Below are 144,179 nucleotides of genomic sequence, written 5' to 3' on the forward strand. Positions count from 1 at the left end.
AAAGTAAATAAGGGGGGGAGAAAAGAAGGGATACCCCAATATGTCAATCGGTGCGATCGCGACAATGGACCAGATTAATCGCGAAATCCGTATACATATTTAAGAGCCCATCTCGTGCCCTGGAAATAAGGTTTACATACGAATCAATAAATCCATATATTAATATATAAATAAAATTTATATTAATAAAATAAAGTGTCACAGCAAAATGTAAATACATCCAATGTACCAAAATAGTTAATGATTATATAAACAATAATTAATGAGAAACAAGACAAAACATTAATTATTGTTTATATAATCATTAACTATTTTGGTACATTGGATGTATTTACATTTTGCTGTGACACTTTATTTTATTAATATATGGATTTATTGATTCGTATGTAAACCTTGTTTCCAGGGCACGAGATGGGCTCTTAAATATGTATACGGATTTCGCGATTAATCTGGTCCATTGTCGCGATCGCACCGATAGACATATTGGGGTATCCCTTCTTTTCTCCCCCCCTTATTTACTTTTTCCCCCCCTTGGTTTCTATCTATACCCCCTTTTTCGTTTCCCACGTTTATCTTATCATGCGACTCATACAATCTGAGTATCGCATGTTACTTTGATGCATGGCTCCCAATCAGCTGCCTTTGGCACTTTGGCATTGGAGAGGAGCATATGGACGCCCAAGGGCATCTTTGCTGGGTTGGATTTTATCTGATCTGGCAGGCTGCCCATTGGTTAGCGGTGGTCCCTGCGTGCGAGACAGGGAATGCTACATCCTGGGGCAATACGAGTGTGCTGGCTGGAGCATTGCTTTAGCTGTGCTCTGGCTATCCCCTCTTCAACGTTTCCCTGAATGCCGGTATCTATACCGACGCATTATGGGAAACGTAGTCTCCAGATTCCCCCTAAGGCTCTCTCGCGCATGCGCACTACCGCTGTTTACGTCCGCATCGAGCCGGTGACGTCAGACGCCGGCTCGATGGACGGCGGCGTTATATATTGGGACATCAGATACCCGGCTCAAACGTGGGGGAGCCGTGCTAGGAGGAAGTCCATACCTATTAGCTGGTTAGTAATTTTAATATTGGATCGCTGAAAACGATTTTCCTTTCTCTTTTCATACTTCAACCAACGCTAAATATACTTCTTTTTCTCAGACACCCTGTAAACAGGCTGCAAAGCCCGCCTGGGTGAGCTATCCTTTTGGGCTTGTCCTAACCTGAAGGGGGACTTTTTACATACCTTGGTGGCTGTAATACAAAACCTTGGATTAAAAATTAAGGAATTTCTACTCTATCGTCAGTGAATGTAAGTGGATGATTTTAAATTAATAATAACTGGGCTCCACTAAATAATAAAAAATATATTTATTTAAAGCAAAATGCATAACTTAAAATGATTGCTATACCAGATAAAACACATTAAAATGGCTATAGGATATTCCTATATTTTGATTATAGTATAAAATAAAATAATAAAATAGCTCTTGTTTATAAATAGTATGCTGACATATTGTATAATCTTTTTGTCCCAATTAGCCGCCGTCTATGCCCTCTCCAGCTATATTGCCTGGCTGCTGTACTTGCTGCCCTGCACTCCCCTATCCATCTGGTAGTTATTTAATCCTTCCTGGGTTACGAATGGGTCGGTAAAGTGGGGGTGAGCATATTTCCATCTTTTTGAGCCTTACTCGTGTCTTTTAAACACTATATATGCTGATTATATGTATTAATGGTATAAAAAGAAATGTACTTTGTGAAATTAATTTATGTTTTCTTTTTGAATTTGTTATGTTGGTAGTTGGCTTATCCTCTGATGAAGCATTAAGCGAAACATGTCGGGATAAATCAATCGCAACTACCTCAACTTTACCTTTTATTGGACCACAAAGCTGTATATAACCTCAGTATGATTATATAGATTACTGCCCTGTTTTTATGAATTTTGTATAAATAAATTTTGTATGGAAAAACCTTTTATTATGAATATAATTTTGATTTTTTGCACCGTTAATGTCCCATTTCTTAGGTTTGGTTTACCTAAAAAAAACCTTGCTTGATATTTTATTGGGATTTTATGTGATAGACCAACACAAAGTGACACATAATTGTGAAGTGGAAGGAACATGATAAATGGTTTTCAACATGTTTTACAAATAAATATGTGAAAAGTGTGGCTCACATTTGTATTCAGCCCGCTTTTACTCTAATACCCCTAACTAAAATCTAGTGAAACCAATTGCCTTCAGAATGTGAAAAGTGTGGCGTGCATTTTGTATTTAGCCCACCCTGAGTCAGTACTTTGTAGAACAACTGCAATTACAGCTTCAAGTCTTTTGGGGGGTGTCTCTACCAGCTTTGTACATCTAGAGTGTGAAATTTTTGCCCATTCTTCTTTACAAAAGTCTTGCCACAGATTCTCAATTGGTTTTAGGTCTAGACTTTGACTGGGCCATTCTAACACATCAATATGCTTTGATCTAAACTATTCCATTATAGCTTTGGCTGTATGTTTAGTTTCATTGTCCTGCTGGAAGGTGATCCTCTGAAAGGTGATCCTCTGCCCCAGTCTCTTGCTGAAGAAAAGCATCCCCACATCATGATTCTGCCACCACCATGTTTCACGTTTCACATTGAACTTTTTGGCATAAAAGCAAAATGCAATTTTGGTCTCATCTGACCAGAGCACCTTCTTCCCACGTGTTTGCTGTGTCCCCCACATGGCTTCTTACAAACTGCACACTGAACTTGTTATTGCTTTCTTTCAACAATGGCTTTCTTCCTGCCACTCTTCCATAAAGTCCAGATTTGTGGAGTGCGTGATTAATAGTTGTCCTGTGTCCAAATGATCTCACCTGAGCTATGGATCTCTGCAGCTTCTCCAGAGTTATTTTGGGCCTCTTGGCTGATTCTTTGATTAATGTCCCCCTTGCCCGGCCTAACAGTTTAGGTGGTAAGGCCATGTCTTGGTAGGTTTGCAGTTGTGCCATACTCTTTCCATTTTTGGATGATGGATTGAACAGATGTTCAAAGCTTGCAATATTTTTTTATAACCTACCCCTGCTTTAATCTTCTCCACAACTTTATCCCTGACCTGTCTGGTGTGTCTCTTGGCTTTCATGATGCTGGTTATTCACTAAGGTTCTCTAAAAAACCTCTGAGGGATTCACAGAAAAGCTATATTTAAACTGAGACTAAACCACACACAGGTAGACTCTATTTACTGAATAGGTGACTTCTGAAGGCAATTGGTTTCACTAGATTTTAGTTAGGGGTATCAGAGTAAAAGCGGGCTGAATACAAATGCGAGCCACACTTTTCACATATTTATTTGTAAAAAGTTTGGGAAACCATTTATCATTTTCCTTCCACTTCACAATTATGTCCCACACATAAAATCACATAAAATACATTATTTTTGGTTGTAACATGACATAATGTGGAAAAAAGTGGTATGAATACTTTTTCAAGGCACTGTATATATTTAAAAGAAAAGATGGACTTGTGTAAATGTAATTATTATATATAGATGATTTTTACTCTGTTTTCATGTATTTATTTATTTATAATTTATATGCACTTTATTGAAGGAGAGGGCTGCACCTTTTTTGTGATTATACAGTATTTGCTAGATAGAATGACCAATTATGGTGCAGTATATTAGCCACTGTACATAAAAGAACGAGGGGAGTATAATGAATTGTTGCCAAGCTGTGCTCCCTCTAAGCCCTTGTACACACGGTCGGAGATTCCGACAACCAAATCCGTCAGATTCTGTCCGTCGGATTTTGTCCGACGGATCTTGTCCAAAACTGTTGCATACACACGGTCGGACGAAGTTGTCGGAAAAACCGATCGCTCAGAACGTGATGACGTTATTTTGTTACAACGGGACTATGTTCAGGCTAGTAGCCAATAGCTTTGATGTAGGAATTTGATCTGAGCATGCGTGGCACTTTGTCCGATCGGAATTCTCTACACATGATCGGAGTATGTCCGATCGGAGCATTTTGTCGGAAAATATTTCCGGCAAGTTGGAAAATTTGGTCCGACGTATATTCCGGCGGAAACAGTGCGATGCAGACCACACACAGGCAGAATATCCGACAAAACGCTCCATCGGACACATTCCATCGGAATCTCTGACCGTGTGTACAAGGGCTTAGTGCTGAGATACACAAGCACTCAGTATGACCACACCTGAAGTTGAGAAGCAAACTAATGTCATACTTGTACTTTACATTGTATTGCAAATATGGTTTTGGGTATAATTTGTATATATCATATAACCCAGTGTACTTATAGTTCACGTTGTTTAGTAAATACTTGTTATGTACCTAGTAGGAGACTGAAATGATGAGGTCGACCTCTAGCCAGGCCCCACTGGAAGTGGATTAGAGGGTACTGAGGAACAAGAGGAGCATGAGTCCCAGCAGATATTGATTTGAGAACTTACAGCAGGAGATGCAGTCCCAAGGACATTGGCCGACCAGCGGGTCAGGAACAGTAGCTGTGTTCTTTAGTCTAACCCAGGTTAAAGTGGCACACTGCTTGTGCTGCAGATTCAGGATGCGTGGCTTGTCAGAGCTCTCAGCAGACTTGAGCCAGATGCACTCAACAGTGCACAGAGCTTGTACAGCAGACAGCCAGGCAGGCACTCGAGCAGGACAGTAAGCCAGGATGAGAGACAGTAGTGTGGTCACAGGAATAGCCATGGTCATCAACAGGCAGGCAGCGAGGTGCCAAATCATGAGCAGAGCCAAAGTCAGGAACAAAGCCAGGTCAGAAACTGGCAACAAGTCTGGAACACAATCCAAGACACAATACAAGCCGGGTCAGCAACAAGGGAATCATACAGGATAAACACAGGACACAGGGGACAGCTGAAGATCAGTCAGCATGGAATATAGGCTTGTGCATTCTTTAAATAGCCAATCTGGTGCCCACATGAATTGTGCTTGTGCGTGTGTGTGAGCAAGTGAGCATTCTTGTGAGCATACAAACACCGGGTCACAATTCTATGGGAAATACCATGCACATATCTGCGCACCAGACGTTTCTCAGGGATTCCCTGACAAATGACTGATTAGTGCGCAATTTACTGTATTGATAATATGTAACCCTATCAATAAATGTATATTGCAGTTTAAACTATCTCTTTTGTTTAAAAATCCTCAGATCTAGCTGTGCATATGTAAATACTCATATAGTGATTGGAGTGTATTCACATATACACTTAATCTAGTTAACACACTGGGGTTTATTTACTAAAGGCAAATCCACTGTGCACTACAAGTGGACTGAAAGTGCACTTGGAAGTGCAGTTGCTGTAGATCTGAGGGGGACATGCAAGGAAAAAAAAAAAGCATTTTGCTTGCACATGATTGGATGATAGAAATTAGCAGAGCTTTCCCTCATTTCAGAGTTTCCCCTCAGATCTACAGTGACCGCACTGCCAACTGCACTTGCAGTGCACGTGTAGTGCACAGTGGATTTAGTAAATCAACCCCTTTGTGCCACTATTTTATAGTGAAGGAACTGTCTTAGCCAAAGGCCCCCTTATTGGTCCTTCTAAACTTGCTGTCCATAGTTCAAAGGTCACGCAGTGCATTATAGTTAAAAAATTTCTCCTGTGTGAATCTGCACATAAATTCACAAGGATTGCAAATCTCAAATTCTCAGGGTTTTCTCAGATGGTGAACCCGAACCTCATTCCTAGTTAATATGTGACTGTACTATATTTAGTAAATGATATACCTCATTAAAATCAAATATTTATATGCAACTTGTTTTATCTTTCATACAGTGTGGATACCAAAGTGTCCAATAATGCTCAGTGGATAAGATAAAATTAGAGTTTATTAATTAAGGTTGCACAATAAACATAATTGTTATAATGATAAGTAAGCTGATGTAATAAACATTGATTTGTATAAGGATTAACATTAAAATTAATTTTGATATAAAGATTTAGAAGAATCTTTTTATTATGAATTATGTTACCCACCTATATCAATCTTTAATTATAAAATTTAGCACTAAATCTTAATTGTACATGCAACTACTTTTAGTCTGTTTTTTTTTTTTAATAACTGGCATTCTGAAAATATCCCATATTGCTATACTTTTATGAACAAATGTATAACAAATATAATAATTCATTAATTTCCGGAAGAGATTATAAATTTGATCAAAACAGGATTTACGGTATATAACAAAAATTATGATGTACTGTGTTTAAGACATGTATGATTTCTTTTGATGTTATACTAGTCAAAAACCATGTGCAGAAGACTCCAAGACTTCCAAGTGCACTTACAGTGCAAAGTGGATTTTCCTTTAGTAAATAACCCCCTTAGTGATGCAACAAGCCATCTGATTGGTAGATACAGTACCAAAGTGGTGGTGGTGCTCTAGTCAGGATACTTGATTGTGTATTGTTCCCAAATGCCTTCCCCAAATTATTAAAAACATTTAGGAATATTATTATTATTATTCAGGATTTATATAGCGCCAACAGTTTGCGCAGCGCTTTACAATATGAGGGCAGACAGTACACTTACAATACAAATCAATACAGGAGGGATCAGAGGGCCCTGCTCGTTAGAGCTTACAATCTAGAAGGGAGGGTCAAGTTGAAACAAAAGGTAATAACTGTGGGGGATGAGCTGATGGAGAAAATGAAAATACAGTTAGGTGGGGGTAGGGTAGGCTTCTCTGAAGAGAAGTGTTTTCAGGGATCGTCTAAAAGCTAATAAAGTAGGAGATAAGCGGACAGATTGGGGTAGGGCATTCCATAGGATTGGGGAGGCTTTGGAAAAGTCCTGGAGGCGAGTATGGGAGGAGGTGATGAGGGAGCTAGAGAGCAGGAGGTCTTGAGAGGAACGAAGAGGACGAGTAGGTTGGTATTTAGAGACTAAGCTAGTGATGTAGCTGGGGGCAGAGTTGTGGATGGCTTTGTATGTAATTGTTAGTATTTTGAATTTAATTCTTTGGCTGAGCGGAAGCCAGTGGAGGGATTGACAGAGAGGAGTAGCAGACACCGAGCGATTGGTAAGGTGGATGAGTCTGGCAGCGGCATTCATAATGGATTGAAGAGGTGATAGACTATGTAGAGGTAAGCCAATGAGAAGGGAGTTTCAGTAGTCGAGGTGAGAGATGACCAGCGAGTGAATTAAGAGCTTTGTTGTCTCATTGGTTAGAAAGGGGCGTATTTTGGAGATGTTGCGGAGGTTGAGGCGGCAGGATTTGGACAGTGATTGGATGTGTTGCTTGAAGGAGAGTTCAGAGTCCAGGACTACACCTAGAACCTTGGCATGTGGGGATGGGCTTATGGTTGTGCCATCAATTTTGACAGTGAGATCAGGGGAAGGGGCATATGGGGGAGGAAAAATTATAAGTTCGGTTTTGGATAGATTGATTTTGAGGAAGTGGTGTGACATCCAGACTGATAGATCTGATAGTAAATGAGTGATACGTGAGGAGACAGAGGGAGTGAGCTGAGGGGTAGAGAAATAGATCTGGGTGTCGTCAGCATAGAGGTGGTATTGGAAGCCGTGGGAGGCTATCAGTTGACCCAGGGAGGAGGTATAGATTGAAAATAGGAGTGGTCCAAGAACAGACCCTTGGGGGACCCCAACAGAGAAAGGAAGAGGAGAGGAGGAAGTAGAGTTGTAAGAAACGCTAAAGGTGCGGTTGGATAAGTAGGAAGAGAACCATCGTAGAGTAAGGTCACGGAGACCAAAGGTGTGGAGTTTTTTGAGAAGGAGGGGGTGGTCAACCGTATCAAAGGCAGCAGAGAGGTCCAGGAGGAGGAGTACAGAATAATGTCGTTTGGTTTTGGCCGTTAGTAGATCGTTTGTTAGTTTTAGGAGAGCAGTTTCTGTGGAGTGTTGAGGACGAAATCCAGACTGAAGGGGATCAAGAAGGCTATTATCAGCGAGGTGGTCACTCAGTCGGTTGTAGACCAGACGTTCGAGTAGTTTGGATAAAAAGGGGAGCAAGGAGATGGGGCGTAGGTTGTTAGAATTGGATGGGTCCAGTGAGGGTTTTTTAAGTATGGGTTTGACAAGTGCATGTTTTAGAGAGTTGGGGAAGATGCCAGAAGAGAGGGAGAGATTAAAGATGTGAGTTAGAGAGTGTAGCATAGAGTCAGACGGTGAACGCAGCATTTGTGAGGGAACAGGATCTAGAGGGCAGGTGGTAAGGTGGACATTACCAAGTAGTTTAGCAACTTCGTCTATAGTGGTGGGGTTGAAGGAGGGAAGTAATGATTGTGCCTGTGGGCATGATGTGTAAAGGAATATGTTTGGTAAAAATTGCTTAGCTCGAAGACAGTACGCAGTCCTGATGCTAAGGATTTTGTTTACACAGACTAGATAGAGACAATGCAAGTTTTGAGAGACAATCACCACAAATGTTGTACAGTGGCTGGACAGTATGTAAGCAGCATTTTAATGTCACAGTCTAGAGAGAGAGAGAGAGAGAGAGAAAGAAGGTTTTATTTTATAAATAAACATTGGGGGAGTATTGTTTCAGAAACACTAGCTACAGATATTGTACAGTGAGTGGACAGTATGTAGGCAGCTTGGCAAGGCTGCAAAGAAGTATAGACAAAACTGTTTTTATCTTGAAATAAACAACATTAGTGTACATTACTACAGAGACAACAGCCCATTAGGGATGTGCAAATGGTTCAGCCCGAGCATAGGTTCGGGCTGAACTTTGGTTATTCGGATATTCTGCGAATACCGGACAAAATTCTGTTTTCAGGGCAAATTCGAAAGCCACAGGTACACAGTTAAAGTCTATAGGACATTAACATGAAAAATCAAAAGTTTTCATTTTAAAGGCTTATATGCAAGTTATTGTCATAAAAAGTGTTTGGGGACCTGGGTCCTGCCCCAGGAGACATGTATCAATGCAAAAAAAAGTTTTAATAATGGAAGTTTTTTCGAGAGCAGTGATTTTAATAATGCTTAAAGTGAAACAATAAAAGGGAAATATTCCTCTAAATTTCGTACCTAGGGGGTGTCTATAGTATGCCTGTAAAGTGGCACATTTTTCCCGTGTTTTGAACAGTCCTTGCACAAAATTACATTTCTAAAGGAAAAAAAAATTTTTAAAAGTACTCGAGGCTATAATGAATTGTCGGTCCCAGCAATACAGATAAAAAAAGTCATTGAAAAAATGTCATGGGATCCCCCCCAGTCCATTACCAGGTCCTTTGGGTCTGGTATGAATATTATGGGGATCCCATGAACCAAAATTTTAAAAAATTTAGGTCCCCCAAATTCCATACCAGGTCTGGTATGGATATTAAGGGGAACCCCATGCCAAAATTAAAAAAAAAATGGCATGGGGGTCCCCCTCAAAATTCATACCAAACCCTTCAGATCTGGTATGGATTTTAAGGGGAACCCTGTGCCAAAATGTAAAAAAAATGATGTAGGGCCCCCAAAAATCCATACCAGACCCTTATCTGAGCATGCAACCTTGCAGGCCACAGGAAGATAGGGGGGGACGAGAGAGTGCACTCCCTTCCTTAACTGTACCAAGCCACATGCCCTCTACATGGGGAGGGTGCTTTGAGGTGGCCCCCAAAGCACCTTGTCCTCATGTTGATGGGGACAAGGGCCTCATCCCCACAACCTTTGCCCAGTGGTTGTGGGGGTCTGCAGGTGGGGGCTTATCGGAATCTGGAAGCCCCCTTTAACAAGGGGACACCCAGATCCCAGTCTCCCCTCTGTGTGAAATGGTAATGGGGTACAAATTTACTCCTACCATTTCACAAAAAAGTGTCAAAATGATACAAAAGACAAGACACAGCTTGGGACAAGTCCTTTATTTAAAAAAAAAAAATGTCCCACGAAGTCCATTCATCTTCTATAACGATATTACCTTAGAAGACATCCTCACATCGTATCACTGCTGTCCCCAAGGGCTGTTTCCAATATGGTCTTTAAGTTTCTCGCCTTTATGTTCCCTTATATTATACCTACCACCTTATTTAGTCCCTTCTCTTCCCTCCCCTCCCGTCCCCCACCCGGTAAGTCCTTAATTCCCATATATATATATATATATATATATATATATATATATATATATATTATATATATATATATATATATATATATATATATATATATCCGAGGAGGACATGCAAGAAAAATGAAAAACAGCATTTTAGCTTGTACATGATTGGATGATAAAATCAGCAGAGCTTCCTCTCATTTCAGAGCTACCCCTCAGATTTACAGCGACTGCACTTCCAAGTGCACTTGTAGTGCAATGTGGATTTGCCTTTCATTAATAACCCCCCTAGTGTGCATAGAATCTGTCCAATATACCAGTTTTTTTGTTTTCCCTAGTAAAAATGTGCTCTAATTTGTATTTCTCAATTATAAATCTGGCTGCTTATTCTCTCCTCAATACCAGCATCGTAAATGTGCTTACAAACTTGGAGTGAGTCTGTATAATATTTTGTCTTGTTTCTGCTGTCTCTGATATAATTAATTATAATTTTGATTTACAATGTGTAATTACTGGTAATTACATTTTATCTATACAATCACTTTTTTTATCATGTACATCTTAACTTAGATCACTTAAGTTGCTGGTGACAGTCTAGTCAGTCAGTTCACTGTCACATTTGAATGCCCCAACCCCCCCCACAGGAAAAAAAATTAAAAACACTCTGCAGCCCAAAAAATATACACCATCACCCAGTTTACTAATAGTCACAAATTCACCCCACCTCATTGAAGGCCCTCTCTGATGCAGGATGGGCAGACTAGTATCTAAAGTGTACGTAGCTTCAGTTACACCCGGTGGCATAGCCTGGGCCAAAAGTTAACGAATGGAAAGAGTAAACAGTGTGCACCCAAAAAAAATGTGTACACTCACCCCTAGATTAATATAATGCAAATTCTTCTAACTTAAATTCACCCTTGCTTGTTTAAAGCCCTCCCTGAAATGCAGCAAGCTAATGGCTAAAACTCATGATAGGTCAACTTCAGACAGCAGGGAAGCCTGTACTTCCAATAGTTCATGAATGTAAGCAAATTGCCTTTTTTTGACAAGTGTAGGGATGTCCTTGCAATGAGAAAAGAAAAGTAAATTTTGAAAGAATTGAACAATAAATTAAAGGGCAGCTTAGCCTTATTTGTGAACAAGTGATACAATAAAAGTAACTTTTTTTGGGGTAGCCAGCCTAAAACCTCGTACACATGAATGAATGAATGAATGAAATACTTGTATAGCGCACAATGCGAACTGAATCGCCTCATGATCGGATTGTTGGCCAACGGAGCGTCACACTTTTGTCCGAAGGGTGTGTGCCAGGAACTTGTCTTGCAGACTAACCCCACACGATTGTCAGCCAACAAACATGAACGTGGTGACGTACTATGTGGAATTTCAGCTATTGAGTGCCACCCTTTGGGCACCTTCTGCTAATGTCGTGTTTAGTGAGCATTGATTCCGAGCATGCGTGTTTGTACTTTGGACTTTTGTGTGACAGATTTGTGTACAGACGATATGAAATTCTGACTACAGACCTTTGTCTGCCAAAAATTTACTAGCCTGCCATACAACATTTGTTGGCCGAAAGTTGGGCAACAACTGTCTGATGGAGCATACTAACAGTCGGATTTTAGGCAGACAGTCTGTCACCACACAATTCTCTGCCGAAAATCCAATCATGTGTACGAGGCTTAAGCCCACTGATTTACCCCTGCAGCTGTGCCTCCACTGTGGTGGAAAAAAACATCGCTCTTGGATGGTGGCAGAGACCCCTATCCCATTCTCCCCATGAAATGGGGAGGGGTGAAACTTACCCCTTGAATCTCCCCAACATTTTTGCCTCCTCAGTGCCAGCACCACCAACCCTCCTCCACTGTGCCAACAGAAGCACAACTCTACTCCTCCAAAATATACTTACTAAGGGAGACATTTCTACTATTTTATACATTCTAGCCCTTGAATAGTGTGTATACCTCATTTGGTGTATAGATGCACTTTAAAGTGGTTGTATACCCACATTTTTAACTTTACTTTCAATAGTTTTTTATTTATAGTAACAGGTAATAAACAATTACATCAGCCAGTAGATGTAAGCAAAATTCAAATTTCAGAATGACAGCTTTACAACATACAATAAGCATCATAGTGAGTACATGAGGGAATGTAGCAAGTCTGGATGCATGTAACTGGCTGAGATAACCACTAAGTCTATGAATATGACAGCCAGAGATAATATGGACCCGGCCCTAGCATGCCTGCTCTAGTGGATCACCTTATAAGGAAAAAAGAGAGCCGGCCATGCACCAACAGCTGGAGAACGAGCGAGGGGGCGAGAGCAGGGTCCCCCCTCCGCCCCTGGAGGGATCTTGCTGCGGAGGAGAAGACCCCGACTCCCCCCACTCCCCACGCGCCACCAGCCGCCTAAAAATTAGGAGGTCAGGAAACCAATGCCATCCTAAATGTATCTCATAAACCCGAGGAAGAATACTGGAGGAAGGCTGGTTGCAAACTTAAAAAGGGTCCTCCGGCACTTATGAACAATAAAGTAGTCGCCCACCTTCAGGTAATAGGGGGGACGAGGCGTATTTACCAGAAAGACTAAAAATATACGTAACAAACTGAAATGGGCAAAGTCTGCCCTACCCAGGTACCTCGGTTCTCAGGAGAAGAGGATCTCCAAAATCAGAGAGAGAAAGAAGCAAAAACAAGAAAAAGGAAGAAAGGAAAAAGAGAAGGAGAGACAGATAAGGGACAGGGAAAGGGACTACAGGGGAAGCAGCAAGAGGGAATATCCAGGACCTCCGGAATGGAAGATTAGGCCGGGGGAATCCCCGGGGCCAGGGAGATATGGCAATATTTCGCCCAGGGTTCCCAAATGCATTCAAAGGTTCGGGTTTTGTCTAAGGTGATGCTGACCATTTTTTCCTGAGCCATTATCCAGGATATTTTGTGCCTCACCGCTGCCATGGGAACACTAGGTTTCTTCCAGTGGGCTGCGATAGTAATCTTGGTCCCCAATAGGATAAAGAAAATCAAAGCTTGGGTGTATTTGTCTATCTTGTCGATTTTTAGGTTGAGAATCGCTATCTCCGGAGTCTGTGGGACCTGGACTGATGTTATCTTACGGATCAGCTGGAACACCTTGTTCCACAGACCCCGGATTTTCGGGCACGGCCACCATATATGCAGCATGGAGCCCCAATGATCACATTTCCTAAAGCACATCGGTGAGGCATTGGGATAGTACCTGGCCAGGGTGACAGGGACTCTATACCACCTAGTCAAGACCTTAAGGTTCGCCTCTATCAGGGAAACATTGCAGATCCGTTTAAAGGAACGTTGAAAGTTCGCAAACCACACTCTCTGATCCCAGGAAATATCCAAATCAGCCTCCCAGGCCAAAGCATAGGAAGGCTTGGAGGGCGCATTAGCCAATGAGGCATAAATAATTGAAATCCCTCCCCTCTGGTCCGTAGCCTCAGAACACCAAGCTTCATAAGGGGTAGCTCGTGGGGGAATAGTCTTCTTGGGCCAGAGTGAGTGGAGAAAGTGTAACAGTTGTGAGAGTCTAAAGCGTTCAGACGGTGGCATTTGGAGTTTACTGGTACAGTATGCTGCTGTAACGGGGCCCGCCGGGGTAAAGAAGTCGCCAATTCTAAAAAGGCCTTTGTTTAGCCACCAACTAAATGCTAGAATATTCATTCCCGGGGGGAAGGCGGGGTTGTGGAACATGTGTGTGAGAGGGCGGAGGGCAGAGACAAGAGCCGATTGTTTATGTAGTTTGTCACATAGGGCAATAGAGTGTGAGAGTGTGGGGGATAGAATAGGGGGTTGGAGTTTGGGCGAGGACCAAATGATGTAATCGATAGTATGTCGGGGGATCGCCTGTTGTTCAATCTCAACCCAATCAGGTTTCGGGCCTTTGGAGTAAACTGTTGCTAATTGTGCGAGTTGCGCCGATTGATAATACCACCAGAGGTTCGGCAAGGCCAAACCTCCTTGGGATCTTGATCTGTATAAAATGTGTTTCGAGCAGCGCCTGCCTTTAGGATACCAAACGAATTGGAGAATTCTGGTTTGCAGCGGTTGTAATTGAGCTTTTCTTAATGGAATAGGGAGAGATCTGAACAGGTAAAGGAGACGTGGAAGAAGGGTCATCTTAATTGCATTAATACGACCCACCCAGGATATATGTAGCTTTTCCCAGCTCAATAGGTCTGATGTGAGCCTCCGGAAGACTGCCGGGTAATTGTGGGCGTATAGGGAGTCTATTGAGGGGGATATGTGCACCCCGAGATATGGGAGGGAAGATTGACACCAAGTAAATGGAAAGTGGTTCTGTAAGCTTTCGAGGCGTTCTGCGGGGACTGTAACATTAAGTGCTAGAGATTTTGCAGGATTAACGCATAGACCCGAGACCCTACCGAAAGCGTCTAGTACAGAGAATACGTTAGGAGTGGAGATCAGAGGGGAGGTGACATATAATAATAAATCGTCTGCGAATAGCGCACATTTGTGTTCTTGGCCTCCACATCTAACTCCCGAAATATCAGGGTGATTCCTAATGGTAATGGCTAAGGTTTCGATCGCTATAACAAATAGGAGAGGAGATAGGGGGCAACCTTGTCTAGTACCTCTCTCTATAACGAGGGGGTCTGAAAAGCATCCCTGAAGCTTGACTTGAGCCGACGGGGACGAATATAGAGCTCGCAGTGATTGTAAAAAATTTGGGCCAAATCCCCATCGCTGCAGTACATTGAATAAATAGGACCAAGATATGGTATCAAAGGCTTTTTGTAGGTCAACTGAAAGAAGAAATCCCTCCTGGTTGGGACCCCCATCCCAGCGCGACTTAAGTAGCGATATAATATCCACTGTTCTCCTAACTTGGTCCGGTCCCTGTCTCCCCGGAACAAAGCCCACCTGGTCTTTGTGGATATATTGGGCAATAAAGGAAGACAGCCTGTTAGAAAGAATTTTCGTAAAGATCTTGATGTCGTTATTGATTAGAGAAATAGGACGAAAATTTGATACTAGTGTAGAATCCTTGCCCGGTTTTGGGATAACGGAAATGAAAGCCAGTTTCAGGGCCTTGTCCAAGGGAGACCCAGACCTGAGCGAATTGAAGAATTTGGCCATGAAAGGTGCTAGAGTTGTCGCAAATTTCTTGTAGTATCCTACTGAAAAGCCATCTGGGCCCGGGGCCGAGTTCTGTTTTAGGTGTGAAATAACTCCTAGGACTTCCGCTTCAGAAATTGGATCCTCTAGGAGATCCGAATGTTCCGAAGAGAGCCTCGGAAGAGGGATAGAGTCCAAAAATTCATCTAACTGGGAAGAGGTGTCCTGACTATTCTCCTTGTATAGGGAACTATAAAATTTGTGAAACGTTTCCATGATACTGAGAGGGTTATTGGATAGATCACCCGAGAGGACACGAATTTTGGGGAAAGCGTGGAGACGCGGTCTCGGGGATAACTTTAGTGCCAGTTTGGGTCCTATTCTGTCTGTTTGGGAGTAGAAGCGGGAACCCGACCATCTTAGTTGTTTCTCCGCAACAGTGGTAAGGGCTAAGTTTAATGCAGTTCTAGCAGTTTCGCAAGCAAGTAGCGACGCCCTAGTAGGATTGCGTTTGTGTGCCTTACTATAGGAATGAAATTCCCTGGTGAGTCTGTCTATATCGTTCTGCCGCCCCTTCTTAAGCTGTGTAGAAAGTTGGATGATCTTACCCCTGATCACTGCCTTGTGGGCCGCCCATAATGATTCTGGGGAAATCGAACCCGTGTTATTCAGTACGAAATACTCTTGGATATCTCTTTGAATGGAGACACAATTAGCCATGTCACTTAAAAGGGCCTCGTTTAGCCGCCAAGTAAACCGACGTCCCGAGTCAAAAGTTCTTAATAGATGAACTATGACCATAGAGTGATCCGAAATGGGAGAGTCTCTAATCAGTGCTTTAGAAGCGGTTGGAATGTCACGTGATTGAAGGAAGATGTGATCGATTCTCGTGTAAAGTTGGTGTGGGGCTGAATAGTGGGTGTAGTCTTTTGTTCTAGGGTTTAGTTCCCTCCAGATGTCCACCAATCCCAGGGAAAACAATGAGGAGGCAATTTTAGTGCTCTGTCTCGGGGGTCTCCGCGAGTTGGGGGCTCCCCTAGATGATTTATCAAGCGAGTGGTCAAAGGGAAGGTTAGTATCCCCTCCCATCACTACCCTCCCTTCCAACATAGGGCCAAGAATGGACAACATGGAGGAAAAGAAACCCGCCTGGTTCTTATTTGGAGCGTAATAGGAAATAAAGGAATACACCGAGCACTCAATAGTGCCCTTTACCAAGATGTACCTACCCTCTTTATCACTGAATGTGGAAGCGTGAGAAAAACCTACGTTTTTGCCAAAGCAGATAGCAACACCCTTCGTCTTATTACTAGCTTTAGAGAGGAAAAATTGGGGAAAGTGCCCGGATAGAAAAGAAGGGTTGTAAGATGTTGGGAAGTGAGTTTCCTGTAATAGCAAGACATCTAAGCGTTGGGAGTGGTAAAGGTTAAAAGCTTTCCGGCGTTTGACCGGAGAGTTTAGGCCCTGTACATTGTGTGTAACAATCTTTAGATTGTTGTTGGGTTTGGGATCAGGGGCCACGGACCAGAGTTAGAAAGAACTGCTTTGTGTGGACGGATCTTACCCTGAATCCCCGTGGAAAGAGGCTGAGGATGGACGACCCAACCACTTGATTCCGGAAACAGACTGACGGGGGAGGATCCTGGAGACTGGAAGACCTGTAGGGGGAGTGAAAAGCGGGGAAAGAGAAAGCAAGAAGAAAAGAAATCGAGGTACCTGAGAAGAGAATAGAAAACATTATAGCTACCAAATGCAATTTATGACATAACATGTTACAGAAACAAAGTACATTATAAAGAAGCAACCTAAGCAAGACCGAAGTCTTCCGACTGGGTGTGGAGGTTGCATCCCAACCCATGTCATTTACACAGATCATCATCAGATAATAATAAAAAAAACGGGGTGGGGAGAGAAAATAAAAAGGGGAGAAAAAACCAAAATATAGGAAGAGAAATCCCAAAAATAGGGATCCTCTCAAAGTAGGTCTCAAAGAGGGGAAAAAGGCCACTCTAAGAGAGATGGGAGACGCGGAGCAGCCGCTCCGACCCGTCCGCTACTAAAATGAAAAACCCTTGAGCTAAATGCGAGATTGGCAGGCTTGGAGGGGTAATTAAACCTAACTACTAAAGACTATAAAGAAAAGCAAAATACAAGTAACAAAGCAAAAATGACAAACCCCAAGTGTCAAATAACCCAGCAGAGTTAAACTCCAAGGTGAGCTACTAATCAGTAATTAATAACACTGGAAAGGATTGTCTTTGGATCTGTCATAGCGCTCTCAGCCCCAAAAGGGCCCCGGATTCCCCCTCCGCCCCCCCAGGAAGAAATAAGGGGGGGGCGGAGAGGGGTCCCAAGGAACAAGCCCCACAGCAGCCAGGAACTAAAATAACAAACAAAAAGCTGCATTGCCTGTAAGGTAAAGAGTAAATCAGATATGAGGTCTCAGACCGGGTGCGGAATGTCACCCATTATGCGGCTCTACCCAGCAAATAGGAAAAATCGAAAAAAAAAAAAAGGCTGGTAGGCCGGAAAAAATGAAAAAGGACCCGAGGATGAAATGTTCTCAGGGAGGGTGTCCATCCTTCGAGCGTTTAGCCTGTTGTTTCTGCCAGAGAGGTTTGGGAGGGCTAGTTGGTGGAGGTCTCTTCGTGGAAAGCGAGAGTTTCGGATCCAGCGGGATGACCGGGGAGGTAGAGATGAGGCCCAGGCGCAGCAAGACGCGTTCGCCATCAACAAAGGAAGCGAAACTGTGTGACTTATTCTGGTATGAGAAAGAGAGTCGAAATGGAAAGGCCCATCTGTATGGAATGGATTTCTGGGACAGGACCTGCAGGAGAGGCTTCAAGGACCTCCTCCTCTGAATGGTGTAGGGTGAGAGGTCAGCGAACACTTGTACTGGATGTCCTTGAAAAGAAAGCGTGTCGGATTCCCTGGCCTTGCGCATTACATCTTCTTTTACTTTAAAAAAATGTGGTTTGACAACAATGTCTTTAGGCAGACCATCTTGTCGGGGGGGTTGCAGTGCCCTGTGTGCACGATCAAGTTCCAGTCTGTGCTCCTGGATCTCAGGGAGGAGGCTCTTAATAAAAGATTTAATCACTGAGTCTGTGTCTTTAAATGATTCAGGAATTCCTCTGAGCCTGAAATTATATCTGCGATTTCTGTTTTCCAGGTCATCAATTTTGGAGTACGCTGTCTCAAGTTGGTCATTCAGATCCTGTATCCTATCGGTATTTTGTTGGGCCATGGCGATCGTTTGGTCAGTTTTTTGCTCAATCGCTTCAATTCTGGCGCCCAAGTGCTGCAGGTCAGCCTGTATGATAGATGTTATTTGTGAAGTGTTTTGGGCTAGGCCTCTGGAAAGCATGGAAGAGAATGTTTCCATTAGGGATGCAAAGTCTGAGGGGACCCCTGGCGTAAGATGGGCCCTAGAAGGGTCTGGGGATGCAGAGATATCCTCCATTGGAGTGAGTGGGGAGCCATTGAGAGTTCTGCCCAATAGAGATTCCGTTGAGGAGGGAGACAATGTGGGCAGATGCAGGGTACTCACAGTCTGTCGATGGTACACCTCTCGTTGTGGAGTGAAGGAGGGCGGATCAGCGATGGATTCGTCCGGATCCTGCTGCAGGCCTCGTGCTGCTTGAGCGGTCACCATCTTAGGGCAGGCCGCAGGCTGTGGAGCGGAGGCCAGTTGATTCGTCAGGCAGCGTCTGGCTGAATTCCCGTTCATGCGGGTATATCGAGCGGAGCCTCGGGATGCTGCGGGGGTGCTCGGCGGTGACAATCTCCGGCTAAAGATAGCTGTGGCGGAGTCGGCGGGTCGGAGCGGAGCGGAGCCCTCAGGACATGCGACCGTCCATGGAGCCGCCGCGCATGCGCCTCCCACATTTTTAACTTTTACCTACAGGAAAGCCTAAAAATAAGGCTTACCTGTAGGTAAAAAAATATCTCCTAAACCTGTACGGTTTAGGAGATATTCCCCTCGGTATGCGCCGCTGACTTCAGCGGCGCATGCGCACAAGGGGTTTCTCGCCGTCAAAATCCGGCAGCAGCTGAGCGGCCGGACTGAAATCTCCCGCGCGCATGCGCGGGAGTGATGATATCGCGGCTCCGGCCACTCACAGCGCCGGAGGCGCAATACCCGGAAGAAACGCCGAGGGAGCATGTCAGCTCCCTCGGCGTGGATCGGGCCAGATGTCGGGGCCTCGTTCTAAGGTAAGTATTTCATAATGAGCTAGTATGCGGTGCATACTAGCTCATTATGCCTTTTGCTTTGCAGGTTTAAAAAAAATAAAAAAAGTGGTGCGCATGCGCGAGGCTTCCAAGATGGCCGCGATCATCTAAAGCTCCGCTGCCTCGCGGAACGACGGAACCCCTACCGCACGACACGGCTACCCTTCCGCTTCCCGAGCTATAGGGGCGGACTCCCGAAGTGTTGGGGCACATTTCTGAATGACCGGTGGACTGGCTAAACGCAATCTGGGCCCGCTGTTCGCTTCATTGGACGTGAGGGAGAAATCCAAGATGGCCACCGCAGCACAGCTCCTGTCTCAGGATCACAGATCCGCAGGCACAGTGGATTTCAGGTCAGATACAGACTTTCCTCCTCTCCACGCCACCCCAGGCAACCCCAGGGGTCTCCCCAAGGAAGCCACACCGTCCCCGGCCTCCACGGTCTCTCTGCTGGAACGCACCATCCAGGAATTCTCCCCCTCCCCAGCGGGGACCTACAGGGTTACCCAGGCCGCCATGGCCCCCCACGAGGCTGCTCATGCAGACCCAGTCTCCCACATGGATGCCCTGTTTGGCAAATTCTCTGAACTATTAGAGAGGGGCCTCTCCCAAACTGCCTTGCAAATCACGGGGGAATTGAAAGCTGATTTTATTAACCTAGGCTCCCGGATCGAAACGATCGAACATAAAATGGAGGATACCATAGCCAGATCCATCCAAAACTCCAGGCACATTTACTCAGTACAGGAGCAATTGGACATAGCCATGGCCCGTATAGATGACCTCGAAAATAGGTCACGCAGATATAACGTCAGAATTCGCGGGCTTCCAGAATCAATAACTGATGTGTCCAAGGCGGTGCAAGACCTCATTCAACAGCTAATCCCTGACATCCCAGCTACTAAGCTTGAACTTGACCGGGTCCATAGAACCCTCGGCCCCCCTAGGAAGGATGGCACCCCGCGAGATGTTCTGGCCAAGCCACATCACTTCTCGGTGAAAGAAGAAGTTATGAAGAGAGCCAGATCCCTGCAACACGTCAATTACCAGGGCCACCAGGTTCAGATCTTTGCGGACCTCTCCCCCTCCACTATACAGAGACGGAGAGCTCTAAAACCCCTCTTGCTTGCAATGTCACAAAAAGACATAAAATACAAATGGGCATTCCCATTTGCGGTCAGGTTCACGGACAAAGGGAAGTCTTTTGCCTTCTCCACTTTCCCCGAGGGGGAAAAGCTCCTCACCAGGCTGAAAATCATTTCTCAAGAAGCTGACATGGACACTTCTAACCCTAGCCAAGGATCCAACAAACGACCCACTCCTAACAGCCCACAATCCCCGTTGTGGACCTCCGGAAGAGCCAGGAAGGTCAAGGATAATGCACCCACCTGAGCAACTTCCAGTCCCATTTTCAGACTCTCCATTCTGTGACTGACCGTCCGAGGTCCTGGAGAGGGCCGGAGGACTGCTCCCCAAACATTGAAAGTTTGGCCCTCCAACCCTTTTTGCCCTCCCCTTGCCTAGGACTTGTGCTACCCTTGTGCTACCCTTCTCCCCATTGCCTCCAATATTCCGGGACGCTATGCAGTACTTCGTCCATCTACTGGACTGCCCGTAACCCCTCATATTTTTTTACATCCCCTCGAAATGGGCCCTAAGGTTGCTTTGAGGATTTCCCAGGGGGCTGCATTCCACAGCACCCCCCCTGGATATACCATCCTACCTTATGCCTAAAGAACAGCATTCATTGTTTAGCCCCAGTGTCTTCTAGACATTATGTTTAGCCGTGCCTCAAGAAAAATTCCTTTTTTTGTATATTGCTGCTTATATGTTATTGCTATTTAAAGTTGATTTCACAGCTCGGGTAGTTACCCGACTAGGGGTCCCCAGTTCCGCGAGGGACCACATGTGTAACTCTCCCTCCCTCGGCCTATCCCAGGCGTCTGAGGGTCGGGACTTCTGACCTTATGGGTCGGTTGTCTTCATTGTTTTTTCTTGGGATTTCGGGGGGTGTCTCCTGCCCTGATCTCCTCTTTCTCTTCTCAGGAACCCTTTCTTTCCTTGCCCTTTCTCCCCCTCTCTCCCCCCTTGATGGTAAGCTACACCCGTTGAATGTTTACATGACACTATTTTTTTTCTCCTCAGGTTGGGCTGAGCCAACCCAGTCGACATGGTATCCTGGGAGACAACCTTGGGCCACCGATCCCAATGCCCTTACCAAGAACCCCGCTATGGATTGGGTAAGTGAGGTCGCTTTCAGATGCTGGGCTCCCCCTCTGCTCCATGGCTGATCCACAGGCTGCTAGGCTTAAGATAGCCTCCCATAACATTCAGGGTCTTAATTCCCCCATCAAACGGAGAAAAGCCCTTGATTACTACAAATCCCTGAAACTAGATATAATTCTACTTCAGGAAACCCACCTTCCGATCCGGTATAGTCCCAAGTTCCTACATGCCCACTTCCCTCAGTTCTTCTTAGCCAACGCGGAATCCAAGACCAGGGGGGTAGCCATTTTGATTGCCAAAACATGCAAATTCAATAAAAGTTTTGAAAAAGCGGATCCGGAGGGCAGGTATTTACTTGTAAAGGGCACTGTGGGGGACCAACTTTACTCCTTGGTCTCCTACTACGCCTCGAACACGGGTCAGGCCAAATTCTTCGAATCCCTGCTGCGCACCTTAGCACCTCTTTTAGAGGGAACGGTTATTGTCGGAGGGGACTCTAACGTCGCCTTTGATCAAGGACTTGATAAATCCTCCCCCTCACGTTCCCGCTTAACCAGGCCCACGAAGGCAAGCTTACGGATCGCCAAATTGTTGCACGCTCATGGGTTATCCGATGTCTGGCGGGAATTAAACCCCACAAAGAGAGACTACACTCACTTCTCAGCGCCTCACCAATCATATGCACGCATAGACCACATACTTGTCCCCTCCTCGCTCCTTCCCAGGATGCTCAAAGCCTCCATCACTGACACAGTGATCTCGGATCACTCACTGGTAATTGTGACGGCCCTGGGGGGTTCGAGTGGGAGACACCCTAGGCATTGGAGGTTAAATGAATCCCTCCTTTCGGAGCCATCACGAGTTATGGATCTCGACAAAGCATTGCAGGAATATTTCTCTATTAATGCGACTCCTGATGTCTCCCCCGAAACCCTGTGGGCGGCGCACAAAGCATATATTAGGGGAAAATTCATGCAATTAGGTTCTCAAATAAAACGGGAAAGGCAATCAACCATCCTGGAGCTAGAAGAGGAATACTCTAAACTCAGAGCTCTTCACAAAAAGGACCCCCTCCGCACCCCCACCTCCATACTAGACAAGACTCGCTTAGAACTCAATCTCGCCCTCACCACGAAAGCTGAAAAATCGGTTAGGTGGTCTGGCCACAAATTTTACTCACAGGCGGACAAAATAGGCACACTCCTGGCTAATAGACTCTCCCCTAGAACCAAGCTGAGCACCCTCCCTCGGATCAGAAGCGCAGGACTCCCGCCCACGTCTAATCCGGTCACAGTTCTGAATGCCTTTCAGAACTTTTACACCTCTCTCTACAGTAGCTCCCCACCTCCCAAAGATAACCTCCTTCCAAAGTTTTTGGAGGGACTTCCCATCCCGGCCTTATCGGACGTTCACAAACAAGTTATGGAAGCCCCCTTCCAGGCAGAGGAGATACTGGAAGTCATAAAGGCTCTTAAAAAAAGCTCCGCCCCTGGACCCGACGGTCTTTCGATCCCTTACTATAAAGCCTTTGCCAACACGCTAGCCCCTCACCTGGCCAATCTCGGTAATCATAAAGCTAATGGAGACCCCCTGGATCCCCACCTTAACACGGCGTATATCACGGTCATCCCCAAACCTGGCAAGAACTTGGAAGATGTCAGCAACTACAGACCGATTTCCCTTATTAATAATGATCTCAAAATTCTCACGAAAGTTATGGCCAATAGGTTAGCCTCCTTTATCGGACGCTACGTCCACAAGGACCAAGTTGGTTTTATCCCCGGCAGACAGGGACCTGATCAAATTCGGAGGGCGATTGATATTATCTCCATTTTGCAGTCTAATTGGGAAGGGGGACCCGGACAATCTGGCTTCCTCCTTTCCTTAGATATTCAGAAGGCTTTCGACTCGGTCTCATGGCAGTACATCTTCCAGCTCTTTGACAGGTGGGGATTTGGGGCTCGCTTCCTGGGCTTATTACGGGCCTTATACTCCCAGCCGAGGGCCCAAATTCGAATGCAGGGATACCTCTCTGAGCCAATTCCCATCACCAGGGGGACCAGACAGGGGTGCCCCCTGTCCCCCCTCATATTTGCAATAGCCATTGAAACACTGGCGATCGCAGTCCGCCACAATATGGACATTGGAGGTGTCCAATGCGGTAGTCAAACGCACAAATGTGGACTCTTCGCGGACGACATACTGTTGTTCCTCACTTCCCCCCTCACAACCCTGCCCAACTTATCCCGGGTATTGGACGACTTTGCCAAGGTCTCAGGCTTGAGGGTTAATTACTCCAAGTCTGTGGCGTTGAATATTTCTCTCCCCACCCACCAAGTCCTCTCACTCAAACAATCCTTTCCGTTCCAATGGAGTGACACTGCCATCCAATACTTGGGTATCTCCCTCACACCTAAAATAGAGATGTTGTATGCCCACAATTACCCCAAATTATACAGACAGCTGGAAACTGATCTCTCCTCATGGTCTAAACACGAACTATCCTGGCTTGGCCGGATTAACTCCATAAAAATGACCCTTCTCCCCAAAATCCTCTACTATTTTCGAGCCCTGCCAATACCAGTTCGGAAGGACCACCTTTGCTCTCTGCAAAGCAAAATACTGAAATATATCTGGGGTAATAAGGGATACCGTCTACCGCAAAACACGCTCTTCCTGCACAGACGCAGGGGGGGGTTGGGTCTGCCTAACCTCCACAAATACTACCTTGCAGCTCGCCTAGCCCAACTCTCCTCGATCTACTCCAAATATGAGAAACCGGATTGGCAGTCCATAGAACGCTGTTCGGTTCCCTCCTTTACACTAGATTTTCTATTATGGTGCCCGCCCAAAGCCAGGCCGCCCATCATGTCCCCATCCCTATCTCACTCCTGCGCCCTATGGGACGGTCTTCGCAAAGAGCCTTCCCTAGTCTCCACTTTAAGACCCCTTGCTCACATGTTCCGTAATCATGACTTCCCCCCTGGTCTGAACATTGAGGCCTTCAGATGGTGGTTGGACAAGGGACTATACCGGATAGGTCACTTTTTCAATTCCAGGGGTCCGATTTCCCTAGCTTATTGTATCGAACACTTAGAGCTACCAGATACAGAGAGGTTCCGCTTCCAACAAATATCTCACTTCCTGAACTCACTTTGGAAAAACAAACCCCTTCCTCCTTCCTTTACTGAATATGAAGCCTGGTGTGGTAGGATCGGGGAGCAGAGGGGTGGTATTTCAGTGATCTACGCGGCTCTCACTTCCCCAACGGGCAAATCCCCCTATATGACGGCTTGGGAATCTGATCTCCAGACCTCTGGCAGTCTCGAAACCTGGCAGCTGGCCCTAGCCAGATCCTTTCGTGGGATCCAGAACACCTCACTAATGGAGGCTAGCATCAAATTGATAACCAGGTGGTACCTCACTCCAGTAAGGCTAGCCAAAATATATCCCACGGCTAACCCCTTATGTTTCAGGGGGTGCCAACTTCGTGGCTCCATGATCCACATCTGGTGGGAATGCCCTAGACTTCGTTCGTTCTGGACTAAAATCTTCAACTTGATTTACTTAGTCACAGGCTGCCGGGTTCCGAGAACTCCAGAGGTTGCGTTACTCAATACCCCGGTTCCTTTGATGTCTGGTAACATTCAGAAACTAACTTATTTTATCCTATTAGGAGCCAAAATTGCGATTGCCTCCGCATGGAAGCAACCCAAGCCCTCCTTCCTCGCAGTTAAGAGGAAGATATCGTGGATAATGTCCCAAGAAAAACTGTCAGGTATTCTGTCAGACACCACACCTAAATTCCGAAAGGTGTGGGACCCTTGGGCCCGTTACATGGGAATCTCTCTGCTGCCTGGGGTACCCCCAGGCTCTCCCCTAGTGACCAGACCTCACCCCTGAAGCGCCCTCTCGTACATTGAATGCGAAACATTCCCCCGCTATAACCTTCCACCCTTTCAGGACATAGCTTACCTCCCCTTACCCCTCTGTTCTCCTCTTCTCCTCCTCTTTTCTATTCTCTGTCCTTCTAGTCGTTCTATGTTTTTGGTTTGCTCAACAGAGCTGTAATTGACAGGTTCACCATACAGTCCAATTTAATGTTGCGGTACCCACTGCAGACGGTCCTCCAACTGTTTTATCCCTCTGAGAGGGGGGGGGCCTGGGAGGATACTCCCCCATCCTGGCACAGCAAGTTCCCTATTAGGGGTGTCGGGATGGGGGCTCCTGGGAGCTACCCCTAATAGTTCTACTTGGTGGGCTCTCCCGGTGGGGTCACCCTCCGTTTACCTCTTTTTCATGTAGCCCCTCGATGAGGAAGGGCATGCCGACTGTACCCTTTTGATATTGTCTGTCTTTCACTAATGTCTCCTGTTTTCATTACTTACATTGTGACAGCAGGCCCTCCCTGCTGCAGTTAGTTTATGTACTGTTATACGTATGTAAGTGCCTTTACTATAAAATAAAATATTTTGAAAGTAAAAAAAAATAAAAAAAAATGTGCGGGTTTACTACCGCTTTAAATAAACCAACATTATGAGAATAGCACATTTACTTTTTGCATATATTTTATCCCCTCCTCTTCATCTTCCAGTTTTACAGGAACCTCCTTCTGCAACTCTTCATTCACATAGGGGCAGGAAGACTGTGGGGGGTAAAGGTCCTGTTCAGTTTTCTCCTCTTCCTCTGTGTAGGAGCCACGGCCTTGTAATTGCTCCAGGTCCTCCTCTTCACCACTACTGGCTTTTCAGCCACAGGTGGTGTGTTTTTGACCTGCTGTGGTTAAGAATGTAAAAAGACAAAAATAAACAATGTTCCCATGTAATGCTAGATTCAGGTTAGATGGAAAATGAGCTAAGAATGACAGCTGCTACATGGAGTAAGAAGCAGAGGAAAAAAAGCTAATTTGAACCCCACTCTCACAAAATGTTTAAAAAATTTTACTTACAGGGAAGGTGGCACTACATGCATACCCCACTTTTAAGTACACAATGGGGTTTATTTACTAAAGCTGGAAAGTGCAAAATCAGGCTCCCTTCTGAATAGAAACCAATGAGCTTCTAACCCCAGATTGTTCAATTAATCTTTTGTAATGAAACCTGGAATCTCATTGGTTTCTATGCAGAAGTGAGCCTGATTTTGCACTTTCCAGCTTTAGTAAATAAACCCCAGTGTGTACTTAAAAGTGGGGTATGCCTGTAATCAACATAGCAGAAGAAAACCCTGATCCCTCCACTTGAGATGACTTCAATAGTACTTCAACTGCAATTGCAGCACTGTTTAATGTCTGTTGAACTGCCTCCACATCTAGTCACAGAGGCATGGGACAGCAAAAAGGATTATAAATAAAACATATTTAAAGAGACACGCACAACCTTAATTTCAAGGGCTATAATGGCCACAGTGTTTATTAAGGGGTAATACAAAATTAAATCCATAAACCTTCAGCAATAAATTTTAGCCTTATCGTTACATAACAATCATAACTCATTTTATTTATTAGTAGTATCCCTCCAGAACTAATCTGGATGAAAACCCCCACTAACAAATGCCATAAAGAATGCTTTCAAAGAAGGGCGTGTGGATGGGATCAGCAGCGTTGCTCCATCCTCCAAACGGCTCTCCTTGGGCAGCATTCAGAGAGGGAAAAAACACAGCTTTATACTCTAATTGCGGCACAGGTCCAGTTTATCCGATGTTACAAATTATCCAAAATAATGAATGCGGTATCTAAACAAATGGAACCTAACAATTTAATAATAATAAATAACAATAATAATAATAATAATAATAATTGTAATAATAATAATAAAAACGTATTATTAATTTGTATTATTAATTTGTTCCATTCGAGTTGTTTAGATGCAGCATTCGTTATTTTGGATAATTCATAAGTTCGTATAATTCGTATTCATATATATGGACAAAATAAAAAGGAAATCCCAATACCTATAATTTAATAGTTAGTTATTATTTCACATTTTCAGATTTCCTTTCTTATTTTTGGATTTTTGAACTTTCGTATTTTTGAATGTTTGAATTTTTGAATTTACACATGTATGAATTTTCTAATTTACTAGTTTACAAATTTACAAACTTACGAATTTACAAATTTATGAATTTACGAATTTACAAATTTAGGAATGTACGAATTTTTTAATTTACTAATTTACAAATTTATGAATTTACTAAATTTACAAATTTATGAATTTACTAAATTTATGAATTTTTTTAATTTACGAATTTATGTATTTACGAAGAGCAATCATAATTGAATAACGAATAACCCGAAAAATGAAAATGAATACATTTTTAGGCAGTGCACATGTCTATTATGCTGTGTGTAAGAAACAACTTGTTAAAATTGTGAAAAATTAAAATATTTAATTTCTTAATTTTCCCAAAAATTGTGACATAACATTAAAACTTTAAAAAAAATCACCATGCCTCTTGTTAAATACCTCGGGACTGTCTATTTTCCAAAAGGGGTCTTTTGGGGGTATTTGTATTGCATTTTAGGGCCTTGATAAATTAGATAGGTAGTCATTACAGCAGGATTGATTGATTTTATATATATATATATATATATATATATATATATATATATATATATATATATACCATAGTTTGTAGACTCTATAACTCTCACACACACAAAGTAATTTTACTGATTTGCCAGTGAAAAATTTTACTGATTTTTACCAGTGGTGCAAAAAAATTATACACATTTAATTTGGGCAAAGTGTTGCATGACTGAGTAATTATTACTCAAAGTGTGACAATGCTGAAAAGCTAAAAAATTATGTGAACTGGAAGGGCGTGAAAGGGCCCAGTGTGACAGTGGTTAGAAGCAAATGAAACACAGATAAAAATGTAATTCATATTTTTAAATAAATCAAGTGTGTTCTGGAAGCCAAGATAACAATCCAAAGCTTTCTAGCCTCATGTTGTAGTTTTAAATAAGCTATTACAATAGAGCACAGGTGACTCTAAAATGTGGGTGGAAAAAAAGAGATGTGTGTGCGTATATACACCAGGAACATGACCCCCTTCCTGACCCCTACAAATAAATACACAAAATATGCAAGAAATAATTTCTGTTTGTGAAATATTACTAATGTTTCCAAATTAAAGTAAGTATAACAATTTATTTTATTATAAAACTTAAAGTGGTTCTAAAGGCAGAAGGTTTTTTTTTTTTAACTTAATGCATTCTATGCATTAAGATAAAAATCCTTCAGTTTGCAGGAGCCCCCCTAATACTTACATGAGCCCCCTCTTGATCTAGCAATGTCCACAAGTGCCTTGGCCATCCGGTACTCTTCCTTCTTATTCGCACAGACGACAAAACAGTGATGCCATTGGCTCCCACTGCTGTCAATCAAAGTCAGTTAGTGAATGAGGAGAGCCAAACCGCAGCTCCATGTCTGAATGGATACACAAGCTGCAACTTGGCTCTGGTGCCCCCATAGCAAGCTTCTTGCTGAGAGGGAACTCAACGGGGGGGGGGGGGGGGGGCAGGAGTGCTGTTGTGACAATCGAGAAGAAGAGGATCTGAGCTGCTCTGTGTAAAACCCTTACACAGAGCAGGTAAGTATATCATGTTTGTTATTTTTATAGGAAAAAAAAACAAGACTTTAGTATCACTTTAAAGTGGATGTAAACCCAATGTCTTCCTTTCTAAACTACTCCCATAGGGGATATCTATAAGGCCCTTATGTCTGTTATAAGAACAGAAAAACTTCAGATTCTGTGGGTGGGTCTGTTGTCTGGAGCTCGGTGGATGGAGTCGTTATGTCAGTAGACTCCCTGCCCACCTCTACACTCCCCTTGTCAATATGCATTTTTCCTGTGTATTTCTTACACTGAACTATTTAGCAATCTCTGTTGTCTAGTACAATGAAAAAATAATATGTTCTTAATAAAATGTTGATTTTTATCTTTATTCTATGATTTTTATTTTATACATGGTGCCTAAAAAGTCCAGAAGCCCCATCTTTTGTCTTTTTTGTAAAATATTAATTGGGACATGGCACTTGCTGTACTTCTGTGTCTCCACAGGACCACTCTGTGTGAGATGCATTTTTTGATTATCATTTGTTGTAAGACTTATGGATATGTGTACCAAAAGTAAAAGAGTAATTTCTTTTTTATTTATTTTGAACCCCCTTGTCACAGTGGATTGCCACTATTTAGCTTGCAGTTTTTTTTGGAAGCCGCAGGCACGCTCTGACCCGCCATTAAGAATCTGGTGTTCCTACCTGGAGCTGCTCTGATAGATTAGCTACAGTCTTCCTAAGTTTCATAAATACAGCGGCACATTCATTTAGGTGTCCGTGAGGTAGCACAGCAATGACACATTCATGAGAGAGATAGATAGATAGATAGATAGATAGATAGATAGATAGATAGATAGATAGATAGATAGATAGATAGATAGATAGATAGATAGATAGATAGATAGATACTGTAGATAGATAGATAGATAATTATTTTTATTGTTTGCCTCTTTTACAACTTATGAACTTTCTAAAACTTTTTGTAATTAGTTTTCTATAAAAATGTTTTATTATTATAGACATTATAGATTGAAACTTCAGTTTTTTCCAATCATTCAGTGTATATACGAGTTTCCTAGATTTAAAATGGTAAGGATGGTTTACAGGCAGAAATGTTACTTTTAATCAACCCTGAACCATTTTCAGGTGTTTATACAATTAGGTGACTGACTATAGATATAGATATGCTCATGCCCATTGTTTTCAAGCTCTCAAACTCTTGCAGTTTACAAAAAAAAGCAGTCTTGTGTTCCACTCTGGAAAAAATCCTTCTTGACCTGACAAGGGCAGTTAAATTTATCTGCGTCAAATTATTCCTGCATCATTTTTTAGTAGGGACAATGGGGACACAGATAATATTAAAACACTAATATGGGTCTTATCCCTTCTCCATCACATCCAAAACAACAAAAAAATGTTGGCTTTGGAAAAAAGAAAAAACCTTAGGCAGTTTGTGGAGACTGGAATGTCAAAAGTCTGTGAAAAAAGCAAATAGATTAAAAAGCATTGTAGTAAAAAAATAAAATTCACTCATCAACAAGAACTTTGGTTATCCTGGATAATCGATCAAATAACTGTATTTTAAAAATAACTATCTGAGTAGGGATGAGCTTCGTGTTCGAGTCGAACATACGTTTGACTCGAACATCGGCTGTTCGCCCGTTCGGCGAATTCCGAACGTTATGGGCCGTTCACGCCAAATTCGTGATGGCGCAGTGCATTGCTGGCTCATGATTGGCCAAGCATGCACTGTGACCACGCATACTTGGCCAATCACAGCGCCGGCAGCAAGGAGAGCCATGATTGGCCACAGGCAGGATGCCTGTGGCCAATCATAGCTCAGGCTGTGTAGTACACGCCCCACACTATATAAGGCCGCCAGCGTGGCGGCCTTGTGTAGTGTGTTGGTGTCTGAAGCAGTTAGTGGGTGTTCTGTGTACCTTCAACACAGTATACACCGATCGTTATCGGCCGATTTTTCGATCTTGCTCTTCTGTAGTGGTTGTTGTCTGCGTGCCCTGACCGCAGTATACACCGCTATATTCACCTCAACTATATAGCTAGCGATATATCTATCTTTTATAATAGAGCTTGCAGTCAGTGTTAGGAGCTTGTGCGTGCTGTCTGCGTGCTCTGTACCCAGTACACACCGCTATATCCACCTACATAGCTCTTCTCTATTTGAGCCATCTGCCATCTGCAGGAGTTATTGGAAGTTGTGCGTGCCTCCAGCACAGCACAGTATACATCTGTATTTACCCTTTTTTGCTGGTGTTCTATAATAAAGGCATCTGCAGGAGTTAGTGGGTGTTGTGTGCCTCCAGCACAATATACACCTGTATCTAACCTTTATTGCTGTTCTCTAATAGAGCCATCTGCAGGGCTTAGTGGGTGTTGTGTGCCTCCAGCACAATATACACTACCCAACTGCTGTTTTACCCAACTCCCTTCAGGCCATTACCATGTCTGGAAGGCCAGCAAGGAGAGGCAGACAGGGGCGAGCCGATAAAAGAGGGCAAGCAGGCTCTGTGTCTAGAGACAACAGTGCTGGTCGTGAACGCGGTGCATTGTCATCAGCACGTGGCCATGGGACATGCTTGTCCTTCTTTTCGGCAGCTGGACATGTTGAACCACAACATGCCAACGACTTGGTAGAGTGGATGACCAAGCCCTCTTCATCCTCCTCATCCTCTCTCACCCAGTCTCAGGGTACTAGCAAAGCAGCTGCCAACGCATCGTCTTCCCTCCTCTCAATGTCATCATCAGTGACTCCTTCCCTAGACCCACCATGTCCTCCTGAGGAGTCTCCTGAACTCTTTGAGCACAGTGTTGGGTACATGCTCCAGGAGGAGGCCCAGTGTTTTGTAGGCTCTGATGATGACACTCAGCTAGAGGAAGGCAGTAGCGTGAATGCAGAGAGAGGGGATGCTCAAGAAGGACAGCAATCTGGCAGTCATGTTCCACAAGCTGCAGCATATTGCCAGGTTTGCTACAGCGATGAAGAGGGAGGGGATGATGAGGGCACTGACTCCACGTGGGTGCCTTGTAGGAGAGAGGAGGAGGAGGCACATGTTCAACGAGGCAGGATGCCCTCCAGGGGCCAGCTTAGGGGCAGCACACTGACTGAATCACACCACAGAGCTCCGCCTGTGCAGGGCGCTGCCTCTGCGCGTTATTCTAAAAGTTCTTTGGTGTGGGCCTTTTTTGAGACAAGTGCATCAGATTGCACCGCTGCTATTTGCAACATATGTCTCAAGCCTATCTCGCGTGGCCAAAACATCAGCCGCTTGGGCACCGCATGCTTGACCAGACATATGTTGACCTGCCATGCAGCTCGTTGGCAAGCGTACCTCAAAGACCCACACCAAAGAACAAAGCGGACCTCTCCTTGCTCCTCATCAGCTGGCATCTCCAACCCCACTAGACCTTCAGTCCTCTCTGAAACCTGCTCTGAGAGGAATGAAGGTGTAGAATTAGGTGTGTCACAGCCAAGTGCTTCCGGGCACTCTGCTAGCAGTACACCCACCGATTATAGCAGGCAAATGTCCCTGCCCCAGCTGCTGGACTGGCGGAAGAAGTTCACTAGCAGCCATCCACATGCCCAGCGGTTGAATGCTAGCTTGGCTAAATTGCTCGCACTTCAGCTGCTGCCTTTTCAGTTGGTAGATTCGGCCCCGTTCCGTGAGTTTGTACAATGTGCGGTTCCTCAGTGGCAGGTCCCTAAAAGCCACTTTTTCTCATGGAAGGCGATTCCGGCTCTCTACCGGCATGTGGAAGGCAATGTCCTTGCCTCGCTGGACAGGGCGGTCAGCGGTACGGTGCATATTACCGCTGACTCATGGTCCAGCAGGCATGGACAGGAACGTTACCTGTCTTTCACGGCCCATTGGGTCACTCTTCTGGCAGCTGGGAAGGATGCAGGACAAGGTGCAGTAGTGTTGGAGGTTGTTCCGCCACCACGCCTCCAAAATGCTACTATTGGTTGTGACACACCTCTCTCCTCCACCCCCTCCTCTTCTTCTTCCCTCTTCCTGTGCTCTGTCCTCAGAACCAGCGGTGCTCCGTAGGCGTTCGAGGGGCCACGCAAGTACGCAGGCAAAACTATGCCATGTCGTGCTTGCGCTGGTTTGTTTGGGGGACAGGAACCACACTGGGGGCGGATGTTTTGTCAGCTCTGCAGGGGCAGGCCGAGAGGTGGTTGACGCCACGCCAGCTTAAGCCAGGAATGGTGGTTTGCGACAATGGCACAACCTCCTCTCCGCCCTCCGACAGGGACAACTGACCTATGTGCCCTGTGTAGCTCACGTCCTTAACCTGGTGGTGCAGCGGTTCTTGGGCAGGTACCCGGGCTTACAGGATGTCCTGAAACAGGCCAGGAAAGTCTGTGTGCATTTCCGCCAATCATTTAATGCCTGTGCTCGGCTGGCTGAGCTCCAAAAGGAGTTGAACCTGCCCAAGAACTGCCTTATATGTGACATGCTCACCAGGTGGAACTCAACATTGGCCATGCTGCAGCGGCTGCACACGCAGCAGAGGGCCATCAATGAGTACCTGTGCGACTACGGCACCAGGACAGGGTCAGGGGAGCTCGGTTTTTTTCTCACCACGCCAGTGGGGCATGATCAGGGATGCATGCACTGTCCTGTCACTGTTTGAGGAGGCCACAAGGATGGTGAGCAGTGACAGTGCATGCATCAGTGACACTGTATCTCTTGTCCACCTCTTGGAGCATACGCTGCGTGGAATAATGGACAGGGCACTTGAGGCAGAACAGAGGCAGGAAGACGAGGACTTCCTTGCCTCTCAAGGCCCCCTTTATCCAGACAGTGTTCCTGCTGTGCCACCCATCACACAGGAAGAGGATGAGGAGGATGAGGAGGAGGAGGAGGATGATTGTGTCAGCATGGAGGTGGAGGCTGGCACTCAGCATCAGCAGCAGCAGCAGTCTTGTAGGGATGATTTACAGTCCCAAGAAACCCGTGGACTTGTACGTGGCTGGGAGGAGGTAGCTGCGGATCATGTTGTCCTTAGTGACCCAGAGGACTCCGGACCAAATGCCTCAGCTAACCTACGCTGCATGGCCTCCCTGATCCTGCGAAGCCTGCGGAAGGATCCTCGTATTCTTCGGATCAAGGAGAGGGACCATTACTGGCTGGCCACTCTCCTTGATCCACGGTACAAGGGTAAGGTTGCCGACCTTATCTTGTCATCGCAGAGGGAGCAGAGGATGAGACATCTCCGGGAGGCCTTGCAGAAAGGTCTGTGCAACGCGTTCCCAGAGACTGGGAGGTTACAAACTCCTGGTGCTGGACAACGTGTTGCTGAGGCATCGGTCAGAAGGAGCGGTGGAGAAGGTGGCGTCTGACTGATGCTTTCAGACAATTTTTTAGTCCGCAGCCCCAAGGTATGATCGGTTCCAGCAACCATCGCCAGCGTCTCAGTTACATGGTGCAGGAATACCTAGGGGCAAGGTCAGACTTGGACACCTTTCCCCCCGAAAATCCTCTGGCTTACTGGGTCTTGAGGATGGATCACTGGCCAGAGCTTGCACAGTATGCAATTGAGCTACTGGCCTGTTCTGCATCCAGCGTTCTTTTGGAACGACCTTCAGTGCTGCTGGTGGCTTTGTTACCGATCACAGGGTTTAACAGGGGCATTTAATTAAAAATGTTGATGCAATGCTTTGCAGCAGGGCTAATTCCTGCAATAAAACTAGAGTATATGGGAGAGGTTGCAGTGTGGTGGCACCAGCACCAGTGCCATCAGCCCAATTTTTCTGCCCCTGTTTAACAGGGGCGTTTAATTAAAATTTTTGATGCAATGCTTTGCAGCAGGGATAATTCCTGCAATAAAACTAGAGTATATGGGAGAGGTTGCAGTGTCGTGGCACCAGCACCAGTGCCTAAGGCCCAATTTTTCTGCCCCTGTTTAACAGGGGCATTTAATTACAATTTTTGATGCAATGTTTTGCAGCAGGGCTAATTCCTGCAATAAAACTAGAGTATATGGGAGAGGTTGCAGTGTCGTGGCACCAGTACCAGTGCCTAAGGCCCAATTTTTCTGCCCCTGTTTAACAGGGGCATTTATTTACAATTTTTGATGCAATGCTTTGCAGCAGGGCTAATTCCTGCAATAAAACTAGAGTAAATTGGGAGAGGTTGCAGTGTGGTGGCACCAGCACCAGTGCCTAAGGCCCAATTTTTCTGCCCCTGTTTAACAGGGACATGTAATTACAATTCTTGATATAATATTTCACAGGAGGGCCCGTTCCTGTGCCCACCCAGAGTAACTGTGAGGACTTGTAGTGTTGTGGCACCAGCACCAAAACCACCAAATGTCAATTTTTCTACCACTGTTCAACAATGGCATGTAATTATAATTCTTGATATAATCGTTCACAGCAGGGCGCTCCAGCGCCCACCAAGAGTCACTTTGAGGGCTTACAATGTTGTGGCAAAACCAACACCTTGTTCCGCCATTTCTGCAGAGCATATAGGGCAGGCCCCTACTTTCAAACATCCAACTTACAAACATCTCCTACTTGCAAACAGAAGGAGACAACAGCAAGTGAGATGAAAAAAGATGGACGACAAAATAAATTATACAGGGGTGATAACCCTTCCTTATGTTTTCCAAAAAGCTTAAAAATAGTTTTTTGACTGGAGCTACACTTTAAAAATGTACCAGTTGAAAATTACAAACAGATTCAACTTAACACAACAAACCTACACAGTCCCTGTCTTGTTTGCACCGCCTGTATACTGCTGTTCTGAGTATATAGGGCCTGGGGGCCACACGCATTTCCTTTTTTTAATATGGGTACGGGGTTCCCCTTAATATGCGTACAAGACCCAAAGGGGCTGGTAATGGGCAGGGAGGGCTACCCATGACATTTTTCTCAATGATTTTCAACCATATTGCAGGAACCAGATATAACATTAAAACCGCAAGCAGTTTTAAATGATGTTATTTCCGTTTAATGTCATTTTGTGCAGGGACTGTTCTAAACACGGGAAACACGTGGCACTTCATAGGCATACTACAGACACCCCCCAGGCACCATATTTAAAGGAATATTTCACTTTTTTTCACTTTAATCGTCATTAAAATCAGTGCTCCCGCCAAAACGGCCATTTTTAAAAACATTTTAGGCATTGACCCATGTCCCCTGGGGCAGGAGCCAGGTCCCCAAACCCTTTTTAGGACAGCATCTTGCATATTAGCCGATAAAATTAGCACTTTTAATTTCGAACGTTCGAGTCCCATAGACTTCAATGGGGTTCTAACGTTGGTACGAATTTGGGGTCCGTTCGAAAGTTCTGGTGCGAACCAAACCGGGGGGGGGGGGTGTTTGGCTCATTCCTATATCTGAGTATTGTTTATGCATTTGAAAAAACACATAGGTCCATCCAGTTTAACCACTTCCCGACCAGCGCACGACGATGTACGTCAACAGAATGGCACGGGCAGGCATATTGGAGTACATGTACGTCCAATATTCGTTGCCGCCGTGCCATCGGGAGTGCGCCGCCGGCGGCGCGCTCCCGCGCTGGTCGGGACCCCCGTGAGTCCGGTCGCGGGACCCGCGGACTCGATCGCCGCGGGCATCCCTGCGATCGTCTCACAGAGCGGCCGAATGGAGGAAATGCTGTATAAACAACATTTTTCCATTCTGCCTAGCAACTAGTGACGCTGATCTCTGCTCCATGTGATTGGAGCAGAGATCAGTGTACACTAAATGAAAGCCCAACTCCCCCACAGTTAGTAACACACCCCTAGGAACACTTAACCCCTACACTGCCACCCACTGGTTAACCCTTTCACTGCCAGTGTCATTTACACAGGAATCACTGCATTTATATAGCAGTGATTACTGTATAAATGACAATGGTCCCAAAAATGTGTCAAAAATGTCCGATGGGTCCCTCACAATGTCGCAGTCACAATAAAAATCGCAGATCGCCGCCATTACTAGTAAAAAAAAAAATAATAAAAAATTATTAATAAAAATGCTATAAAACTATCCCTATTTTGTAAACGCTATAACTTTTGCGCAAACCAATCAATAATCGCTTATTGCGATTTTTTTTACCAAAAATATGTAGAAGAATACGTATCGGCCTAAACTGAGGGAAAAAAATGTTTTTTTATATATTTTTGGGGGATATTTATTATTACAAAAAGTAAAAGATAATGTGTTTTTTTCAAAATTATCGCTCTATTTTTGTTTATAGCGCAAAAAATAAAAACCGCAGGGGTGATCAAATACCACCAAAAGAAAGCTCTATTTGTGGGAAAAAAAGGAAGTTAATTTTGTTTGGGAGCCACGTCGCACGACCGCGCAATTGTCAGTTAAAGCGACGCAGTGCCGAATCGCAAAAAGTGGTCTGGTCTTTGACCAGCAAATTGGTCCGGTCTGAAAGTGGTTAAAGTGAGTGTGTTTGTGCGTGTAATTAATATTCTCAAACAATTCATATAGCCCTGTATAGTCTTCTTCCTGAAGAAGACATGTAAAAGGTTTTGCTGTCACTTGAAAAAATACTTACAAAGCCAACAGGCTTGCTTAAACCCTTATTAGGAATGTCAAGAAAATCATACTTGGCTGCTTTAAGGCTTTACGGCTTAGAATTTAATACAAACATTTTTGTGCTCAGCTTTCATAAACAAGTACTCTTAGGGCTGCAATTTCTAAAACACCTTAACATTAAACGTTCTACATTTTATTTAGCAGGTGCATTGAATTATTTCCCTGTTCCAAGTCAAAAGGGGCATCTTTTGATATGGGTCTTGGACAGGCAGGGGAAATGTATCTGTATATTTGATCCAGAGATTTCAGAAAAGGTAATTTAACCTAAATAATTATAGAGCTTAAACAGTATTTGTGGTATGTAACCTTGTAAGTCCAGTTCTCATTTGAATATCCATGTAGGCCATTGAGCTCAATTTTTATATTTACAAAATTTTTAATAGCTATCAGAACACCCCCAAGTCTATTTCCTGTGTGTTGGCTGTATTTTTTGCACCTGAAAATAGGCAAATAAATTATGTATTCCTAAAAGACATTGTTGATAATTCTGAAAAAAAAATCAAATAAATGTAGTTTTGAATGAAGTCACGCTGTGTTATTTTTTTTTGTGTTCCATGATTTTCTTTCTGTTTTCCCTTGCTCCATAGAGATGTAGAATTCTAAATGACCTCCTGTCTAATTCACTTATGCTGCAGACCATCCTGATTTATTTGCAAGACACATAATAGCAAGAATTCTTAGATCTCACATATAATAAACTCTCAAAACAACTAGGAGGTATTTTATAATTCAATATACTCAAGTGAAAGTGCTTTACATCACTTTTATTGTCTCAAGACAAATAAAATATGCAACAACAAAAGTAAGACTTTAAAAGAGAGATTTGTCATTTGAGACTTAAGTTTTCACAGGCCTGCTGAAAATGTCAGGTGTAATATCTATCATATATATTTTAGGTCACCTAATATGAAAAGATCAACAAGTGAAGTTTACGTGTACATGGGAGCAAACATATGGTACTTTTTATTTTGAGATTATAAATGTTTGCAGCTAAACTACAGTTATATAAGGTTGTAGTTGAAAAAAACAGTAAGTGGTCATATATCTGTAGGACTAATATGACTGTCCCCTTAAAGGTTTAATTGACATCATAATTCATGTTAGCTATTTTCCACAGATTCACTCTTAGAAATGTGTATTATATTGTATTATTTAATGCAGTTCAGCTGATTATAGCACAGTATCTTGTCTAATAATTAGTGTAATGTCATGTTGATAGTTATAAAGCAGACATCCATGATTCACAAGCAGAATGCCTGCTACATATAGTAGCTTTCGATTGACAAGTAGGTCATAATTAACAGAGGAAGGAATACTTTGCATGTGAATCAAAAATAAAATGAATGCCTTTAGGAATTCAACATTGGAGTCCTAAGTAGGGGAGCTGTCACATATCTGGTAAAACAGCCTGATACGATGAGGAAGGGCTCTCTTACACCTCCGACTCAGGACTCCTGATGGAGTAGACAGGCAGGGCAGGAGTGCCGAGTGGCAAGAGTGCCTGATGGTCTTGCTGGCCATAAGGCTGGACAGGGCTTCTGGGTCAAGTGATGGATGGTCCACAGAGAATCACAGCAAGCCAAGATGGTGGGTAGCAGTTGAGCAAGTGAACCGCAGATCAGCCTTGCAAGGAGAATTGAAGCTGTTGCAAAGGGTGAGTCAACTCAATATTGAACCTGGCAGACTAAAGCCTCAAACACACGATGCAACTGTTGGCATGGAAACCACTTTGTTAAGGCATAAATATTTTACCAATAATGTCTAGTTATCATCATTGTATTTTTGGATACAAATATGTTCATCAATGCTATACCTGGGTTCTGTCTGGTCAGTCAAATACTGCAGGCTGTGTAATGCCACAGCCTGAGGACATATAGTTCATCCATTGCTGCTCCTGACCTCTTGTAATGGATGTGATCATAAGTGAAATGCCTATTTCTGGTACTCTTATAGATATAAGTGCTTATCTTTCACTATCAGCTATCAACCTTAATCATACTAATTTAATCATAATTAAGATGTCTGCCAGCTTCTCCCTTCATGTGGAACGAAACTGCAAGGGTTAAAAAGAGCAACGTCAAAAAGAAGATTGCGCCTGTTTTCAGCACCATGAGCCTACACCCAAGAGGAAGGGGGCTGAAAACAAGACCCTATTTTAGCTACGATAGTTTGCTTTTCCCTTTTTTTAGACATGACCCAGCTAAAAAGCTTATACTCCGTCACAATAATGAATAGGTATAATTTGTGGTTTGTACACGCTGTCTTTCATCTAATTTTTGATTTGATAGTAAGATATCCGGCAAATTGTATATCAGCCAGAGTTCAGAAAATAAAAAGGAGAAGTATCTGAATACTGAACTGCGTGTGTGTCAGTGTTGGACTTCAAGTGTGCACACTTTTATATTGAGGATTAATTTGGCCAGGGGGACAGAAACAAAGGTACCAAGCTGTTCTAGTTCGGATCCAAAACACTCTCATATTCCAGGACCTTGTTCAGCTCCATTTTAAATGTAGTCCACAGGTTAGCATTTTTTTGCTTTACATAGTTGATGTCTGCCCTGGGGTTCTCCAAAGCTGCCTTCCTCAGTATTATGTTGGAGTAGTCTCTCATCTTGATCTTTCAGAGAGAAGGACAGCTCCCGGTACAGATCAATGAATTGGGGTAGAAATTTAGGGGAAGTAAATGTATCCATTATGATAAATCATATGATGCCTGAAAGACAGAACACAAGACAAACCATAATGTCTAGCTTAACCCATAAGCTGGTCCCAATATAGGCCTCAATCTAAGCAGTATAGGCCTCTACCCACCTATGCCCCAATTTCCAATTGTATCTTTGTTTTAAGCCTCCTTTCTTGCTTTGGCGATCGTTTGTCTTCCACTTCAAGATCATTCCTATGGCTGTTACATTGACCGTGTGTTCTGGCTTTATATACACTGTGCATGCATCAAACTACGCTCTCAGTGAGTCATGATGCTGAGGCATGACCATCTCTCTTCTGCATGTGAAACACATGGTGTAACATTCGGGAGGAACAACATGGCATATTCGGCAGATTACAGCCAGACATGCTGTGGTGGTGCTCATAGGAAGCCCAACGCAACCCTCATGAGCAAGGGTGAGATGGTGTGCATCCTAGAGAAGCATGATTATGACTGAAAGCTGTGCAATTACAAAAGGCCCAACAGCCGAAGGGACCTAATTTAGGAGAAGGTCATCACCTTTTTACAGTGCGAATTTCCAGTGGAACGATCAAAGGACCAAATCCAAAAATGATGGTCTGATCTCAAACAACGTGAACAAGACCAGATGGGGTACGTACATCAGATCTTAAAAAAAGAAAGAAATATTTGTATCGAAACTATATGTATATATGTGAAAATTAGCTGCTTGTATATGTTCTTTACACAACTAGCTCTAGAGAATTCTATATAAGCTTTTCTTAAATCTTTGTATGACTTGGAATTCCAAAGATGAAGGTAAATATAAAGCATATATGAACATTCTTACTTGGTCATGTTTTTGGATATTCCTTTTTTTGGAACTTATTGTTTTTTCTTCTTTTAACAGGGAGGCACCAAAAAAGGAGGCTCCAGTCAAGCCACCATAAGGGAAGAAGGGATGCTACCCTCACTGGGGCCCCAACAGGAGAGGCAACAAGGCCATCTTCCCCCCAAAAATTTAAGTGCCAACTTCAAACACATGCATTTAGCCACCAACAGGGGTGTTTCTAGGTGAGCCAAAGGCCATGGGCTTATAGCAGAACTTACGGGGTAAAGAACACTTTCTGGTTTCTTTTTTTTTTATGTTCTTTCTTTATTTAATTTTTCAAAATATTTTATTACAAACAGGCCATAAAAAGGAAACAATAATATCACATGTTTAATAAATAGCAGATGTCCTTAAGAAAAATTATTTCTCACCCCTTCAGATCCCTCATCCGCATCAGACCTACCATCCTGATTCTTTAGTATGCATACTTCCAATTTTTCACCCTTTCCTCCCTCCCCCCAAACCACCCCCTCCCAGCCCTCCCACCCACACCCCAATATGTGTGGGCGGGAAGGGAGCCCCACCCCCATCATCCCTCCTAGAGCCTGTATACTTCACTATATTTCTTCGTTAACTTAAATGTCTTCCATCTCTCCCACTTCCTCTAGGATACCCTACTTCCACCACCTTCATCTACTCTAAGTCCTTCCATTCTGTATATCTCCTCTATTTTTTCTAGCCACTCCCTTACTTTAGGGGCTTCTACTTCCCTCCACTTTTTTGGAATCAGGCTTTTGGCTGCATTCAGCAAATTAATTATGAGGGAGTTTCTATATTCTTTTATTGGAGTGTCTATACCATGGAAAAGGCAGGTCCAGGGATTCTGGGGTATCTGGACTTTAGTTATTACCTTCATGTATCTTGTTATTTCTGTCCAGTAGTTTTTAATCTTTGGGCAATTCCACCATATGTGTGCCATGTTCCCCAATTGTCCACAGCCTCTCCAACATTCCCCAGATTGGCCTATTTGGTATTTTGCTACTATATCAAAAGTCCTATACCATCTTGCTAAGCATTTGGAATTTGTTTCTATCATCCTAATATTTATTGTAGACCTATGTACCTATGTATTCTCTAAATTCTGTTTCTCACCTCGTGGGCCTATTTCTTTTTCCCATTTTTTTTTTATATATATAGGCACCTCCAACTCACCCTCTCGTCTCAGTATCTTGTATATATGTGAGATCCCTGACAGAGCAGCTTTCCCCTCACATATCAGCTCAAATGCTGTCAGTTTTTATATCCATCTCTCAGTGGTCGAGGTAACATGAGACAAAATGTCTAAGCTGGAGGTACCGCCATTCATTTAAGTCTATCAAATATTTTTCTTTCTTTAGTGTTTCTAATGTTTTAATCCCCCCCCCCCCCCCCCCCCTTTTATTATATGTCTCAATTGGGTATTTTCTTTTTTTATTCACTTCCCTCCCAAAGTGCTTTTTCCTGGTGGAAAGAGATCGTTCTCTTTTAAATATATTAATGGGGAGGTATATTTCCACTTATTGTGTTTGTGTAAACACATTCTTTGTGAGTGAAAGTGTTCCCCAATGATCTATATTGTGGCGATATTCTTCCCTAAGTTTGTGCCTGCCATTCTGTGCTCTATTTCTACCCATTTTTTTTTCTCTCTAATTTTGTCCATTCTACTACCCGTGTTAATACTACTGCTTCGTAATATTTTTTAAAGTCTGGTACACTTAGTCCTCCCTGCTCTTTTTCCTGCTGCAGGATCCTTAAAGGTATTCTTGGTTTCTTATTCTGCCAGATGAATTTTGTGGTTAAAGTCTTAAAAATGGCATAATAAGTATGCCGAGGGGATATAAATTGGGTGCATCTGGAATTTATACAATATTTTGGGCAGTATAATCATTTTTAAGGCGTTTATCCTTCCCATCCAGGATAGGGGCTTAATTACAATCCTCCTTATTTTTTATGTAAATTTTATCCCTAAATACTTAATTTCTATCTTTCAGAGGAAGGGAAATTCCTTCTTGATACTCTGCTCTTCTTTTTGATTGACATTTACATTTAATATTTCAGATTTCTCAGGGTTAATTTTGAAATTGGACAGCTCCCCATATTTCTTAATAGCCTTTACAAAATTTGGCATGGAGATTCGGGAGTTAGAGACATAGAACAGCACATCATCCGCAAATGCTGCTAGCTTGTGTGTCTCTTCCCCGACTCCTACCCCCCCATGTAGAGGTTTCTTCTTATTGTCTCCAAGAGTGGTTCCAATGCCAACACGAATAATAAAGAAGACAACGGGCACCCCTGCCTGGTCCCATTGTACATCCTAAAAGGGGTGGATAATATTCCATTAATTCTTACAGCTGCCATTGGGTTGCTATAGAGTGCTTCTATCCAACTCATGATTCTGGGGCCAAAACCCATTCCTGCCAGAGTACCCATCATGAATCCCCAGTCTACTCGGTCGAAAGCCTTTTTGGCATCAATTGGTAAGAGTAGACTGGGGATTCCACTCTCCCGCATTTTCTGGAGCAGTAATATCATTCTTACTCCGTTATCTTTACCTTCTCTCACCACCATGAATCCCACTTGATCCGGGTGAACTGTACTTTGAAATTAACTTTTTTATCCTGGTGGCCAAGCAAACAGCTTAGTATCTAGGTTTAATAATGAAATCGATCTGTATTTTGAACATATTGTATTCTCTTTTCCTTCTTTCAAAACAGTAGTAATTGTAGCTATCGATGCTACCTTACTCAATCTGAATTTAGTTCCCAACTTATTATAAGCGCTAAGTTTTGGGGCTAATATTTCTCAGAATTTTTTTAAAATATTCAATAATGAAGCCGTCATGCCCAGGACTCTTCCCTCCCACAGCCTCGTTTATTACCTGTTCTACTTCTTGTACTGTTATTGGGTTCTCCAATTCCTGCACTAACTCCTCTGATATTCTGGGGACTTTTGCTTGAAGTATATATTCTTTCATTTTTTCTTTCTTATTAATCTCTTGTTGTCCTGTCCGTGCACTAGGGATGAGCTTCGAGTTCAAGTCGAACTCATGTTCTACTCAAACATTGCCTGTTCGCCTGTTCAGCGAAAAGTGAACAATTTGGGCTGTTCGCAGCAAATTCGAAAAGCCGGAACACCCTATACAAGTCTATGGGAGAACGGAAACCTGCGTTACATCAGAGGGGGCGGGGTCACCCACACGTCACTGGGGAACCCCTGGCTTCCCTCTCCAGCTTCAGAGGGGCGGGGTCAGGTGACGGGTGGCCCCGCCCTCCTAATATAAGAAACGTCAGCGCTGGGATCCTGCAGTGTCTCCGGAGTGGAGACAGAAGACGGATGTATGGACAGCACTGGACTGAGAGATCCCCTGTCGCTGGATATGATCATCCATCGCTGGACCCCAGAGATCCGTCGCTGGATAGCAAGAGTGGATTAGCACCGCTGGAATCTTTTTTTTATTTTTTTTATTTTTAATAAAGGAATTTTTCAAAAGTGTGTTTGTCTTATTTAACCATTTTTATACTTTCTTTTTGAAATGGTAGGGGTACTTTTGTACCCCCTTACCATTTCAAACAGGGGGGGCGGGATCTGGGGGTCCCCTTGTTAAAGGGGGCTTCCAGATTCTGATAAGCCCCCCGCCCGCAGACCCTCACAACCAATGGCCAGGGTTGTGAGGATGAGGCCCTTGTCCTCATCAACATGGGGACAAGGTGCTTTGAGGGGTCACAGACCCCCAAAGCATCCTCCCAATGTTGAGGGTATGTGGCCTGGTACGGTTCAGGAGGGAGGGGGGGGGCGCACTCTCGTCCCCCCCTCTTTTCCTGCGGCCTGCCAGGTTGCATGCTCGGATAAAGGGTCTGGAATGGATTTTTAGGGGGACCCCCACATCAATTTTTTTTTTACATTTGACACGGGGTTCCCCTTAATATCCATGTCAGACCTGAAGGGCCTGGTAATTCAATTTAGGGGAACCCCCACGCTTTTTTTTCATTTATTTTTTTATCAATGAATGAATGAATTGTCGGCTAATACAGAGAACACTCATTGAATGTTCTCTGTATTACGGGGAGCCGACAATTTAGCCGCAAGTGATTTTAAAAGACTTTTTTTCCTGCACAAATTACACTTTGTGCAGGGACAGTTCTAAGCACCAGAAACATGCACCCCTTCACAGGCATACTATAGATACCCCCCAGCTACGAAATTTAAAGGAATATTACACTTTTATTGTTTCACTTTAATCATTATTAAAATCACTGCTCCTGAAAAAACGGCCGTTTTTAAAACTTTTTTTTGCATTGATCCATGTCCCCTGGGGCAGGACCCGGGTCCCCAAACACTTTTTAGGACAGTAACTTGCATATTACCCTTTAAAATGAGCACTTTAGATTGTGAACGTTCGAGTCCCATAGGGTTCTAAAGTTCACACGAAGTTTAGGTCTGTTCGCAGGTTCTGGTGCGAACCGAACAGGGGGGGTGTTCGGATAATCCCTACCGTGCACCCTTTACTGAATATAACTGATCAAAATATTCCCTGAAAACTCCTGCTATATCTTTAGTTTTATATACTGGCTCTCCGTTACTATTTAGTATTTTCTCAATATAGTTTATAGATCTTATTTTCCTCAATATCCTATATAAGCACTTACTGTTTTTATTCCCCCATTGATATCTCTGTTTTGCAATCCTGTTATATGTCACCCACATTTCTTGTTCCATTAATTCCTTTAACTCCTCTCTTTTAGTTATTAATTTATGCTGTAGGTCAAATTCTTGTCCTTCTGTCTTGCTATACTCTTCTTTATGGGAATGTTCCAATCTGTAAATTTCCTCCCTTAATAATCTACTCTTGTTGAATCTTTCTTTCTTTCTCTTTGCTCCTAATGAGATATACATTCCTCTAATATAGGCCTTATGGGCCTCCTAAAGAGTATTTCTGCAGTCTCTCCACTTGCATTAATGGGGAAAAATAGCTCCAACTCCTTTCTTATTATTTATTCCCCCTCTTCATCTAATAATTCCTTATTCAGTTTCCAGGAGAAAGGTGGTTTCTGCAGCCCTGGAACCTTGATTTTCATTATCCCTGGAGCGTGATCTGACAGTGTTCTAATTTCTATGTTTTTGAATATCACACAATCCAGTTCCCTATGTTCCACCAACCAGTAATTGATCCTGGTGTATGTCCCATGGTAAAATCCTGTCTCTTCGGGTGCTGCATTCTCCAAACATCAATCAGCTGGAACTGATGCAGCTGATCCTTTATTGTTCTCAGTTGTATGTTCCCTATCCCCTGTGCAAGGGACGTACTGTCCAGTTCCGGGTTCATACAAAATTTTAAATCTCCAGCGATAATCACCAGCCCACTCTTAAACTCCCATAGTTTTTCTATTAGGCTATATATATTAACTAGAGTATACTTTATCCCCTGTAACTTTCCCTTTAGGAAGAGGAACCTTCCCTCCGGATCCCAGAGCCTGTCCTCCAGAGTAAAGTGAACCTCCCTTCCTATACCAATAGCCACCCCTTTGATTTAGATGACATCAAATCACCATAGTACAATTCTGGGTACCTCAAGGAATATAATCTAATCTTACTTTCATAGGCACTTTCTGGTTTCTGACTCGCTCATCAGTGCCCATTAATGCAGCCTTGCCAATGTAGAAATGGGTAGAGAAAATGCCCCGGGGTTCCAAGTCACAAAGAGTGACACCTGCTGGGATGGTAATCATATATCCTGTATCCCATAGGAGACAATAGGGGTGGAGGGAAACTACAGGACTTTTTGAATGTTGGCACTTGTCAAGTGTTTGCCCTCTGGAAAATGCCATCACCTTCCCTTCCCTTTTCTATGCATTTTTCACAGTAAAAAAAAACGAGTGCAGCATGGTGGAGTCCACTAGTGAGAAAGCAAATATTGACATCAGACCAAGTGCAAGGTTGGTCAACTAATGTAGCAAAATAGATATTAAAACAGATGTGACTTGGGGTGGCTTAATGAATAGTGTATTGTTTATTTTTCCAGGAAAGTGAGTGTGTCACCCAAGATGCTTCTTTGGGATCTGACTCCTGGACCCAGCACAGACTTTGCCATTGTGGTCATCAAATCCCCTGACGCGAGTCACAGTGAGGGCCAAAGCAAACTGCAAGAGGAAGAAAGCTTTCGGGAACCTCTTGTTTGCACAAGTAAGTATTCTTGGAATCTTGCTTCAAATGTGTACACATGTCAAGTGTTTAGATGTCCAAACCAAACACCCACTCACGCATTACCAAAGTATGTAGTGCCTTAACATTAGCATGGAGAAGGAAAAGGTGGGAGGAGCGGGAAGTGTTGCTAGGCACCTGAGTTTGGGAGACCCAGGCATCAGTGCCAAGATTATAGAATAGTTGCAGTGTGTACTTTCCTAGTAGTGTAGGTGTCTGAAGTGCAAGCAGATTGCAAGCGACTGGGTAGGTAAATATTTCCTGAATTTGACTAGTAACTTGACCATAACTCACTATGTATGTATGTATGTACATAGTGTCTATGCAGCGCCTCAGCCATTTGACCATCTTTCCCTTATTACTTTTACTCTTCTTACTAGGTCATGATCTTCCACAATGTACTATTGGCAGACTAAGTATAGATATTTTGCATTGTTTGAGGGACCTGGAGCAAATTAACAAGGCTGCCACTACTTTACAGCGAGGAATAAGAGATTTTGCAGACATGCTTGCCAAATTCGAATTTCCTTTTGTCTGGTCTGAAGTTTATTGTGCCACTTGTTGGCTCCTGTTTGCCCTTTTAATAATTACCATGTTTTTATAACTTTTAAATGTGAAAGTTTAGTGACAGAACTCAGTGTTTCTACACTCGACTCCTCTAGGTGCACCACCAGGTCCTGTTTTCTAGATTTTTCTCAGTCTAAAAACAACTGTGCGAATTAATATGTCAATGGACGTGTTTTAAAGGTACAACCCCTTCCTCATAACTAAAGTAGCTCAGAGGAAGGGGTTGCACCCCCAAAACACATCCATTGATACCCTGTGATGGGAGATAGCATATGTTGGCACACTGGGGGTTATTTACTAAAGGCAAATCCACTTTGCACTGCAAGTACACTTCAAAGTGTACTGAAAGTGCACTTGGAAGTAAATTTGCTGTAGATCCGAGAGGGATATGCAAGGAAAATAAAAAACAGCATTTTAGCTTGCATATGATTGGAGCAGAGCTTCCACTCATTTCAGATCTACTCCTTAGATTTAGAGCGACTGCACTTCCAAGTGCACTAGCAGTGCAAAGTGGATTTACCTAAATAACTCCCACTGTGTGTTTTGTTTATAGAAAAATAGATGTTTGTAACCACACATATTTTAGGCATGGGATCATAAGAGACATTTAATTGTTATGCCTCTACGTGTACATGGTTTACAATTTTGGCTTTTAGAGGGGTGAAATCACCCCATCTGAGGAAGGCAACATCCACACAGTCTTGAGATACTAATGTCTCATTTGGCTTTTACTTTACCAAACTCAAACTTTGGAAGTTACTGGGTTTGGGATGTGTATCAAATGTTTTAGAACATGCCGGTTTACCCACAAAACAGGAGAAATAATGCAAAACATACATGTTATATACCAAGATGTTGGTTTATTTTAAAACCTTAAAATGCACATGTGAATGTACTTTGAGTAAACCGTTTTTTACTAAACAATACGTGCCCATTTATTTTATTTCTCAATACCAGTGTATTTTGTAAGTTGTTGTAGTTACAGTGACAGTGTGCTCTTAAATGTGGACAACTCCTGAAATTTTTAGGCCTCGACAAAATAAAGGAGTTGTAAAGGCATAATGTTTTTGAACTTCATGCATCAGATCCATTAAGAACAAAAACTGTGTGTGTGTAGCAGACCCACAGGTACACCATTATAGTTAGGTAAGAAAAGATATTGTCACCTCATGTAACAATTAAGGTATATTTGCACTATTGGAGCAAGTGGCCAAAATAAAGCTCATTTGGGAACATATTAAACATATAAGAAACACAGACAACAGTAGTTCAAATGAAAAAAAAAATAGAAATCAGCTACAATTTGCTGCCAAGACACTGCCCCTAAACCCACAAAATATTCCAGGTATTTCTGCCGTAAATCTTGGGCAATTTGTTAGGCCAATCCAGCATGGGCATTTTCAATAGCCATCAGCATGCCCTGGCTTTGGCCAATTACGGCTCTCCGTTTTTTCCACGCTGTGATTGACCAAAGCATGCGGGTTATAGTGCATGCTTGGCCAATCATCAGCCAGCAATGCACTGCGATGCCGCAGTGAATTATGGGCCGTGACGCGATACATGAATTTGGCCCGAACGGGCCATAATTTTCAGAATTTGTCGATGTTCGAGTCGAACATGGGCTTGACTCAAACACGAAGCTCATCCTTATTGCTCACATATGCCATGGGTATATGTGCAAATACACCACAAAATACATTCTGCTGCTTCTCCTTAGCATGGGGATATCACATGTGTGAGACTTTTTGGCCTAGCCGTGTACAGGTTCCGAAAATCAATCACCACCTTCGGGATTTTAAAAGGCGTAAATTGTGCTCATTTCACTTACTCACTACCTAGCACAGCTTCGGAGGCCCTGAAATGCCAAGATAGCACAAATCCCCCCCCCCAAAATGACCCCTTTTTGGAAAGTAGAAACCCCAAGATACTTGCTGAGAGGAGTGATGAGTCCATGGAATATTTTATGTTTTGCCACAAGTTTCTAATTTTTTTACACAAAGTTGTCACTAAATGACATATTGCTCACACATGCCATGGGTATATGTGGAATTACACCCCAAAATACAGCCTTCTGCTTCTCCTGAGTATGGAGATACCACAGAGAGACTTTTTGCATGAAATGGCAAGATAGCACAACCCCCCCCCCAAATGACCCTATTCTGACAGTTATAGTTTACATTAAAAAAATATTTTTTTTCTAGAAAATTATTTTGAACCCCCAAACATTATATATATTTTTTTAAAGTAGAGGCCATGTATAATAAAATTGTGGGTGTTAAAATTATTTTTGTCACACGGTATTTGTGCAGCGATTTTTCAAAGACAATTTTTGGAAAAAACAAACACTTTTTAAATTATAATGCAAAAAAACACAATATATTTCTCCAATTTTTTGGTAAAATATAAAAGATAGATACCAAACATGACATTTTTTATAACTGTGCATGCCCGTGCAGGGGCAACACACTACGTACATTTTTAAAAGCCTTTGCAGGCTACCACTTTCGATTTTCAGATTTACTGCTAGAATGACTGAAGTTCGCAGTGAAAACTCACATGCATGGTGCAATTGATGCTTACATATAGCACAAGCCTGATTCTTGCGTTCCCCTTTGTGTGCATGGGGAAAAGGGATACTTTATTATTTCTTTTTAGTAATAATTTTGCTTTTTATTAGATTTTTATACTGTCCCTTTCATTTTTTTTTTTTAAATATCCCAATAGCAATAGGTAGGGACAGATTCTCTTCTTTGAAAAATGTGGGGTCTATTAGACTTTAGCTCTCTCCTCTACTCTTAAAGCATCTGACCACACCAAGATCGGTGTGATAAAATACTTTCCATATTTAAAAACTGCACTGTTTATATCCGGCGAAACCAAATTGATGAAATACTTGTAGCTTCCAGTTTCTTAGGCCATAGTGATTATTGGAGCCATTCTGGTCTCCGATTAGCTCTATAGTCAGCTGACAGAACCATCGGCTGCATTCTCCAGTTCCCTAGTGGGAAAGGAGAGCCCAAGAAAACTGTGCAAGGTGGCGGGAGGAGGGATTTCTCCTCCCATTGCTTGTAAAAGTAGTCTTGAGGCTAATTAGCTGCTAGCATTTATTTTACATGAATTCCGACTGAGGTTATGTGTCATGGCTTTGTCAGCCTACCTCTCCTCATGTGTTCAGACTAAGAGGCCAGTCATTCTCACCTGGCTGTTATAACCTCTCCTCTAAGCATGTCTCCACCCCAGGCCCTATCAGGGAACCCCATATTAACCTGTGCACTGCAAGCCAGCGGTGATGATCATGCATTGTATATTCATTGTGTGTTTGGCTTCCTGTTTCCTGCTTGCCGTGTGCTCTTCGTTTGTCTCTGTTACCGACCTTAGCGCGTTCTCGACTATTCCTGTCTGCTTGTGACCTTGACCTATTGGCATGTCCCTGACTATCCCTGTTTGCCAATGACCCTGAACCTTTGATGTGCCCTCTATTGTTCCTGTCTGCTAGTTGCCCTGACCTCTGCCTTATCCCTTACTTTCCTTGTTGTTCCAGTCTGCTGCTTCCTTCTCCTCTAGTCTACCATGAGCATGAGCTGTGAGACCCTGGGGGCCACGACCTGGAGCCAGACTGCAGTGCAGTTCATCCTCACCACTAGAGGCTCTGGTGAACACCTGCTGACTGTTAGAATCTGTGCCCTGGGGAATCTATGCTCTAGCTTCCAGTGGGATCCGTGTTAGTGATCCAGTAGACCGGATCCTGAACCTCCCAGGGTTCTGGGCGACATGACCTGACATGATGCCTAAACTTACAGACTTACAAATGACTCAGAACAAACTAATTTTAATATTACTCAAAATTATAACCTGAGTAAATCCAAGCCTTTAAATTATTATTTAATTTATTAAGGTAAAAAAATCAGTTTAAATCTGCCTGGCCCTATGTGAAAAAGTAATTGCCCCTTCCATGCTGAATCGTGAATGAACTGTGATTAACCACAATTTTTTGGAAAGCTGAGTTAAATTTCACTTGCCATACCCAGGCCTGAACACTGCCAGACCTGTTGAATCAAGAAATCACATAAATATAAGCTGTATGACAAAGTGAAGCATGCACAGATCACAAAAAGCCACACATCATGCCACAATCTAAAACAATTCAAGAACAGATTAGAAACAAAGTCATGTACATGTATTGGTCTAGGAAGGGTTTCAAAGTCATTTCTAAAACTTTGGAACTCCAGCGAACCATGGGGAGAGCCATTATCCACAAATGGAGATAACTTGGAACAGTGGTAAACCTTCCTAGGAGTAGCCGACCTACAAAAATTGGAGGTCATAAAAGAACCCAGAACACCAGCTAAAGAACTGCAGGCCTCACTTGCATCAGGTAAGATCAGTGTAAATGATTCAACAATTAGAAATACTGGGCAAAAAGGCATTTGTGGGAGAATTCCAAGGCCAAAGCCACTGCTGACCAAAAAGAACACAAAGGCTCATCTCACATTTACCAAAAAACATCTTGATTAAGGATGAGCCGAACACCCCCCTGTTCGGTTCGCACCACAACCTGCGAACAGACCTAAACTTTGTGTGAACTTTAGAACCCTATTAAAGTCTATGGGACTCGAACGTTCAAAATTCAAAATCTAAAGTGCTCATTTTAAAGGCTAATATGCAAGTTACTGTCCTAAAAAGTGTTTGGGGACCTGGGTCCTGCCCCAGGGGACATGGATCAATGCAAAAAAAAGTTTTAAAAACGGACGTTTTTTCAGGAGCAGTGATTTTAATAATGATAAAAGTGAAACAATAAAAGTTTAATATTCCTTTAAATTTCGTACCTGGGGGGGTGTCTATAGTATGCCTGTGAAGAGGCGCATGTTTCCCGTGCTTAGAACAGTCCCTGCACAGGCAAATATTCTGTGGACTGATGAGACAAAAATGTTACCTGTTACATCTGGCATAAAACTAATACAGCATTTCATAAGAAGAACATGACTAACAGTCAGACATGGTGATGGTAGTGTAATGGTCTGGGGCTGCTTTGCAGCTTCAGGACATGGACGACTTACCATAATTCATGAAACTATGAATTCTGAGCTCTACCAGAAAATCCTAAAGGAGAATGTCCGGCCATCAGTTTGTAACCTCAAGCTCAAGTGTGCTTGTGTTATGCAACAGGACAATGATCTGAAACACAACAGCAAGTCCACCTCCAAGTGGTTCAAACAAAGCAAAATTTAGGTTTTGGAGTGGCCCAGTCAATGCCCGGACTTAAATCCAATTGAGATGCTATATCATGAACTTACACAGGCCGTTCATGCTGGAAAACCCTCCATATGTATAAGATTCTCGTTTTTATTGTAATAATAACAATATTTCAATAATTTGTATTGATGGGGAAAGTTCCAAGAAAGTCTGTTCAGTTCTCGTGTAAAAACTCAAAAAATGATTTAATAATAAAAATAGTAAAATAATACAAGAACAATATAGAATGTCATTAATAATGTATAATATTCTTAAGATGAAGATTGAATCAGATGTGTGCCTGTGTGTAGATGTAGCTGTCCTTGTGCTGTGTGTGTCTACAGCAGAATCTCACCATCTGACCTCTGTTACTAGCTTTTTACTCCTAAAATCAGCACCCACCTTCTCCTAAAATCTGCCCCCTCCTTCCTAAAAAAGGTTTGTTTTGTCTTTGTTTTGTTTTTAATATAGTTCCACAGAAAAACACAGTCTTTTAATGAAACAGTTTCCCTCCCACCTCACTCGCAAGGGTGGGGGTTAACATCCCTGAAGTGTGGGCTAAGAGGAGCTATATGTAAAACCATTTTAAACATATACAATATAACATCTAAATCAATTACTACATATCTATCTATCTATCTATCTATCTATCTATCTATCTATCTATCTATCTATCTATCCTGTATTATATTATATTATATTCCTTGAAAACCTAATGTTCTTATATAATATTTCTTGATTGGAATATTAATAAGAAACGTATATTCTTAACTAACATTTGAAACATTTGCCTCTTAATGTAAAACCTTCCTTCTCATCTGTGATGGGGTGGAGGTGAGAGATCAGCTCACACTTAATTATTAACACATGTTCACTCTACATAGAACTGCTTTTGAAGTTTATAACAATGTATATTTTCACAAGTATAAAAATCTTATATAATTTCACTTTTTCTATACATAGAAGATATATATATATATATATATATATATATATATATATATATATATATATATATATATATATATATATATATATATATATATATATCAATGCAATTATTCTAAAAAAATCTCATCGATTCATTCATTTGTTAATTGATGAATGTTACAATTCTAACAATGTGGCTGAATTAAAACAATTCTGCAAAGAAGAGTGGGCCAAAATTGCTCCACAGCAATGTGAAAGACTCATTGGCAATTCACAACGCTTGATTGCAGTTTTTGCCACCAAGGGTTATTAGGTTTAGGGGGCAATTACTTTTTCACATAAAACCAGGCAGGTTTGGACAACTTTTTCACTTTAATAAATGAAACCATCATTTAAAAACTGCATTTTGTATTTACTCGGGTTATCTTTGTGTAATAACAAAATGTATTTGATCATCTGAGTCATTTAAGTGTGAGAAATATGCAAAAAAAATAAAAAAATCAGAAAGGAGCAAATACTTTTTTACAGCATTGTATTGTAATGTTCTTTTTTTTCATGCAGACTGTGGGCTGAACGAAAAAAGAGAACAGATTCCTCCATTTACATTGATCAATGTGGATGAAGAAATCTCTGCCAGAAAAAATGTGTGGTATGCCCACCATTAAGCCTCGTACACATGATCAGACTTTCCGACAACAAAACCATGACATTTTGTTTGAAGGGTGTTGGCTCCAACTTGCATACACACGGTCACACAAATGTTGGCCAACAATTACGAACGTAGTGACGTACAAGACGTACAATGAGCCGATAAAAAGGAAGTTCAATAGTAATGCGCCACCCTTTGGGCTCCTTCTGCTAATCTTGTGTTTATCAAGTGTTAGTAGAAGTTTGGTGAGTGATGATTTAAGCTTTTCATCCTCGTGCTTTTCAGTTCGTTTCTGCTTTTCAGGTTGTGCTTGTCTGTTCATTTCTGTTTTTCAGTGCATGCTAGTCTGGTCGTTTGTTTTTCAGTGTGTTCTATTTATAGTTTGCTTCTGATTTTCAGTGCATGCTTGTCCGTTCGTTTCTGATTTTCAGGTCATGCTTGTCAGGTCCTTTCTGATTTTCAGTGTGTTCTGTCAGTTTATTCTGAGCAGCCGTTTGTTTACTAGCCATGTGTCTTTCTCATCGGAGAGATTGTGCTATTGTTGGGCTTGGAGTTATTGCTTTGATCCAAGTCCAGTCCATGAACGGGGGAGGAGGAGTTCTTGGACCAAGAATTGGTTGCTTAATCGTGACCAATTCTGTCATATGCCTTTGCTGTGGGAGCTCAAGGAGAATAATCCTGATGATTTCAGGAATTATCTCTGGATGATGGACCCTGTCTGTCACCATCTATTGGCTTTACTGTCCACTTATATTATTAAGCAGGACACATGCATGTGGCAAGCCATCTCTCCCAAGCAGAGGCTCGTTGCAACATTGTGGTACTTGGCGAGGGGTAGAAGTCTCCAGGACCTCAAGTTCATCACTGTGATCTCCCCCCATGCTCTGGGAATCATTATTCCAGAGATCTGTTCTGCCATCATTCAAATCCTGTAGAAGGACTATATTTTGTTAACTTTTATCCTTTAACATCACATTCTAAGTATTTAATGTTTGCTAATGTATTGTATTAATTTCCTCATTCCATAATTACCATGATTGTAATAAGCTGTGAATGTCCTCTTTGTTCTAATGCATGCTGTAAGCTTTTAATGCAAATTTTTTGTTCTTCATGCATATTTGCCTTCACTAACCTCCCCAGCATGCTATCCTGGGTCCATGCACACCTAGCCTAGTAACTTGACAATGTTTTTTGTCAGATACATTTTAGTGCTTACCCTAAACACCCTCTAAAATGTGTCCAAATGTTATTGTTGGCCTTAAATTCAGGTAGAGTGCAAGAGGCTATTTTTCTGGGGCCCAAACACATTTGCAACCCCCCCCCCCTAACTACTAAGTCAACTGATACCAATATTCTATCTACTGGCTTTGCCAAACCCATACACACTATACCTACCTCTTTTGTGGTCATACTTATGGATGTTATTCACCAAAGCATGTAGTGTAAGTGCCTGCCTGAATATTTTCAAATGGTACTGTTTAAAGTTTTGTTCTCCTATTATCTTGATAATTATCTAGGCAATTGCAGAATGTAAAAATGTGCTTCAATGTGGACAGTGTGTATTCATATTTTTGGATTATGCCACTTCTTACCTGTCCATAGGGATGAGCTGAACATCCCTCCTGTTCTGTTCGCACCAGAACATGCGAACAGGCAAAAAATTTGTTTGAACTCGCGAAAAGTCTATGGGACACAAATATGAATAATCAAAAGTGCTAATTGTAAAGGCTTATATGCATTGTATTGTCATAAAAAGTGTTTGGGGACCTGGGTCTTGTCCCAGGGGACATGTATCAATGCAAAAAAAAGTTTTAAACACTGCTTTTTTTGGGGAGCAGGGATTTTAATAATGCTTAAAGTGAAACAATAAAAATGTAATATTCCTTTAAATTTCGTACCTGGGGGGTGTCTATAGTATGCCTGTAAAGGGGCGCATGTTTCCCATATTTAGAACAGTCTGACAGCAAAATTACCTTTTCGAAAGTAAAAAAAACTCATTTAAAACTGTTAGAGGCTACAATGAATTGTCGGTCCGCAATACACATAAAAGTTCATTGATAAAAACGGCATGGGGATTTCCCCACAGGGGAACCCTGAACCAAATTATTTTTTTGTAAATTTGTGTTTATTAACAGTTTTCAACACATGTAATACAAAACATATGACCCATAACCCCCCTCCCCCCTCTGCCCCCCCCCCCCCAAAGACCCTTGTGCAGCCCTCCAATCAATACCAGATCACATACCATGTTCACCAACTGTACCCCGCAGAAAGCATACTTCCCATCAGTAATGGTAATTCTGAACCCCGGAGGAAAAGTAAGGAGCCAATAGAGCTTATATCAGCACCCTGCCCCGTACATCAGAAGGCCATTAGGGGGTCCTCCCCCAACCTAGCAAATTAATTCAAGGTATCCTTGGTAGCCAACCAGCACTGCCACACTTTCTTAAATTTCTTTGGACATCCCCTACTTAGGTATGTAGCCTTGTAGAACGGTAGTGCTTTATTAATCAAGCTTTTCCAATATGACACCATAGGCGGTTCGGGCTTTTTCCAACATAACAGAATAGCTTTACGTGCATAAAACAAAGATAGGGAGATCATAGTCCTCTGTGCCTTTCGAGGCGCCAACTCCTCTACCAGCCCAAGCAAACATGCCGCGACTGTAACAGGAATCAGCACCGAAAGTACTGTTTGTACGGTGTGCGTCACTCCCTTCCAGAAGTCCTCAATCTGCCAGGACTGCCAAAATATATGATCAAAGTCAGCGCGGTCAGCTGTACAGCGCCAGCACCCCGCTGATCCCGTACCATACATTCTAGCTAGTCTTGGGGTATAGTACACCCTGTGTAGAATTTTTAATTGAATAAGTCTGTCTCTGACTGATACCAGGGTTTGAAATGAGTAATCCCACATGTCGTCCCAATCCTCCCCCCTGAAGTCCGTCACTAAGGCACTCCAAGTGTCTCTGCATTTTTGGACCGGTTTTGGTCTGCCAACGAACAGCTCTTTATAGACTGCGGATAGAGGCTTCAGCAAGTCCTCTGTCCGCAGCATATTCTCCAGGGAAGACACTTCCAGTTCCAAAGCATCAGAACCGAACTGAGAGAGAAAGGCATGTCGCAACTGGAGGTAGCGAAATAAGTACCAATTTGGAAGGTTGTATTTAACTTTTAGTTGGTCAAATGTAAATAGCTTCATCCCCCCACCACATGCTTCAGTTTTTTAATGCCAACTCTGGCCCATATCACTGGGTCGGGAATCTCACCAAAATGCGGCAGTCTAGGATTAAACCAGAGAGGGGTGTCTGGTGACCAACTCCTCACTGAGTGCTTCATCAAGACCTGTGCCTTTTCCCAAGCTCTTACCGTTGCTCACATTGAGGCCGTCAGAGCCGGTGAAGCCCGTGGACCCCTGTATACCAAGTAGGATAGGCTCTCATACGATCCCAGAAGGGCTGCCACTAGTACCATTGCCGAATCCCCGTCATCCCTTGTTAACCAGCGCCCAGCGACCACCATCTGCCCAACTATGATATATTTAAAAATATCCGGTAATGCCAAGCCACCTTGACCCCAGGGCTCCTGCAAAACATGAAGACTTATTCTGGGATGTGCGGCGGCCCATAAAAAGGAACTAAACAGACTATTTACTCTCCGAAAAAAAGAGCAGGGAATCCAACTTGGCGAGTTTCGCAGAAAATATAGGAAAATCGGCAAGATTTTCATTTTAAGTAAGTTAACCCTACCAATTAGGGACAGTGGCAGATGTTTCCATGCATCCAGTTGCACCTTAACCCTGGCCAACAATGGAAGGAGATTTAGGGACAGATAATCACCTACTCTTGGGGACACTCGCACACCCAGATACTTAAATTCCTGCACCCATGCAATGAGAATGCTGGTGGTTGCCAGAGCATGGGCCTCCGGGTCAATAGCCATCACATTAGACTTCTACCAACTTAAAACCAGTATCCACTTTTAATCCAACTCAATCTAAGGGGCCTTATATAGAAACTTTCTATCAAGTGGTCTATAAAGAACTTATAGCGTTATGCAACACCACTAACAATAAAAAACAGGAAATATAGACAAATTAGAACAACAGGCCCTCGCAGATCTCACTACTAACAAGGACATTGTAGTCAAGCAAGCTGACAAAGGAGGTAGTTTAGTCATACAGGATATGGGCGACTATCTGGGTGAAGCCAATCGTCTGTTATCCAACACGACAACATACCAAAAACTCCCAACTGACCCCTTTCCAACTTATCAGTGTGATCTGATCACCATGATTGAGAAAGCCCAAAAAGATGGGGTGCTGAATTCTAAAGAAAAGGGTTTTCTCCTTCCCAAAGTCTGCAGCACTCCATACTTTTACCATCTTCCCAAGGTTCACAAGTCTCTCATCAATCCTCCAGGAAGACCAATAGTGGCTAGTATCAATAGTTTTACCAGTGGTCTATCGACCACATTTTACAGCCCCTGGTGGTTCAACTTCCCTCGTATATTAAAGACTCTAGCCACGTGATAGAAATCATGGGAAACTATAAATGGTCCGATGACTATATGTGGGCTTCTTTGGATGTTAATTCTCTTTATACTTCCATACCTCATGAAGTTGGACTCACCGCAGTACAACATTTTTTGAGCACTAATGAAGACATGAACTCTAAACAGACCGAATTCTTACTATTGAGTATAGAGTTCTGTCTTAGGCCGCGTACACACGCGGGGACTGTTCGCCCAACTTTGTCCGCTGAACAGTGTTTCGGCGGACAGTCCGCCCGTGTGTGGGCTTTCAGCGGACAGTTTCAGCGAACAGTCTGCTGAACAAAGTTTTTTCGGAAATTCCGAAAAACTGTCTGCTGAAACTTGGTTTCAGCGAACAGTCCCCTCGTGTGTAGGCTTGTTCGTCAAACTAAGTTCCGCGCATGCTCAGAAAGGATTTACACGCCGAAAGTTGTAATGCAGTGTATGGGACGTCGTATTTTCCGTCCCGGCGTACGTGCCGTTCACGTCATCGCGCACGGTTTCAGCAAACTGTTCGTTCGTCGTGTGTGGGCAAGTCCGTCCATGCTAATTTTGAGCGGACTGTTCGCTGAAACTGTTTGACGGACAAAGTTGAGCGAACAGTCCCCGCGTGTGTACGCGGCCTTAGACACAGTTATTTTACCTTTCTAGACCAATTCTACCTTCAGCTCCAAGGCACAGCCATGGGAGCCAGCTTTGCCCCGGTATATGCCAAGCTCACCATGGGCTTCTGGGAAGAACAAAAAATCTGGAGAAACAATCCCTTTGCCAAGCATATTGTGTTTTATGGTCGATATATAGATGACATTCTGCGCATATGGAGCGGCGAAGTTGAGATTTTCTCCTCCTTCGTTAGTTTTTGTAACAATAACCCCATGGGCTTATCTTTCACATCAGTCATTGACCACAACCAATTGGTCTTTTTGGATCTTGTTCTATCTCACGATGAACAGAAGGTCACCACCAGCAATCACATCAAACCCACGTCCGGCAACTCTTATCTTCATTATAAGAGTTGACACCACCCGGTTCGGAAGAAAAACATCCCCAGTGGCCAATTTTAGAGGCTGCGCAGAAACTGTACCTCAACAAATGACTATATACAACAAGGCAAACAGATGGCAAAAAAGTTTATAGAAAAAAGCTATCCAGAAGACCTAATCACACAGGCCTTCACAAGACACATAACCAAGCACTTACCCACCAAAAAGTACCCCAAAAATTCTATAAACGAGTTTTCTACGGTCAGGTTCATTTCCACTTTCAATACACAGTATAAACACATTTCCAAAATAATTTTTAAACATTATGACATCTTAAAGCTTGATCCAATTTTAGCACCATCCCTTCCGCCCAAACCCCAAATTACCTTTAGACGATCCCGCTCCGAGCAAACTCACTAAATCCAATAGAAATCATAATAAAATATTCTCTGACATTAGGATGTATTTTGACAATAGACATGGGATCTTCCAATGTCGCAAAAGAGGCTGCTTAACCTGTCAATCCATCCCAAATGGCCAATTCACCATCACTACACCTAAAGGTAAAACTTTTGAGATAAAACAATTCATTACGTGCTCTGCTGAATACGTGATTTATGTCTTACGTTGTCCCTGCGGCCTCCTTTATGTAGGTCGCACTATACGGGCTTTACGTATCAGAGTGGGGGAACATCGCCGCCTGATCAAAAAGGGTTGCATCTAACACTGCATCCCGCGCCATTTTCGCCAGTTCCATGATAAAGATTTTAAAAAAATGGAGGTTCTCGCAATTGAGTCCATCCCAAAGGGAACCCTAACGGACAATGAAAGGTTTTCCCTCCTTTGCCGAAGGGAACATTTTGGATATATCTGATAGGTTCCTTTTCGCCGGACGGCCTCAATGAAGAAATTGATGTTTTAAGCATAACCGTTTCATATATGTCACTCAGACACCGATATCATTTACTGTCTGTAGTATTTCCAATAATAGACAGATTTGATAAACAGAGAGCCGTCACCATGGGGCAGTTTTTAAACATCAGCCCCAATCACTACATGCAGATGGGGCTCTCTATTGATCGATTTATTTATTTATTCACATACAATTTATTTAAATAAATTAAAATATTTTTATTAATTTTTTTAATTTTCATTTAATTTATTATTTTTTGATACACAACATATACTTTTTATATATTTTCATATACTTTTCATTTCCCATTTTTTACAATTTTTTTAGAATAATTTTTTTACATTTTATATATACATTTTTTTTTCCTATATATATATTCTATTTGACCCATACAAATATCCATTTATCCCTTTGTTTTTTCCCAGTTAACCGCTTTTCACATGTTCTCACATTGACACACATTAATGCTCAAACACCTCCTGCCCAAATGTGCTAAGCGACACACAAAGGGTTAACCCAGCCCACCTTACTTTCCCCGCCCCTTCACACAACCCGATGCCTCTTATTCCTCGCATTGTCGAATGCCGCCCCAGCTTTGAAAAAGCGAATGCGCGCAAAACATGTAAGCAGGCCAGTCGGCATGGCAACCCTCCTCACTACGGAGCTCTTCACGTGACACCTAGCCACTCGGACAGGCGGCACGACACGTCAGACTTGTGCGTTGCGCTCCAGGTCTCCAGTCACGCCAGGCGGACACCACCTTGCGTCCAACTTCGGTCCATACCACTCAGCGTGCACCGCACCTCTGTCCCAGAGTCTGAACCAACACACAGAGCAGGATAGAACACCTCCCCTCCACCCCACAGGCTCAGAGCGGCGGCGCCGCAGTCTATCTACTAACAGTGAGTGAATTCAGGAATATAGTTCCATTTATCTGCACTTTATCAACTTTTGCTTTTCCCCTCTCTGGGTGGGGATTGTTCACAATTACCAAGTCCCCATGTTCCAGCTGATTGGTGGCAGTGCAGCTTCTCCATTACCTTAAAGTCACAAACAAAAGACTCCAGGGGTGATTCATCACAAAAAATCTGTCAGTTTATATTCTTTTTTTTTTTTTTTTTTTTTTTTTTTTTTATAGTTTCCTTTACTTTCAATAGTTTTTTATTTATAGTAACAGGTAATAAACAATAACATCAGCCAGTAGATGTAAGCAAAATTCAAATTTCAGAATGACAGCTTTACAACATACAATAAGCATCATAGTGAGTACATGAGGGAATGTAGCAAGTCTGGATGCATGTAACTGGCTGAGATAACCACTAAGTCTATGAATATGACAGCCAGAGATAATATGGACCCGGCCCTAGCATGCCTGCTCTAGTGGATCACCTTATAAGGAAAAAAGAGAGCCGGCCATGCACCAACAGCTGGAGAACGAGCGAGGGGGCGAGAGCAGGGTCCCCCCTCCGCCCCTGGAGGGATCTTGCTGCGGAGGAGAAGACCCCGACTCCCCCCACTCCCCACGCGCCACCAGCCGCCTAAAAATTAGGAGGTCAGGAAACCAATGCCATCCTAAATGTATCTCATAAACCCGAGGAAGAATACTGGAGGAAGGCTGGTTGCAAACTTAAAAAGGGTCCTCCGGCACTTATGAACAATAAAGTAGTCGCCCACCTTCAGGTAATAGGGGGGACGAGGCATATTTACCAGAAAGACTAAAAATATACGTAACAAACTGAAATGGGCAAACTCTGCCCTACCCAGGTACCTCGGTTCTCAAGAGAAGAGGATCTCCAAAATCAGAGAGAGAAAGAAGCAAAAACAAGAAAAAGGAAGAAAGGAAAAAGAGAAGGAGAGACAGATAAGGGACAGGGAAAGGGACTACAGGGGAAGCAGCAAGAGGGAATATCCAGGACCTCCGGAATGGAAGATTAGGCCGGGGGAATCCCCGGGGCCAGGGAGATATGGCAATATTTCGCCCAGGGTTCCCAAATGCATTCAAAGGTTCGGGTTTTGTCTAAGGTGATGCTGACCATTTTTTCCTGAGCCATTATCCAGGATATTTTGTGCCTCACCGCTGCCATGGGAACACTAGGTTTCTTCCAGTGGGCTGCGATAGTAATCTTGGTCCCCAATAGGATAAAGAAAATCAAAGCTTGGGTGTATTTGTCTATCTTGTCGATTTTTAGGTTGAGAATCGCTATCTCCGGAGTCTGTGGGACCTGGACTGATGTTATCTTACGGATCAGCTGGAACACCTTGTTCCACAGACCCCGGATTTTCGGGCACGACCACCATATATGCAGCATGGAGCCCCAATGATCACATTTCCTAAAGCACATCGGTGAGGCATTGGGATAGTACCTGGCAAGGGTGACGGGGACTCTATACCACCTAGTCAAGACCTTAAGGTTCGCCTCTATCAGGGAAACATTGCAGATCCGTTTAAAGGAACGTTGAAAGTTCGCAAACCACACTCTCTGATCCCAGGAAATATCCAAATCAGCCTCCCAGGCCAAAGCATAGGAAGGCTTGGAGGGCGCATTAGCCAATGAGGCATAAATAATTGAAATCCCTCCCCTCTGGTCCGTAGCCTCAGAACACCAAGCTTCATAAGGGGTAGCTCGTGGGGGAATAGTCTTCTTGGGCCAGAGTGAGTGGAGAAAGTGTAACAGTTGTGAGAGTCTAAAGCGTTCAGATGGTGGCATTTGGAGTTTACTGGTACAGTATGCTGCTGTAACGGGGCCCGCCGGGGTAAAGAAGTCGCCAATTCTAAAAAGGCCTTTGTTTAGCCACCAACTAAATGCTAGAATATTCATTCCCGGGGGGAAGGTGGGGTTGTGGAACATGTGTGTGAGAGGGCGGAGGGCAGAGACAAGAGCCGATTGTTTATGTAGTTGGTCACATAGGGCAATAGAGTGTGAGAGTGTGGGGGATAGAATAGGGGGTCGGAGTTTGGGCGAGGACCAAATGATGTAATCGATAGTATGTCGGGGGATCGCCTGTCGTTCAATCTCAACCCAATCAGGTTTCGGGCCTTTGGAGTAAACTGTTGCTAATTGTGCGAGTTGCGCCGATTGATAATACCACCAGAGGTTCGGCAAGGCCAAACCTCCTTGGGATCTTGATCTGTATAAAATGTGTTTCGAGCAGCGCCTGCCTTTAGGATACCAAACGAATTGGAGAATTCTGGTTTACAGCGGTTGTAATTGAGCTTTTCTTAATGGAATAGGGAGAGATCTGAACAGGTAAAGGAGACGTGGAAGAAGGGTCATCTTAATTGCATTAACACGACCCACCCAGGATATATGTAGCTTTTCCCAGCTCAATAGGTCTGATGTGAGCCTCCGGAAGACTGCCGGGTAATTGTGGGTGTATAGGGAGTCTATTGAGGGGGATATGTGCACCCCGAGATATGGGAGGGAAGATTGACACCAAGTAAATGGAAAGTGGTTCTGTAAGCTTTCGAGGCGTTCTGCGGGGACTGTAACATTAAGTGCTAGAGATTTTGCAGGATTAACGCATAGACCCGAGACCCTACCGAAAGCGTCTAGTACAGAGAATACGTTAGGAGTGGAGATCAGAGGGGAGGTGACATATAATAATAAATCGTCTGCGAATAGCGCACATTTGTGTTCTTGGCCTCCACATCTAACTCCCGAAATATCAGGGTGATTCCTAATGGTAATGGCTAAGGTTTCGATCGCTATAACAAATAGGAGAGGAGATAGGGGGCAACCTTGTCTAGTACCTCTCTCTATAACGAGGGGGTCTGAAAAGCATCCCTGAAGCTTGACTTGAGCCGACGGGGACGAATATAGAGCTCGCAGTGATTGTAAAAAATTTGGGCCAAATCCCCATCGCTGCAGTACATTGAATAAATAGGACCAAGATATGGTATCAAAGGCTTTTTGTAGGTCAACTGAAAGAAGAAATCCCTCCTGGTTGGGACCCCCATCCCAGCGCGACTTAAGTAGCGATATAATATCCACTGTTCTCCTAACTTGGTCCGGTCCCTGTCTCCCCGGAACAAAGCCCACCTGGTCTTTGTGGATATATTGGGCAATAAAGGAAGACAGCCTGTTAGAAAGAATTTTCGTAAAGATCTTGATGTCGTTATTGATTAGAGAAATAGGACGAAAATTTGATACTAGTGTAGAATCCTTGCCCGATTTTGGGATAACGGAAATGAAAGCCAGGTTCAGGGCCTTGTCCAAGGGAGACCCAGACCTGAGCGAATTGAAGAATTTGGCCATGAAAGGTGCTAGAGTTGTCGCAAATTTCTTGTAGTATCCTACTGAAAAGCCATCTGGGCCCGGGGCCGAGTTCTGTTTTAGGTGTGAAATAACTCCTAGGACTTCCGCTTCAGAAATTGGATCCTCTAGGAGATCCGAATGTTCCGAAGAGAGCCTCGGAAGAGGGATAGAGTCCAAAAATTCATCTAACTGGGAAGAGGTGTCCTGACTATTCTCCTTGTATAGGGAACTATAAAATTTGTGAAACGTTTCCATGATACTGAGAGGGTTATTGGATAGATCACCCGAGAGGACACGAATTTTGGGGAAAGCGTGGAGACGCGGTCTCGGGGATAACTTTAGTGCCAGTTTGGGTCCTATTCTGTCTGTTTGGGAGTAGAAGCGGGAACCCGACCATCTTAGTTGTTTCTCCGCAACAGTGGTAAGGGCTAAGTTTAATGCAGTTCTAGCAGTTTCGCAAGCAAGTAGCGACGCCCTAGTAGGATTGCGTTTGTGTGCCTTACTATAGGAATGAAATTCCCTGGTGAGTCTGTCTATATCGTTCTGCCGCCCCTTCTTAAGCTGTGTAGAAAGTTGGATGATCTTACCCCTGATCACTGCCTTGTGGGCCGCCCATAATGATTCTGGGGAAATCGAACCCGTGTTATTCAGTACGAAATACTCTTGGATATCTCTTTGAATGGAGACACAATTAGCCATGTCACTTAAAAGGGCCTCGTTTAGCCGCCAAGTAAACCGACGTCCCGAGTCAAAAGTTCTTAATAGATGAACTATGACCATAGAGTGATCCGAAATGGGAGAGTCTCTAATCAGTGCTTTAGAAGCGGTTGGAATGTCACGTGATTGAAGGAAGATGTGATCGATTCTCGTGTAAAGTTGGTGTGGGGCTGAATAGTGGGTGTAGTCTTTTGTTCTAGGGTTTAGTTCCCTCCAGATGTCCACCAATCCCAGGGAAAACAATGAGGAGGCAATTTTAGTGCTCTGTCTCGGGGGTCTCCGCGAGTTGGGGGCTCCCCTAGATGATTTATCAAGCGAGTGGTCAAAGGGAAGGTTAGTATCCCCTCCCATCACTACCCTCCCTTCCAACATAGGGCCAAGAATGGACAACATGGAGGAAAAGAAACCCGCCTGGTTCTTATTTGGAGCGTAATAGGAAATAAAGGAATACACCGAGCCCTCAATAGTGCCCTTTACCAAGATGTACCTACCCTCTTTATCACTGAATGTGGAAGCGTGAGAAAAACCTACGTTTTTGCCAAAGCAGATAGCAACACCCTTCGTCTTATTACTAGCTTTAGAGAGGAAAAATTGGGGAAAGTGCCCGGATAGAAAAGAAGGGTTGTAAGATGTTGGGAAGTGAGTTTCCTGTAATAGCAAGACATCTAAGCGTTGGGAGTGGTAAAGGTTAAAAGCTTTCCGGCGTTTGACCGGAGAGTTTAGGCCCTGTACATTGTGTGTAACAATCTTTAGATTGTTGTTGGGTTTGGGATCAGGGGCCACGGACCAGAGTTAGAAAGAACTGCTTTGTGTGGACGGATCTTACCCTGAATCCCCGTGGAAAGAGGCTGAGGATGGACGACCCAACCACTTGATTCCGGAAACAGACTGACGGGGGAGGATCCTGGAGACTGGAAGACCTGTAGGGGGAGTGAAAAGCGGGGAAAGAGAAAGCAAGAAGAAAAGAAATCGAGGTACCTGAGAAGAGAATAGAAAACATTATAGCTACCAAATGCAATTTATGACATAACATGTTACAGAAACAAAGTACATTACAGTTTATATTCTTTATGATTGATGGATTTTATGCTTTCAAGATCCCAGGAGGATCAGATGTCTTTGTCATTGTTTTTTTTATATTTAATAAATGATCTTTACGTGTTTTTTTATACCATAATACAAGTTTCTTTGCTGCGCTGTTTTTTGATTGTTTACCAGTTGTTTTGTAGCCCGGAGAACTCAGCAAATCTGTCAAGCACCCCAAACACTGCTTCCAAGGATGGCCCTGCGTCTCTCAGGAAGAGAAGCATGTCATCCGCATATAACGCTATACATTCCCTTATACCCCCTACCCCCAATGCTCCAACCTCAGTTGATCTCTGCAGGGCTATAGCCAAGGGTTCTATCGCTAGTGCAAATAAAGATGGAGACAGCGGGCAACCTTGATGCATGCCCCTGCTCACTTTAAATTAAGAAGAGATCGAGATTCCTATTTTTATAACCGCCTGGGGATTACTGTAAAGCAGGGATATCCAGGTCACGAAAACCTCTCCGAAGCCCATGCGCTACAGAACTGTTAGCATGTACTGCCAGTCTACCGAATCAAATGCCTTGGCCATGTCAAGGGATACCACTGCTCTAGTTCCCACCCTGTCATGTTCAATCTGTAGATGAGCAAACAGCCTGCGTAAGTTGGTGTCTGTAGATTTTTGTGCGATGAAACCCGTCTGATCTATGTCCACCAAGGTAGTAATAACTTGGGAAAGTCTAGTAGCCAACACTTTCGTTAAGATTTTTAGATCTTGATTCAGCAGTGCTATTGGCCTATACGATGAACATGACAGGGGGTCCTTGCCTGGCTTCAGCAGCAGGATCACCTGCGCCTCCAACAAGGAGTCAGAAAGATACTTGTGTTCTAGACAGTAACCAAACAAATTCTTTAGTCTAGGCACCAGATCCTCCATATGTAGCCTATACCATTCAATGCATAAACCGTTAGGACCGGGAGATTTATGGGGGGGAAGGACCGAATGGCTCTCTTAATTTCTTTGTCAGTTATGTCAGCTTCCAAAATGTCCCTGTCCTTCGCAGACAGCACCGGGATATTCAAAGACTCCAGTAGCCTATCCAAATCTAGTTGATTATAATTTGGGATGGGAGCATACAAGGCCTTGTAATACTCCACAAAGGTGTCCAGGATGTCCGTCGGATTTGTGAGAACGTCTCCCTGACCATTCTTAATGCAGGGTATGTTGGTCTGTACTCTCTGCTCTGCAACCAGCATAGCCAGCAACTTACCATTCTTATCCCCCTGCTCGAAAAGGGATTCAGCCAGCTTCATTCTAGACATGTGAGTTAAGTCAGTATAATGGAGTGTCAGTACACGCCTCGCCTCCAGCAGTTCATTATAGGTGACATCAGACTGAGTACTTGCATGTGCCAGAGCGCACACCCTCTCCCTGTCCTGAAATTCCTGTTCTTTCTTATTGTGAGACCTGCGGGCCTGTTTAATGGGTGAAATTTAATGACCCTGCATGCAAGCCTTAAACGCGTCCCAAACTGTTGTGGGGTCAGCGGACCCCACATTATCCTCCCAATAATTACTAAAGTGTGGCGCAACCTGAGAGGACACCTCCTCCATCTCCAACCAGCCTGGGTTCAACCTCCACCCCCCCTTAGAAAATGAAGTGGGACCAATATGTACCGACAGAGGCATATGATCTGAGATACCACCTGCCAGATACCTGGCTCCACCTACTAACTGTAGCATTGATGCATTAGCAAACGCCAAGTCTATCCTCGAGGAGGACCTGTGCATTTTGGATAAATGTGAGTAGCTTCTAGTGGTGGGATTCTTCCAACGCCATAGTTCTGTCAGGGAAGCCGCAGCTGCCCAGGCAGAAAGGTCAGCTGATGCCACCCTAGATGCATTGGAGGAATCCAGAGCGGTAGAAAGTAACCGGCTATCAGGAGAGGAAGATGAATGTAAGGCGCTAATTTACCCAAAATGTCATACAAGATCTGAATCTGGAAGGGAGGTGGAATATAAACATTAACTAAAACCATCTTGGACGTATTTATATCAGCAACAACAACCAAAAACCTGCCACCTGGGTCCAAGATCACATGGTGTATGGTGCAAGGTACCGCCTTACTGATTAGAATCGACAACCCCCTGGAGTAGGTGGAGTACGTTGCATGTATCGCCCTCTGTATCCAGGCTCTGCGTAAGGCCAGTACCCTGCCCCCATCCAGATGCGTCTCCTGCAAAAACACCACGAGGACTGATCGGTTTTAAAAATTGGAACATTAAAGCTCTACGGAATTTGTCATTAAGGCCTCGAACATTCCAGGAAATCACATTAAACATTGATCCCGCCATCATCCCCCGTTTAACCTGTCAGACAGGAAGCGAAATACAAACAATAACATAGAGAAATACAGTTGATTGTTCAGGTTATACATGGAGCTATTCATATAAAAAGCAATAAGGCTATCTTGGAGGGCTGCACTTACTAAACATCCTACCCCTTGAACCCCACAAACACCCTGCTGCCAAGTCGCGAACCAAAAAAACAGGCACACACAGCTTTTCTCCAAACCGTGTCCAAAAAATTTCCTAGACGGCATGACCATTGAAGGTCAGAAAGGACCACAAGACAAAAAGAAAAATCAGAACCAAAAAAGTGTCAAAAAACGAACTGTTATAGACATAGTGTCTGTGTGCCCGGAGCTCCCAACTCCGCTTTCCGACCCGTCTGTCCTCGATATAGTTAGCAGGACAGTCTGTACCCCTCCTTGATTCCCAATATCTGATGTGTCCAACAAAATAAAAAGAACATAGGATGAAATAAAAAGTGGCACAGACCCCTAACAGGGTGCCTACAGAAATGTGGGTAAGAGGAGGGGGTAACAACTGTCAAACTTTTCTCCCACCCCCCAACCAAAGGGATCAGGCTCCATCAGCAGGTGAACTCAATATTGGCATAGCGGGGGAACTCAACCCGCCAGGAACTAAACCAGCCAAATTATTGCAAGCAGCCGAAGAGGAGGACAAAAGGAGGGAAGAATGAATGCAAACCCGCCATGGAGCAAACTAGGTATGCCACATCTCACCTATCATAGCTACTGTAGCCAGGCATCTTCTTCAGCAGGAGAATCAAAGAACTTCACCGAACCCCCGTGCTGCACCCGCAGCCGACTAGGATAAAGCATGGAGTATTTCAGATCTCTTTCTCGGAGCCGTCTTCTGATGTCTGGAAAGGTCTTGCACCGTCTCTGCAGGTCTGCTGAAAAATCAGGGTAAAGATGCACCACCGTATTCTCGAAGGGCAGGGTCTGATGTTTACGAGCCTCACGTAGGATACGGTCCCGGTCCCTATAGTTAAGGAACCGTACAAGGAAAGGCCTGGGTGGGGCCCCAGGTGAAGGAGTGTCTTAAAGAAGCCCTCTGCAAATTCAGCAGGTTACTCCCCCTCCACCCCCTCTGGAAGGCCCAGGACCCTGACATTGTTCCTCCGTAGGGGATTTTCTGCGTCATCAGATTTAGCCACCAGATTTTGAACAGTACGCTGTAGAGTGTGAATGGCTTCATCATGGTGGTGAGTAGTGTCCTCTGCCGCTGAGATTCGCGATTCGGTTTCAGAAAGTCTGCCCCTATATTTGTCCAAGTCTGCTCTTATGAGATTGCATTCCTCTGCCAGATGATCTATGCGGACCAATAATGAGGTTCCACTTTGCTCAATTGCCGCAAGGATAACAGTAGTATTGTTTGCTTGAGGTGATGTCAGCACGGGCGGAACAGCCGCCTGCATTGCCACCTGTTCCATGTCTGCCATCAGTCCCTTAAATTGATTCAAAAAGTCCCTAGGGTTCTGTACAGGCTGTGGTAATGCCTTCTTAGCCGCAGACTTGCCATTGGAGGGCATGAGGGATTAAATAGGCAATCTGACCGTGCATAAGGTAGTATGCAGGCAGGGAGGTATACCCCTTTAAAAGTTCTCAGCCAAAGGATGACAAGATTATCAGCAAGGATGACTGCAATCACAGCTCTGAGGTTTCCTAATGGCAAGAGGCTGCTAAAGGGCTTACAAACAACAGCAGCAGTCTGGCAATGTATATGGTGATCGGGGTGTTCCCCTTTAAGAGTGTCCAGCCATATACAGAGCAAAGAGGCAAGCAGGGATAGCAAAAACTGCAGCCTAGTTCCACCACACACTCCCCAGCCACTGCCCCGAGGCGACTGTTAACTGCCCCCCGGGTTCAGGCGTATTCCTGGCGCGGTGGTGGTGTTGCGGACTAAATATGTCTGATTTATAGTTCTCCACAGCTGTACAAAAAAACAATATGTACACATAAAAGGCACATAGTTTGTGACCGGGTCTTCACCCCAGAGTTTTAAGAGTCCTTTTTGAATATTTAGCAGCTTCCAACAGATACATAGCTCATCACAACAGGTGTAGTCACCTACTCCTCCTCACCACCACCTCTCAGCACTTCCTGTCTTTAATAAGCTGTTTCCTGGAGCCCTTTAACCCCCTGTGTATATATATATATATATATATATATATATATATATATATAAAAAGAATCTCACAAAAGTGAGTACATCCCTCACATTTTTGTAAATATTTCATTTTATCTTTTAATGTGACAACACTGAAGAAATGATACTTTGCGACAATGTAAAGTATTGAATGCACAGCTTGTATAACAGCGTAAGAGTGTAAATTTGCTGTCCCCTCAAAATAACGCAATACACAGCCATAATTGTCTAAACCGCTGGCAACACAAGTGAGTACACCTCTAAGTGAAAATGTCCAAATTGGGCCCAAAGTGTCAATATTTTGTGTGGCCACCATTATTTTCCAGCACTGCCTTAACCCTCTTGGGCGTGGAGTTCACCAGAGCTTCACAGGTTGCCACTGGAGTCCTCTTCCACTCCTCCATGACAACATGACGGAGCTTGTGGATGTTATAGATCTTGTGCTCCTCCCCCTTCCATTTGAGGGTGCCCAACAGATGCTCACTAGGGTTTAGGTCTGGAGACATGCTTGACCAGTCCATAACCTTTACCTTCAGCTTCTTTAGCAAGGCAGTGGTCTTGGAGGTGTGTGTGGGGTCGTTATCATGTTGGAATACTGCCCTGCTGCTCAGTCTCCAAAGGGAGGGGTTTATACTCTGCTTCAGTTTGTCACAGTACATGTTGGCATTCATGTTTCTCGCAATGAACTGTAGCTCTCCAGTGCTGGCAGCACCCATACAGCCCCAGACCACGACATTCCCACCACCATGCTTGACTGTAGGACTCCTCACCTGGTTGCCGCCACACATCACTGACACCATCTGAACCAAATAATGTGAAAAGGAGGGGATAGGTATGGCGCTGCTCTTATTCAGAGGTGACCTACAACCTCTTAGAGGGCCTCTTAGAACCTCTTAGAGGTTGTAGGTCACCTTTTAATAAGAGCAGCGCCATACCTATCCCCTCCTTTGCACATTTCTTCTAGATTTACCCTAGGGTAAATTTATTGATAGACGCTGCAGCTGACCAGTGTGAGAGAGTGAGAGCGACGACACTAAAATGAACACACCTGTTCTCCATTAACACCTGAGACCTTAAAGGCTTCAAAAAGGGTGGGCTCGGGCGCAGAGCATTGCACTCCAAGACCACCCAGTTGTGTGATAATAGCAAATGACTGACTGACTGATGGGGGGAGGTTGTTTACCACCCCTCCAAAAAAAATACCAGCCACCACTGCTTAGATGGGTGAAGGTAGTACTGGTCAATTAATCAGTTATCAGTTAATGAAATACACATGGCTAGGTGGCAGTGAGGGCCACATTTGTTTTCTGTTTCCTGCAAACTGTAAATAAGTTCAATATAGGTTCATCCTGAACTATTGCTTGATCCAAATGCGATCCCTATTCTTAGATATTAAGCCAGTATAATATAGCATATATAGTTGCAGTGCACTTGCTAAATAAACATTGCATTAAGCAGTAATGTATGTCTATTAGAATTGCATGAGTAGAATGCTTTTTATAATAAGAAACCTTTCAGTCCCTTGTCATCTCTTTACACAAATTTCTTAAATTTATGCATATGACAATCTTAGTTTAGTTTTAATTTTATTTTAGCACTCCAATTAAAATCTATATTTTACTCCCCAGGTTTCTAAGAATATTTAGACAGCTCAAGAGAACTTCTTGATCTTTGTAAAAGCGTCATCAAAGTGCAGTGCTCTGCAGACTAGTGTTTAAAAGGTAGGAACTAAAACAAGGAATGCATTGGGCATTCAGGCAGCATGTGGTGGAAGATGCTTGAAATATAACCTCAAACTCTGTACATATTGGAAGAAAGCAGTGGGAACATTAAGAAAAATGTAAAAGTTCATTTGCCATGAGTGCATTTTTGAAAACTGTGGCTGGCTATAGGTTAAAATGAAAATGGAATGTTCATTACAAAAAAAGCAGATTAAAAATTATTATACACGGTCTGTTTATTAAATTTTAATACCCCCACCCCAATGCCAAAATGCTACAACCCACTTAGGAAACAAACTGTTCACAAAAATAGCAATATGTACTTAAAGCGGAGTTCCACCCAAAAGTGGAACTTCTGCTCATTTGTCTCCTCTACCCCTCTGGTGCCACAATTGGGAGGGAGGGGGACAGGATACCTGTCTTTGGGAGTCCGGGTTGTGGCCTGTGACATAACCGCGGGGCTGCAGTATGTGTAGCTGCTGGCTTTTATTTCTTTTTTAGGTCGGAACACCACTTAACCACTTTCAGACCGGAACATTTTGCTGGTCAATGACCAGGGGTCTTTTTACAATTTGGCACTGCGCTGCTTTAACTGGTAATTGCGCGGTCATGCAATGTTGTACCCAAACAAAATTTGCGTCCTTTTCTTCCCACAAATAGAGCTTTCTTTTGATGGTATTTGATTGCCTCTGCGATTTTTATTTTTTGCGATATAAACGTAAAAAGACGGCAAATTTGGAAAAAAATGATATTTTCTACTTTTTGTTATTAGAAAAATCCAATAAACTCAATTTTAGTCATACATTTAGGCCAAAATGTATTCAGCCACATGTCTTTGGTAAAAAAAAGTCAATAACTGTATATTTATTGGTTTGCGCAAAATTTGTCACATCTACAATCTAAGGTACGTTTTCTGGAATTTACGCAGCTTTTAGTTTACGACTGCCTATCTCATTTCTTGAGGTGCTAAAATGGCAGGGCAGTACAAAACCCCCCCAAATGACCCCATTTTGGAAAGTAGACCCCCTAAGGAAATTGATAAGTGGCATGTTGAGCCCATTGAATATTTTATTTTTTTGCCTCAAGCGATTGAATAATGACAAAAAAAAATATTATTTTTTTTTTTACACAAAGTTGTCACTAAATGATATATTGCTCACACATGCTATGGGCATATGTGAAATGACACCCCAAAATAAATTCTGCTGCTTCTCCTGAGTACGGGGATACCACATATGTGGGACTTTTTGGGAGCCTAGCCGCGTACGGGGCCCCGAAAACCAAGCACCGCCTTCAGGCTTTCTAAGGGCGTAAATTTTTGATTTCACTTCTCACTACCTATTACAGTTTTGAAGGCCATAAAATGCCAAGATGGCACAAAATCCCCACAAATGACCCCATTTTAGAAAGTAGACACCCCAAGCTATTTGCTGAGAGGCATGTTGAGTCCATGGAATATTTTATATTTTGCCACAAGTTGCGGGAAAATTACAAACTTTAATTTTTTTTTATTTTTTTTTCACAAAGTTGTCACTAAGTTATATATTGCTCACGCATGCCATGGGCATATGTGAAATGACACCCCAAAATAAATTCTGCTGCTTCTCCTGAGTACGGGGATACCACATGTGTGGGATTTTTTGGGAGCCTAGCCGCGTACGGGGCCCCGAAAGCCAAGAACCGCCTTCAGGTTTTCTAAGGGCGTAAATATTTGACTTCACTCCTCACTACCTATTACAGTTTTTTTTTTTTTTTTTATTTTTTTTTTTAATCTTTATTTATTAGTTTTTCCATCAATATAAAAATTATCAAAAGAATTCATTGTACGCATTTACACACATTTCTTATTACATTCTTATTCTATACCCTCACCCTCTTAACCCTGAATACCCTTCCATCTTCCCCCTCCCTTCCCTCCCCCCTCCCCTTCCTGGCCAGTTTCTCGTGGGATTCATAAATAATTTGTCTATTTCGATCCAGGGTGCTTGTCCTTAGTGCTATTGTGTTATTTCCTCCACGTATCGCCATGATTTTTTAAAATTTTTCCAGAGATCCCACTTCCCCTTCCCGACCTCTATTGCTATTGGATCCTCCCCCCCTTCCTCGTAACATTCCAAGTATTGTATCTCATTTACTCGGGAGATCCATTCCTGTATTTTTGGGCTCTCCTTCTCTCGCCATTTTTTCGGTATTAAGCTTTTTGCGGTGTCAAGTAGTATGGGGATTAACGTAGATCTATATTGTTTTATTGACTCATCTGTCCCATGAAATAAGACAGTCCATGGGTCTTCTCTTACTTCCTTTTTTGTTACTACTTTTATTATGTCAATAATCCTCCTCCAATATTCTTTAATGATGGGACAGTCCCACCAAATGTGACCCATATTCCCCGTTTTCTTACATCCCCGCCAACATTCCGAGTTTTGATCGACTCCGAACTTACTCAGTCTGTCGGGGGTGACGTACCACCTTGCTAAACATTTATAATTCGTCTCTGTCAGTTTATTCCCCCCCCCCCCCATAGTGGATTAGTTTAAATATTTTCATTCTAATTTGAGTGCTACATTGTGACCCCAACTCATTTTCCCATTTTTTGACAAATGCCGGTTCCTCCAACTCGTCCCCCTCTGAGAGTATTTTATAAATTAGGCCTATGTTGTTTTTTGATTTTAGTCTCTGACAGAGCCGTTCAAAGGGCCTTAATTCTTCTACGCCTCGTATTGGTTGGGGCAATTTTGCTACAAACTGCCTTAATTGGAGGAACCGCCAGGCATCAATCCTCATGAGTTCAGTTTCCTCTCTTAGTGCTTGGAATGTGCTTAAGTTATCTTTTACTAGTATATCTTTTAATTGTGCATTATTTTTTATTATCCAATTCCCCCCTATTTCTTGTTTTCCCGGGGGAAAATATTCATTTTCTTTTAAAAAAATTAAAGGTGAATTGTACCCCCATTTATTTTGTGTATGAGTGCGATCCCAAATTTTCAGTGCGTGTCGTGTTATTTCATGTGTGTTGGGGCCTACTATCCTGTACTGTGGCGGGTTCCATATTAATCTCCCTAATTGTGCTTCGCTTTGTGCATTTTCTAAGCTAACCCATCTCTTCTCATTTGCTTCTTTCGCCCACTCTACCACCCGTGAAAGAACCACTGCATTATAGTATCTTTTCAAGTCCGGGGCCGCCAGTCCCCCCTGTTTTTTCCCCCTTCTTAACACCGCGAACGCTATCCTTGGCTTTTTATGTTGCCAAATAAACTTCGAAATTAATTTCCTTAGTATTTCAAAGAAGGCCACAGGGAGTGAAATGGGCATCATTTGGAACTTATATATTATCTTCGGGACCAGAATCATTTTAACCGCATTTATCCGTCCTAACCACGAGAGAGGGCTAAATGAGATTTTTTTAATTTCTCTCTTTATTTCCTCTATTAATGGGATATAGTTTTTCAAATATATTTTTCTGGTAGTGTTTGCGAGCAAAATTCCCAAATATTTAATCTCCTTACACCAGGGGAAATGAAATTCTGCTCGCAATCTCTCTTCTTCCTTATAGCTGATGTTAATATTTAAAATCTCGGACTTGCTGAGGTTAATCTTCAAATTTGATATTTTACCGTACTTTTCTAACGTCCTCAGCAAGTTCGGGATTGTTATCCTGGGGTTTGTAACGAAGAAGAGCACATCATCCGCATATGCTGCGAGTTTGTGCTCCTCCTCTCCGACCCTAATCCCCTTTATATCTGAATTGTTTCGGATCGAAGCCAATAACGGTTCAAGAGATAACGCAAACAACAGGGGTGATAATGGACACCCCTGTCTAGTGCCATTTCCCATTTGGAACAGGGTGGATGTTTCTCCGTTGACCTTTACCGCCGCCTGTGGGCTATTATATAAGGCTTTAATCCATTGGATCATCCTTGGACCTACCCCCATCACTTCTAGGGTTTCTAACATGAGTCCCCAGTCTACCCTGTCAAAAGCTTTCTCAGCATCCATTGACAGGAATAGACCTGGGGACCCACTGTTTTTCAGTGCCTGGATAAGGAGCAAAGCCCTTACCCCATTGTCCCTGCCCTCTCTCTCGGGTATAAATCCGACTTGGTCCGGGTGCACTAGCTCTGTCATTTTTTCTTTTAATCTAGCCGCCAACACTTTGGCATATAACGTTATATCTGTATTCAGTAAGGCTATCGGCCTATAATTAGAGCAGAGCGTATGGTCTTTGCCCTCCTTCGGGATCAGCGTTATAGCGGCTCGCAAAGCATCTCCCCCTATTTCATATTTTGTTCCTACTCTATTTATGTATTTGCAAAATTGGGGGACTAGGATTTCCTTATATTTTTTGTAATAGGAGATCGTAAACCCGTCAGGGCCCGGGCTTTTATCTAAAGCCGTCTCCTTTAAAGCGTTGTAAATTTCCTCTTCTGTGATGGGTCTATCCATATTCTGCCCGTCGCTGTCTGATAATCGTGGTAATTTAGCTTTATACAAAAATTCTTTAATTTTCTCCTTTTTCCCTGGGCCCTGTTCCCCTTGCTGTCCTACATTATACAGAGTTTCGTAATATTTTTTAAATACTTCCACAATTTCCCTAGAGGTGTGGGCGATTTTCCCATTCCTGTCCTGAATTTTATCAATATAATTGATTTCTCTCTTGCTTTTCACCTGTCTCGCTAAGTATTTTCCCATTTTATTTTCCCCGTAGTATTTCTCTTTAGCTCTCCCCTCTAATGCCCTTCTTGCTTCCCGTTCATAGATGTCTTTCAGTTCCTCCCTCTTGTTGATCAGTTGATGAAAGAGGTCTTGTTGTCGGCCCCTTTGTTCTTTATGCGCCTGCTCCAGTCTATAGACCTCTATCATCAATTTCTCCCTTTCCTCTGCTCTTTCCTTTTTTTTACAGTTTTGAAGGCCATAAAATGCCAAGATGGCACAAAACCCCCACAAATGACCCCATTTTAGAAAGTAGACACCCCAAGCTATTTGCTGAGAGGCATGTTGAGTCCATGGAATATTTTATATTTTGTCACAAGTTGCGGGAAAATTGCAAACTTTTTTTTTTTTTTTCACAAAGTTGTCACTAAATTATATATTGCTCACGCATGCCATGGGCATATGTGAAATGACACCCCAAAATAAATTCTGCTGCTTCTCCTGAGTACGGGGATACCACATATGTGGGACTTTTTGGGAGCCTAGCCGCGTACGGGGCCCCGAAAACCAAGCACCGCCTTCAGGCTTTCTAAGGGCGTTACAGTTTTGAAGGCCATAAAATGCCAAGATGGCACAAACCCCCCCCAAATGACCCCATTTTGGAAAGTAGACACCCATAAATTTAGGGGTACACTAGTGAGACTAGGTAATAAATGGCGGGTGCCCTGAAACTATAAAAAAATAACTAACCAACCAGCGTCACCTGTAACAGTTATATGGTGATCACTGGTGAAAGGGTTAACTAGGGGGCAATCAGGGGGCTTTATGCGGTAGTATATGGGGGTCCCTGGCGCTATAAAAAGCTGCGGCAAACCTAAATACCTACCTGCCTAACTAGCGTCACCTGTGACACTAATACAGCGATCAGAAAAACGATCGCTTATTAGGCTGGGTTCACACTGGAGTGATGCAGGAACGCCACGAATCCGCGGCGGGTTCCCGCATTGCATGCCTCCCGGCGGCAGTTCACACTGCCCTATGCGAACGGCTGGGAGTGTCAGTGAAATGTTAATGACACCCCCAGATCAGTTCGCATATCGCAGTGCGATCTGCAAACTCGGATTGCATGGTGTGAACACCCATGCGATCCGATTCTGCTGCGGACCAAAAAAAGGGTCCCGTGCGAATTTGCGGCGGGTGCGGCGGGTGCGGCAGGTGCGACGCAAATTCAGCCATACTATCTGTATGGCTGAACTCAAATCGCACAGAGATCGGATGTGATTTGCACTGCAGTGCGGTGCGAATCACATCCGTTCTCATAAACCGCTGCAATGTGAACCCAGCCTTAGTGACACTGGCGACGGGGGGTGATCACGGGGTTAAACCTTTATTGGGGGGGTTAGGGGGGTACATTAGAACTAAAGGGGGCTAACCCTAACTGCCCTAACAGTTATTACAGTCACAAATGACACCAATGCAAAAAAAAAAAAAAAAAATGCAATTGGTGTCACTGTGACTGGGGGGGCAGGGGTAATTGGGGGGGTGATCGGGGGGTGAAGGGGGGGTGTGAGTGTGCCTGGCATGTTCTACTGTGAAGTGTCGTGTTGGTGCAACTCACCGATCCTCTCTCCTCAGTGCCGGAACGAAAAATACCGACACGGAGGAGAGATTACATCACTTCCTCTCCTGTGTTTACATTACAGGAGAGGAAGTGATGTCACGGAGCATTTCCATTCGTCGGGAGCGATCGCGAGGGGGTGGCCATGAATGAATGGTCGTCCCCTCATCCCGGATCGCTCCCGAACGAATACCGACCGCCGCAGGCACCGGGGGGGGGCCCGATCGGGCCCCCCACCCGCGGGAAGGCAGGGACGTACAGGTACGCCCATATGCCTGCCGTGCCATTCTGTCGACGTACATCGTCGTGCGGCGGTCGGCAAGTGGTTAACTTACACCTAGTTCTCCCCTGACAGTGCCTGGGTGAAGTCGACATCATGATAATTCTAATGAAATCCTGGAAAAATCGAATAGAGCCCAAATCTAACAGAAGGATGCTCCTGTCTCATGAGGAGGCTTCTTTCCAAGGGATTGGGGATACTCAGCATTCCCAAGTTCTTTGTTAAATAGATGTGATGCCACCTTTTGCTGTGTGGAAGCTGGGTGTAAGCCCTTGTACACATGGTTGGAAATTTCAACTGAAAATATCCGATCGGACCGCGTTGTCGGAATAATCCGACCGTGTGTGGGCTCCATCTGACTTTTTCCGTCGGAATGTCCATCCAACAAAGTTTGAGAGCTGGATATAAACAACATGATTTGATCGGACTTTGTCCGATCGTTTGTAGAGAACTCCAATCGGACAAAGTGCCACGCATGCTCAGATCAAATTACGAGACCAAAGCTATTGGCTACTAGCCTGAACGTAGTCCCTTCATAATGAATGAACATCATCACGTTCTGAACCATCTAATTTTGTCTGTGTGTATGTAACACCAGTTTCGGACAAAATCTGTTGGAAAAAATCCAATGGATTTTGCTGTCGGAATGTCCGACCATGTGTACAAGGGCTAAGATAATAGTGTTTTTGAACTTTTCTGTGCAGTTTTTGTCCCTTGGGAGTTTCCACAAAGAGGTGTTGCAGAAGAAAATGTTAAGGAAATGTCCTCAGTTAGGACACAGAACATAATAAATGGTTTTAGTAGAATTGCAAAGGGCAATAACTTATTTTGTGTATTTATTGCTGTCTGGGCCCCAACCAGAGAACTTTCCCTTCAAATTCTGTTAATGGGAGTCAGAAATTACAGAAAGTGAGGGAAAACCTGTTCAACAAGTACATGAACAGCAGTAAAGACCTAGTAAACATTTTGTTTTAAGATTCTACTACAGTGGAGAAGTGTTAGCTCTTCCTTAATAGTTTGATAGTAGCAGCAGGTGCAACAGTGTCATACCTTAGAGCTGCCCAAGCCTCTTGATAGTGGAGATTAGCAAGCCCCTTGACATATCACTCAATACAATATCACCCAAGCCTAGTGATTGAGTCACTTATCAACAGCCCCAGGCATTTTCATGCATATCTATGTTCATATCTATGTTCGGAGACTGTCAATCTTTTTTGCAGGAACATATTTATTGATATACTTATGCTGGCAGCTACCTGCTGGTGCCGATACATGTGCTGTTTTATCCAGCCACATATTTCTTTTAAAGAGAATTATGAAATTATATATCTTTTAGATACTAGACATATTAGATTTTAGACATGTTAAAGAGATCAATTAGACTTAAAAAAAAAAAAAAACATATCTGTGAGTTAATCTTTTTTTCTATCCCCTGGCTAAAATCAGATCCCACTGCTTTTTCATGCTCCACTTACCCCATCATGATCATCAACTATCTACTTTTTTTCTCGCTTATCCTCATTATTTGATCAGTTAACACTCTTCGTTCTTTCTCGCTTTCTTTTATCCATGGTCATTTACTTTCGGTCTTCTCTCTCCCTAATTACTAGATCGATTCACATTCCTTCTCTTCTCTCAATGCTCTAGGGTCAGCTGGTGTTCCTCTCACCCATCCACTCTCTATAATGATCAGCATCTATTTAACTTTCTCTATGTGTCCTTGTCTAACAGTTAGCTGCTGTTCTCCTATGGCTTTCCAACCCTCAATCATTAAACTGCCGCTAGAAATGTAATACAAAAATGCAATGCTCTACAGTTTACCAGGGTTAAGTATAACAGTTGAATGGTGCAAGAGCTGAGTAGAAAAAAATAGGATGGGGTAATCCAATAAAATAGCCCACTAAATGAGTAGCCCAATTAGACACTTACTCATATTAGCTGTAGCACCCCTATTTCAGAGTAATGGATGGATCCTCCTGTGCTTGTTCACTGAAAAAGAATAAGGGGGCAAGGGGGGGGGGGGGGGGCGCTACCATCTAAGTGTAGATTTTTTATTAAAACAACTGGGTACAAAGCAACAATATGCACCCATTTGAATGTGTGTTTCTTATCTGCATTTTTTTAATAAAGTAGTCATTTTGCAGACACTAAAATTCTCTAATAATATTTTGGCATTGGTCTCAGGAAACAAATGGCTTTGTGAACTAACATATACTGCATGACAAAGTGGGCTGCTCACTTCCCCTTAAAGGGACAGACACATTTCTGACCGAATGTGAAGTAGGTCAATTCCATGAGGTGAGCTGCTAGTGGTGGTGGAGTGAGTCACAAAGAGTGGCAGTATCACACAGAAGGTGTCACTGAAGATATTGAAGCAGGATCACATTTACACATGGTGTAGAGCCACATATTTTACAAACAATTAATTTGTAAATCTGGGCCAAATTGATTGCTGTTCTTCTAATTCCTCAACGGGTTAGAATGATATTCATTCATTATAAATGAATGAATAACATTACAATCAAAGCACTATTTGACCCCCTTTAATAACAGCGAGGTCCATCTTGCTAGAGACACCTAATTGGGCACAGTGATGGGAGTGCTTTGGAAGATCACTGTGAAGATCACATGTACTACTGTTGATTTTGTTCTCACAAATCGGGCATGTTCTATTGGATTGTGTAGGGGACTTATGCACTGTTTAGATATAATTTGGATATGTACCGTATTTTTCCGTGTATAAGACGCCCCCATGTATAAGACGCCCCCCACTTTTGCAACCCAGAATTAAGAAATCCATCCATATTTTAAACAGGTAAAACAGAACACAGTTTTAATTAGTAATTAACGTTTACATACCAGTATATTATGCTTCATATCACTTTATTCAACCTCTGTTGCATCAATGTTCTCTTCTTCATCACTAGTTCCAGACAGAATCTCTTCAACTTCTTTTGCATCACTGCTGTCTTCTGAGTCACAGTCAACTGTCTCTCTGCAGCTCTATTCCCATGCTCCTTTGCATAGCTAACTACACTGAGTTTGAATTTTGCAGAATAAGACAGTCTCTTACTTTTATTAGTCTGTGACATCTTGGGCTCAAAACGCTCCGCTCTCTGCATCTGCGCAGTCTCCACGTCGAACGGGATCGCATCTGCGCACTCTCCACCTCCTCCTCTACCTCCAGCTGACATCACTAACATACGGCTCGTGATTGGAGGAAGCCGTTCACAAGCTATGACCATCTACGCACCCGCGCTGCTCTCTCCCAGGCTGACTGACCGTGTATAAGACGCTGCTCGAATTTCAGTCTAACAATTTAAGGATAAAGTAGCGTCTTATACACGGAAAAATACGGTACGTCACCTATATAACTAGTGGTTATGATAAAAATGTTTTTGTAATTTTTAATTTGTGCTATTGTGGAGTGCTTCACATTGATTATTATTACAGATTAATTCACATTTGACTCCATGGGGCGGAGATACATGCTGACGTCTTGCTGCTGCTTCAACTTTTGGGACTGGTGGCCACCTTTGTGAGTGCACTCCTATTGTTTTATTGCTATGTTTCTGGATATGGTGTTTTTTTTATATTAAAGCTTTATAAGATACACTATATTGCCAAAAGTATTAGAACACCTGCCTTTACATGCACACAAACTTTAATGGCATCCCAGTCTTAGTCATTAGAGTTCAATATTGAGTTGGCCAATGGCCAACCCTTTGCAACTATAACAGCTTCAAAAACTTCTGGGAAGGCTGTCCAAAAGGTTTAGGAGTATGTCTATGGGAATTTTTGACTATTCTTCCAGAAGCATTATAGAAAATATGCAACAATTGCATTTGGGAGATGTCCCTTTGGACTTTTTATATGGCAGAATAAGGAGCATATATAAATCAGATAATTAGAAAGGCATATTAACTGCCAACTTTATTAATATACACAATAAAAATAAAAAAGTAAACCATGCATATAGTATACAGATATCCAACAATCATAAATTGCAATAATACATCAATGAGTAGACATATATAAAGTATCAAAAATGAACCCAAGCTTGCAATTCCAAAGTGCCATCCACAACAGTAAGGTCAGCAGTTTGGATATTCAACCATAAACTCAACATGTTTCGTAAGTTATTGCATTATTGTGCATTTTCCTTCTTCAGGGCTGATTTATTATAAAGAAAGGTTGGGATATTGTTTTCTGATCTGTAAAAATATGAGAAATTGTATACTAGTGGTGGCATTATGATATACAGCAATATCAGAAAAAAAAGCGCACAATCCATTATAAATCAATTTTCACCTCAAAAGTACTCACATATCAGACTCATTGGAAAGGATAAAAAATACAGATGATACAGTAAATGCTGGTCGCACGACTCCTCATAACTGTACACTAAAGGTGGTACCACATGGATCCCCAGCTCAGGTGCCAATTTGCATCTACAAAAGACACCAGATAAGTGCCATAGAAGAAGTTTCATATTGTGAAAACAATCATATAAAGGGAAAAGAGAAATTCTTTTTGATAAATAAATGAATCTCTAAATGCACAACTATACAAGTATATAGTGTATAGTGTTGCAGCTTCAATACAAGGGGGTCTGCCACATGTTTAAACATTCCCCAGTATATTTTGTATGAAGAGAAAGAAGGTAGTGAGGATGGTAGTAATAAAATATCCAGAGTGGTACCTTTAAATTCACAGAGATGTGGACGTCGGGACATCCTGACACTATCAACTGGCAAACTGACACTATCAAGTGTGAGTCAGCACATATACACCGGCTGTGTCCCGGCATCCACCAATCATCTGCAAAAGAGGGTAAGGGGGAGGTGGTTCTAATCATGCTGCCGATCAGCTGTGGAGTAATGAGAACAGCTGATTGCGGCAATTAGCGATCAGCTGTACACAGACAGCTCATCATAACACAGGGCATTGCTCAAAAGCACAGCATCAGCTATGCATTAGCTGATGATCAATCAGCACATGATGTCTTTCTGACGTGGTGGTGCATGGCGCGGTCACACCCAGAGGGGCAGAACAGCGCTACGCATCTCAGCGTCACCGGCGGGGGGAGTTCTCAGCATAGGTCATAATCTACCATAGCGGAGACACATAAAAAAGTCCCCCAGTGCATATAGGCCAAAGCATAGACGCAGCTCCATCATTTGCTCAGCCTGCATCGGGGGGGCTTACCTGCCGGGTGTCAGCGAAAGGGGCACAGGCCGGGAAGACACATGGTGTAGAACCACCTAGCGGGAAAAAAGGAGAAGTAACAAGCAGCATGTTTACAAATAATAAAATAAATAATAATAATAACAGAAGCACATTTGCATTTGTGAGGTCAGGCATTGACGGTTCCTATGAGGCACCGTAAGTGACGTGGGTGAGCTCACAGCTCTTTGCTATATACCTGTTTGATACTTCTTATTGTGAGTACCTTGATTTTGCTTTTACTGTTGTGTCAATAAACATTTGGAAATACTACACTATTGTGCATCCCTCTTTACATCCCCCCATGCCCCATTGCAAGGTTCATTGGATGCGGACACACCAGGGACAATAGGGAGATATACCCACATGCTGTTACCTTAGAGTGGTAAGGTATGGTTACAGTGATACATTACTCTGCACAGGAAGCAGGAAGTCACCTATCATCACCACTTTATGCCAGAGGATTGTCACCAGCACCAGCACTTTGTCATTAGTGATGGACGAACTTCCGACGGGACGTTTCGCGAACGCGAAATGCGAACGGACCCAAACGTTCGCGAAACCGAACGTTCGCCGCGGGCCCCATTGACTTCAATGGGAGGCGAACTTTGCAAACCTTCATGTCGAATTTGCGGCCACGTGGTAATTATTAGGGGGTAAAACGTAGTCCCACCATCTGGACAATGACATAATACATGTATGAGGTGAATTTGGGATCGATAACTACAAGCATTTTTATTTTATTTGGGAAATTGTTCTAACAATTCAGGACTATGGAGCTAATGAAGGCAATGGAGGAGAGGGAAGGTCAGGGACCAGGGTAGGCAAAGAAGAGGGTGCAGGAGATGATCACCAGCAGCGTGACATACCGGAATGACACATGCACCGTGATAGAGGCATCTGACAGCAGCACCGTAATACAGAGCACTGACAGCAGCACCGTGACATACAGCGCTGACAGCAGCACCGTGACATACAGCGCTGACAGCAGCACCGTGACATACAGCGCTGACAGCAGCACCGTGACATACAGCGCTGACAGCAGCACCGTGACATACAGCGCTGACAGCAGCACCGTGACATACAGCGCTGACAGCAGCACCGTGACATACAGCGCTGACAGCAGCACCGTGACATACAGCGCTGACAGCAGCACCGTGACATACAGCGCTGACAGCAGCACCGTGACATACAGCGCTGACAGCAGCACCGTGACATACAGCACTGACAGCAGCACCGTAAGCAGCCCCAGGAGGAAGTCAGCACAGCACAGGGATGGTGTGATCCCCTCATAATAAGAACCCCCAGGAGGAAGTCAGCACAGCACAGGGATAGTGTGATCCCTTCATAATAAGAACCCCCAGGAGGAAGTCAGCACAGCACAGGGATATCATAAGCAGCCCCAGTAGAAATATGACACCGCTCAACCTCTTCAAAGAGGAGGGTAGGGGCATATAGTACGGTGTGCTTTTTTGGGTCAAGGAAGTGAGCCAAATGAATTAAGAAGGTCTGTGTGCTTGATTAAAAAAATAGTTTATAGACATATACATGGTCTACTGGTCACATGTGTTGAATTCCTCCGAGATCCATGCCTCATTCATTTTTAGAAATGTGAGGTAGTTAACACTGTGGTGAGCTAGGCGAGTACGCTTATCGGTCACAATCCCCCCTGCTGCGCTGAACGTCCTTTCGGACAGGACACTGGATGAGGGGCAAGCCAACAGTTCGATTGCAAATTGGGCAAGCTCTGGCCAGAGGTCAAGCCTGCCCACCCAGTAGTCTAGGGGTTCATCACTCCTCAGAGCGTCCACATCGGCCGTTAACCCAATGTAGTCGGACACCTGACGGTCTAGGCGTTCCCTGATGCTGGATCCGGATGACACCTGTCGATGGGTCGGCTGAAAGAATGACCTCATATCCGAAGTCACCAACACATCTTCAAACCGGCCTCTTCTTGCAGGCGCTGTTGGATTGGTACCCGCAAATCCTTCTCTGGGAGTGGGAATTGCTCCTCTGCCAGCGCACGCAAAAGCAGAATGCAGCATTTCTCGAAGCAAGGCCTGGAAGTGCTGCATTCTGACAGCCCTCTGCGACGGCGGTAACATTTCCGCCATTTTGTGTTTGTACCGGGGGTCTAAGTACGTTGCCACCCAGTACTGGTCCTTGACCCTCATGCTTTTTATACGGGGGTCCCTATTAAAACACTGGAGCATGAAGGCCCCCATTTGCACTAAAGTGGAAGCGGTGTGGTGGCCTGGCTCCTGCTCATCATCCAGGATAATGTCGTCCTCTTCATTCTCCTCTCCCCATCCTCGCACAACAGGGATCCCAGAAAGGTTTAAAGCATGCTCTTCTTGCTCCTGCTCATCCGCCCCGGCACCATCCTCCTCTGACTCCTCATCAGACTCCTGTTGTTGACTTGTCTCAGATAGAGTAGCCCCCCCTGGGAATTCATCCAGCATTGCGACTTCCTCATCTTCCCGCTCCTGCTCCTCCACAGCCTGATCAATGACACGACGCAATGCACGCTCCAGAAAGAAGGCATAAGGTACCATGTCACTGATGGCGCCATGGCTGCGACTGACCAGTTTGGTGATCTCCTCAAATGGCCGCAGAAGTCTGCATGTGTCGCGCATGAGCAGCCACTGGCGCGGTGAAAAAAAACCCAGCTCCCCAGAACCGTTTCTTTCGCAGAGTTCATACAGGTAGACGTTAACTGCACGTTTCTGCTGGAGCAGCCTATCAAGCATATAGAAGGTTGAGTTCCATCGCGTCGGGCAATCGCAAATAAGACGTCTGACCGGCAGATGGTGTCGCCGCTGAATGTCAGCAAGGCGAGCCATGGCCGTGTAAGATCTTCTGAAATGGGCCGAGATTTTCCTTGCCTGCCGCAAGATGTCCTGGACCCCAGGGTATTTGACAAGGAATCGCTGCACGACCAAGTTTAAGACGTGTGCCATGCACGGCACGTGCGTGATTTTGCCCTGTTTCAATGCGCTAAGCAGATTGGCACCGTTGTCACACACCACTTTACCAACTGTCAAATTGAGCGGTGTTAGCCACTCATCTGCCTGTGAACGCAAAGCTGAAAGGAGTGCCGGGCCAGTGTGGCTCTTTGCTTCCAGGCACAACAGACGCAGCACGGCATGGCAACGTCTCACCTGGCATGTGGAATAGGTTCTGGGGAGCTTGGGCGGTGCAGTGGAAGAGACGCTAGCAGCGGAAAAGGAGGAGGCAGCTGAGGAGGAGAGGGAGGAGGATGGAGTAGGAGGAGGAGAAGAAGAGTCAGGCCTGCATGCAATCCGTGGCGGTAAAACCAAATCTACACGGGTGCCACGGGTTACATGCTTGACGGCCGTCAGAAGGTTCACCCAGTGGGCAGTAAAACTGATATACCTTCCCTGCCCGTGTTTGCTAGACCACGTGTCTGTGGTCAGATGTATCTTGGCACCGACACTGTGTGCCAGAGATACATTCACTTGCCGCTGAACATGGCCATATAGCTCTGGGATGCCCTTCTCTGAGAAATACTTCCTTCCTGGGACCTTCCATTGTGGTGTTCCAATGGCCACAAATTTGCGAAAGGCCTCCGAGTCCACCAGTTTATATGGCAGTAGTTGGCGGGCTATGAGTTCTGACAAGCCAGCCGCCAACCGTTGGGCAAGAGGGTTATCCGGCGTCATCATTTTTTTACGCTCAAACATTAGGCCCACGGAAGCCTGCCTTTTTGCAGAAAAATGTGAGCTTGGCGTGATGGAAGGTGGAGTGGAGGACAATTGTGAGGAGAGAGGAGAAGGAGAAGTAGAAGACGAGGCTGGACGGTGAGAGCCTGCAGTGTGGCTTTGTGTGTTCCGTTGCTCCCACTGGGCTCGGTGATGGCTGCTCATGTGCCTTCTTAAGGCGGTCGTCCCTAGGTGAGTATTGGGCTTACCGCGACTAACGCGTTGACTGCAAAGATTGCAGATGGCAACGCTATTGTCAGCAGCGGACACGTTAAAAAAAGCCCACACTGCGGAGCCATGTGCCGGTGTCCTGGGAGCGCCAGATGTGACCGTACATGGTCGATGACTCGCTCCTGATACATTTGCAGTCTGCTTTGTCCCTGCTGTGCAATGTAAGTCATTGCTGCTTCTCCTCCCTATCTGCTGGTCCATATCTCCCTCTGAACTCCCCTCCTCTTCCTCTCTTGTGGGCACCCACGTGACATCACTAGACACGTCATCATCAACGTCACCTTCCCCACCGCTATAAGTAGAGATCTCGGAGTAGGCAGCAACACCGGGGACCAACCTCCTCCTTGGGCTGATCTGGGTACTGGCGTCAGACTGCTGAGTAGCGCTTGTTGCTACCTCCTCTTCCTGATCCAATACCAAGAGTGGCTGCGCATCAGAAATGTCCTCTTGATATGGATCGGAAAATAATTCCAGTGACTCAAGCGGAAGGTATGTGGTGGTGGTGGTGGTGGTCGTGTTGTTGGTGGTAGTGTCTTTGGGGGTGCACATAGCAGAGAGTGAAGAAGAGGGTGCAGATCGAGAGGATGAGGAGGGTGCAGAAGAGTAAGGCTGAGCGAGCCACTCAACCAAGTCTGGTGCATCCTTTAAAGTAATTGAACGCACCTTCTGCAACTTCCCACTTTGGCTCAAGCCTGTTGCTCCTGCCCTACCCCTACCACCCCTGCGGAAGGGCCTGCCTCTTCCTCTGCCTGTCATTTTTTAAATGACCCTGTGACAAAACTCTTAGTCCCTATACCGATGAAGGACTGCTGCAGTATAGGGCAGCGGTCAGCAGTGGTGCACGTCAACCCTATCTATTGTGGACCGATAGCGGTCCTTACAGAACAGCAGACTGTACCGCACTCAAGCCTATGTACCGTAGCACCCTATACCAAGTTACCAGTCCTTATAAGAACTTTTGTGGAACAAGCAGGTTGTGTGTTAGTGATTAGCAGACTGTACGTCAGTCCCTATACCGCTGAAGGACTGCTGCAGTATAGGTGAGCGGTCAGCAGTGGTGCACGTCAACCCTATCTATTGTGGACCTATAGCGGTCCTTACAGAACAGCAGACTGTACCGCACTCAAGCCTATGTACCGTAGCACCCTATACCAAGTTACCAGTCCTTATAAGAACTTTTGTGGACCAAGCAGGTTGTGTATTAGTGTTTAGCAGACTGTACGTCAGTCCCTATACCGCTGAAGGACTGCTGCAGTATAGGGCAGCGGTCAGCAGTGGTGCACGTCAACCCTATCTATTGTGGACCGATAGCGGTCCTTACAGAACAGCAGACTGTACCGCACTCAAGCCTATGTACCGTAGCACCCTATACCAAGTTACCAGTCCTTATAAGAACTTTTGTGGACCAAGCAGGTTGTGTATTAGTGTTTAGCAGACTGTACGTCAGTCCCTATACCGCTGAAGGACTGCTGCAGTATAGGGCAGCGGTCAGCAGTGGTGCACGTCAACCCTATCTATTGTGGACCGATAGCGGTCCTTACAGAACAGCAGACTGTACCGCACTCAAGCCTATGTACCGTAGCACCCTATACCAAGTTACCAGTCCTTATAAGAACTTTTGTGGAACAAGCAGGTTGTGTGTTAGTGATTAGCAGACTGTACGTCAGTCCCTATACCGCTGAAGGACTGCTGCAGTATAGGTGAGCGGTCAGCAGTGGTGCACGTCAACCCTATCTATTGTGGACCTATAGCGGTCCTTACAGAACAGCAGACTGTACCGCACTCAAGCCTATGTACCGTAGCACCCTATACCAAGTTACCAGTCCTTATAAGAACTTTTGTGGACCAAGCAGGTTGTGTATTAGTGTTTAGCAGACTGTACGTCAGTCCCTATACCGCTGAAGGACTGCTGCAGTATAGGGCAGCGGTCAGCAGTGGTGCACGTCAACCCTATCTATTGTGGACCGATAGCGGTCCTTACAGAACAGCAGACTGTACCGCACTCAAGCCTATGTACCGTAGCACCCTATACCAAGTTACCAGTCCTTATAAGAACTTTTGTGGAACAAGCAGGTTGTGTGTTAGTGATTAGCAGACTGTACGTCAGTCCCTATACCGCTGAAGGACTGCTGCAGTATAGGGCAGCGGTCAGCAGTGGTGCACGTCAACCCTATCTATTGTGGACCGATAGCGGTCCTTACAGAACAGCAGACTGTACCGCACTCAAGCCTATGTACCGTAGCACCCTATACCAAGTTACCAGTCCTTATAAGAACTTTTGTGGAACAAGCAGGTTGTGTGTTAGTGATTAGCAGACTGTACGTCAGTCCCTATACCGCTGAAGGACTGCTGCAGTATAGGTGAGCGGTCAGCAGTGGTGCACGTCAACCCTATCTATTGTGGACCTATAGCGGTCCTTACAGAACAGCAGACTGTACCGCACTCAAGCCTATGTACCGTAGCACCCTATACCAAGTTACCAGTCCTTATAAGAACTTTTGTGGACCAAGCAGGTTGTGTATTAGTGTTTAGCAGACTGTACGTCAGTCCCTATACCGCTGAAGGACTGCTGCAGTATAGGGCAGCGGTCAGCAGTGGTGCACGTCAACCCTATCTATTGTGGACCGATAGCGGTCCTTACAGAACAGCAGACTGTACCGCACTCAAGCCTATGTACCGTAGCACCCTATACCAAGTTACCAGTCCTTATAAGAACTTTTGTGGAACAAGCAGGTTGTGTGTTAGTGATTAGCAGACTGTACGTCAGTCCCTATACCGCTGAAGGACTGCTGCAGTATAGGGCAGCGGTCAGCAGTGGTGCACGTCAACCCTATCTATTGTGGACCGATAGCGGTCCTTACAGAACAGCAGACTGTACCGCACTCAAGCCTATGTACCGTAGCACCCTATACCAAGTTACCAGTCCTTATAAGAACTTTTGTGGAACAAGCAGGTTGTGTGTTAGTGATTAGCAGACTGTACGTCAGTCCCTATACCGCTGAAGGACTGCTGCAGTATAGGTGAGCGGTCAGCAGTGGTGCACGTCAACCCTATCTATTGTGGACCTATAGCGGTCCTTACAGAACAGCAGACTGTACCGCACTCAAGCCTATGTACCGTAGCACCCTATACCAAGTTACCAGTCCTTATAAGAACTTTTGTGGACCAAGCAGGTTGTGTATTAGTGTTTAGCAGACTGTACGTCAGTCCCTATACCGCTGAAGGACTGCTGCAGTATAGGGCAGCGGTCAGCAGTGGTGCACGTCAACCCTATCTATTGTGGACCGATAGCGGTCCTTACAGAACAGCAGACTGTACCGCACTCAAGCCTATGTACCGTAGCACCCTATACCAAGTTACCAGTCCTTATAAGAACTTTTGTGGAACAAGCAGGTTGTGTGTTAGTGATTAGCAGACTGTACGTCAGTCCCTATACCGCTGAAGGACTGCTGCAGTATAGGGCAGCGGTCAGCAGTGGTGCACGTCAACCCTATCTATTGTGGACCGATAGCGGTCCTTACAGAACAGCAGACTGTACCGCACTCAAGCCTATGTACCGTAGCACCCTATACCAAGTTACCAGTCCTTATAAGAACTTTTGTGGACCAAGCAGGTTGTGTATTAGTGTTTAGCAGACTGTACGTCAGTCCCTATACCGCTGAAGGACTGCTGCAGTATAGGGCAGCGGTCAGCAGTGGTGCACGTCAACCCTATCTATTGTGGACCGATAGCGGTCCTTACAGAACAGCAGACTGTACCGCACTCAAGCCTATGTACCGTAGCACCCTATACCAAGTTACCAGTCCTTATAAGAACTTTTGTGGAACAAGCAGGTTGTGTGTTAGTGATTAGCAGACTGTACGTCAGTCCCTATACCGCTGAAGGACTGCTGCAGTATAGGTGAGCGGTCAGCAGTGGTGCACGTCAACCCTATCTATTGTGGACCTATAGCGGTCCTTACAGAACAGCAGACTGTACCGCACTCAAGCCTATGTACCGTAGCACCCTATACCAAGTTACCAGTCCTTATAAGAACTTTTGTGGACCAAGCAGGTTGTGTATTAGTGTTTAGCAGACTGTACGTCAGTCCCTATACCGCTGAAGGACTGCTGCAGTATAGGGCAGCGGTCAGCAGTGGTGCACGTCAACCCTATCTATTGTGGACCGATAGCGGTCCTTACAGAACAGCAGACTGTACCGCACTCAAGCCTATGTACCGTAGCACCCTATACCAAGTTACCAGTCCTTATAAGAACTTTTGTGGAACAAGCAGGTTGTGTGTTAGTGATTAGCAGACTGTACGTCAGTCCCTATACCGCTGAAGGACTGCTGCAGTATAGGGCAGCGGTCAGCAGTGGTGCACGTCAACCCTATCTATTGTGGACCGATAGCGGTCCTTACAGAACAGCAGACTGTACCGCACTCAAGCCTATGTACCGTAGCACCCTATACCAAGTTACCAGTCCTTATAAGAACTTTTGTGGACCAAGCAGGTTGTGTATTAGTGTTTAGCAGACTGTACGTCAGTCCCTATACCGCTGAAGGACTGCTGCAGTATAGGGCAGCGGTCAGCAGTGGTGCACGTCAACCCTATCTATTGTGGACCGATAGCGGTCCTTACAGAACAGCAGACTGTACCGCACTCAAGCCTATGTACCGTAGCACCCTATACCAAGTTACCAGTCCTTATAAGAACTTTTGTGGAACAAGCAGGTTGTGTGTTAGTGATTAGCAGACTGTACGTCAGTCCCTATACCGCTGAAGGACTGCTGCAGTATAGGTGAGCGGTCAGCAGTGGTGCACGTCAACCCTATCTATTGTGGACCGATAGCGGTCCTTACAGAACAGCAGACTGTACCGCACTCAAGCCTATGTACCGTAGCACCCTATACCAAGTTACCAGTCCTTATAAGAACTTTTGTGGAACAAGTGAGTTGTGAATGTTTAGCAGACTGCAGCAGAAGGGCAGCAGTCAAGTATAATATCCTTTCTATATTTGGAAGAAAGAATATTATACATGTACAAGCCTATTACTGTACCACTGATACCAGTCCTGAAAAGAACCTTTGTGGAACTAATAATAACAGCAAGTCTTTAAAATTACCCTCACTGCCTGACAACACTGCTTCCTTCCTGTCCCTATACAAATTGGCAAAAAAAGAGAACGATTAGTGGTTACTGGAACAGCTCTTTTGTGGACCTTGATAGTAACAGCTAATGATGATGATGATGATGATGATGATGAAAGACTAATCTGGCTGTCCCTGTAGCATACACCGTCCTTTCCCTTTCTCTAAACTAACAAAAGACACTCAGGCTGCTGCAAGAATCAGCAGCACAGCAAACCTATCAACACCTAACACCTATACCAGTCCTGAAAAGAACTTTTGTGTACCAAATAGCTAGTGGTTTATCTCTCCCTACTCCACACAGGAACCTGTCCCTATCGTAACAGAAGAAAGAATGTAAAATGGCCACCGGATCGGGTGTATTTATAGGTTAGGGGGAATGTACAAGTGTCCATGTGCTGTCATGTCTCAATTGGCTGTCCTGTATCACATGATAAACGTGTCACCAAAGGTTAAAGTTCTTGTATACATTAAACACGTAAGTCCGCCGCGGCGAACGACGGAAAAAGGCGTTCGAACGTGCGGACCGCGAATGTCGGAAATTCGCCGCGAAACGACCGCCGGGCGAACCGTTCGGCCATCACTATTTGTCATTTTATGCTGATGCTACTAATATACAGCCACTTACCTACCTTATACTTTATATGGACACTATTCATCTTTTTTGCCTTCTCCTATAAGAACATTTGCAGAATATACCTATATGGAGGAAACTTTTTGTATGCTTTTATATGACGTTTAGGAGTTTACCTATTCCTTCAGGATTTATTGCAACATGCAACACATTTTTATACTGCTTAGGATTGGATATATATGGACCTAAGGACATTGCCTCTTTCAGCCATATCATTCATTGGGCAGCTTGCACTTTATTGCGCACAGTATTTAGGTTCATAGCGCAGATCTAGCTTCAGTTTATACGTAGTTGAATACAACTCAAGTTGGAGAAAAAGCAAAAGGGGTAAACAAAATAAGAACAATCTAAATGGCTGTTCCAGGTGCAGGGAACACAAGATGCTACAGGATATTAATTGATTGATCTCAATTGTTTAAGCAATCAAACCACAGCTTCCATTTATGGTCTAAGGCTGGAGGAGAGCCAGCATATACAGCAATCACTCTTTCCTAGGAGTAATGAAGTTGGGTCATAATCACAGCTTCTGAGGAGTTGGAGCGAGATCTTTCCTACAATTGCGTGTAATCGTTAGTTTTGCAGATAGCAACAGGTTAGCTATAACATTGCGATACAGGATAGGGAAAGAGTCTAAACCAATATTCAGTATGGCAAGGCCAGAATTCAGGGCTGTTAGAATTCCAGTAATTTGTGATATAAATTGAAAAATCTTCCTCCAGAAGCTGGGAATATTTTTGCATGACCACAATATATGGTATAGGTTACCCGTTAGGCCACAACCTCTCCAACATAATGCTGAGCTTCCAAGGTATCATTTCATCAGTTTAAAGGGCATGAAATATCATCTGAAATGTATCTTTAGGGTTAACACCCAGTGGGTAGCACAGTGAGTAACGTTTGAGTGGTGCCAATTGCTTGCAGCCACTGAGAAACTGAAAAGGTGGTACACAGGTTCACTTCCCATTTGGTTAAGAGATTATTTTTGCTAAAGGTGGATTTGTCGTGGAGTAGATTATATATCAGAGAGATGCCCTTTTGGGATTTGTCTATGCTAATGTGAAAACGCCATAATTTGAAGTGAAGGGACAGGGGAGGCGGGTGGTTTAGAGGATAACAAATGGATGATGCGCACTAAGGTAAAATGCCATTTGTGTAGAATGTTACATTTCCATAAGAGTGTGTTAGGGTCATAAGAGATTGACAGTGCCTGCCACCGGTCTGCAAAGAATAGGTTACTCAAGTTGTTCGTTTTTAAAAGAGAGCATTCCATATCCACCCATAGGGGGTCTCTGGGTAGAAAACCATTGTTTTAATTGGCCGCAGTGTGATAATCATGCGTCAAAATACTTTTGAAACTATAGTGTATCTATAAGCCTATTTATGTCTATGTAAAGCAAGACTGATCCTTTTAAATTGAATTATACCAGAGATTTTTGTGGCTCTGCTTGATGAGCTTTCTTTCACCCATCTCTGTTTAAGTGTGCATGACTTTCTGAATAGGAGTTTCACTCTGCTTCTGTGACTGAAGAAGTCCTACAGAGGTCATTGGCTTTAAACTTCACATGCATTGTTTGCTGCTTACATACATACAGCTTGGCAGTCGGTGAGTATGAATTGAGGGTGGCTGGCTAACACAGGTATCATTACCCTTTATTCAGTGGAAAAAATACATGGACATGTGGATTTAATTAGTGGACTTTACTGTATTACATAATATGAGATTTGCTCTTAAAGGGACAGTTTCTTACATATTCTCTTTTCTTTTTACTTGTTGATTTTTTTTCACATTATATTTTGATTTTGCACCCTATAAAAGTATATCATTGATGACATGCTTTAGTTAAATGTGCCTTTAAAAATCTTTTTTTTTCTGCTTTTTCTTTTTTTCAATATGGCCATCAGGACCTTTTTGCATTTGTCTTCTTCCAAAAAAGTATTTTCAGAAATGCATCTCTACTAATTAACAGTGCTGCATACAATTAAAAAAAAAAAATTAGAATATTGGGCATATTCTGTATATCATAATTCATTTCCCAGATTTATATGACACTATTATTGCAGGTGACTTCAAATTTAGCTTCATTGCTATGGAAAACTAGGCTCTCACAAGTATTACATTTCATAGTTTGTGTATCGTCTGAGGCTGTTCACTTCACTGGGTATATGTGGAGGGTTTACATCCATTTTAAAGAATTATACAGAGATCAAACAAATCCTCCTACATACGTTTTACATGTATATCTGATGTCTTCAGCTTTATATACTGTTTAGAAAGTGCATATCATGTTATAATTTTCACTTCCTCATTCTGCAATGTGAGAAAAGTCTTGGATTACACTGGGAGACAGCTGATTGGAGGAAAAGCATCCTCCCTCCTCCAGATAGGCAGAGACATTCAAAGCTATCCTGTGAGTAAAGCAGCTTTCTGCTAATCTATTTATAGCACCCTCCCTGACACGAAATTCAGGTTGGTTTTATCACATGTGTCAGAGAACTTGTCAGAAGTTATCATGCTGATAACAGAAGAACGGAGCAGTAGAAAGCCACTTGACTTAGTGCTTTGAAGAGAGAAAACACTGCAGATATATGTGCCCAGCTCAAATTTCATGAATCAGGTTTACATCCACTGTAATTTCCCCTTATCCTTAATCAATAAATTCTCAATTTTTGTAGAAAGTAAATATTTTATAATACTTGCGATATATATAAATGATTAAACATTTTATATAATTTGTATTTTTTTCTAAAATTAACTTTTTATTTACATATATCGCTTTCTGGGTGAGTATTTTTTTTTTCAAATATTTGAAATAATCAGTGAACATAGGTTGAGTAGTCTTATTTCAAATTATTGCTTAGTTATTTCTGATGTAGTGAAAGTTTTATTTTAGTGTAATTTATTTTTTCAGCTAGCCTAACACTGAAATATTAGCTTAACATAATGGTGTCCTGATAAGCCCTAACCATTACACTTGAATAAAACCCTGACAAAAGGAAACTTTTCCAGGCACAGTGGTGGCAATGATACTGTGACCATAGATCAGTGGGGTTTGTGCTCAAAAAAATTTTGGGGGGCACAAACAAACATTATGAAAAAAAAACCCATTAAATGCAGCCACTGCGCCATCAATGGATAAATCTATCTATTGGTGCTAGAGGGGTGGCTGGGAGAGGGGGCGGTGTCCATGCTTCCTTATGGACGGATCGCAACAGCCATAGATGATGAAGACCTGTTGACTTCTCTGCTGGAGACTACTGAGCTAAGTATAAAAATGAAAGTTACTTACTTTAAAAGAAAACAGAAGCATTGGAATGTTTCATTGTTTTAGGACAACTCATTATCCAATAGATTACCAGTGTTCTTAAAATTAGAACTTTAGTCATTGATATTATTTTTGACATATGGTACACAATAATTGGAGAATTATTTTGTATCATTTGTATGTTTTGCTAAAAAAAGTGTTTTGCTAAAAAAAAAATACTATTATTAATAATATAATGATAAAATGCTCTCATTTATACTGAACATCCAGGAAACAACCAAGATACAAAATATCTCATACAAGTCATACATACAGCTAATATTTTTCAATTCTGTTTTGTATTGCAAAAATATCAGCATTTCATTTTGAGGTCATAGAAGTCAAGGCTAGCAGAAGAGCAGAGGCATCCAGCAGTGATGATGGGTCAATCAGACACCTCTTGTCTCAGCATGAGGTTCCGGTTGCACAACGGTAAAATATACTTTATATTCCTGGGAAATTTCCAAGCAAGAAATGCATTTCCCCCCCTATTTTATGTACTGTTTTATTTTTTATTTAGTAATTTATTCTCTGTGGTCTAAATTGTAATGTAAAATGGTTAATTGTGTTTTCTTGTAATAGAAGATAAAAGAGTGTGCATATGAACAGTACAAAAGACACATGGCCCTATATCTGTAAGCAAGATTACTTATCCAATAATGTAGTCACTTAATGCTACTTTAACAAGGCCCATGACATTGCAACATATAGTAAGTGTATAGCAATATATTTAACTTTTTCTGTTGCTTTGTACTTCAAAGAGTCAAATAAATCGTGTAAAGACATAAAAAATCTCTCAAAGCTAAATGATAGCTGTGAGTGAATTGGTTTGTCAAAGTGTGTTTTCAGAACAGTAAAATGAGGCTCAGGAGTCTGAGGATATAAATAGAATTTTAAACCATATAGCATTCACACTGTTATTCTACCCACATATATTTATTTTATGCACACGTTGTATTTATTTATTCAGAAGAAGCAATGTGACATTGACAATCATTTAAATACCCTATTTTGGGTGAATTGGTACATAATACAATTTGTTTGAAAGAAATAATTTGCTTAGAAATGTTTAACATATAGAGATTCCCAGCTAATTCCTAAAATAGGTTTAAATTATCTCAGTGAAGCACACTTTTAGAAAACTATGGGTTTTGAAGGCTAAGGCCGCGTACACACGCGGGGACTGTTCGCCCAACTTTGTCCGCTGAACAGTGTTTCGGCAAACAGTCCGCTCGTTGTGTGGGCTTTCAGCGGACAGTTTCAGCGAACAGTCCGCTGAACAAGGTTTTTCGGAAATTCCGAAAAACTGTCCGCTGAAACTTTGTTTCAGCGAACAGTCCCCTCGTGTGTAGGCTTGTTCGTCAAACTAAGTTCCGCGCATGCTCAGAAAGGATTTACACGCCGAAAGTTATAATGCAGTGTATAGGACGTCGTATTTTTCGTCCCGTCGTACGTGCCGTTCACGTCATCGCGCACGGTTTCAGCAAACTGTTCGTTCGTCGTGTGTGGCCATGTCCGTCCATGCTAATTTTGAGCGGACTGTTTGCCGAAACTGTTTGACGGACAAAGTTGGGCGAACAGTCCCCGCGTGTGTACGCGGCCTAAAGGCAACCAAATCAAATTTGTACGTTTTAGGCGAATGTTCACCTAATTTTTGAATCACATTTAGAAGTAAGATTTCTGCCCACTTTGGTTCGGCTTTCTCATTCATTCACTAATGAATCCCGAGGATACCAAAAATTATCTATAATATTCCCTTAGGGCTAATGGAAACTTGTATCTGTTAGCTTTACTGGTGAGGCTAGATGATTTTATCTGTGCCATACCATACCTTGACTCTAATAGTCAAAAGTGCCATGTACTGGTTTTGTACATATTTTCTTTATTATAGTCAGATCTAAAAATATTTTTTCACTTTATAAATATAAAATATAGCATACACATTTTCTGTATTCTTGTTTTGTCATAAGACATGGCTCTCCATTGATTTTCACGTATTTACAGGCTCTCTGCGTGCACTGGAGCTCAAGCTTCAAATTATGCACAAGTGAATAAATAATAAGAATGATTCATCCCTTACTGGACAGCTTTGTCTACAACATACAAATCCTTTTTGAATCCTCCATGGCACCAAGTGCATGCAACCCTTGGTTCCATTCCGATTTATCTGTCTTTGCGAGAAAAGAAAATATTTTTTGTTTGTGAAGGCTGTAGCTCCACCCCAGTTTGAAGCCCAATTTATTGGTGTCAGCACAACACATAATACAGTACAGCATACAAGTACAGTGCATAGATCTGCAGTGTTATGATTGCATATTGTACTTCTTGTATGTGTTCTGGATTAATTGATGACAATAAAAATGTGATATGGAATGTTGTAAATCAGGTAACACTTATGTTCTGAATTACCTGATCATAGGTACATGGGGGAGTTACAGTTAACACTAAGCCCTAGCCCCCCTTGTATACGTGTTGTGTGTTTCCTATTTAGATTAATGTGTCTATAGTCAAGTAAAACAGGGTAAGATTATTGTGGATTTCCTGGATTATAATATTCTGGATTACATTGTGCATGTCATCAAGTAGTCCAGAACACATACATGATATACAATAAAGTATACAAGAAATATAATGCAAACTGGTGCACTGCACTTGTATACTGTACTGTGCCAATAACTTCTTCTGGTTTGCTGCTTCTGCCTATGTACAGTATCACCAGAGTGCCAGATCTTCTCTGCCCTTCTGCCATTTACTTTGTTATCCCCCATTATGTCTCCTCCTTCACATTTTGGTGTAGAGCCCTCAACCAGCTCTGGCATCACCCCCGTTCTTTCTCCAGGCAGCTGCAGCTAACATGAATTAATGAGCAGAACTGTAATGAACTACAAGTTCCAGCATTGCTCGTTTGATTTTTTTGGTAACAGGGAGGGGGGATTTCTTGTATTACAAATATTCTTGTGCTGACAGCTCCCCTCGTTATGCTATGGTGAATGGCAGTACTGGTCTCCAGAGTGACTCTACTGCCAGAAACCAGAGCTGCCACTCATAACTAATTATAAGTCTCCTTGTTAGCAATGTGGTCAGACAGTAGTTTGGGGGGGGGGGGGGGGGGGATGGAGGCAAAGCAAGGTAATGTCCTACCACAATTCTAAGTAACCACAATGGAAATAAATAGTATCAAGTGTGATGTGCACTGAAAGTCTATGCTGGAAAACAATGCACTTCTTGTGCGGGTTCAACAATGATATTCAATTAGCAGTGATAGTACTTCTTTAAAAAACAATTCCCATTTGGAAACTGTAGATAAACATTCAAATGGTGGCAGCGCCTTTTTGGGTGGACATACAATGTCACTGTAAGGGATACAGAGTGTAGGTATCCAAGGGCAGCAGGGATGATCAGTTCAGTGTAGCTGTACTTCGAATCAGACTGAGAATGATTAAAATAAAGTTTATTAATGCATGCACCAAACAAAAACCAACAAATCATAAGCAAAGCAAAAGTGACAAATAAGCATGACAGTGAAGTAAAACCAAACCAACAACCTAGCTATAATACACTATATACAAATGGAGGGAAGCTGACATAAACAGGGCATGACCAGGACTGGGTCTGAGAAAAAGAGGAGCAGAGATGGGGTAATAGGATAGAGGGTACTAGATGCAAGGTACAGAAAAGGCAGGCAGCAGTATAATCAATGGGCAGGTATATCACTATCAACAGACAAAACACTAAAACACTGTAAATCAAGGCAGGGAACTTATACCTTCTCAGCTGGGAGACACCTGCTAGTGGCTACTGCCCTTCAGCTTTTGAACAATATTCTCAATGCACGTTTTTCTAAAAATGGTTGTAAATGTATGTGGCTGCTGCAGAGACCCCTGGTTGAGAAGGAAGATATTCAAAGTGAAAAGTATGTCACCAGCACACTGAGGAATGCTCCTGCTGCAACTTTGGTGTTGTGCTTATTGAACATTTTATGTTTGTGAGTGGATAATTTGCTGTTTTTATCAATAAATTGGATTGGTGTTTTATGGAATTACACTATATGCGGTCCTTTTTTTTCCATATAACCATTATTTTGGAGAGTTGAAGTGAGTGCGATGACAAGTTTTTATGGAAGAAGAAGGAATAACGCAGATTCAAATTGTAACCAGTATTGATTAGTCCGATGCACCTGTAAAACGCTGAATATATCAGCATATTCTGGTAAGAATATCACCAAAAGGGAGTTTGACACTCATCACGAAACTCCCCTGAGTGGAATGCACGTGTGAAGGTGGTATATTAAGTCGGATAGTGGTGAAGGATTTTCCAACACTAAGGCCGCGTACACACGGGCGGACTGTTCGCACAACTTCGTTTGTCAAACAATCCGACAAACAGTCCGCTCAAAATTTGCATGAGCGGACTTGACCACACACGATGAACGAACAGTCCGCTGAAACCATGCGCGATGACGTGAACGGCACGTACGACGGGTCGAAAAATATGATGTCCAATACACTGCAATGCAACCTTCGCCGTGTAAATCCTTTCTGAGCATGCGCGACACTTAGGCCGCGTACACACGCGGGGACTGTTCGCCCAACTTTGTCCGTCAAACAGTTTCAGCAAACAGTCCGCTCAAAATTAGCATGGACGGACATGGCCACACATGACGAACGAACAGTTCGCTGAAACCGTGCGCGATGACGTGAACGGCACGTACGACGGGACGAAAAATACGACGTCCTATACACTGCATTATAACTTTCGGCGTGTAAATCCTTTCTGAGCATGCGCGGAACTTAGTTTGACGAACAAGCCTACACACGAGGGGACTGTTCGCTGAAACAAAGTTTCAGCGGACAGTTTTTCGGAAATTCCGAAAAACCTTGTTCAGCGGACTGTTCGCTGAAACTGTCCCCTGAAAGCCCACACACGAGCGGACTGTCCGCCGAAACACTGTTCAGCGGACAAAGTTGGGCGAACAGTCCCCGCGTGTGTACGCGGCCTTAGTTTGTCAAACAAGCCTACACACGAGCGGACTGTCCGCTCAAACCAAGTTTCAGCGGACTGTCTTACGGGAATTCCGAAAAACTTTGTTCGTCAGACTGTCCGCTGAAACTGTCCGCTGAAGCCCACACACGAGCGGACTGTCCGCTGAAACACTGTTCAGCAGACAAAGTTGGGCGAACAGTCCGCCCGTGTGTACGCGGCCTAAGAATCTATTGATTTTTTTGGGGCACCTTTTTGTGATGGATGGACTGACTAATATTAATACACAAATACAGAGACTGAATACTGTTGGTTCATTCATGGTTTTTCACTGGAACCATTGAACTGGTTCTTTTAAGGATTTATTTATATATTTTATGATTAATAATAATACCCACTAACAGCATTAATGATCAATTAATATAGCGCTGCTTGATCAATAATCAAATAAATATTTTGGTGATAGTGATTATCCTGCAGTATTTGTTTGTATGTTGGTCATTTGTGCATTATTTGTAGAATTTATTCACCTTTAGGAAGAATAAATGTAAGCAGCAGCTTGATTAGAGACTCTTCAACTTCCAGAAGACATACACACATTTGTGTGTGTAAGCACCTGTGTTTATACAGATCGAATGTATAAGGCGTACAAGTATAAACTTTTGTAGGATTACAAAAGTCGGCTATCGGCATTCCTTTCCTCACACTGAGGAAAGCAGCTTGTGTAAAAGGGAAATTATCAGTGTCCTGATTTTCAGTGTAGTCCCAACAGTGCCCACCAATGCTGTCTATCAGTGCCCACCAGTGTTGCCAATCAGTGCCTACCAGTGCTGCCAATCAGTGTCCATCAGTGCCTGCTCATCAGTGTTATCCATCAGTGTTGCCTATCAGTGCTCATCAGTGCCATCTACGAGTGCCCATTAGTGCTGCTCATCAGTGATGCCTATCAGTGCCCATCAGTGCTGCCTATCAGTGCCCTTCAGTGCCACCTATCAGTGCAGCCTCAAAGCTGCCTCATCAGTGTTGCCTCATTAGTGCCCACCAGTGCAGCCTCATCAGCGCACATCAGTGAAGGAGAAAAAGTACCTGTTTATTTTGGGAAAAATAAAAAAAGTGGTGATTAAATACCACCAAAAGAAAGCTCTATGTGTGTGAAAAAAAAAATCCATATGGGTCCAGTATTGTATGACCACGCAATTGTCATTCAAAGTGTGACAGTGCTGAAAGCTGAAAATTGGCCTGGGCAGGAAAGGGTTACAAGTGTCTAGTAGGCAAGTGTTTAAGGAATGACCTCTGGACATGCCACTCAGTCTTGAACATAATAGTACAGGTCTCTTGCACTGTATAAGGCCAAAAAGGTTAAGCTCTCCCATTGGCCATATCTGTAGACTTTCCCAATTTCCTAAGTTTATAATCCTTCAGCCCACAGGTACAAGGTAAAGGATAAGGCAGGGGACAGGATAATCATAGAGCAGTTATATGGCTAACAGGCAAAACACTGATGCAAATTAGGGCATGGGTTATATACCTTGGGGGCCTCTGGAACTGTGCCCTTCGGCTCTGGGAACCACAATGCTACCAGTAGGTGATCCAGGTAATGCTGTGGGGGATATGCATCAATGAAAAAAAAGCTTGTAAAAAACATCATTTTCAAATGAGCAGTGATTTTCTGATGCTTAAAGTGACTTAATAAAAAATGGTATAGAACCTGCTGCAGCAAAAATTACATGTATACATTTATAAAGGCAAAAAAAACATTTATTCCTGCAAGCTCTCTTCATTTTATAAACAACGGCTTAGAGAGCCAGTCTGCACAATGAGGCCACAATTTAGTGCACTCGGAACACACCATAACCCTATAGAGGTACTCTTGATGAAAGCAAGAATCTGCCTGGCTGTCAAAAATTGCAATGATGTGCACCTGTCAAACAGGTGTAGAAAAATTACTCTTTGCGTAAAAATTGGTCATTGGGTGTTAATTGTGCCCACAAAACCTATACCAAAATTTTTCTTCACGATAAAATCAACACCCACAAAGCTAGGCAGCCTAGACAGTCTTGCACAGATTTCACATCCCAAAAACACTTAATCAGCCTTGAAAAAGTATTCATACCACTTGAAATTTCCCACATTTTGTCATGTTACAACCAGAAACATAAATGTATTATTTGGGATTTTATGTGATAGACCTACACAAAGTGGCACATAATTGTGAAGTGGAAGGAAAATTATAAATGGTTTTCAAAATAATTTACAAATAAATATCTGAAAAGTGTGGCGTGCATTTATATTCAGCCCCCTTTACTCTGATACCCCTAACTAAAATCTAGTGGGTTTCTTGGTCTTGGTTTCTTGGTATGATGCTGTTTGTTCACAAAGATTCTCTAACAAATCTCTGATGGCTTCACAGAACAGCTGTGTTTATACTGAGATTAAATTACACACAAGTGGACTTTATTTACTAATTAGAGAAATGTGCCTGCTACAGTCTACAGCTGGTGTTGTACTGCTGGCAGACTTTCTGCAAGGACCTGTGACACCCTTCGCTATACGATCATCCCTTTCAGTGGAGGTTGCTGAGAGGTCATGAGGTATCGTGGGGGTAGACCTGAAAGGTGAGGAGGAGTGAGGAGGTGCAAATGTGTGTCCCTTTTGTGTGGCTTTCAGGTGCTCGTGCCAATTGGTTGAGTGTTGGAAGGTTAAATGCCTTGTCAAACATGTGGTAACCAAATGGCTGGTGTTTTTGCCATGCTTGATCTGCTTGAGGCAAAGTTTGCAAATCGCAACAGTGCGATCAGATGCACATATGAAAAAAAGGCCCAGACAGCTAAACTGTGGGAATTTTTTCCAGAAGATAACAGCTCCACAATGTGATGGAATATAGTGGCTTCTCTCTATTCTTTCATGATGGCTGCCTCACTGAAGTTGTGCCTCACCCTCCCTTTCCTCGTCTGCTCTATACATCACCCACGTTTTGTTGTTTACCAGTGTTCTCCCCTCTCTGTAGGCTCATGTTCCTACCTTCCTCAACCTCAAAACCTCAAAACCAACATCATAATCAAGTAAGTGCATCGTCAAGGAGCATGTGGCAGACACTGCGTTCAAAAAACTTAGCTGACTACTTCATGCATGGTGCTGGAGTAGCTGTGGGCAAGGAGACATAATAAACCACTCCGGCAGCTGTGGTGGACTGTGCACTAGTCTCTGTTTGGGTGAGAGAGGATGAGGAGGATGAGGATGGTTTAGTAAGCCAGTCTACCACCTCCTCTGTTGCTGTGGCTGGATAGCACGGGCAACATCACTAAACAGAGGAAATGGTCCACCTTTGACTGTGGACACAGATGTTGCTGGGCCCCTCACAGTGCCATGGGAATGTGATGGGAGCTTATTGCTGAAATGTATTAGAGAAGGGGAAATGTGTACTTGGATGCACTTTATTCAATGGAAAGTGGTGTTTGGTGCACTTTAACTTGAGCACTCACAACACAGACACACTCCACTGACACACTACACTATACTGCAGGAAAAATTGCACTGAGGCAATTCAACATACTGCAGTCAAAGTACACTAACACAATTCAATATACTGCAGTAAAACTGCACTAAGGCAATTCAATATACTGCCATAAAAGTGCACAAAGGCACTTCAATATACTGCAGTAAAAGTGCACAAAGGCACTTCAATATACTGCAGTAAAAGTGCACTAACACAATTCAATATACTGCAGTAAAAGTGCACTTCAATATACTGCCATAAAAGTGCCTTAAGGCAATTTAATATACTACAGTAAAACTGCACTAACACACTTTATTATACTGCCATAAAGGTGCACTAATGTTCTTCAATATACTGTCATAAAACTGCACTAATGCAGTTCAATACACTGCAAGAAATGTGCACTAATGCACGTCAATATACTGCAGCAATGGTGCACTGGCGCACTTCAATATACTGCAGGAAACGTGCACTAACACAGTTTAATATACTACAGAAAACATGTACTAACACACCTCAATATACTGCAGTACACATGCACCAATACAGTTCAATATACCACAGTAAATGTGCACTAACACCAGTCAATATACTGCAGTAAATGTGCACTAATGCACTTCAATATGCTGCATTAAACCTGCCCTGAAACAATAAACTGACATTAAAGTAAAACTGAATGGTTACACTACACTATCACTACATTCACACTAAACTGACATTAAAGTAAAGGTAAATGGTTGCAATACACTCATGCTGCGCTATCGCTATATTCGCACTACACTTGCACTCTACACTCACAATAGAATCACAATAGCACACTTTAGCACATTAACTTGCTAGTAGCAATGAGCGGAGCCCTTTTGTATCTATCTCCACTCCAATATCACCCTGCAAATGACTGCTCTGGGAAGGATCCTTTGACAGAGGGGGGTGGGTCTATAAGCAATGAGCCATGATTGGGCACAGTCATCATTATTTTCTCCAATCATGGTTCTGACAGTGTTCTGTGCCCTGATTGGACAAATCCTTCATGGATTCAGTCAATCAGGGCTTCCAATGCACTGTGCCATGTGCAGTGAATTGTGGGATGCTCAGTTGGCTGAACAAATGCATGGAACGCCCAACAATTTGGGTGTAAAATAAAACTTTCATTTTATTTTCTGCATTTTCCAAAAATTTTAAAAAATAATAATAATATTTTCAAAAGACTCACTATCCCTTTTAGAAAATATCTTGGAGTGTTTGCTTTCCAAAATGTGATAATTTTGTGGGTGTTTCTCCTATCATGGCACTTTAGGGACTCAAGAAATGTGGTAATTAGTCAGGATATTTGATGAGTGATTTATTCTCCTTTAAAAGCCCAAAGACATTCCTTGAATTTTGGGCCCCTCTGTGAGTAGCAGATTGTATTTTGGGATAGAATTGCAGTATGCCTATACTATATGTGAGAAATAACTTAATAAAATGACAACTTTGTGTAAAAAAAAAAAAAAAAAAAATTCATTTTCCAAAATATTGTGGCAAAAAATTACAACTTAATAAAAACTTAACATCCCTCTTACTAAATACCATGGCTTGTCTACTTTACAAAACATGTTATTTTAGGGGAATTTGTAATTTCCAGGCCTTTTAGGGACTCTAGAAATGAGATTGACAGTTTTATAATAGAAACATTTTTTTTCAAAATATTTGACTTTTTCCAGTCTTTTTTTTTATTGGGGTACAGTGTTGCAATTAATATTCAGAATTTGACAGCACAGAACACCAAAAAATGTCTGGAACTTTAAGGGGGTGAAACAGCCCAGATGTCAAAAGGTTAAATCAGGTGGCTACCTTAGAGCCCTTTCAAACAGTGCCGCCTAGGGTGTCAGCGGTAAAGTGGCACTATTTTTAGCGCCTCTTTACCGCCGCTAATCGGCTGCTAGTGGGGGCAGCTTTGACCCCCCGCTAGCGGCCAAAAAGGGGTTAAATCCGCCTGCAAAATGCCGCCGGAGCAGTGTTTTGCCGGCTGTATCGCAGTACTGCCCCATTGATTTCAATGAGGAGCAGCGGTGGAGGATCAGTGGAGGAGCGATGTGTTCACCGCTCCTTCACCGCTCCAAAGAAGCTGCTGGCAGGACTTTTTGTAATGCGCTGCCAGCACACAGCTCTTGTGAATGGAGCTGTTTTTTTCAGGCGCTATTTTTAGCGCTGTAGCACCTGAAAAAACGCTGGCAGTGTGAAAGGGGTTCTTACATATCTAGTAGTGCCCTGAGAAAACTTTTGTGTTTATTTGTTTAAAACTACTTCAAGACCACAAATACGTATATATATTACACATTGTGGCTTTGAAGTGGTTTATCAGGATTATGGCTAAAGATATCAGCTATATGTTTTTTAGAGCGGAGCAGCTGGCTTTCTCATGAAAGTGTTCTGAGTGGCTCATGAGCTGCTGGGATGCTTTAAGAAGCAGCGTTTCCGCTGGTTTGCCCGAGAAACAATCCGAAGGTGTGGCTGGCTAGTCTTAGCCCTTGTACACACGGTCGGACATTCTGACAACCAAATCCGTTGGATTTTGTCCAACGGATTTTGTCCGACGGATTTTGTCCAAAACTGTTGCATACACACGGTCGGACAAAGTTGTTGGAAAATCCGATTGTACATAACGTGATGACGTTATTTTGTTACGACAGGACTACGTTCAGGCTAGTAGCCAATAGCTTTGGTCTAGGAATTTGATCTGAGCATGCATGGCACTTTATCCGTCGGAGCAGGCTACACATGATCGGAGTATATCCGATCGGAGCATGTTGTCGGAAAATTTTATAGACAAGTTGGAAAACTTGTTCCGTCTGATATTCCGACGGAAACAGTCCGATGGAGACCACACAAAGTCTGATTATCCGACAATACGGTCCGATCGGACACATTCCGTCGGAATCTCCGACCGTGTGTACAAGGGCTTAGAGGTGATTAAGGAGTAGTTCCTCTTTGATCACCTCTATGGCCTTGGTGGTTTGAACCGAGGTCATGACATCACTTCTGGTCTGGGCTGGAAGTAAATTGTTTATTTTTAAACACAAAAGGTACATTTTTTAAATCATTTGGTTTCAAGGTAAAGGAGGGATTTGGGGTCTTTTTAACCCCAGGTCTCTCTATAAAGAGGACCTGTCATGTGTATTTCTATTACAAGGGATGTTTACACCCCTTGCAATAGGAATAGAAGTGATCAAAAACAAACAAATGAAATAAAGGAACAGTGTAAAAAAGAATTTTTTTTTTTTTACATTTTTATGCCATTTCATTGTCATGCTCGCACACAGAAATTAACACATATGTAATTTGCGCATGCATATGCAAACGGTATTAGCACTACACATGTGAGGTATCACCGTCAATGTTAGTGCGAGAGCACTAGACCACACTAACTCTAAATAGGTAACCTGTAAAGGCATTTAAAGTGTCGCCTATGAGGATTTTTAAGTAACATAGCTTGTTGCCATTCCAGAAGTGTACGCAATTTTGAAACGTGACATGTTAGGTATCTATTAACTTGGAGTAACACCATCTTTCACATTTTACAATAAAAATGGGGGTATATATTGTGTTTTTAATTCATTAAAGTGTCTTTTTTTCCCAAAACAATAGCTTTTGCATAACCACTGCACAAATACTGTGTGACATAAAAAATTGTACTTATCACCATTTTGTTTCATAGGGTCTCTGCTAAAAAAAAAGTATAGTGTTTTGGAGTTATAATACAGATTTAAACTTGTAAACAAAAAGTGCCAAAAAAAAAGCCTGACACTAAAGTGGTTCATAAAGATTGTATATGCAGTAAAACAGATACAATACCTGCTTTTAAAAACCTATACATTTTTTATTTTATTTTGTATACATTTTTAAACTGATTTATACGTTTTTTTGCTTTACGTATAGATTACTTTTATTTTATTTGAATCCTTGCTAAATCTAAAATGAATGAATCTGTTCAAACCATAAAACAATTATGCAACATACCAATATGAGTTCATCTAATCATTTCAAACCTCTCATTCTGTATTTGTAGTGTTTTGAATATTTTTTAACGTGGTCATTATTCTTTAACAATTAGTCATTAACAATATTAATAAGGTTGTTTTAACAATGTGGACAATTCTACGAACCCTGTGATTGGTCATTGTGGAAATACAATAGCTGATCAATCCTGGAAAACAATCTGCTATAGCATGCATCCATTCAAAGAATAGTAATAAACAAGGTATGCTACAAAAAATCCTTAGCTTGCATATGTTTTGAAACCATGTCCTTGTCCAAATGTGCAGTGTGCATCCAAAGGTCATTTTGTGCTGTCAGTGAATAAGACTGGGAAGATATCTCCTGATAACACATATGAAATGACATACTAGCGTGATCTGGGAAAACATGCTAACAAACTGATATCAACAAAGGCTTGAGATAAGCCAGGTGTCAGTCCTTAATTCCTGACACCACTTCAGCATCAATGTCTATAAAATGTTGATTTGACAGCAATGGCAGCAGCAGCAGCAACAGCAATAACAGACGGATAGGTACTTCAGATAGCTTATATCAAAGCAGAGCCGTTATTGATGGCTAAATAAATATAACATACAGAATGAAACCCTTAAGCCCTTAAAGGGAAAGCATGGCATATTTTTGTTGAGTGCATATCTTGAGTTACTTTAAATAAATATTTCATGTGACATTTTAAATTTTTACAAGATTGCTCATGGTTTTGTAGTGGTATTGAGGTACCTCAGTAAAATAACTCTGTCCCTCTTTTACATTATTTTAAGACATTCAAAACATTGAGTTACTAAATGAGAAAGAGATGTTCATTTAGCAAGGAGAATATTCATGTTGCAAAGCATGTATTCACTTACTTAGTAAATACATTGAAGCTGTGTTTGCTTTCTATCCAGTTCTAATATATCCAAAATTTTGTCTGGAACACAATTTGAATGAAGTCAACACAGATGCACCTTTTTCACTGAGAACAGTTAACATTAACTTTCTGCACTGTATCTGCCACACAGGCGCCGCCCCCCTCTCTCCAGCCACTCCTACATGTAAAATAGATTCACGCAATGCATGCATCTAGCCATGGCCGCTGCTGCCACCCCCTTTTCAGATGTGGGGGTCTGACACCTTCTTTCATTTCAGTGGCGGGGGGTATTTTTGAAGCACCTGTTTAGAGCCATAGGCTCCAATAGGCTTCCAAAAAGGTGGACTTCTGGCACAGAGCTACGAGCCCACCCAGGTATGTTAGAAAAGCAAATGAATATTTTCTTTGCTAACACTAAACTGCCTCTCAGCCAATCAGGGAGCATGGGTCTAATACAGTCACCTAACTGGCTGAAGTCACAGAAACCCCTATTGGACGCCTAGAGGAACAGAGGAGAAGATGCACAGGAACCATGGAGAAGCATTGCCTGGCCATCCCACAGCTTGACGCTGTCACCAGGGTGTGGTAAGTGCCGGACTGGCGGTAGGCAAGCAGGGGGTCACAGTGGCTGCATATTATGGACACAGAAGCTGCATATGATGGGCACAGAAGCTGCATATGATGGGTACAGAAGTTGCATATGGTGGGCATAGATGCTACATATGGTGGGCACAGAAGCTGCATATGGTAGACACAGAAGCTGAATATGGTGGGCACAGAAGCTGCATATGGTGAGCACAGAAGCTGCATATGATGGCCACAGAGCCTGCATATGGCGGGCACAGGTGCTGTATATGGTGGGCACAGAGGTTACATATGATGGGCACAATGGATGCATATGATAGTCACAGAGGCTGCATATGGTGAGAACAGAAGCTTCATATGATGGCCATAGAGGCTGCATATGGTGGGCACAGGCACTGCATATGGTGGGCACAGAGGTTGCATATGATGGGCACAATGACTGTATATGATGGGTACAGAGGCTGCATATGATAGGCACAGTGGCTGCATTTTATGGGCACAGTGGTTGCAATTGATGGCACAGGGAGACTGCAATTAATGAGGTTTTTTTTCAGTGGTTTTCAGAATTTTTTTTTTACCAGCTGTTACTGTTGCCTGTACCCATATATTTGTCAAACTGGGAAGAGTGGCTGTGTCGGTGTAGCCACTGCAACCCTGTAGACTTGAACGGCTGCCTGAACACAAAACCTGGCAGCTGAATATGCTTTTCAGCTGATGAGAAAAAAAATTAAGTAAAATTTGCAGTTCCAGTTTGTTCTAAACAAAAAAGTAGATGGCGCCCCATCTAAGGGTATCACTTTATTAAAAACAGTTTAAAAAATAGTAAAAAATTCGCTCACAGTGTCAGATGGGATGTGCCCGCATCCTACTGATGCCATCCTGTCTGGCGTCACCGCCGCTGGCTTCCGTTCTAGCGTGATTATGGTTTTTGCTGGTGGAGACTGTTCAAGCCTTGCATCCCTCCTCAGCTGGATATCTCCCGCACAACACAGTTGCTTCTTGGTTCCATCTGCCAGTTTTTTGGCGGCCTTACATTGAGTCCTGCTAGTGAATAAGACTTGTGACAAGTCTGTCTTTCTGCTACTCCTGTGATGTTTAACCATTTTTTAAACTGTTTTTAATAAACGCATACACTTAGATGAATTTTTTTTTTGAAAACTCAATAAATAGAAGCAGCTAGCACAAAAAGTCTAATCCAAAAACTTAAAATACAATACGGTGGAAAAAAAGTGCAGAGCTAATATATTAAATATAATAATATTGAGTAGTGGTGAAAAAATTCTCAACAAAAGAAAAACAAAAGCTAAAAAGATTCACTCAAATATTAGATTTATTAGAGTTTTTTTTTTTTTTTTATCCTGTAGGGTCAGTGCAACTTTCAGTGCTTATGGCAACTTTTAGTGCAACTTTTAGTGCCTGGAGCAAATATTTCAGCCTACTGTATTTAACGTTACAGCAGTGCTGCTCTAGACCTCAGGCTTAGGCAATTTTCTCCATCCTCCAGACAGTACTCAAACTCTTGTGCACCCATGCACCATTTCTACCTGCTTCCTTGTCCCACTACTATTTTTTCAGGGGTTCTAAAAAGAAGCATCCACCTCTTTTTATCAATATGTTTCCAGAAGCTCCTTCTGCTCCTTTTCTTGAGGTAACACTGACCACTGGCCATTTTGTAAAAATTATGCATGAGTCTTCTCTTACTCCTAATTTTACTAATTATATCTAGTGAACTGCTTAACAGAGTGTCCCATCTTAGCTTTTTACCGTGTTTCCTGTATGCTTCATTTTGTCAGTTTTACCACTAACATTCTTATAAGACTGCAGCAATGTCCCAGCATCTTTCTGGTGATCAGGCCACGTATCTTGTCATTCATATGTATTTCAGTCATGTGACATTTTAAAATTCCAACTCTTTACTAAAAGTGATTGTAAATGATCACTTTGCAAAACAACCAATTCAGTTTAAAATAGAAATGAAGATATAAGAAAAACATTATACAGTAAACCCCCGCTCGTGGTTCAGTTTTTGCGGTCCGGGTATATTGCGTTTTGTTAGTGTTAATTAGGACCTGTTATTCTGATATCGTGGTAATATTTCACCATTTTGCAGTTATGTAGTGGTGAATCAGAGCGAGGCTGCGGTGGAACGCATGCCCCGTTCGTGGACCGCACTGAGCGTGGTGACGTTAGAGGGGGCGGTAACTTTGCCCCAAGCAAGGAGAGCAGCAAGGATGCCATCCATACACCCATCATCTAAGGCTATGGCTTCTGGTGAGCTAAAAAAGAGAAAGAAGTTCCTTACGATTCTGGAGAAGGTGAAACTTCTTGATATGATAAAGGTTTATTCCAACGGGAAAAATGGTCACGTATACAGGGCATTAGGATTAACTCATTTAAATATGTCCAAACAAGAGTCTAGTCCCAGTTATGATTAAATTTGAAACACAAAATCATAAATTATAATATAATAAGTAACTATAAATAATTATAAAAATAGTATAATAATAATAGTATAATAATAAAATGTATTAAATAATGTAATCAATTCAATCAATTGTAGGTGTCATTACTTTCAGTGTCTGATGATGAATTTTACTATAAATCACTATCACTAATTTCTGCAAGTGATCCTAATTTGTTATCGCTGTTTTCTAGCTGGTCTAAAACCGCTTTTGACGTAAAGGGACACTTTTTGGTAGCTATGGACATTCTCAAGTTTACAGGCAGAAAAAAAGGTACAGTGGTGTGAGAAAGTGTTTGCCCCCTTCCTCATTTCCTGTTCCTTTGCATGTTTGTCACACTTAAGTGTTTCGGAAACATCAAACCAATTTAAACAATAGTCAAGGACAACACAAGTAAACACAAAATGCAATTTGTAAATGAAGGTGTTTATTATTAAAGGTGAAAAAAAATCCAAACCATCATGGCCCTGTGTGAAAAAGTGATTGCCCCCTAAACCTAATAACTGGTTGGGCCACCCTTAGCAGCAACAACTGCAACCAAGCGTTTGCGATAACGTGCAATGAGGCTTTTACAGCGTCCTGGAGGAATTTTGGCCCACTCATCTTTGCAGAATTGTCCTAATTCAGTTACATTAGAGGGTTTTCAAGCATGAACGGCCTTTTTAAGGTCATACCACAACATCTCAATAGGATTCAGGTCAGGACTTTGGCTAGGCCACTCCAAAGTCTTCATTTTGTTTTTCTTCAGCCATTCGGTGGTGGACTTGCTGGTGTGTTTAGGATCATTGTCCTGCTGCAGAACCCAAGTTCGTTTCAGCTTGAGTACACGAACAGATGGTCGGACATTCTCCTTCAGGATCTCTTGGTAGACAGCAGAATTCATAGTTTCTTTTATCACGGCAAGTCTTCCAGGTCCTGAAGCAGCAAAACAGCCCCAGACCATCACACTACCACCACCATATTTTACTGTTGGTATAATGTTCTTTTTATGAAATGCAGTGTTCCTTCTACGCCAGATATACTTGGACACACACCTTCCAAAGAGTTCCACTTTTGTCTCATCGGTCCACAGAATGTTGTCCCAAAAGTCTTGGGGATCATCAAGATGTGTTGTGGAGAAATTGAGACGAGCTTTGATGTTTTTTTTGCTCAGCAGTGGTTTTCTCCTTGGAACTCTGCCATGCAGGCCATTTTTGCCCAGTCTTTTCCTGATGGTGGAGGCATGAACGCTGACCTTAACTGAGGCAAGTGAGGCCTGCAGTTCCTTGGACGTTGTTGTGGGGTCTTTTGTGACCTCTTGGATGAGTCGTCGCTGCGCTCTTGGGGTAATTTTGGGCGGCCGGCCACTCCTGGGAAGGTTCACCACTGTTCCATGTCTTCGCCATTTGTGGATAATGGCTCTCACTGTGGTTCGCTGGATTCCCAAAGCTTTGGAAATGGCTTTATAACCCTTTCCAGACTGATAGATCTCAATTACTTTCTTTCTCAATTGTTCCTGAATTTCTTTGGGTCTCGGCATGATGTGTAGCTTTTAAGGATCTTCTGGTGGACCTTACTGTGTCAAGCAGCTCCTATTTAAGTGATGCCTTGATTGTGAACAGGTGTGGCAATAATCAGGCCTGGGTGTGGCTAGAGAAATTGAACTCAGGTGTGGACAATCACAGTTATAGTATGTTTTAACAAGGGGGGCAATCACTTTTTCACACAGGGCCATGATGGTTTGGATTTTTTTTCACCTTTAATAATAAACACCTTCATTTACAAATTGCATTTTGCGTTTACTTGTGTTGTCCTTGACTATTGTTTAAATTGGTTTGATGTTCCGAAACACTTAAGTGTGACAAACATGCAAAGGAACAGGAAATGAGGAAGGGGGCAAACACTTTTTCACACCACTGTATATATAATATAGAACTGCAGGCAGGGCACTGGACAAAACATTAGGGACAAAAGGGAAGTGAAATAATTTGATACAGTAATGTAATTTGTAAGATTACAGTATACTGTATGCATTATGTGTTTTTCACTTTTTGAATTTGCCACTGGGCTCCATCCCCATGTGTCGCGATGCTCACAGGGAACGGAGCCTGCCACTGTGATAGATCAAGTGGGGGACACAGCTCGCATGCACAGCAGGGAGACATCGCAGGATCCTGGGGACAAGGAGAGTAACTTTTTATGGATACTGCGATGCAATGCCGAGTGTGGGTCGGAGTTACCATTTTTGGTAATGAAAATTCAACCTGAGACACCCTCGGGATTAGGGATGGGTGAACAGTTTGGCAAGAGCATAAGTTCGGGCCGAACTTCGGTTGTTCAACCGTTCGGTGAACACGAACAATATAAGGTGTTCAGGGCAAATTTAAAAGCTGTGCAACACCATTAAAGTCTATGGGACACTAACATGAAAAATAAAAAGTGCTACTTTTAAAGGCTTATATGCAATTTATTTTCAGAAAAAAGTGTTTGAGGACCTGGGTCCTGCCCCAGGGGACATATATCAAGGCAAACAAAAGTTTTAAAAACAGAATTTTTTTTTGAGAGCAGTGATTTTAATAATGCTTAAAGTGAAACAATAAAAATAAAATATTCCTTTAAATATCTTGCCTGGGGGATGTCTATATTATGCCTGTACAGTGGCACAGTTTTCCCATGTTTAGAACAGTACCACAGCAAAATTACATTTCTAAAGGGAAAAAAGTCATTTAAAACTGATTGTGGCTGTAATAAATTGTCGGGTCTCGGCAACATAGTAAAAACTCATTGAAAAGAAAAAGGCATGGGTTCCTCCCCCAGTCCATTACCAGGTCCTTGAGGTCTAGTATGGATATAAAGGGGAACCCTGCACCAAATAAATAAAGAATGGCGTAGAGGTCAACCCAAAATTCATACCAGACTCTTTTTTGTTTTGGGTCCATTGGGTGGCGTGAGATGGATCTACATCATGGGACATTTTCATTTTTTAATAAAGGACTTGTCCCAAAGTGTCTCCTTTTTTTACTATTTTTGACACTTTTTTTGTGAAATGGTAGGGGTACAATGAACCCATTACCAATTTCTATTTTTGGGGAGGTTGGGATCTGAGGGTCCTTTTGTTAAAGGGAGCTTCCAGATTCCGATAAGCTCCAACCCACAGAACCCACAACCACCGGGCAAGGGTTGTGGAGATAAAGCCCTTGCCCCCATCAGCATGGGGACAAGATTCTTTGGGGGGCTACTCCAAGGCACCCTACCATGTTGAGGGCATGTGGCCTGGTATAGTTCAGGAGGGGCACCACACTCTCTTCACCCCACTTTTCCTACGGCCGGCCAGATAGCGTGCTCAGGTAAGGGTCTGGTATGGATTTTGGGGGGACCCATATGCCAATTATTTTTATTTGGTGCATTTTTTCAATGCGTTTTATCCATATTGCCGAGACCCAACAATTCATTACAGCCGTGATCAGCTTTAAATTACTTTTTATCCTTTAGAAATGTAATTTTGCTGTGGTACTGTTCTAAACATGGGAAAACTGTGCCACTTTACAGGCATACTATAGACAACCCCCAGGTACGATATTTAAAGGAATATTTCATTTTTATTGTTTCACTTTAAGCATTATTAAAATCTCTGCTCACATTTTTAAAACTTTTTTTGCATTGTACATGTTTCCTGGGGCAGGACCCGGCTCCCCAAACACTTCTTATGACAATAACTTGCATATAAGCCTTTAAAATTAGCTTATTTGATTTTTCATGTTTATGTCCCATAGACTTTAATGGTGTTCGTGTGTTCGTCTGAATTTTTTGCCTGTTCGCAAGTTCTGGTGCGAACCGAACCAGATAGCCATGCTTTGCAGCGTTTATCAACATTAGAGTGTTTTTAAAGTTGAAAAACTCCTTTTCAAATGCAGTAGTTCTGGAGATTTTTTTTCCAGCCTGAAAACGCCGTTGCCAATATACTGATAAAAGCATGGACACATAGGATAACATGCTGAGGAGTTCACTGGCTGTAGAAAAATTCCTGATACCCAAAACAACAGCTGTATAAATGCCCGGTGTGCATTAGGCCTGATGAAAACATTTTTAGGGCTGTCTTGCTAGCTATTTAAAAGAAAATTCACAATGTCCATCCAGGAGCATGATGCCTGCTTTCTGAAAGCTCTATCTGATCTCTGCAGTGGCTATACAGCAGCAATAAGGGTGATAGGGGCATTCCTCTATCCCCCCGCCCCAGAGCACATAACTCCTATGTTGAGGGCATGTGACTTGGTATGGTTCAGTGGGGGCGTTTGCTTAACCCCATCTTTCCTGGCCTTCCAGGCTGCATGCTCAGATAAGGATTTGATATGAATTTTGGGGGGCCCCACACCATTTTTCTTTTTAATTTTGCCTGGTATGGACCCACCATTTCTTTATTTTTTTCTTTTACCAACATTTTATTTCTTTCAGCTGTCAACAAGAAAGCCCACTGATAGCTGATGACTCATTGGTTGTTAAGGACGCAAAGGCTGGCTTCCCGGTCCTGCTCCTTAACAACATATTGACTGTGCGTTCGGTGGGCAAACACGTGAAAGTTTGGGTTGAACTTTTTCTCGGTCAAACCATTTGCCCAACACTACAATCCAGTCATTTGAATTACTTTCTTCAAACGAATGATCTGTTTGACATATGAGATGCCAGCATGGTTCAGAACATGACTATAGCTATTATTCTGTCTCATTTTGCACATATTCAAGGACTGATGTGTTTATAATGGACAAATGCAAAAAATAAAGTGCATCCTGTGCATAAAAACATATATGAAAATAAATATAACACTGTATTATTAAATTGCAATATGACCATAAACATTAAATAGCATAAATTCAAATAAAGTGTAACTATACAGTGCACATGTAATGAATTGTATGGGGAGGGGTTTTTGTGATCTTAGATAGGGAAGCATACTTGTGTGAGATGACAAGAAACTTATCCGATTCTGATACCTACTCTCCCCATTCTTCGAACCCCACATCTAAGTTTAAACAGGAATTGAAAAAAAACTTATAGAAAAAGGCTTTGATATGGGCATTCTAAACAAAAAAGAGAGAGAGCAATTGGTACCTCTAGCCCCTCATTTACCAACGATATATTCTTTGCCAAAAATTCATAAAACCTTGATTAATCTCCCTGGAAGACCCATCATTAGTGATATTGACTCTATAACCTCATGCGTTGGAAAATATATCCTTCTTAAAAGATATGAAACCTGTTATTAACATTCTAATGATGGCTGGTCGGATTTTCCCGATGGAAAATGTTTGATGGGAGCTTTTTGTCTGAAATTCCAACCATGTAGACAGATTCATATCCCATATTATGGCACTGTACACTTCGCCGAAAGCCCAAGTTAGGGTAAATGGCCACCTGTCGGATGCCTTCTCCATATCCAATGGGACCCGTCAGGGTTGCCCGCTCTCACCCATTCTATTTGTTCTCACTTTGGAGCCCCTACTCAACCGCATCAAGGCAAATAATGATATAAGAGGTGTGTCGATGGCAAATACAGTCCAAAAGATAGCAGCCTTTGCCGACGACATCCTCTTATTCTTTACAGAACCACACACTACATTACCCAACCTCCTCAAAGATCTAGACACATTTAAATATATCTCTAATTTACAAATCAATTTTAATAAATCCGAAGCTCTTAATGTCTCCCTCAGTAAAAAAGCAGTAGAACATTGCCAAAGAAATTTCCCCTTTAAATGGAGCAGCTCAACAATTACGTACTTAGGCATTAAGCTACCTTCCAACATCAAAGATCTATACTCATGCAACCACCTTCCTCTACTCCAGAACATACAAAATGATCTTAAAAACTGGTCCACGGGGATCTTCTCGTGGTTTGGCAGAGCCTCGATTGTCAAAATGAATATCTTGCCCAGACTTCTTTACTTACTACAAACGATCCCCATTAAGCTCCCAGTGGCCTTTTTTAATTCCTATAAATCTATTTGCACACACTTCTTATGGAACGGAAAAAGGCCTAGACTGAGCCACGATAGACTAACAATACCTAAAGCAAAGGGTGGAATTGGCCTCCCAGATATTAGGAAATATTATTGGGCTTGCCACCTATCCAGAATTGTAGATTGGAAAATACACGCCTCTACGAAAGCATGGGTACATCTGGAAAACACACTTTCACTAATTCCGACGAGACATTTACCCTGGTTAGACCAGAAACACATCCCCATGATCTGTAAACAACACCCGTTAGTAGCACCTACCTTACAAGTGTTTAGATCAGTGTGCCAAACACAACAAATCTCGTCTCACCGCAGCCCACTGACACCCATCAGACATAATCCAGACTTCCCAACTGGCCAATCCAATACATTTCTTCATTCCATATGGCCACACCCAGAGATACTCACCCGACATTTTTTTGCCAATGGAAATCTTTTAACGCTTTCAAATGTACCAAGTAATGACCCCAGACGGTCGATCCCACAATGGGTGTACTTCCAAATTCTTAACCTTTCATCAGCAACAACAAGATTTTTCTAGATCACTCACCCCTTTTGAATCTCTCTGTGACACGATGGAACCACAAAGACACCTCATATCCAAAATACACACCATCTTCTTCTCGGAATGTAAACCCAAATCTATTAAATCCTCTCGCAGCTGGAAATCAGATCTGGCCTTACATTTGACGGACAATGAGTGGGAAAACATATTCTCCCATATACACAAGGGGTCTATCAACGTGTCAGTACAAGAAAATGGTTTCAAATTAGCCGCAAAATGGTATAAAACCCCGTCTCAGTTACACAAATTTATCCCCCACGTACCCTCTACATGCTGGAGATGTTCTCAGGAAGAGGGAACTCTCCTTCACATTTGGTGGTCCTGTCCCCGTATCCAACCATTCTGGACGGAGGTCCACCACCTCACTTGCAAAATTACCACCCTTCCCATTGAATTTTCGCAAGCACAACTACTTCTCCATCATACCTCGATTACAAGAACAACATATCAAAGATCCCTGGCCCAACATCTCGTTAATGCAGCAAAAATGTGCATTCCGGTCCTTTGGAAATCCAGTGTCCCCCCCTCCATTACAGACTGGTTCCAACAAATCTCTAAGGTGGCTGAAATGGAAGAACTTATACACCAAACGAAAGATTCTCCACTCAGCTACTGGAAAATCTGGGCTTGTTGGCATCACTTTCGACATTCATCGGAATATGCAACGTTACTTTCCTAAATCTTAACATTAGCATCCCACTTTTACCGCTTCCTTAATGCATGTAACTAGCGCATGCATCTCTGCTAAGTAATATAACAACCTCTGTCCCTTCTTTGGAAGAATCCACAAGAATGTGAACATCTAAACTCCTTGGTATTTGGTTGACCTACTATTTTTGCCATTGTGTTTATATGTCCTTAGGGTCATTCAGTTCTCTAAAATTAGTCAAGTTATTTACGAGTAGGGATGAGCTTCGTGTTCGAGTCGAACGTACGTTCGACTCGAACATTGGTCGTTCGGGCGTTCTCCGAATTCCGAACGTTTGGGCCGTTCGCGGCAAAATTCGTGTGGCCCACAATGCACTGCGATGGCGCAGTGCATTGCTGGCTCATGATTGGCCAAGCATGCACTGTGACCCCGCATGCTTGGCCAATCGCAGCGCCAGCAGCGAGGAGAGCCATGATTGGCCATGGGCGTCCTGCCTGTGGCCAATCATAGCTCAGGCTGTGTAGTGCACGCCCCACACTATATAAGGCCGCCTTTGAGGCGGCCTCGTGTAGTGTGTTGGCATCTGAAGCAGTGGTTGTTCTGTGTACCTTCAACACAGTTACACACCAATCGTTTTTGGCTGATTTCCTATCTTGCTCTTGTGTAGTGGTTACTGTCTGTGCCCTGACCGCAGTATACACCACTATATTCACCTCACCTATATAGCTAGTGATCTAGCTTTAATAATAGAGCTTGCAGTCAGTAGTGTTAGGAGATAGTGCGTGCTGTCTGCGTGCTCTGTACCCAGTACATACCACTATAATCCACCTACATAGCTGTTCTCTATTTGGGCCCAATTGTCATCTGCAGGAGTTATTGGAAGTTGTGTGTGCTTCCAGCACAGCACAGTATACATCTGTATATACCCCTTTAACTCTGCTGTTTTCTGGTTATTATCTGCGTGCCCTGAACGCAGTATACACTGTGATATTCACCTCACCTATATAGCTAGTGGTCCATCTTTAATAATAGAGCTTGCAGTCAGTAGTGTTAGGAGATAGTGCGTGCTGTCTGCGTGCTCTGTACCCAGTACATACCGCTATAGTCCACCTACATAGCTGTTCTCTATTTGGGCCCAATTGTCATCTGCAGGAGTTATTGGAAGTTGTGTGTGCTTCCAGCACAGCACAGTATACATCTGTATATACCCCTTTATCTCTGCTGTTTTCTGGTTATTGTATGCGTGCCCTGAACGCAGTATACACCGTGATATTCACCTCACCTATATAGATAGTGGTCCATCTTTAATAATAGAGCTTGCAGTCAGTAGTGTTAGGAGATAGTGCGTGCTGTCTGCGTGCTCTGTACCCAGTACATACCGCTATAATCCACCTACATAGCTGTTCTCTATTTGGGCCCAATTGTCATCTGCAGGAGTTATTGGAAGTTGTGTGTGCTTCCAGCACAGCACAGTATACATCTGTATATACCCCTTTATCTCTGCTGTTCTATAAAAAAGGCATCTGCAGGAGTTAGTGGGTGTTGTGTGCCTCCAGCACAATATAAACTACCCAACTACTGTTTTACCCAACTCCCTTCAGGCCATTACCATGTCTGGAAGGCCAGCAAGGAGAGGCAGACAGGCGCGAGCCGATAAAAGAGGGCAAGCAGCCTCTGTGTCTAGAGACAACAGTGCTGGTCGTGGACGCGGTGCATTGTCATCAGCACGTGGCCATGGGACATGCTTGTCCTTCTTTTCTGCAGCTGGACATGTTGAACCGCAACATGCCAACGACTTGGTAGAGTGGATGACCAAGCCCTCTTCATCCTCCTCATCCTCTCTCACCCAGTCTCAGGGTAGTAGCAAAGCAGCTGCCAACACATCGTCTTCCCTCGTCTCAATGTCATCATCAGTGACTCCTTCCCTAGACCCACCACGTCCTCCTGAGGAGTCTCCTGAACTCTTTGAGCACAGTGTTGGGTACATGCTCCAGGAGGATGCCCAGTGTTTGGTGGGCTCTGATGATGACACTCAGCTAGAGGAAGGCAGTAGCGTGAGTGCAGAGAGAGGGGATGCTCAAGAAGGACAGCAATCTGGCAGTCATGTTCCACAAGCTGCAGCATACTGCCAGGTTTGCTACAGCGATGAAGAGGGAGGGGATGATGAGGGCACTGACTCCACGTGGGTGCCTGGAAGGAGGGAGGAGGAGGAGGAGGAGGAGGAGGCACATGTCCAACGAGGCAGGATGCCCTCCGGAGGTCAGCTTAGGGGCAGCACACCAACTGAATCACACCGCAGAGCTCCGCCTGCGCAGAGCGCTTCCTCTGCGCGTTATTCTAAAAGTTCTTTGGTGTGGGCCTTTTTTGAGACGAGTGCATCAGATCGCACCGCTGCTATTTGCAACATATGTCTCAAGCGTATCTCACGTGGCCAAAACATCAACCGCTTGGGCACCACATGCTTGACCAGACATATGTTGACCTGCCATGCAGCTCGTTGGCAAGCGTACCTCAAAGACCCACACCAAAGAACAAAGCGGACCTCTCCTTGCTCCTCATCAGCTGGCATCTCCAACCCCACTAGACCTTCAGTCCTCTCTGAAACCTGCTCTGAGAGGAATGAAGGTGTAGAATTAGGTGTGTCACAGCCAAGTGCTTCCGGGAACTCTGCTAGTGGTACATCCACATCCGATTATAGCAGGCAAATGTCCCTGCCCCAGCTGCTGGACCGGCGGAAGAAGTTTACTCCCAGCCATCCACATGCCCAGCGGTTGAATGCTAGCTTGGCTAAATTGCTAGCACTTCAACTGCTGCCTTTTCAGTTGGTAGACTCGGCCCCCTTCCGTGAGTTTGTACAATGTGCGGTTCCTCAGTGGCAGGTCCCCAAACGCCACTTTTTCTCACGGAAGGCGATTCCGGCTCTCTACCGGCATGTGGAAGGCAATGTCCTTGCCTCGCTGGACAGGGCGGTCAGCGGTAAGGTGCATATTACTGCTGACTCATGGTCCAGCAGGCATGGACAGGGACGTTACCTGTCTTTCACGGCCCATTGGGTCACTCTTCTGGCTGCTGGGAAGGATGCAGGACAAGGTGCAGTAGTGTTGGAGGTTGTTCCGCCACCACGCCTCCAAAATGCTACTATTGGTTGTGACACACCTCTCTCCTCCACCCCCTCCTCTTCTTCTTCCTCCATGGCCTCTTCCAGTTCTCTGTCCTCAGAACCAGCGGTGCTCCGTAGGCGTTCCAGGGGCTACGCAAGTACGCAGGCAAAACGATGCCATGCCGTGCTTGCGCTGGTTTGTTTGGGGGACAGGAGCCACACTGGGGCGGATGTTTTGTCAGCTCTGCAGGGGCAGGCCGAGAGGTGGTTGACGCCACGCCAGCTTAAGCCAGGAATGGTGGTTTGCGACAATGGCACCAACCTCCTCTCCGCCCTCCGACAGGGACAACTGACCCATGTGCCCTGTGTAGCTCACGTCCTTAACCTGGTGGTGCAGTGGTTCTTGGGCAGGTACCCCGGCTTACATGATGTCCTGAAGCAGGCCAGGAAAGTCTGTGTGCATTTCCGCCGATCATTTAATGCCTGTGCTCGGCTGGCTGAGCTCCAAAAGGAGTTGAACCTGCCCAAGAACCGCCTTATATGTGACATGCCCACCAGATGGAACTCAACATTGGCCATGCTGCAGCGGCTGCACACGCAGCAGAGGGCCATCAATGAGTACCTGTGCGACTACGGCACCAGGACAGGGTCAGGGGAGCTTGGTTTTTTCTCACCACGCCAGTGGGGCATGATCAGGGATACATGCACTGTCCTGTCACCGTTTGAGGAGGCCACAAGGATGGTGAGCGGTGAGCAGTGACAGTGCATGCATCAGTGACACTGTACCTCTTGTCCACCTCTTGGAGCATACGCTGCGTGGAATAATGGACAGGGCACTTGAGGCAGAACAGAGGCAGGAAGAGGAGGACTTCCTTGCCTCTCAAGGCCCCCTTTATCCAGACAGTGTTCCTGCTGTGCCACCCATCACACAGGAAGAGGGTGAGGAGGAGGAAGAGGAGGAGGAGGATGATTGTGTCAGCATGGAGGTGGAGGCTGGCACTCAGCATCAGCATCAGCAGCAGCAGTCTTATAGGGATGATTTACAGTCCCAAGAAACACGTGGACTTGTACGTGGCTGGGAGGAGGTAGCTGCGGATCATGTTGTCCTTAGTGACCCAGAGGACTCCGGACCGAATGCCTCAGCTAACCTACGCTGCATGGCCTCCCTGATCCTGCAAAGCCTGCGGAAGGATCCTCGTATTCTTCGGATCAAGGAGAGGGACCATTACTGGCTGGCCACTCTCCTTGATCCACGGTACAAGGGTAAGGTTGCCGACCTTATCTTGCCATCGCAGAGGGAGCAGAGGATGAGACATCTCCGGGAGGCCTTGCAGAAAACTCTGTGCAATGCGTTCCCAGAGACTGGGAGGTCACAAACTCCTGGTCCTGGACAACGTGTTGCTGAGGCATCAGTCAGAAGGAGCGGTGGAGAAGGTGGCCGTCTGACTGATGCTTTCAGACAATTTTTTAGTCCGCAGCCCCAAGGTATGATTGGTTCCAGCACCCATCGCCAGCGTCTAATTTACATGGTGCAGGAATACCTAGGGGCAAGGTCAGACTTGGACACCTTTCCCACTGAAAATCCTCTGGCTTACTGGGTCTTGAGGATGGATCACTGGCCAGAGCTTGCACAGTATGCAATTGAGCTACTGGCCTGTCCTGCATCCAGCGTTCTTTCGGAATGCACCTTCAGTGCTGCTGGTGGCTTTGTTACCGATCACAGGGTGCGCCTGTCCACCGAATCAGTTGATCGACTGACCTTCATCAAGATGAATCAGTCTTGGATCACCCACAGCTACCAAGCACCTGAAGCTGATGTAACCGAATAATTTTTTTTGAAATACCACATCCCTTCAAGACTGCCTATGCTGATGCTGAGTGACTGTCCTGTTATGTTGATTGTCTATCCTCTTCCTCCTCCGCTGATATGTTGGAAGAACATTTTTGGTTCTGGGTGATGCCAGCAGCCCAATTTTTCTGCCCCTGTTTAACAGGGGCGTTTAATTACAATTTTTGATGCAATGCTTTGCAGCAGGGCTAATTCCTGCAATAAAACTAGAGTATATGGCAGAGGTTGGAGTGTGGTGGCACCAGCACCAGTGCCTAAGGCCCAATTTTTCTGCCCCTGTTTAACAGGGGCGTTTAAGTACAATTTTTGATGCAATGCTTTGCAGCAGGGCTAATTCCTGCAATAAAACTAGAGTATATGGCAGAGGTTGCAGTGTGATGGCACCAGCACCAGTGCCTAAGGCCCAATTTTTCTGCCCCTGTTTAACAGGGGAGTTTAAGTACAATTTTTGATGCAATGCTTTGCAGCAGGGCTAATTCCTGCAATAAAACTAGAGTATATGGCAGAGGTTGCAGTGTGATGGCACCAGCACCAGTGCCTAAGGCCCAATTTTTCTGCCCCTGTTTAACAGGGGCGTTTAAGTACAATTTTTGATGCAATGCTTTGCAGCAGGGCTAATTCCTGCAATAAAACTAGAGTATATGGCAGAGGTTGCAGTGTGATGGCACCAGTGCCTAAGGCCCAATTTTTCTGCCCCTGTTTAACAGGGACATGTAATTACAATTCTTGATATAATATTTCACAGGAGGGCCCCTTCCTGTGCCCACCGAGAGTAACGGTGAGGACTTATAGTGTTGTGGCACCAGCACCACAACCACCAAAGGTAAATTTTTCTACCACTGTTCAACAATGGCATGTAATTACAATTCTTGATATAATCGTTCACAGCAGGGCGCTCCAGCGCCCACCAAGAGTCACTTTCAGGGCTTACAATGTTGTGGCAAAACCCACACCTTGTTCCGCCATTTCTGCAGAGCATATAGGGCAGGCCCCTACTTACTAACATCCAACTTACAAACATCAGACAGCAGCAAGTGAGATGAAAAAAGATGGACGACAAAACAAATTATACAGGGGTGATAACCCTTCCCTATGTTTTCCAAAAAGCTTAAAAATAGTATTTTTTGACTGGAGCTACACTTAAAAAATGTACCAGTTGAAAATTACAAACAGATTCAACTTAACACAACAAACCTACACAGTCCCTGTCTTGTTTTCACCGCCTGTATACTGCTGTTCTGAGTATATAGGGCCTGGGGGCCACACGCATTTCCTTTTTTTAATATGGGTACGGGGTTCCCCTTAATATGCGTACAAGACCCAAATAGGCTGGTAATGGGCAGGGAGGGCTACCCATGCCATTTTTCTGAATGATTTTCAACCATATTGCAGGAACCAGATATAACATTAAAACCGCAAGCAGTTTTAAATGGTGTTATTTCCGTTTAATGTCATTTTGTGCAGGGACTGTTCTAAACACGGGAAACACGTGGCACTTCACAGGCATACTACAGACACCCCCCAGGCACCATATTTAAAGGAATATTTCACTTTTTTTTTTCACTTCAATCGTCATTAAAATCAGTGCTCCCGCCAAAACGGCCGTTTTTAAAACCTTTTTTTGCATTGACCCATGTCCCCTGAGGCAGGAGTCAGGTCCCCAAACCCTTTTTAGGATAGTATCTTGCATATTAGCCGTTAAAATTAGCACTTTCCATTTCGAACGTTCGAGTCCCATAGACTTCAATGGGGTTCTAACGTTCGTTTCGAACGCGGGGTCCGTTCGAAAGTTCTGGTGCGACCCGAACCGGGGGGTGTTCGGCTCATCCCTAGTTATAAACCCTCTGGTCTGGAGTGAGGGTCCTCATGGCTTCAAAGCGGTCGGCTGGTCAGAACGAACAGAAAGCACTGAATAACAGAAAGGCCGGAGCTGAAAATCAGAAATGAGTGGATAAGAATGCACTGGGAATCAAATACGTAATATAGATACGAACCCACATGCACAAACTGAAGAGCAGTAACGATTGGAAAAGCACAAGGCTGAAAAGCAAAAATCATCTGTCACCATACTTCTACTAACATGAGATTAGCAGAAGGAGCCAAAAGGGTGGCGCACTTGGTATTGAATTTCCTCTTTCTAGCGCCATTGTACGTTTTGTACCTCACCACGTTCTTGGCGTTCTTAATTTCCAACAACATTGTGTAACCATGTGTATGTAAGACAAGTTTGAGCCAACATCCGTCAGAAAAAATCCCATGGATTTTGTTGTCGGTATGTGCGATTGTGTGTAAGTACAGTTGAATGAAAACCAATATATTTGTTGATAACAACGGATGTAGTATCCTTGTATACAGCGATCTCACATCAATTAGGACATGAGGCAGTACAGCATTTTATAAAGGAACTGTTGAATTTCTCGATGACGCATTTATTTTTGGCATAGTGGGGCCTATTACCTGCAAACTAAGGGAGTGGCCATGGGAGCTAAGTTTGCTTCAAGCATGGCCAATCTTTTCATGTCTAATTGGGAGGGGGACATGGTTTTATGTGACAGGCGGGCGTCCGGAGGTTGTTGTGTGGAAAATATTAATCTACACCATTCTCTTGATTTGGGATGGTGATGTTCAATCTGCCCATGCCTTCCTGTCATATTTGAATAATAACAACAGGGGAATAATTCTCAGCTATGAGATAAGTCCCACTGAAATTAATTTCCTAGAACTGAGGATTTCAATTAATGAAGAGAGAATTGCAACATTTACTTTCTTCAAACCAATGGACAGGAATGGGTATATACCCTTGGACTCCTGTCACCACCCTTCCTGGTTACTGGTGGTCCCTAAGGGACAGTTTTTATGCATAAAATGAAACTGCACCATCTAGAGAGGCTTCAATTCTGAGAACAAGAGTCTTAGATAAAGGATATGACTGCAAGACTCTAGACTCTTTGATAGTAGAGATTAGCAATAGAGATGGTCAGGCACCCTTAGTTAAGAGACCCCTTGAGTGAATAACAAAGAGGATTTTGGCTTGGCTTTCTTTACTACATACTCCAGCCAGCACTGGGCAATAAAAAGAATTATTAAGAGACACTGGTCGGTCATTAAAAATGATCCTGTCTTAGGCCCTCTACTGTCTTACCAACTGTGTGTCATCTTTAGGGGTGCTCCCAACTTGAGGCACTCTATAGCACCTAATATTCTCAATCCACCAGGTAGACCATCCTTCTTTGGAGATCTAAAGGGGTATTGGGTATTACCTATGTGGAAAATGCCAAGTGTGCAAACCAATACCCACAATGGTAGAAAAATAACAGAATTCACCTCAGTTGGCACAGGAGTCACATACCCTATTAGATCTTTCATTACATGTACAACTAAATGTGTTGTTTACCTTTTGAGGTGTCCCTGTGGGCTTGAATACGTGGGTGCACCATTCGCGTGTTACATGTTAGATTGGGAGAACATATAGCCAATATTAAAAAAAGGTTTTGACAAGCACAAGGTTTCAAAGCAGTATGACCTAAAGCATAACAGAGACCCCAGGGAAACTACTTTCATTGCACTTGAGAAATATATACCACATTGGCGGGGTAGCAATGGAAAACACACCATATCCAGATCTGAAACTAATTGGATATATAAACTGGGGTCCCATGTGCCAAATGGCTTAAATTTGGAGTGGGACATCAATTTTTTTACTAATAACAGTTGATGTCCCCTCCACTGCTTGTATGAATCTCCCATTTCTTTAATAAATGTATATTTTTTTCAGCAAATTAACAAATAAATACCTGTATAAAGAGTTTTTTTTCCCTAAGGGCTATAATTTATGTCCATTGGGTTCATTTAACATCAATGAATATGGTCTGTATTGTGATTCAGGTTATAATTATTGTTGAATTTATATATTTTTATAATTTATTTTATGGTCATTTATATGTCCATTTTTTCTGAGTATATTATTTTGGTTTGCGGCATGTCTCACTTGTTTATAATTGGTACATCTCACAAAAGTGAGTACACCCCTCACATTTTTGTAAATATTTTAATGTTTGTTTTCATGTGACAACACTGAAGAAATTATACTTTGCTGTCCCCTCAAAATAATTCAACACACAGCCATTAATGTCTAAATTACTAACAACAAAAGTGAAATTAAGTGAAATGATCCAAACTGGGCCCAAAGTGTCAATATTTTGTGTGGCCACCATTATTTTACAGCACTGCCTTAACCCTCTTGGGCATGGAGTTCACCAGAGCTTCACAGGTTACCACTGGCATCCTCTTCCACTCCTCCATAACGACATCACAGAGCTGGTGGATGTTAGAGAACTTGCACTCCTCCACCTTCTGTTTGAGGATGCCCCACAGATGCTTAATAGGGTTTAGGTCTGGAGACATGCTCGGCCAGTCCATCACCTTTACCCTCAGCTTCTTTAGCAAGGCAGTGGTCATCTTGGAGGTGTGTTTGGGATCATTATCATGTTGCAATACTGCCCTGCGGCCCAGTCTCCGAAGGGAGGGGATCATGCTCTGTTTCAGTATGTCACAGTACAGGTTGGCATTCACGGCTCCCTCAGTGAACTGTAGCTCTCCAGTGCCAGCAGCAATCATGCAGCCCCAGACCATGACACTCCCACCACCATGCTTGGCTGTAGGTAAGACACACTTGTCTTTGTACTCCTCACCTGGTTGCCACGACACACGCTTAACACCAGCTAAAACAAATAAGTTTATCTTGGTCTCATCAGACCGCAGGACATGGTTCCAGTAATCCATATCCTTAGTCTGCTTGTCTTCAGCAAACTGTTTGTGGGCTTTCTTGTACATCATCTTCAAAAGAGGCTTCCTTCTGGGGCGACAGCCATGCAGACCAATTTTATGCTGTGTACAGCGGATGGTCTGAGCACTGATAGGCTGACTCCCCACCCCTTTAACCTCTGCAGCAATGCTGGCAGCACTCATACATCTATTTCGCAAAAACAACCTCTGGATATGACACTGAGCATGTGCACTCAACTTCTTTGGTCGACCATGGCGAGGACTGTTCTGAGTGGAACCTGTCCTGTTAAACCACTGTATGCTCTTGGCCACTGTGCTGCAGCTCAGTTTCAGGGTCATGGAAATCTTCTTATAGCCTAGGCCATCTTTATGTAGAGCAACAATTTTTTTTTCAGATCCTCAGAGATTTCTTTGCCATGAGGTGCCATGTTGAACTTCCAGTGACCAGTATGTGAGAGTGAGAGCGATAACACCAAATTTAATGCACCTGCTCCCCATTCACACCTGAGACCTTGTAACATTAAAGAGTCACATGACACCGGGGAGGGAAAATGGCAAACTGGGTACAATTTGGACATTTTCACTTAGGGGTGTACTCACTTTTGTTGCCAGCGGTTTAGACCTAAACCCTATTGAGCATCTGTGGGGCATCCTCAAACGGAAGGTGGAAGGAGTGCAAGGTCTCTAACATCCACCAGCTTTGTGATGTCATCATGGAGCAGTGGAAAAGGATTCTAGTGGAAACCTGTTAAGCTGTGGTGAACTCCATGCCCAAGAGGGTTAAGGCAGTGCTGGAAAATAATGATGACCACACAAAATATTGACATGTTGGGCCCAATTTGAACATTCTCCCCTAAAGGTGTACTCACTTTTGTTGCCAGCAGTTTAGACATTAATGGCTGTGTGTTGAGTTATTTTGAGGGGACAGAAAATGTACGCTGTTATACAAGCTGTACACCCACTACTTTACATTGTAGCAACGTATTTCTTCAGTGCTGTTATATGAAAAGGTATAATAAAATATTTACAAAAATGTGAGGGGTGCACTCACTTTTGTGAGATACTGTATTTTGTCATATGTAATCCTGTGGCAATACGGGGCAGCTGGCTATTCACAGCTATTTTATATATATTTTTTATTTAGGTATAAAATTTACTTTGATTACCTTGTTTCTCCACAAGATGGCAGTAAGCACTGTTTTGCCTTTTGGTAATCCTAGACATCCTTCTAAAGCCCCATACACACTATCAGATTATATGCTGAGTTTTTCCTTCAGATTTACCAAAACCATATAATATGAGGACAAACCTTAGGAGTTTCAATGTGTATGCAATCAGGCAGGCCCTTCTATTACATGGTTTTGGTAAATCTGAAGGAAAAACTCAGCAGATAATCTGATAGTGTGTATGGGGGCTTTAGTATTCTTTTCACCTCTTCAACACACCCAAGAAGCTCTCATGCACCATTTTGCGTGACCTATGGCAGCCTTTCTCTATTTGCCAGTGAGGTATTTAATGAGCAGATGCAGACGTGTAGGCGTAGCTCTGATAATGTCATATTTGACAAAATGATAGTTGGGATGCTACGCACACATGTTCTGCACATGCGCGATTGGATTTTAAACAGACCTGTATGTCCATTTTTTTTTTAACCATAATTTTTTATTGAATTTCACAGTGTACAATATATGGTAGTTACAGTTGATGCAACAGATTAGGTATACAAAATGGTGACAAAATAGAAAAAAAAGAAAAAAAGAGAAGGAAGAGAGGAGTACAAAGTTCAAACAGTGTCATAAGCATGCAAGCTTTCCATGGAAGGGTAGATCTTGGCCTCAATAGGAGGTATAACCCGTCACCCCATCTGGGTGCTTCGCTGGGAGCAGGTTATTGGTGGGACATTAGTAGGCGGCCTGCTTTGACCCAAAAGAGGGTCTCAGAAGCTCCATCTCATGTTACAATAGAATTAACTAATGAACGAAAAGGAACAAAGGCAGAACTTTCGCTATGGGTGTAGCGTAATATGCATGGTAAAGCAGTGAGTTATAGTAGTTAACAGTAAGAATAACTAACGTAGTAACTGAGGGGAGCAACACAGGTAAACAGGGTCACATCTTTCATACGTAAACGGTAAAGGGGTATCACCTGTGTGGGAGTTCGTTCATAGTGGGTTTGCATTTAGGATGTTTCAGCCAAAGGTCCCAGTTAATTTGAAAGCTAGGAATTTGAAGGTGAGCCTTGGCGTGCATAAATTCCATGAGGCAGTGGTTATTTAGGAATGTGGTAATTACCACAGTGGAGGGGGGTTCAGGGGATTTCCAGTGTTTAGCGATGGCTAAGCGTGTAGTGATAAGAACATGAGAGATGATATTCCGTGAGGGTTGGGGCCAAGATTCTAGGTCAAGGTCCTAATAGCACCATTTGTGGAGTCAGAGGTACAGGTACCGATAAGATGGAGAGGAGGAGTTTGGATAGTGCAGACCACAGAGTGTTTAGGTTCGGGCATTCCCACCATATGTGGAGTGGGGTATCCGGGGATCCACAGTTTCTCCAGCACAGATTGCTTGTAGTTGGGTATATGTGGACAAGGTTGGTTGGCATGAGGTACCAATTATGGTATATTTTCTGGGCTGTTTCCCAATGAAGTAGGCATTTGGAGAATTTAAAGGGTGTTTGGAGCGAGCGGTGCCATTGTTGGGGAGTGTAGAAGCATTTTAATAAGTGCTCCCATTTCAGCATTGTGGGGGATTTGAGTTTTGGGCAGGCTTCGTTAAAGAGTTTGTAGCATACTGAGATTCCACATTGGTGGGGTGAGTTGAGAGTGAAAAAAGTTAGAATATGCCATGGGAGTAGGTCTGCCGACCATTGTATTTTAGAAAGAATCGATCGTGTTTGCAAGTATTTAAAGAAGTCTGCATGGTCTACGTGAAAGGTGGTTCGGAGAGTATGAAATGATTTGAGATTGGAACCTTGGTAGAGGGTTCCGATATTGGAAATGCCTTTGGTTGTCCAGCCAGAGAAGTTGATGTCGGGAGTGAGAATGTTGAGAGCTGTCAGTGGAATATGCTGGACCAGGTTGAATGGGATACCTTTAGAGGTTTGTATGATGGCTTTCCATACCCGGATGATGGCATTGATCGTGTCGAGAAATGAGTGGGTCTGATGGTGTTGCATTAAAAGGGCGCACAAGACCAGTTTGTGTTGGTAGGTGAGTGCTGCTTGTTCTATTTGGAACCATGCAGTACTCTGGACATTGGACCACCAGGTTTTAGCTTGGTCGAGTATATTCGCTTTGTAGTAGGCCTTTAAATTTGGCGCTCCCATTCCACCAGTGGTAACCGGTTTGCAGAGAGTGGTGCTTTTAAGTCAAGAGCATTTGCCGTTCCATATGAATGTGTTAAGTATATTCTGCAATTGGGTTATTTGTTGGAGGAAGGGTATGGGGATGGTTCGGAAGGTATATAGGACATGGGGTAGAAGGAACATTTTAGCAAGGGCGATTCTGCCTGCCCAAGAGGCAGTTGTGTGTTTGAGGTCTTGTATTTTTTTTGTAGTTTGATGATGAGGTTATTAAAATTGAGAGACTGTACGTGTGATGAGGGTGTGGTCAATTGTATGCCCAGGTATGTAAGGAGTCAGGCGACCACGAGAAGGAGGTGCAGCTGGTAATAGCGTGGTTTGAAATGAAAATCCGGTCCAATGTCCAGCATGCTAGATTTAGAGATTTAGAGATTTTGCTGAACCGTATCAGGGTGTTGTCTAGTGCAGGGAGTGAGGTGACAGGGTCCGTTAAAGAAATGATAACATCATCTGCGTATAGGCCAATTTTAATGCGTTTCTTGTGCTATTGCAATTCCTGAGATGGGAGGGTTGTTTCTAATTGATTGGGCTAGGGGTTTCATCACAAGGACGAATATCAGGGGGGACAGTGGGAACCCCTGACGTGTCCCGTTGGAAATATGAAAAGGGTCTGACAGTAGTCGGGAGGTCAAAACTTTGCCACTGGGAGAGGAGTAGAGGGCGAGGATTGCCCGAAAGGATGATTCCAGTAAAGCCAAATTTGCAGAGAACAGCCGTTAAGTATGTCCAATTCACTCTGTCGAACGCCTTCTCTGCGTCAAGGGAAATGAGCAGAGAAGGCGTTCGATAATGTTCCGCCCACTGGATCAGATCGATGAACCTGTGGGTGCCGTCCGAGGCCTACCTGCCAGCCACAAAACCCACCTGATCTATATGAATTAGTTGCGGTATGATATCAGATAGTCGTGTGGCCAGAACTTTGGCGAATAGTTTAGTATCCGTGTTCAGTAGAGAGATGGGTCTGTAGCTGGCAGTCCGGTCAGTTGCTTTACCTGGTTTTGGGATAGTAACAACGTTAGCTTGGAGGGATTCTGGAGGGATGAAGCCTGTGTTAGCAATAGAATTGAAAGAGTGGCATAAGTGGGGGGTCAGGATTGCAGAGAACATTTTATAATATTCGTTATTAAATCCGTCAGGGCCTGGGGCTTTGTTTAATGGTAGGGCATTGATGGTTTCAACTTCCAGAGGTGAGAATGGGGAGGAAAGTTGGAGAATTTGAGCCTGTGAGAGTGTGGGAAGGTGAAGGCTGGTGAGGAAGTTATCTATATCAGAGGGTGAGGGCGGGACGGCCGAGCCAGTGTTGGTAAGATTTTATAATTCGGAGTAATAAGAACTAAATTGGTCCACAGTGTCCTTGGGGTTGGCGTGTCTTGTACCATGATGGTGGTTAATGAAGGGAATTTTCGATTGCATTGTTTTGCGTTTGAGTTGTTTAGCTAGGTACGCTCCGGGTTTGTTGTGATGTGAAATGGCGGAGGCGTTTGAGGTGGTAGTCGAAATTAGAGTGGAGGTGGTCACTCAAGGCTTGTCTAGCTGTTTGCAGTTCAGAGGTAAGTAGAGGGGTGGGGTGGGATTTATTGGCTTGTTTGAGAGTACGAGTTCTAAAAGCTTTTTTGTGGTGGATTTATATTTTTTCTTCTCGTGGGCACCCAACTTGATTATGAGGCCTCTGATGTAGGCCTTGTGGGCATTCCATAGTATGGTGGGATTATCCACCGACCCTTCATTTGTGGTGTAATATTGGCTTAATTCAGATAAGATCTGTGTTTGGTAGGTCTGGCAAGTAATAATGGAAGTGTTAAGTCTCCTGATGGTATTGTTTTTGTTAGGGAGTGGCGGGAACAGCATCATTGAAATGGGCGCATGTTGAGACCACGTGATGAGTCCAATTTTGGTATCTTGGACCAGTTGTAGGGTGTGTTTGTCAGTCAAAAAAAGATTTATCCGGGAATAAGTTTGTTGAGTGTCGGAGAAAAACATGTAATCTCTTTCGGTGCCATGCTGACACCTCCTGGGATCATAAAGGTTTTCCAAGTGGAGCAGGGAGGCTAGAGAGGAGGAGCGCCTGTGGGCAGTGTTAGAGGTGTCTAGCGAGGCATCAACAATTTGGTTGAAGTCGCTGCAGATGATCAGGGGTCCTTGTTTAAAGGGTTCCAGCTTCTTCAATAGTAGCTTGTAGAAGCGGTGTTGGTTGGTATTGGGGAGTAGATATTGGCAATGGTGACGGTATGATAATTGATACTGGCATTCAAGATTATGAATCTGCCCTCTGGGTCAATGTCTGTGTGGAGTGGTTGGAATGAGACTGTGGAATGAACAGCAAGCATAACACCTGCTTTTTTCTTGGTGGCGTTGGCAAAGTAACAATGAGAATATTGAATGTGAGAACAGAAGGTTTGTTGGATGCAAAAGGGGTTTCCTGTACACATAATATGTCAGAGGAGTGTGCTAAAGCTTCCTTCCATAATAAACTTCTTTTATAAGGGGAGTTTAGGCCTTTTGCGTTAAGGGAAGTGAAAGTGATTGACATGTCAAGAGGAGGATATCCAATGGAGTAGGGGCGGTTGTGGGTTGCACCCTGTTATTAGATATGTGAGGGGAAGGAAAGGAGGGGGTAACCCTGTGAAAACCCTGTGAAAAAGATTTACAGTAGTAACTTTAGTCAGTACTTTAGTGAGAATCAAATATTGCTATAATACAGTGAATACAATCTGTAAGATACAATGGCAGGTTTTGAAGTCAATGCGATATAAAGATAAAGGAAAAGAAAAAAAAGAAAAGGATGAAAAAAAAAGAAAAAAATGCAGCAAGGGGTCTTTCAAGTGCTTAGTACTTTTCTTCCTCTGAGAGAAAAGAGTACGGAGTGTACATTGTGGTACACTCATCCAGGACAAAGATGAGGCAAAATAGTGCAGGATCTATGGCACAATAAGATTCCAGGGGCACTTGCTGGAGTATATTAGGAATAGACAGCCTTTACCTGCGGGTGGAAGCACGACTGTGGTGCCTGGGAGCTGAGGAAGATGAAGATGGTGAGGGTCACTGAGATAGTGGCTCAGGTGGTAGGGCGGTGTTCAGACCCCAGTTGATCATGCGTTTGATGCCATCTTTGGGAGTAAAAATGGTGGTGCTCTGATTCTGACTTAGTAGGAAAGCCCCATTTGTATGGGATGTTGTTTTTCCTGAGGGTGGCAGTGGTTTGCGAGAACTCTCTTCGTACGAAGTGGAGAGGTGGATCTGGCAGCCGCCATGATATTTTCTTTTACTTGGAAAAAATGGATGCGTGCTAGGACATCTCTGGGAACAGATGCAGGAAGGTGGTCGGGCTTGATAAGTTGGTGAGCTCGATCGATGATCATGTCAGATTGTTTCAGCTGAGGTATGAGTGCAAGGAATAGTTGCTGTATCTAGGGGATCAATTCTGGAGGTTTAACCGACTCCGGTATCCCTCTAAATTTGATGTTATTCCTCCTTGAGCGGTCTTCTAAATCTGTGACTTTGACTTGCAGATAGTGGATTTCTTCAGTGTGGTGATCATGGGCATCCGTCATTTCGTTATAGGCAGCAGTGTGTTCCACTTGATCGATTTTGGATTGGAGTTTGGAGATCAATGATCTTAATTCATTACGTATGTCATGTTGCAGTGAGAGCAGCATGAGCTTGAGTGTGTGCTCAGAGGCTGGCTGGTCAGACGCAGCTAAGGAGTCAGAGTGTGTCAGTTTAAGGCCTGCAGTGGTTGGGGCATCCCAGTGCTGCTTCTTAAGCAGAGGAGCTTTGGTGGGCGAGAGGGCTGGGGATTGTGCAGCTCGCTTAATTCTGTCTGCTTGCGAGGACTGAGAGGAATCTTCTGCTGGGGTTGAGCTATCCATCTCCTCAGGGATGTGTGCTGTGGGGCTCCCATGTTCAGTCAGGGAGATGAGAGGCAGCGTGCCGGTGCCATCTTCTGCCTTCAGCATGTCAGCTCTCTTAAAATAGTCTGTGAGGCGGCGGGGCTGATGGGAGACGATATTTCCGCTCCTGGATATACCGACCAAGTGCCCGGTGGTCCCGCTCCTTCCCTGTGAGGCAGAGAGGGAGAATGAGCTGTTGTGAAGTGCTGTGAGTAGCTTAAAGTCCTAAGGCTGAGTAGAGCTGAGGGATCAAGCGGCCATCTCAGTCCGCGGCAAGCCACGCCCCTCCCTGTATGTCCATTTTTCCTTGCAAGGACTATTAACGCAATTTTAATATTTTTGCCTTGGAGTTCTTGTACTGCAACTCCTGTCTTTTAATAAATGTCTTGAGAAGACATTCTATACTATTGGAGCCTTTTTATATTTTTTATATTATCCTGCTGTTCACATCATTGGGATATGAGTGGATGTCCATACGGATCCCTCTGGAGAGGAATGCTGAAGTCTTTCATCGGCAAATCTTGGATTTCACTAAAAGTGCTGTTTGACCCCCCCCCCTGATTAAGGGAGGTTGCAGGCTTTCTGGTAAGCCTTTTATCTTAATGAAGTGACGGGAAAATGGTGATAAGCACTCGATCTACATTATATGCTGCACTGTGAAGTCACATATTGGATTTCAGCAATTTCTGAACAATTTTTTTTCATCTATACCATTTTGCACTTTCGTGTGTTTTTTTATGTGACTTTGGTTTCCTTCTGCATTGTCCCATGGGACTGCACTAAATTAAATATTTGTGTTGTGTATATAACACAATCCATCACAGTTGCACTTTATTTGAATTTATGCTACTTAAGATTATGATCACATCACACATTTATTATTGTGTTATATTTTCTTCAGATATGTTCTTATGCACAGATTCTTTTTGTGCCCAAACTTAGTGTTGCGCTTTACAATTTGCATATTGGTTGCACTTTTTTTATGCAACTTTGTTTTCATCTTGCATTTGTAACATGGGATCGCACTAAAACAATACAATTCATCATATATGCATTTATAGTTGCATTTTATTTGAATTTATGCTATTTAATGTTTAAGGTCATATTGCAATTTAATAATACAGTGTTATATTTACTTTCATATATATTTTTATGCACAGGATCATCTCGTGCTTAAACCTAGCGCTGCATTTTCTTTTTTGCATTTTTATTTTGTGCCCTATATCTGGGTTATAGTGCTTAGCTGCAGGTCATTAATTGACACACCTTTCACATTGTTTAACTCATCTATCACTTAGCACAGATATATAATTTTTATTTCTATAATGGACACATGGTTGCACAATTGATTTTATCACATTGTTCAATGCCTCTGTATCTCCCCTAGACTTGTGCACAATGGAAAATTTTGTTTCGTTTTGGTTCGTTGTCATTCGTAAAGTACGTCATTTCGTTCTGTTATATTCGTTATGTTACGTTAATACATTTTAGGATAATTCGTTATTATTCATAGTGTCGAATTCATTCGTTCGTATTTGTTGAAATTCGCTATTTATGTATGTATATACATTCGTGATAATGATTCGTAGTTTGGAAAGTCGTTTGTTTATTGAATATTTTAACACACACAATGACAATGTCTCTTCTCCTCGGCTCAAATACAATACAACACCCTTCTAACTCAGTTCTCAGGAATGCACTTTGCCAGTAATCCATCCTCCGACACAAAATTAATTAGCTGATTGGACTATAAGATTTACTTTGAGCTGACCTTTTGTTTCATTAGATCTTTAAAGAATTACCGAATTCTATCGAATTCATTCAAATTTCTTTCGTATTCATTGTTATTCTTTATTTTTTTATTCGGACATTTGGATGCATCCGAATGTCCGAAAGATGCAAAATTCGGCCGAATTTCGATTTGTTATGGAACGAATTGCACAAGCCTAATCTCCCCCTTTATGGAGGCTCAACACATATACTACTGTCATTAGGTATTTGAGTCACATGACTTTTTCTTACTACTAACGACTCGAGTAACATTGATTGACACACATTTTGGTTGACCCACAAAGCCTTCATATTAGAGAATTTTCATAAAAAATGTGTTGCTTATGCAAAAAAAAAAACCTGTTCCCAGAATTGTGATGACCTAATAAAACTGAATAATGCCCTTGAAGAGTGTAAAAACAAAACCCATCTCCTTAATTAGCATTTGAGCTCTACAATGCTCTACAAGCACTTACAAATCATTGTAAAGAAGTGTAATACTGCGCTGACCAAAAATGTAATTGACGTGAACAAGCCAAAAACAAACCTAGCAGCTGCAACTAAATTATGTGAGATACCCACACCAAAACAACAATACAAATAATTATTAGCTGCGCTAAAAAACTACACACACAAATTGCCTCAAAAAATGCCAATGAGACTAGTGAAACATTAAGCATAGATAAAAAAACATTCAGACCAATCAGTGAAATGACATAACCTGAAAAAGAAAATTAAACCAGGAAATAAATCATACAGTCCTGAAAAAACACTTCAGAATCAAAGTTCCACTGGGTATAATTGGATCCTTAATAGTCTGTTTAATGGTGACGCCATGCAAAAACACCCAAGAAGCAGTGGCAAGTTGCAATAGAAAGAGTCCTCCACCTCTATTCACACTGCTGCTTACCAGATAAAGAGATCTCTTTTTAGGGAGATCTGCAAAAGCTCATAACTCCTTTCCCAGTCCAGGATTCTATGTGAGGTTGGAAAAGTTGTTCCCACTATAGCATTTCAGGTAGTAGCAAGATGGTCTAGGCAACGCTCATCCCCCATGTAAAAGATAGACGAGCCTCCATAGTGTAAATAAAATTATTTTAGATGATAATGCTTAGGCAATGAAACGGGGTTTCCTTATTGTTGGGCTGCCACAAAACAAAGAATTAGCAACTTCTTGACTGGGATGCAAACCTGTACACAAATCACCTACTTTACCAGTAAGAAAAACAAATTAAGGTATTCAAGTCTACTTCATATGTTTTAAAAAATAAAGCAGGAAACTGTTTGGTGCCTCCCACTGCCTTAATTAATAACTTTAATAACTTAATAACTTTTTAGCTTCCCCGACACTACCGACTATATCTTCCTCCCAACTCAACTCTATCCTGCCTTTTTACCATTTCAGAAATTACTAACATAAGAGATTCACTTCGCAGGGGATAAATGGCCTCCCCAGTAAGTATTATGGACAGTTTAAAAACTCCTTGGCTCCACACTTTGTGGATGTCTATAATCAAGAAATGAAGACGGGCTGCTTTCCTAAGGAAATTGTATGGCTATTTCATCCTACTAACATCACTTCCAGGTGTGGGAGCAGTGATATCATTACGTGTCCACATCACGTGATGAAGTCACACACTGGCGGGAGGAGTATAAAGGGATGTGTGAGAGGTGGCAAGTCCTGCCAAAACACACAGCTGGCTGACTATGTTTGTTTCTTCTATCAGATAACCTCCTATGATAAGTGATATTTTTGCCTTGCCTGGTCTAGTCTTTCTTGGATGCAATAACAATAATATGTATTCCCTCTATTTTGAATTATTTTTTCAGAGCCCACTCAAAAAATCTAACCAGTGATGTGACATTTGGGTTTCCATCACCCTGTGGGATTGTGTTACCCTTGTCAAGCACATGCTATCTCTGTGATGGACATTTTTTTTTTCATAGATTCAGTTTGGATTATACTTATACTGCAGTAGGGGTCTTTTGCCCCCATTTTTCAGTTTTCAACAACAACATTTTTTTATACATATAGTAATTAAGAACTGTCTGTGAACTTTGTACTGCTCCTATTGTTCACTATTATCTCCCAGAGTGACAGTTGGGTGAATGTTTGAAGGAGTTAGATCTACTTGTGCTGATAAACCTGAAGGATTCAAGGATATATTTTGATGAGATGCCCTCTAGCAGAGCTAAAAATCTTTTTCATCAATTGGTTCATGTTTTATAATTTTTTTTTGAGAATGTCTTCACTGTGTATAAATCTAAGTTACAATTTATTTTTCTTGATCAATATGATGGTAATTGTATTGTTTTTAATTTTAGTAGTTTATAATGTAGCACTCCCTCTTTCCTGAAGAAGCCAGTGTTTTGGCAAAACATGTAGAGATGAAGTGACTGCATGAATTGAACCATGTGGATATGTACCCTTGATGAAGTTGCCTCAAGGGAATGGAATTTTATTTATATATATTTGTACATTATTTTGGTACCTTTAAAGTCCCGCCTGTTCTTTACTAATTGTTCTTATTTACCCAATGGGATATGGTGCCTAGTTCTGACCCCTCATTGCCTAGTCCTAAAGTTAACAGTTCTCAATGTGCATCTGGCCAGAGGGTTAACATGCAATGGTTTGCATGTCTCCACCAATGAAATAAGGAATACAACTCTTATTTTTGGGATATGTGATGAAATAAGACATGAATGATTTCTGTTTTAAGAAGGATTTATGTGTTACACACTGATTACAGTTGAGGGCTTTTTTATTCCATTACTTCCCGCTCACCATAACTTGCATGATTATACTTTTACATTGGGGTAGGATAGTGCACCAGTTTGTGCAACTGCTTTTGGGACTTTTATATTATGCAAGGATCTATCATCTAGGGCAGCCTTTTTCAACTAGGATGCCTTCAGGTTTCCTCAGGAGTGCCTTGGCAAAATGTCTAAAAATTGCCCCAAAATTATACAACTCAGCGGATGGATCAAGCCTTCCATTTAGTTATACAAAGCCAGAGGTATTCATTGTGCACCATTACACAGTGTTATTTTTTGCCCCTCCTCTGCCCCTCTCCTTAAGCACTGGAGTCACATTAGCTGGGCAAGGTAGAAAAACTGAGGAAGAAGATGAACATTGTACCAGTGTGTAAAGGTGTACTTGTTTTGGAAGAATAAATCACCTCTAGTGATGAGCATCCTATGTGTGTGATGTGTATGATGCTGTTGCATTATGTTAAGGTATTAGTTTCGTATTTTGCATTTTGGAATGGGGTGCCCTGAGAGTGTGCATACTTTTAAAGGGCTCTTTGACTGAAAAAAGGTTGAGAAACACTGGTCTAGGGCCACAATCTTATCTTGCAACCATTTAAGTTCACCCAAACTCTCAGTGTGAGCAATTCGCAAGCTCATTATAAAACAGTGGTTATTTCCTTCATCTTTCTCTTTGTGTAATCTCTAAAATAATAAAATCCATAAAACATTTAAGATGATGTTGTTTCAG

The sequence above is a fragment of the Lithobates pipiens genome, unplaced genomic scaffold (genome assembly GCF_037356315.1).
Source record: "Lithobates pipiens isolate NorthernLeopardFrog02 unplaced genomic scaffold, aLitPip1_a1.2 Scaffold_19, whole genome shotgun sequence".
Taxonomy (NCBI): Eukaryota; Metazoa; Chordata; class Amphibia; order Anura; family Ranidae; genus Lithobates; species Lithobates pipiens.